Source organism: Ammospiza nelsoni, chromosome Z (assembly GCF_027579445.1).
Source record: "Ammospiza nelsoni isolate bAmmNel1 chromosome Z, bAmmNel1.pri, whole genome shotgun sequence".
Taxonomy (NCBI): Eukaryota; Metazoa; Chordata; class Aves; order Passeriformes; family Passerellidae; genus Ammospiza; species Ammospiza nelsoni.
The window spans coordinates 24079521-24223699 of NC_080669.1; the positions used below are offsets into that span (position 1 = coordinate 24079521).

At 42.8% G+C, this 144179-nt stretch overlaps 1 protein-coding gene across 1 annotated transcript; it reads right to left on the reverse strand.

Annotated features, from left to right (window-relative positions):
* Nucleotides 1-29940: 29940 nt before the first annotated feature.
* Nucleotides 29941-111857, reverse strand: TRABD2A (TraB domain containing 2A). The gene is made up of 7 exons (XM_059492758.1): nt 111750-111857; nt 103342-103902; nt 56906-57052; nt 54568-54742; nt 41283-41373; nt 34121-34372; nt 29941-30637 (listed from the first exon to the last, which is right to left on the reverse strand). The coding sequence occupies exons 1-7, from the start codon at nt 111855-111857 to the stop codon at nt 30457-30459; spliced, it is 1515 nt and encodes a 504-aa protein (XP_059348741.1). The 3' UTR covers nt 29941-30456.
* Nucleotides 111858-144179: the final 32322 nt, after the last annotated feature.

The window sequence follows — 144179 nt, forward strand, 5'->3', positions numbered from 1 at the left end:
CAGACAGAGCTGAGCTGGTGTCTTTGAAATTGTTCAAAAATACATCCAACAACAGGAGACTGTCACTATGAAAAATTTACTTTTAAAACAATGGGTTGAAAAACACAGAAGTATCTTTCAAATATATCCAGTTTCTTTTGTTACCTAATTTAATGAAGATAGGACTACCATTCCCATCCTTTTGAATTTCTTTCTGTACACTTCATATCAGTCATGCCACATAAATCACTCAGTGTCTCCAAGCCATGGCACATCCAGTTTAACAAGGCATTGCTCTTGGGTAGAGAGAATACTCTGTGAAAATCAAATAAAGAGAATTACAAATAAAAGTTTAGGAATTGCATCACTTTCAGTAGAGAAAACTTAACCCAAGCCTGTGGCAAGGTACCAAACCAAAGTCAGAAGGCCCCTGGAGGCAGAATTCCATTCCATATCTCTAAATCCTCCTCTTCGTTGTAGGGTTTCAAGGCACAGCACAAAGCTAGACAAGACTTGGTCAGAAGCTCAGAGAGACCTCAACAAACATGGGTGCACATTGTGTGGAGAGTCTGACTAAGCTGTCGTAGGAAGAGCCTATCCAGACTATCATTCCCTTCAAAAGTCTTGGCAGTTTAACTGAGTAGTTGAAAGAAGAACAGATTAGCTTTAGATGAGCTCAGTAACTTAATTACAGCCAAATCCTGGAGTAATTCGCTAGACTATCTGAAAACATTACTCTTGATTTCATGTGCTAGATCACAGTTTAAACTAAAGATGTCATAGACCCTCAGTTCTCACTAGTGACTCCCTTATTTTTTCTCTAGAAGTGGCAGTGTATTAGATGCCAAACACATAAAAGAGCACTAGGGAGGCAAGATGACAAGAAAATTAGTTTAAAATGGGGACACCTGCAAGGCAGCATAGTCTTATTTTTGTTTTGATAGTGATAAACCAGAGAGGAAAAAAGTTAAATATTAGGGAAAACAAGAGTAGAAGAACCTGGTCCCTTTAAAGAGTTCTTATGTGACCTTGAAGAAAGTTATTTAGTCAAATGCTGCTTGATACTTAGTTTAAATTCATCTACCTCACAGTAAAAACAACCTGATTTCAAAAGATGATGAATAGCAATCAGCCATGGCAAAAGATAGTAAGAGGAACTTGCAGAATTTCTGTCAGTGGTTTGCTATAATCCCTTAAGCAAATGTTTGTAGAGAGAGACCTAGGCATCTCAAACCCAACTTTGGAACAGAAGGGGATGAGCACTCTTGGTCCAGGAGCATTTTGAAAGATTTATTTAAGCATCTTAACCTTAAAAGGAAGCTTGCATACATGTATACCTGCACATGTTTATATATGCTTTGAAAGAGAAAGAAATTTTATTTGTCACCTAAACTAAGACTTAATACAGAATATGCACTGGAAGTAAAGCATGAACATTTTTACAACTTCAATAACCTCTTTAGTTTCTCATAATGTAAACACAAATAGAATGAATGCTTACCTGAGGTATGGAATAAAGAAGTCTGGCCTACATTGCAGGGTAAATTCATAAAGTCCACACTAATCCCATCTTCTAGGAAATATTTTCAACTTTTTTTTCTACAAACATTCCAGTTTCAAAGTGTGGAAATTTTAGTGCAATTTAATAAGATGCTGTCTTGGGGCATTTAAAACCTAGGTAATGCAAAATGCTATTTTCTTAAGAGATATTCTAAATAAATCTACTAAAAACACTTCAGAGAAAAACTGATACACAGGGTCTGTCTCTGGTAGAGTTGCCTCCTCAAAATGCATGACAGAGTGGTGACAACTGAGTATTTCTCATAAGTGGCAGTCATTTTCTGTAACATTTCTTCTGCCTCCTTCAGTCTTGTAGTAATGTAAAAGAAATACATTTTCCCACAATATTTTGTATGTTCTCCATAACTAGGAACTGAACACTGGAGGAAACTTTCTTCTCCCAAGGCTGAAGTGGTTACAGGGACAGCTTGTCAGAGCACATTTGGTATGTAAATGTTAAGTCATGCTGAAGGAGACCTGACTCCACTTAAATTTCTCTCTCTCTCTTCTGTTCACCAAAGGCAGGAACTCAGGACAAGGGATTATTTCTATATTGGGAACTGTGCACTTCTAAAATAATGAAGTAAACTTAAAACCCAGAGGACTCTGTAGCATTTGGTGGCTTTAGAACTGCAGAAGTTGATATCAAGGAAAGGTAGTAGCTAATATTTATTCTACAGGCACTGTGCCAGCAGATCATGTAAACTGACTACCTGATCAAAAATTCTGAAGAAGAAAAAATTATGTAACATGTTCTGAAGATTTTAAAAGTAGTCTGCTGATGACCTTTACTTCAACAAAGTAACTTCTCAGCTCTGCTTTCTGGGCAGGGTAGAGGTATCTAAGCTATTTTAAGCTGCAGAGGGACAGCCTACTCAAAATGTCAATTAAATTATGCCACACCATAGAAGCTGAGGAATGTCTTTTAAGCAGAAATCTACATGGAATATGTGCAAATAGAAGTTGCTCTGCGAGAAAGGGAAATGTACCCAATTCCTTAAGGCTCCCTATTTAAAGATTCATAGAATGGCCTAGGTTGGAAGGGACCTTAAGGCCCCCCAGATCCAAGCCCCTGCCACAGCCAGGAATACCTTCTGCTACATCAGCCCATCAAAGCTACATCCAACCCGGCCTTGGGAGGGCAGCTTCCAGGTACCCACGTCTTCTTTGGGCAACCTCTGCCAGTGACTCACCACCCTCACATGAAAGAATTTCTCCCTAGTGTCTAATCTATACTTATTCTGCCTCAGTTTAAAGCCATTTCCCTTCATCCTGATACCCCACTGGAGAAGGACATCCATTTGTCAGGCATTATCCACTTAGTGAAGGCATATTGCTGACTGGTCATCAACAATTACCTAACTATTTTTCTTGTGCACTTCCATATTTTCCAGGAGTATCTGACCAATGATGGGTCCAGAAACATAGGTGAGACTTACTGGCCTGTAGTTCCCCATTCCATCCTTACATACCCTTTTTAAAATGTGGGATATATTTTCCCTTTTCCAGGCAATGGGGACATCACCAAACTGCCACAACTTCTCAAATATCCTGACAGTGACATTGTCTTAGTTACTTCCTTTGTCATTTCCTTCAGGATCCATGGGTGAATCTCATCAAGTGCTATGGATTTGTGCACCTTCAGGTTTCTTAGATGGTCTCAGAACTGATCTTCTCCTATAGCAGGTGTTTCTCCAGTCCCTTTACTTTCTGTGACTTCTGCAATTTGGGCTGTGTGGCTGAAGCACTCACAGAGGAGACTGAGTCAAAAAATTCAAGTGCCTTATTCTTCTCTATATTTCTGGTAACCAGGTCTTCTGCTCCCTTCAAGAGAGGGCCCATATTATCTCTAGTCTTCTTTTAATCACCAGCGTACCTACAGTAAATTTTCTTGTTGCTCTTGATATCCTTGGCGAGTTTTAATTCTATCAGGACTTTAGCTTTCCTAACCTTATCCCTGGTTGCTCAGACAGGATCTTTGTATTTTTCCCAGACTGCTGTCCTTTCTTCCACCTCTGTGCACTTCCTTTTCATGTTTGAATTTGTCCAGGAGCTCTTCATTCATCCACACAGGCCTCTTGATATTTTTGCCTTACTTCCTCCTTACTGGGGTGCATCGTTCCTGAGCTAGGAGAAGGTGATCCTCGAATATCAACCAGCTTTCTACGGCCTCTCATCCCTTCAGGGAGTTATCACATGGTACTCAACTAAGCAAATCCCTGAGGAGGCCAAAGTGTGCTCCTCTGAAATCCAGAGTAGTGAACTTGCTATGTGCCTTCCTCACTGCCCCGAAGATCTCAAATTCCACCACTTTGTGGTCACTGTAGTCCAGGCTGCCCTTGGGCTTTCCATTCCCCACTGACCTCTACTTCTGGTGAAAACAAGGTCCAGGATAACACCTTTCCCTGTTGGCTTCTCGGTCACTTGGAGAAGGAAATTGTCATTGTGTTCCAGGAATCTCCCAGATTGCTTATGTCCTGCTATATTCTCCCTTGAACTGCTCTCAGGGTGATTCAAGTCCCCTCTGTGGACCTGGCTTGTGAATGTGAGGCTGCTCCTGTGTGTCTACAGAGGGACTCATCTGCTCAATGTTCCTGGTCAGGCAGCCTGTAGTGAGCCCCTGCTATAATGTCACCTGTCTCTGCCCTGCCTTTAATCCAGATCCATGAGCTCAGCTGGTCCTCATCCATCCCAGGCAGAACTCCATCCACTTCAGCAAGTCCTTGACATGGAACAGAGAGCAACACTTCCTCTGTAGAAAATAACCCCATCCTGGAGACACACAAAACCAAAAATCATTGCATCAATAATTTATTCTGATTTCTGCCCAGGAACTGCAAGCATATCTCCTGCATTTTATTGCTGCAGTAGGTCAATGATTTCTTCATTGTCCAGAATGTTTCCATGAGAATCTTTCTGAGAGTTTTGTTCTCAATGGCCCAGATTTTTGTACTTTTTTTGGCAGCATTGGTTCTCACAGTGATTTGAATCCTTTGATCTTCAAGCTCTGATGTCCACAGATGTACATCATCACTAGGGAAGATTTGTATTTCTGTTGGTTGCCCTGACACTTGTGATCCTTGTTTTCCTTTCCTTCAGTTCAAGACTTCAGAAAGTCTCATTTTACCTCAACAAAACTAAAACAGATCCTTCTTTGTTTATTCACCCCTTAAGTGTCATAAAGGGATCACCATAGAGAGTCTCACACTTCTGCTTCATCCTGGTGTTGATGCAGGGCTCAAGTTCAGCCCAATTAGAGGCTTCATTTGACAGAGCTGTCAACTCCTGACAGCCAAAAAAGCACTGCACCCACTCCTTATTAGCAATTCTACAGACAGAGCAGGAGCCGTTCTCCTAATGCCTGGACGTACAAACTTCCAACACTTGCCGCAATGGGAGTGTCCGTCTCTCACACCACACTCTACCTGTGCTGCCTTCAGTACACTTCTAAGTTCAAGTTCTTGAAGACAGAACCTTGGAAAAGACATGCTTAATCTTTTCTCCATCATCTCTGCTGCTGCACAGTCTGCGGACCTTTTCCTACAGCTTCTTCAGCTGGCAGCACCATTTCTCAGCACAGGCACACTCCCTGCAGCATAGGGAGCCTCAGCCCACTGCTCCATTCCCAGCCAGAGCCTTAGGCTCTCCTGGAAGGCAGCATGCACCCACCAGAGCTGTGACAGGGTAACAGCTCCAGGGCCACAGGGACAGGAGCCCCACAGCTGTTGAGGGCTGCTCTGTGCTGAGGACACATGTGCCTTCCTCAGCCAAGCTGCTGAGCCCCATTCTGTGCTGCCTGCTCTGCAAACTGCCGCCTTTCTTGGCTGCCTCTGAGCTCTTCCTCTGTTAGCTGGCCCCTCTTACCAAAGGACCTCAACTACAGAACAGCCTGGCAAACAGCATCCTTCACATGTATATAATAAATATGCCCATTGTGCTAAAAATGACGCAGCATTAACTATAAAATTAAAAAGCAGTCACAATTCCATTTAAAAAATAAAAATACACAGCATTAACTATAAAATTAAGAAGCAGTCACAATTCCATTTAGAAAAATCAGAAATACACAGCGTTGAGAATCAACCATAGCAGTGGCATAGAAACAACTAACAGGCAACAATTTTCAGGGTTAAAAATTAAGAAGTGTCTTATGGACTAGAGTTTGGCATAAATGGGCTATAAAATCTTCACATAGAATGGATTTCAGAGAGTAAACCTCATGATAGAAACTGCTTTCCAGTAGATTTTAATTTTCTGAGTAAAACAGATTTAAAGGAATAAATAGGAGATTATGGCACTCAGGTATTGAAATTACCTCATCAAACATTTTAGCATGGTTGACCTAGAACTCTTTTTTATGTTTCCAGAAGAGCAGAAACTATTCTTCTGAGGACTACTTGGATAGTAAAGACAAACCATCCTGGGTAGCTGTAACAAAGTATTCTTGTAATTATGGTTTTGAAGACTCGGGGCAATACTCTACATTTTTGACCCCAACAACACTTTGGGAGGAAGCACTTTTCTGCTATACTACTACCTGTTCAAATTATTAGATTAGGATTCTCATTTATACAATGTCAGTCTTAGTTCAAAGAGGATTTCTTTCTTTTTCCTGGCTGCTGTGATACAGGGAGAGGTCACACATTAGGCAGTCAAAAGTTCTGGTCACAAAACTGTTTTCATCTCTCCCCAGGGAAGAAGGTGAAGACAAAACATCCAAGAAGAAGTTTCTTAGCTATGGTTTACAGGAAGAAACTAGAATTTTGATGTGATTTGTGTCTTCTGGATGCCACCTGCTGGGTAGGCAGGAAAGTGTGAATTCTCTGTAGCCTGTCCAATAAACAACAACAGGAAAGGGGTGTCACTGTGTACAGTTTCTCTCCAGATATGTCAGTACACTTACTGCTTCCTCCAAAGCTTTTCTTGCTTTGGCTTTCGTAGATCTGCTTTCTGTAGTTTCTCTTCCTCTGCCTCTTTGTCCTTCTTAGAAGGCATCAAGAATCTTTGTCACCTTTTTCTCTCACTGTAGTCTTGTCTGTGGGGGTTTCCATCAATAATTAAAATCAAACAGCGCTGCTATGTTATCTTAAAATTAATGTCCTTCCACCAAGATGGTTTCCAGAATCACAGTCTTAAGTTCTGCTGTTTTCTCATTTTTCCCCATCATATGTATTTTTTTTTAATAATAAAGCATTTTATGTTCAGAAACCAGGAAATATGTCTTAGATTAACAGATTTACCCCTTGAGGTTATTAGGCAGAGATAATTATCATGAGTTTCTTGTTTCACATTACCTCACAAACTGAGAACTGCTCTCTAGGAAAAGCAGTTTTCGGGGGGGTTTTTCTCCTGCTTTTTTAGACAGCATCTCTGGTCTTGTTTGTTACACAAGGAGTGATTACTGTAGTTTGTCCCCCAAAGGGCAAAGCGCTCAAAAAGCCCATGAACTTTTCATTTGGTTAAGCTATTGACAGTAGCCAATAGTTTTGAAGAATTTGGTATGTATTTTTGAAGAATTTGGACTGTTTTAGGTATGAGGCCTGCTCGGTACCCTTGAAATATTAGGCCCTGAAAAAGAATCATTGGAAAAGTAAAACATTGATTATAGTACATCATTAAGGACGAAGATGATGTTGTTATTGCTCACTTAAAGGGTGGCTTATTTTGTCTGCACCTTCTTACAAAGTATTTGACTACATTTATATAGAAAAGCACTCAGAGATATATAAAAATGTATTTGATTTTAAGGACACTCCTTTGTCTTTTTTTTCCTCTTTAATTTTTCTCTTTTTGTATTGCCATGCGAAAAGATGCATATTTGGACCTTCCTATTCCTCTTTCTCCCTCATCTAAGAACACTGTTTCTACAAGGTAAAGCAAGTTAAATTGGCTGCAACATTAAACTTCAGCCTTTCCAACTGATTAGTAATCATTCCTCTGATGATGCTAGAAAATAATTCAGTTTTGACTATGAACTTAGGTCACCTTTCTGAAATACTTATTTACCTACTGACTTTCACTACAAGCAGGCTATCAATATTTTATCCTGACCTGACATATCACTGTATTAATCAGAAATCCTACACAGTGATTTTTTCAGTTATAGAGCAAATGTTATATCCTTCTCTGTTCAAATGAAATTAAAAAAAAGATTAATAAATGGTTCTGAGTAAAATTTCTCTTTTCCTTCTTTCAAAATACGTATCTTGATTTCCATGCAAAATGCTGTCTGTATATTTCAATCTGGTATTTCCACTTCTGTTTAAGTCTGATAGTTGCCTATCTAATCCTTCCTTTTCAAATATATTATAGGATTCCACAAACTACGTCATTCAAGAACTTCTGTATTGCAATCTACAGGTAAGACTGTACATGCATTCGATTACCACTTGCAACACTGAAAATTGACAAAGTGACCACAAAAATTTGAATTAATGGCATAAATACTCACATTATAAATCCTATGGGAGACAGAGAAAAAAATTTGAAAAGCATTGCAAACTATTAAAAAGGACCAAAAAAAAAATCCATGATCTCGCCTTCAAATCCACAAAAATTCCAAACACATTCTTCACAGTTTCCATTTTATGTCTCTAAGTCATAGACTCAGAAAGTCATAGCATCTTTGATACTATGTGGGTATGGTTCATGGATCACCTTCAACATGAAAAAGTCCTGATAGAAGCCAAAGACACAAAGGCATGAGAGCTTTCAAATGTCCATAAAAGGGAATTTAGACTGCAAATAAGGAGAGATTTGGAAACACTTGAATAGAAGGATGATCACTGAAACCCTTTTCATTGTAGAGAAGACCTGAGAAGCTGACAAAAACAACTGCTTTTGATATAAAAAATCACCATGGATAACGACTTCTCGTGAAGGGATTAATATGGACAGGTAGCCTCCTATGCTGGTTTTTGGTTTAGACAAAGCAGAGCTCCTGAGAAGGATGTGCTCTGTATTGTGTATCCAAGCCAGGGACAAAAAGCTATGCAGCATCCCTAGTTAGGCTGCAATCCCAAGGCAAGCCAACCCGTGACTGTCTGTCCAGCTGCTGGAGCTCCTGGTCCCAGCACTCAGTATGGGAGCATTCCCAGTAAATTACAACTGTCTCCTTCTGGTTTAGGTTACTACAGATTATCTTCAGTGTTAGGATTTACACAATTTGTTTGTTGCCACATCAGCCAGATCTTCATGCAGCCTATCAGTTCCAAACTCAGTGTAAATTATCTGAAGAAAATAAAACTGGAAAAACTGGAAAACTATATAAAATACTATATAAAACTGGAATAAAACTGCAAAAACTATATAAAGTAGCACAGTTCTAAAACATCTTGAAGTCTACTGGTTCACATTTTCAAAATTAGAAATGCAGCAACTCACTTATATTTATTTTTATGTAAAAACCCCTGATTCTTAAAATCCATGCTTGATTTTTCCAGTGCACTCACACCCTTATCTCAATTTTCAGTTTAGTTTTTCAGCTCATTAAAAGCTCCACCCTCTCATCGTTCAATATAGGTTACGATTGGCAATCAACTTATTCTAATTACAATTAAATTATGTTTCATGCCTCATTTTCTGTCAAATCACTCTCACAATGCAAGTGGAATATTTCAGGTATTGTTATCTCTTATCTCATAAACATATCCTTACCTACTTGCATGCCAAATTAATTCTTCCTACCTCTACAATGAGATATCTTCTGGGACTAGGTAGAAAGGAATTCCTAAAAAGTCCAAAGTTTCCTCTCACTGACTTTTTGTTGAAGTCAAACAAAACACAATAAAACCTTTGCTTGTCAGAGAAGAGTGGAAGTATCTTTGTGAAAGGTGGTTGCCTCTGAAACCTCTTCTGATAAAGAGTTAAATGATCTGCTCTTTTTGATGAAGACAATCTAGCTTAAATTCCTTTTCATTCCTTAAATTCCTTTTAAGCATAATTGTTTTGATGAAATTCATTGTTTTAAAAAAATTCAGGGCTGGAGTTTAGTGTAAAACAAATGGTGTCAGTGACAGATTCCTTTCCCCTTTGTTCCTTGGAGCCGAATGATCAAAATGTTGTGTGCGATTTACCCTCCCCTGGGACCTGCAAAGAGGCAGCAGAATAATTAGTGCTCCCTGTTATTGGTATCGTACATGTATATCTGCTAACTCTTGAACTACCATGGGACCTCACTTGTCTATCCAAGAAATCTCACTCAAGGGGGAATAAATTAATTTCAGCTGTTACAATTAATATGTAAACTGTGCCTTTGAAAGCAGGCTTAAAAAAAAATTATATTTCAATGGGGTTTTTTTTATTGCTTTTGTTAGAAAGGGCTGAATGACCTTACTCCACAAACAGGTACTAAGGAAGACATTACATATATTAGAATAAGAAAGAGCTGACAGGAAGCTAGAATGTTTTCTGACAACATTGCTGCTGGAGAAGTTGTACTGTCAAATCCTTGCCAGCCATTGCAGCTACAATTGTTATTAACAGCTCCCAAACATTAGCAGCTTGCTCTGCTGAAAAACACATCAGCTACTTCTGTGACAAACAGATCAAACTTCCACTTATCTTTTTATTTTCAGAATTTTTAGCAGGTCCTCTTAAGTATTTAGACCTCAAAAGCTGCAGTCATTACAGTGTTATATGTAGTTCAGATTATTCACAAGGGGAAACTTGCTTTTTGACAGTCAGAGACCACAGCTGGACAGAACACTCTTTTATTAATATAGTAATTTCCAGTCATTTCATAATAAGTGATGAAAATTAATTTTCCTGCTAAATGTAAAGGCACATGGAGGACCAGGATGTGATTTGTGGCAGCCAGCATGGCTTCACTGAGGACAAGTCCTTCCTGGGCAGCCTACAGTGGCCTTCTCTGACAGAGTGGCTCCACCAGCGGACCAGCTGCAATTTATCTGAACCTCTGCAAAACCTTTGACACAGTCCCCCACACTATTCCTCTCTCTAAACTGCAGGGAGATGTATTTGATGAGCAGACTGAGAAAATGGTTGGATAATTGCATCCAGAGGGTGGTTGGTTAATGGCTTAGAGTCTCGATGGACATCAGTAATAAGTGGTGTCCCCCAGGGGCCCATATTGGGACCAGTGTTACTTGATGTCTTTATTAGTGACACAGATGAAGGGATTGAGTGCACCCCTAATGAATTTGCACATGACTCCAAGGTGGGTGGTACAGCTGACACTCCTGGAGGACTGGATACCATCCAGAGGGATTGGGATGCTGAAACTAGGTCACCCTGATGCATTCTCTTCTCAAGGCTGAATAATCCCAATTTTCTTAGCCTTTCCTCACAGAAGAGATGCTCCATCCTTCACCAGAGCAGAGCAGAGGGGCAGAGTCCACTCCCTCCCCTGCTGCCCACGCTGCTCTGGATGCAGCCCAGGACACGTTTGGCTCTCTGGGCTGGGAGTGCCCATGGCTGGCTCATGTCCAGCCTCTCACCCACCAGCACCCCCAAGTCCTTCTCACAGGGCTGCTCTCCATCTGCTCATGCCCAGCCTGTGCTGATGCCCTAACACTAATGCAGCACCCTGAATTTGGCCTTATTAACCCCTCATGAGATTTCTACTGGCTCACTTCTCTTTACCTGGCAAATTCTCACATTTTTTGTCTCAAAAGCGTTCACTTGAAACAAGGAACACAAGCTTCATTGTTGTTTTGTTGTTTAATTTTGTGTAACCTCTGAGGTTTTCACTATGCAATAGGATATAGTGTTAGATCAAAGGAACACCATCCTACAGATCTAGTCATGCTGCAGACATCTGGATAATACTTTCTTTCGCATCTTCATGCTGTGAAACTTAAGAGAAAAGCCTGTTGAGTCAGTAAAAAAACAACCAATCAACCCCCCTCAAAAAAACTTCAAACAAACAAGCAAACAATCCCCAAAACAAAACCAAAACCAACAAAACAAAAAGCCCCCAACAAACCAACTGAAAAAAAAACACCAAAAAAGTCCACCCCACAAAATCCACTAAGCATGAAAACAGAGTGGGTACTAAAGAAAGAGTAAGTGAGGACAGATAGGAAGGAAAAAATATTTTCATGGCATTTTGTATGGACTCTCAAAGAGCAGGTAAATACTTAAATCAGGCAAGTAATTTTTAACCATCACTCTAAATCATAGATAGTCCCAAGATGACCAAACTTCTACGGTATTCTTTATATTGCCTAGTTCAAGGTCTAAATTAATCAAGGCAAGAGATTTTACTATCTCAGACATGTTAACTGTCTTCTATGATCTAACAATGACAAATAAATCACACTTCAAAAAGACATTCAACTTTCAGGAAAGTCAAAAGTGGTAAAATTTTGAAAGGAAAACAAAAAATCATTCAAATAAACCTGTAGTGCTTCTTCACTGCCACAATTTAATATTTTGCCATTAGGGTTGACAAAAGAGAAAAATTACTTGGGGCAGGAGGAATTGCCAAATTTTGAGAAGCTCCCCAATGAGCAATTTTTATTAGTTCCATAAAGGCAGTTGTTGTCTGTTGCCATTTCTTTTTAGCTGTGTTCTTTGGGTTCCTCAAAATGTCATCTTCTGTTTATTTTATATCAACATGTTTTTATGGGTAGGTAACTGCTGTTTAGATTATGGAGTGAATATACTTTGTGAGAAAAAGGATGGTTGCATTGCAGGCAAAAATATTGATAATAAAAGCCAGTTTACAGCTCAGCAGAAGAGCCTGGATTTGTTCAGTTGAACTGTCAGGGCTAAGCCTAGATGTGAATTAAATGTGCATAGGTTTTCTTTCTATCACTGCTAGTAAGTTGCCTGAATGGTAATATACTACAAATATAAGCTAAAATAAATTGTAATGCCAGACTATATGGGTGTGATTGAGCATCACATTAGAAAAAATACTGGCAATAATTTTTAAAACTTTGCCATATAAGAGGTTACAAGGGAAAAAAAACTGAACTATGAGATACCTCAATTTTGTGGTCAGCTGTAAAAGTTTAAGGACCACATTTGTTAAAAGCAAAGTCACCATGGTGCTTAATATATAATTAGAATCATGAACAATAGCATCATGAAATATTTTAGGCCAAAAGAAACCTCCAGGATCTTGTATATGAACCTTCTGCTCAAAGTGGGACTAATCAAGTTAGGTCTCCTGTCCAGTAGAGCACTTCTCTGTACTTGTCCAGTAGAGTGTAAAGTATCTCCAAGGATGGAGACTTAAAAATCTCTGTGAGCAAACTATTCCAGTATTTTCTCACCCACACAGCAAAAAAAAGGACAAGGCAAAAAAACCCCGACCCCAAACAACTTAGAAGACTCCTTAGAGTCATGTCTAGGCAAATCAACAGACAAACCCTGTTCTCTCAGACATTGTTAGTGCTCTCTAAGACATTGTTAAAATGTCAGGTGTTAACAACCCCCTCACTACCTTGGTAGCGTTCCAGTGAAACTAACTCTAGGATATCAAAATCTGCAGCAGAAAGTATTTCAAAATGTTGATATTCAAATAAAGAAATAATTAGAAAAACAATTATCTCAAATGTATTTCTTCGTCTTTTCCAATTTGGATTCAATAATCTCTTGTGTACTTGATGCTGTTTGAACAGAGCAATTTAGATAAATTGGCACATAGCCTGTTTATCTTGTATTAGTTGTAGCTACAGACATCAGAAAGAAAAAGAACCCTTTAGTAACAACTATAGCGCATTTCCAGCTACAGGTGGAGTATATCCATGAGTATAGTTGAATGCCTCCATTTTATGCCTAGTTATGGAATACTACACATGATATAATTCAAAGTAATGGAAGATATGAAACAGATACAAGTCCTTCATTCACTTTTCCAGGTCACCTTGCAACAGGCTGCTGCACTGCTCCCCTCCACTTCGAGGGACACACAGCAGCACAAACCAATGTACCCAGGATATTGGACATCAGACCAATATCACTTGGTCTGCTCAGCCTGGAGGAAACTGAGAAGAGACCTCATTGCAGTTACAAGTTCCTGCGATGTCTGCTGCTTTGGAACAATGAATTACGATATTATCCCAGAAACTTTTTTCTACCAAAACTAGGTATTGCAGGGGAAATCTGCAATCTGCGAGGTGAACTGCACTGGCATCAAACTCTGGAGCAGTGGGTTGCATCAAGCACCACAGGGAGTTTTCCTAAACTGGCAAAAATTCAATCTCAGAGCAGAGAGAAGTTCTTAAGTAAGGACTGCTGGTACTCTGACAAGAGGCAGCTCCAATCCCATGCAGGCAAAACTGGGAGTGGCAGCAGCCAGATCCCTGCATGGATCCCTCTGCATGCACCACAAGGGATGTGGGGAACCTCGACAGAGCTCCCACAGATTCATGCATCCGTCTGGATGGCAGGGTGCGGGGAGGGCCAGAGCCTGTCACCGGTATTTGATGGCACTTGTGTGAGGTGCCCCTAGCTCAGCCAGCAGACAGGATGCTCAGTCTTGTGTCAGAGCTAAGAGAGGCTGCAGAATGGCTAAGAGGCATCAGGGACAAGGATGCTCTTCTGAAGAGGAGATTGACTGGTGGAGCCATGCTCAGCCACCCCTGAGATAAGCTCCCCAGCGGGCTGCGCCGCAGGAAGGGAAGGATCCTTCACCCTCTCAACCCCTGCAGAAGGAGAGGACCTAATAGATGGGGTGAGATGTAATCAGATTGCTTCTTGGGGTGGCAGGTGAATCCACTCCTGGCCAGCATAACCAGGGCAGCAATTCTCCCCTGTACTCAGCACTGGTGAGGCCACCGCTCAAGTTCCATGAGCAGCTCTGGGCCCCTCATGGCAAGAAGGACATTGAGGTGCTGAAGTGTGTCCAGAGAACGGCAGCAGAGCTGGGGAAGGGTCTGGAGCACAAGTTTTATGAGGAACAGCTGAAGGAGCTGGCATTGTTTAGCCTGGAGAAAAGAAGGCTCAGGATGACTTAATTGCTCTCTACAAATTCTGTAAAGGAGATTGTGGCCAGGGAAGTTTTGGCCTCTTTTTCCAGAGAGCAGGCAATAGGTAAAGAGGAAATAGCCTCAAGCTGTGACAACTGAGGCTTGAATTTCGTATAAGGGAAAACTTCTTCACTGAAAGATTGTCAAGTATATGAACAGAAAGTGGTGAAACTATCATCCCTGGAGGCATTTTAGACGTGGTGCCTAAGGACATGGATGAGTAGTGAACAGGGCAATACTGGGTTAACAGATGGATTTGATGATTTTAGAGGTCTTTTCAAATTGCATTGATTTTATGTTTCTATAAATGAAGCTGAGAAAGGTGTATAGAATAACTTGGTCCAGGCATATTTTGTTCTTAAAATTAAATTGAGTTTGGTTGCTATTTCTACTTTAACATTTTTTTACTTTTGTTGTATCCTAAAATCATCTTTGGGTACGTGATGCCCAGGCCTTTATCTAAAACAGTCAGACAAATGTAAGTAAGCAATTTGCAAACAGAGATAATCATTGGCCATGAGAGCACTGCTTTGCATATGCCAACACTGAATTTCTAATGCTATGAAGTTATAGTTTTCTAAGAGTTGTTAACAGATGCAAACTCCTGATTACAACACTGTCACAGTTTTCTTATCCTGTTCTCCCTATTTTCACTATCCAGAAATACAGACAATTATCTTCTTTTCAGCTTAAAAGATTGCTAATTAATGTTTTAAGAATCAATGTCTGATAGTTTCAAAAGACTCCGCCGTATATATAAATATGTACTCTTTGCTATACCTCTTTGTCCAACTGCAGGTTTTCACCAAACACACATATATATATTTATCACTTAACAGATTAACAACTCTGTAATTAACACTAGGAAGGAACTTTCCAACTCTATCTGCTGGACCACAGGGAGTGAAGAATGCTCACCACTAAAGAATCACAGAATCATTTGGCTGAATCAAGTGATTACGCAGCAGGTGAATATTCCCAAAAAGAAAAGCCCCATGATGAGCACAGTGGTACCCAGATATGCTACTGCTCTACATTTTAATTATTCACTAAATTTGTGAAACAGGAAAAAGTTGACACACACTATGCCTTTATAAACTGATAGCTGTATAAGTGAAAGTGAATATACAACATATAGCAAATAAAGTGTAAGGTTGTGAGGCTTAAAAAAATTAGCAGAAAACCTCCAAAGACTATAGGTATCTGAGACATGGTATTTCAGTAAAAAAGTAACACTTTTATTTTTATTTCTACATTTAAAATCATTACTTTGGTCTCCTAGAAATTCACAGAGTTACTGGATTTCTTCATTTTGGCATCAATGTGATGCCAAGATGTTTCTTCGAAACAAATAAAACAAAACCATATAAATAGTAATCAGTTTAGTTTCCACCCACTGACCATGAAAAACAGAAAGCAAAAGTAGGCAGATAATGGTATGTATTTTTGAGTGAGGAATAAATACCGGTTTAAAAGTGTTTTGTACAGTATTTTTCTGCACAGTACCATTTGAAAAAGGTCTGGAAGTTGTACTAAGTCTGCTGATGCTACTAAGTTGGGAGGAGTTGTTGACTCCCTCAAAAGCAGAGAGAGCCCAAAGGGAGGCCTGGACAAATTTACAGGGCTGTGCAATCACCAACAATGTGAAGTCTAACCAGAGAAAGAGCCAGAGTCTGTTCCTAAAATGGAGCAGTACTGGGTGTGCAGCCAGCCTGTGGAATGAGATACTGCCGAGCAGTGCTGCAGAAAGAGATCTGAGGGAGGGCTGAGGACAAGTTGAATGTCTCTGGCAGCCAGAAAAGCCAACTCTGTCCTGGGGTGCATCAGGCTCAGCATCGCAGCCAGGCAAGGGAGGGATTGTCCTGCTCTGCTCTGGGGCAGCCTCACCTCCAGTGCTGGGGGCTGTTCAGGGTGCCGCAGTATAAGAAAGACATTGAGCTGTTAGAGAGCATCCAAGGCGGGGGCAACAAAGATGGTGAGGCCTTGAGGGGAAGCTGGATGAGGAGTGGTGAGGTCACTTGGTCTGCTCAGCCTGGAGGAAACCAAGAAGAGACCTCATTGCAGTTACAAGTTCCTTGTGAGGGGAAGAGGAGGGGCAGACACTGATCTCTTCTCTCTGCTGACCAGTGACAGAATCCAAGGGAATGGCCTGAAATTGTATCAGGGGAGGCTTAGCTTGGAGATTGAGAAAAAGTTCTTCACCCAGAGGGTGGTGGGGCACTGGAAGAGGCTCCCCCAGGCAGCAGTCACAGCACCCAGCCTGTCTAGCTCAAGAAGCATTTGGACAATGCTCTGGGACACATGGCGTGACTCGGGGTGTCCTGCACAGGGTTTGAACTGAACTCAATAATCCTTGTGCTTCCTTTCCACCTCAGGATATTCTATGATAATATGATTCTAAATATAACATAAATTTATCACAAATATAAGTACAAAAGAATCCATATTTGTATCTTTAGTTTCCCTGAAAGTAATCACCTACTGCAAAACCAGAGAAATCATTTCAATATCAATATGAATAAACTCATCAAAGCAGCACTATGTCCCAGACTGAGCCAAACCATTGAACAAACATGACTTCTTATGAGAAGGGGCACATTCGTGGCTGTTTTAGGAACTTCAGTGTTAGGCTTTTTAATTATTTACAGTAGGAGCTCATTCAGTTTCAGAAAAAGCAGAAGTAACCCGGATCGCCAAACCAAAATATTGGTTTTTAAAGACTTTCAAGAATCCAACAGCTATTCACAATTAGGATGCATATCCTGTGGTAAAAAGTAACATATTGCCATGCAATTAAAGGCCAATAACAAAAACTTGAGGTGTGGCCATAGAGATTGCTCCTGAGAATAACTACGATACATGGAGTAGCAGGGAGGAAAGTTTTATGGATAGATACTTTATTGTCACAGGTGATATATTAGATTAATTATATGCAGAACAAAGTTATTGCACTGAGTGAATGTCATTATTTCCATTGTTATAAAATTCTTTTAAAGAATAGACTAACTTTATGATAGAGTGGCAAACTTGTGAAATCTATGGACAGGTGTGTGTACTTGCAGTCTACACAGTACTGCCATTTTCTAGGAAAATATGAAAACAAACAAAAAAAATGCATTACACTTCAGTAGATCCCAATCTGTCAATTAAGTGATGCCTAAAAAATTGAGTACAACCCTTATTTCTATCCTTTTGTGTGGTTGAAGAGGTTAAGAATTGCATTGGTCTGATCATCAAAGAGAATTAATTCATCAAAAAGGGAACTGAAATGTTGAGCATAGCAAGCCATGGGAACGGGATGCATGGGTATTCATAAAGCCAGAGAGAAGAGATAGATCTAAGATAAGTCCCATACCCAAAAACATCCTAAGCCTGAGTGTAAAAGCTCAGATGTACAAGTGTGATGCTTCTTACTAACATGTGAGACTAGTTTTTACAGTTACAGTTTGGCAAGTTCAGTCTGAATGAAATCATAAGCTGCAGGTATTTCAAACTGTTCATCTAAGTGATGACAAAAAAATGGTGCAAGTACTGAAGTCTGGAGAAAGACACGCCTCTAGGCAGGATTAGAATGTTTTAAATTATCTATTTACAGGTATTTACAAAAGTTAGCAGTTGCAAGCTCACAATCATTGATTACCCTGCACCATTTCCATTTTGTCCATGCTACAAGTCTATGTCATACTCATGGGTATGAACTATCAACCCAAATGGATACTAGTAGTTAAAAACCATAAATACAAGCGTTCTACAGCTGTATCCAATTAAAATCCAACAGTGCATTAATTGAATAACAAAAAATATAATTAAATTCATAAATTTCTGGGGTTATAACCAAACTTGGACCCAGGTAACCATAAACAAATGTACACTGGGATAGACTCATTCCCATGGCATGGTTATTCAGACCCATGTCCCACTAGTAATGTCCTTATTTTTGCCTTCCAAAATTGTTGGTAGAGTTGGCATCTACAGAAATGAAACACACTGTTGTCTTGGGCAGGTTTGTACATGAAGAAACTCTGTAACTCTGTACCTCAACATCCCAGCAACAATCCCTATGACATTCCTGTCAATATTTATCAGTGCTGTTTAATTTAGGAATATCTCTGTGTAATTTAGGAAGATTACTAGGAATTAATGCATCCAGTATACCTGCTGAAATGAAGAAATACATTATAAAGCCATTTTCTGATGGAGTGTATAATACAGCTTTCTTAGGATTATCCAAGTTTCAACAGATGCAGGGATTAAGAAACATTTGTTCAGTTCATGACTAAAAAATAAAACTTACACATTTCAAATATTAGTGAAATTTCCAGAGAATACTAAAACAAAGCTGCTTTTAATTTTCATTTATTTGATTGCTTCAAAGTACAGAAAAGTAAAACCTACACATTTAAATACAGTCCTAGGAAATGTATAATCACTCTAAGAAATAGGAGAAAACCAAACAGGCTATTACTACTCAAAGCATAATTCTGTAATAACTTCCTTATTAGGAATTAAATATTACACAGAGCTATACAAGAACAGATAACCTTAAACATCTGAGCACTTTTTTCCTTTTTTTTACACACATAATTTTACTAGCACTGCCCCAGAACAGTTTGTGTATAATTACATCTCCATAGGTGTGGCCTACCTGAAATTTGCAATGGTGTTTTTGAGCAATGTTGGGCATTAGTGGCATTGAACCAAATTTCAGGTTTATTATTATCTAGCTCTTCTTGGAAGACCAACTAAAGGAGGAAAAAATTGTGAGTTTCAGTGGAGTAAATGCAACTAGAGAAAAAGTCTATTTTTTAAACATTTATGTCATAATCTTTAATGCAACACAACATTAGGTAGTTCTGATTTTCCTGAAAAACAAGGAGAAACATTTGAAGAGTTGCTGTAGACTTTTCTGTGCCAGCTGGTGGTGGGTTGATCCTGGTGGGATGCCAGATGCCCACCAAAGCTGCTCTATCACTTCCACTCCTCTATGGAACAAGGGAAAAAAATATAACCAAAAGCTTACAGGCTGAGATAAGGACAGGGAGAGATCTTCCAGCAATTACCATCATGGAGGGAACAGACTTGGGAAAATAAGTTTAATATATTAAATCGGAGTAGGGTAATGAGAAATAAATCTTAAAACACATTCACTTCACCCTCCCCTTTTTTCCAGGCTCAGCTTTACTCACAAACTCTCCAGCTCATCTGCACCTCCCCAGTGGATCAGGGGAAGAGGGAATGGGAGCTGTGGTCTGTTCATCACATGTTGCTTCTGCTGCTCCTTCCCTCGTGGGAAGAACTCCTCACACTCTTCACCTGCTTCAGTTTGGAGTGTCTCCCAAGGGAGACAGTATTCCATGAACTTCTCCAATGAGGGTCTTTCCCAAAGGCTGTAGTTCTTCACAAACTATTCCAACATCGATCTGTTCCCTGTGGTGTAGTCCGTCAGGAAAAGGCTGCTCCAGGGCGAGTGCCTCCTGGGGTCACAAATCCACCAACAAACCTGCTCCAGCATGGGTTCTTCTCTCCAGGGAGCCACAGGTCCTGCCAGGAGCCTGCTTCAGCCTGGGCTTCCCCAGGGGCCACAGACTCCTCTGGGGGTCCACTGCCCTGTGGGGGCTCTCCACAAGGTGTAGGTGGATCTCTTCCAAAAATTCTTTCCAAGGTCCCTGGGTTCCAACAGACAGATTATCCCAGGATTCCAACCCTGTGCGGGTTCTCCACAAGGTGTAGGTGGATCTCTTCCAACAACTCTTTCCAAGGTCCCTGGATTCCAACAGACGGATTGTGATGCGAAGGCAGTAGTGCAACAAAGGAGCTAATGAAAACTCTAACATAACTAACAGAAAATGCCAGAGCTTTGAGCCAGTGACATCCAATTACCTCCTCCAGCTGTCTGAGCTGGGAACTTCCAGGTTCCTCCAGGCTGCCATGTAACCTTTTCCAACATGACAAAGACACATGTCACTGAGTTTGTATTACATATTTTGAATGTTAAGCAGTGCTATCTACAAGGTCTGCCAGCCAATAAATACAATTTACCAAGACAAAGCTACATTTTAAGAAATGTGTATTTTTTAGAATAGGATGAAGGAGCTTTTGTTCAAATGTTTCCGAAGCTAATACAGTATATTCCCATCAGAGCATACCCCATATTATGTCTTTGTCCAAGGTAATACTACTTGTGGACATTTTCATTTGAAAACAGTTCAGCTGTTTTCAAGGACATATAAAGCTACCAAGAGTCTGGTTGAAAATGAATAGGGATGTATGTCTTCATATAAGCACATCCATAGAAACATTTGACAAAACATACTGCAAACACTATTACAAGGGTCTAAAGGGAGATGGAAAAAGTTTATGGAAGCAAAATCTGTAAGATGTTACTAAGTACACATCTAGCTTACAAAAGTGCCAAAGCCAAGAACTGTTGACAGTTGAGAAAATTTCCATACCCCGGCCTGTCCTGTGCATCTGTGTATTCATTGTCCTCACCATAAAAGCAATTTTGGGACTACTTGCCTAAGTTTTCCATGTTCCTGCACCACACAGTGCTGCCAAGAGCAGAACAGTCTGTTCTCTGTTCTTTCTACTTCTTACACAGAGCTTTGATGATGTTTTCACTTCACTACCGTATACACAGGCAGATGCTTCACCTTTCTGAATAGGCTTTTCTACCCACTCCTCAACCCCTGAATATGGACCAAAAAGCTTAACTTGTCAGTGGAAAGGAACAGACCCTGAAGGGGTCTATAATATTACAGACTTGAGATACATTCAATCAGTCATAATAATTTTCACAAGAAAAATAACATGCTCAGTTATTGAACAGACCTGTACTCCGAAGAATACTGTTTAAGAAACTGAGATTTCTAGTTCTGAACACTGCAACTGTAAACAGAATCACAAAATGGTTCAGGTCAGAAGGGATCACCATGGACCACCTGGTCTGACCACCTTGCTCAAGCATGGTCATCCTAGAGCACTTGGCAAAGGATTGTGATCCGGTGGTTCTTGAATATCTGCAGTGAGGGACACCGTGCACCTTCTCTGGGCAATCTGTTCCATGCACAGTCATCTGCACAGTAGCAAAGTTCTTCTTCAGTTCAGGTGGAACTTCCCGTGAGTCAGTTTCTTCCTCTTGCCCTGTTGCTGGGCACAAAGAACATGGTCTCATCCATGCTCCTGACACCCTCCCTTGAGATATTTATAGATATTGGTGAGGTCCCCTCTCAGTTATTTTTTCTTGAGGCTGAACAAGCCCAGCTGTCTCAGCCTTTCCTCATTAGAGAAATGCCCCTTTCTAACCTATGTTAGCAAGTAGAGATAAATTCCCAGTAGGCGGCACCAGGTCATCCTCACACAGACTATGACAGAGAATATTCCTCAAGAAAGTCAGTATCACAGTTTTGAAAGAACCATTTAGACAACATTTGCCCTAAATTTTTAAGTCTACAAATGAAGCAGATTCAAAAGCAGATCTTTAAAATATTATTATATGTTTCAACATTCAAAGGGTTCCACACTTACAGCTTGCTGTCCCTTCCTTGTTCTGTCTCGTAGTTCTGTGTTATGCACAAATCTCAAGGCACTTGGGTTTGTGTGTTTGGGAAACACACAAACCAGACTTCCTCCTGGACTGCTGTTATTATTGACAGCACTCTAAGTAGCCTCTCATTTGAATATCTGTCAAATATGCTGTTTGCTCAAACAGAAGGATTAGACATCATAGTGAGAGAGAAAGCTTAGACATTATTACTTACAAATGAAACATGTATTATCTGTTAAAGAAAAATAACAAAGTTTTAGCAACTTCAAATATAAGACTTCAAATGCATAATTTCTTCCTCCATAGCTGTATTGGGTATTGCTCAATAATGTTAATTTTCTACATAGTAGCTTGTATGGTTCTATGTTTTGGATTGGTGCTGAAAATAGAGTGATATCCATGTGTTTTAGATACTGCTGAACAGTGCTTGAACAATGCAAGTCCTGCTCTGTTTCTCATGGTGCTTGGCCAGTGAGCAAGAGGGGAGTGCACAAAAGGTTGGGAAGGGACATAGCTGGACAGGTGACCCCAACTGACCAAAACAATATTCCATATTGTATGGCATCATGCTCAGCACATAAAGCTGGGGGGCAAAAAGGGAGAAAGGGTATGGGCACTTGGAGTTATGGTATTTATCTTCCCAAGCAATCATTACATGTGATGAAACCCTGCTTTCCCAGAGACAATTGAACAACTGCCTGCTGAAGCTTTGTTTGCACACACAGTTTTTGCTTTACCTATCAAACTGTCTTTGTCTCAACCCACAAGTTTTGTCACTTTTACCCTTCCAACTCTCTCTCCACACCACTGTGGGGGACTGAGCAAGTGGCTGTCTGGTTCAGCTGCCTGCCAGGACAAACTCACTACAGTAGTTCAGACACTCCTGCTGTCTAACTTTGCAGCAATTAAATGTCAAATCTTCTATTTTCTCTCTTCAAACAGATGAAGTCTGTGCTGTAGATCTTTCTAATTCAGTCTGACTACAGATAAGTCACTCACAGACCAGTGCAGAGAAAGAAGATTACCTGATGAGATTTCTCTATAAAGTCAGAAATCCTTGACAAATGCGTCATTGAGTTTCTCTTGCTAAGGACCTCTTTCTGTGTGCAAGGTGAATCAAAGTAGTAACCAGGAGAATATGCATTTGGTAGATATGTTGATAATATTTGCATGTTAATTGCCAGACATTCAGGCCTTGACCATGTCTGACAGAGTACATGGATTTATCATCCAGACAGTATGTGTTTGAAATGTTGTGTAACATCAAGAATTAAGGTGCAGCACCTTGATTCCATTGGGAGAATAACTGATATAAAAACCAAGAGTGATATATATCCCAAGAAGAGAAGTAAAACCAAAGAAACACAGATGATACTTTTTGTCACAGCACACCAGGAAGGAAAGGATTTTCTTCAAGAAAGGCAGAAGTACTGGGAGTGGGAGTGGCTTTCTCTCACAAGTATAGAGGCAGAAATAGAGCGGAGTCTCTCCTGCAGAAGGGTGATAGATATACAGCCAGCCTGATGTTTACTTATGGTCATTGAAAGGAATTTGGGGCTCTTGTGGTTTTATTTTCTGTGAAAGAGTCATGATTAAAGCACTGAGAAGGATTTGCATATGGCAAAGTCTTCAAGGTATGCCTCAAAAGAACAAGAGCTGTGGTCTGGCTGGAGTTCAGAGGAATTGGCTGCCAGGACTGTACGTACACTGGCCATTAATTCCTCTAATTCCTCCAAATACATGGCACTCTAGAGAGCTGAATATTGTGGGATTGACTTCTCATCTTTAATATAGGCAATGGTTTTATCTCTAAGTGTACTTTTCTCCCACATAATTTTATCAGTCGCATTCCAGCACTCAGATATATATCTAAGAATGTAATACTTCTATGTGGGGAGGGAGCACCCCTAGGGCCCTTCTTACGAAAAGAGACAGCAAGGCCCAAATAGAGCAAAACTACTAATCTAAAACAGGTAAATGATGCCTGGATGAGCAGGAATCTGATCAAAGTACTCCAATTTCCCACTTTAGTGTTTTAACCACATAACTTTTTTGTTCAAGAGAGAACAAGATGACAAACAGAACAAGACAGAGTACAAAGATAGAAAACAGTGAGGATGTACTGAAGGCTTAGTAACAACTTTGCCACATCCACTTAGAGTGTGCATATTTCCACCCTGGGTAGCACTGCTTCACAGTGAAAAAACAGCCGTGTTAAAAAAAAAATACAACAAAGGAAAAAAACAAAGGAAATTTTAAGAAGGCAGGCAAGAGTTTCCTTTCAAATCACCATTCAGTCAGGACTGGCCGGATATGAACAATGGTGAGAAGAATAAGAAGAAATAACAACCACTTAAAGTGAGGCAGAAATATATTTGTACTGCTGACTGAAATAATTCTGAAATAGGAAGCCCATAGCTATGTACCTAGGCTAGTATTCCTAAAGCCTCAAGCCTGTTTCGTTTTGCATGATGAGTATCAGGTTCTGAGGTACGTGAGCAACATCTAGTGTTGGCTGAGGCATACTGCACATCCGTGAATGGTTGAACATCGGATTATGGACAATCAATGACTATGCAAGAGTTTCCTTGAAAACTCTTGGCCAGGTCAAGAGGATACGTCCTAGAGATCAGACAAGTATTACCACAAAAGGCACACATCATGTGTTTGCTTCCCTTGTCTCAATGCCTGACTGCTGTAAGTGTTCTGTTCGGTTGGTGTCCATTTTAGACTTACTAATAAACACTTTGGACCCTGAGAAAGCAGGTTAAAGGTACAGTACCAATTCAGAAGTGATGTGTTTTAGGCCAACAAGTTTCTAATCCACAGGGTATCCCTGTATTTGCTCCGGGAGTCATCCAGCAGCCATGCTTCCTGCAAGCTATAGATCATTCACAAGCCACAAGTAAGCTAAAAAAAAAAGGATGCTGTCATTTTCTTCCACTGGGCTCAGTGCAAGGTGCTGGTGGCTGCTGCTGCACCATGAGGTCAGACAAGATATTAGATTGAGGTGTCATGCTAGCCCTTTTAGCTGCATAACCTACAGTTTTTCTTTCAAAGATAGCAATATAATTAGGCTTCTTGGGTTTAGCAACATAGAACTGGTTTCAGCAAAGGAAGCTTTAATATGAGTTTGATACTCTTTTTGCCCTGGCCTGTACTATTCTCAACTCAAATCCAAGTTGCCAACAATAAGAATCTCTTGTCTTTTTGTCATCCTACTGGGAAATATCTTGTGCTATAGGCATATGAAGGTAAGAGCATCTGTCCTTGATTAAGCTTAATCAAGGACCTATTCAGTGCAAAAGGGAAAATAAATGAGAGGGGAAGTGATAAGGAAGAACACTAAAAGACAGACCGGATAAACAACAGGTAAGAGAGATGATGCCAAGGATTAAAAGTTTCTAGTTACTAATTGATGGATGATTGAAAGAAACTCCCAGGCCCAGCTTTGGAGATGGCCACCTTCATAACTAATAAGAAAAGGGGAAAAAAAGAGGATTGTGAGGATTTGAGATGTTCAAGAGGAGAGGTGTAGTGACTAAGAAAGATTTACACAAGAATGTTTAGTGAAAGGGGACAGGGGAGAAACAAGGAAAGGGAGTAGACAGGAAGAGGTACAAAACAGCCTGGTTTGCTGGTCACTACACTTGTCTGAACACACCCTGTGCCTGATCAATAAAGTTGCTCCTATCTTCTTTTTTAAATCTTTCCTTAAATACAGTGGGTGGTGGTCTTGGCAACCAGCCACCATGACAAGAACAGTGGGCATCCTGAAAAACAGCAACTGTGAGGGAGAACAAAGCAGGTGAGGGGCTCAGCTCCAGCAGCTGCACTGACACCTCAAGCCGCAGGCACAGGTGCGTGGCACCATCTGCCATGGGGCACAAGAGGGTCTGTGTCTTCTGCCAAGCCACTGAGTGCAGATGTGGGGGGCAAAGCTCGGGCTGCAGCCGTCAGCAAGCAGAAGGTGCTGGGTCCAAGCAGAGGTACCAAGCAGGCAGAGGAGCAGGGCTGGTACCTGATGGCACCTGTGACTGTATGGGACCCATGAGATGAGCGCGTGAGTTCTGGATCTGTTAACTGTACAAAATGGTGAGTAGGAGCCTTGTGAAGCATGCAAAAGGATTCAGGATCCAGGCGGGAGTGGTGGATAGACAGACAGACGGGTGGGCCATGCCAGTACAAGCTGATTGTGTGCAGCAAGGCAGAGGTGCTACAGAGACCTCTAACGTGCTATGGTTTACCACATACAGAACAGACATAAACACCTCCAGTTGTACAGCACACTTACTCTGCATTAAAAAAAAAAAAAATCAGAACTGATGCATTAAGAAATGCAGTTGGCATATTGCAAACATGAAGAACTTTTAAAAGAAATCTGAGTTTTAATGAAATTAAGGTGCAAGAAATTCCATGTAAAGGCTGAACACATTAGTAGAGAAGGCAGACTAGACAAAGCAGATAAATTCAGTAAAGCACTGGGCATTTGAAGAATATTCAGCTTCTTTTTAGCAGTGGCCACTGAAATTTTGGAAAGGTTTTTTCGTCAATTTTTAGGCTGTAAACCAATCTCTGTACTGTACTTCATCATTGACATCCCAATTTCTAGGCAATTTATTTTGTATTCATTCACAGTGGTACACCTAAACACTTCATGGATTATCAGTTTCCATTCCTGCTGACTAGGTGATGAATTGTTAAGACATTATTTGCCAGCTCTTCTGCAAACTGTTCTACTTGCCTAATTTCCTTTATAGCTAATCAGTCCTTGGGCTCAAAAAAAAAAGGCTTTTTCAGAATTCTGAAACCCAACTGCTTTTCCTCAAATATGAGTCTCACCATGGAAAACAACTCCAACATTACAGCTTTACCTCCCAAGCAGACAATGGACAAGTATACCCACAATAATGAATAAATAAACAATACAGATAATTCTGCTGAGTGTAGTACTTTTAGTGTGTGTAAGCTTCCACACATCCAGACAATTTAGGCATCAAGCTTGAAAAAACTTGAACAAATTTGAAGAGGCTCTTCTGTCAGCCCAAGATCTTTGGCAAAATACGACTGCAACCTAGGCAATGTTTGGTGATTTCTATTGCAAAGACTATGTATTTTCTTTTATCACTGTTAATATGAACAAACTTCACTAGAGTGACAGTGGCCCCAGGTCACCTTCTAGAGAATAAGTTCCTTTGCCAAGTAGTACTTTGATTACTATGGTCTAGTTCCACGAGTAGAAGTGCAGCCTAACAACACTGCAAAAAGCCCCAGTAGCACTGTGTGGCATTTAAGGAGCTGGCACTCGTGTTGAGGGGAAAGCAGACTGTGTATGTGCACAGGAGCCGGGGTGTGGGATGTCTGTGTAGTGATGAACTTCCCCAGCATGGCTGGGGTGTTTGCACAGCAGCAAAGTGCTTGGAAACATTAAGTCCCCCAGGCAGAGAGAGGGATGCTGTACTTGTGTTGGACATATTTTTGCCTTCCATTCCAGGGCAGGAGACTGATATTCAAGATTGTTGTTGCTTATAGCATTTCTTCTCCAGCATTTTTAATGGCCTTTGTCCATTTTATCTACTTAAGTGTGAGTTTATATCCTTGAAGCTATACTGGCAAATAATTTTCCAGTTTGCTGCAAAAGTCCAGCACAAAACTTCATGTGCCTTCCACATGTAACTGACACCCAAACCCACCATTGGAAGGTATCAGAGAACAGTTCTGCTTGCTACCAAGCTCGGGGAAGGGCCAAGTGAGTTTATACAACATTCCACTATGTTAAAACCAGACACCTGAAATCAGGCACCAAATAGCCAGGTGGAAAATCACAATAATATAATGTGTGACTACATGCAGCTGCATATCTGCTGCAATGCAACTTGAAAAGACAGTGTCCTATTTATTTTATGTCTAATCTGAACATAATTCAAATATCTGATTATTACCATTTCTTTAGAAAAGGCCACCTCCATACAGAGGATGTCCTCCTAACCAACTTTTCAGCAGCAGGTAAGAGGCCACCAGGAGGAGCTCTGGCTCCAAATCTCCTCTAGCAGAGAGCTGAAAACATGTCTTCACCAACATTTTAGTCTCAGAGCTACCTTAGAGCAAAAAGGTTCTGCTCCATTTTTTCTTGGGACTCCAGAAGCAGTTCCTCCACTGGGTGTCCATGTGTGGAAAGCTGGACTCTGACCTCCTGCTGGTACTACCCAGCTGCAACTGGGGTGGGGGGAGGCAGAGAGGACAACCAGAGGACTGGTCTGGAAGGAAAAGTAGGGACTGGAACCACTAGTTCAGTTCACAGATATCAACCCAAGTCCATAAGACCCTCAAAAACATCTTTATTTGATTACTTTGCAGAAAGACTCCCAGGATGCAGCGTCTGTAGGCACACTATCCATCACAGTTTAAGTACATTTCTATTTCTCTGACAGTCAGGCACTTGGAAACAGGCTACAAAATGAGTTACACCACCAGGACTGAATTATCCAGTGTTACTGCGGGTCTCTGTTATTTCAAAGTATTTTCAAACCATCTTTCCTCATGCCAACCTAAGAAAAACATTGATGGCTGTTTCACTCAACCCAGTTACCCCCATAGAGATGAAGGTCAGGAGCCACTCTGAAGGAGAAAACAAAGAGTAAAGGCAGCCTGGGGCTGTTTTACACAGCAGCCTTGTAATGGAAAAAAGAAATGAAAACTCTGCTTCAACCACTTTCTCCCAGTGCTTGCAGTGCTCTTTCAACCTGTGCCACAGGAATGAGACGAACTCCTAAGGTCCTTTCCAAAGCAAACCAAAGCAAACCAAACCACCCAAACCAAACCATTCTATGATCCCATGTGCCCAGTTTGTCAGGCCTGCAGTGCATTTTTGTAAGTAACCTACACTTCATACAATCTGCTCCTTTCAGATCACATTCAGGTCAAGGAAAACAAGCTCCAGGCCTGTCCAGGCGTACGACCAGTGAAAGATCAACCAGAGGGAGAGAGAAGGGAGCCTGGCTGCTATGAAAGCCAAGGAAGACAGAATGCATTCAGGCGCTCAAAGTCTTGCAGTATTACGTGTGAGAAGGAATTCACAATGATGTGGTGCTGTCTTCTACTCTAGCCCAGACACATTTAATTCCCCACAATGCTGTTGCTCACTGTGACACTTAGCCTCTCCTTTCTGTTTTCCTCAGCAAACAGAAGCTGTGTTCAGGCTCAGCCCTTCTGGAAATGGACTGAAATTTTGAGATCAAGAGATGAAAAGCCTGTTAGGAAAGCTGGAACCTTTGTTGTTCCTCCTCTGATGTTCTATAGAAAGCTATGAAAAAGATCTACTTTTTCCAATCAATGGAAAAAGCAGTGAAGTAGGTGTAAAGGCATAGGGAAAGGAAACCTGAAGGTTTTTGTCTTACTGGGACAGATGATTACTATCTTTTCCAGTTACTAAGCTCCACACAGTGGCTCTAAGTTCACCCATGGGTGAAACTTCAGAGATCTTCCCAGGCAATGAAACCCTGCTAAGAGATAGGGGTGAAATATTGCTCACAAATTAAGTGTGATCACAAGAGAATGTCCTGTACAAATTCAGAAAATTCATCACCACTTCCAAGCTTCTTTACATTCAACAGTCAACAACACATCTACTTCACACAGACAGCAAAGGACTTAATTTGGAAAGTAATGAACTTAGTAGAAAACTTGAAAGGATTTTCTAGAATTAAGTCTTAATTGTGCAAATCACCTCTTGAGAACCTATTTTGGGAGACTCCAACATTATGATTTCTGAAGTTCCCACAGAATTGTTTTTTTCTTAAATGTACATTAGTTTGCACTTATGAGACTTGCCCAGCCACTAGAGGTTCAGGGGACCCATCTTAAATAGCACCAAACAGACAGCAGACATGTTCTGTTCAGAAGTGTTCACTGTTTTATTCTACTGTAGGTGTTGCCATGAACCTTTATATGTAATCTGGAGCCCTAACAAGCAAGAATTAAAAGCATTACCAGTAGAGACATAAAATACCAACTCTCTTTCCCAGCTGTGCTCATATGATCAAAATATTCTGTTCTAATAAACTAGTCAGTGGTGTGTAAATCTTTTTACAAGGCACTGAAGGTGAAAAATATGTACTTTCGTTGGGCTCAAACAGCTAAACAACAGCTATGATATAGCGGCATTATAATCTCCCCAAAGTATTATGGGATAACATGAAATAATTCTTCTGCAAGAGAAGGATAAATAACACTTTCATTAAAATATCTTCTCCTCTATTGGGAAGGTCAAACCAGTTAACAGAGTTAATGATCTGGACTCAAGAAAAGGAGGCAGTTTAAGAACACCCCAAAGAATAGGTGTCCCACTCATAGTCTTCTATTTCTTTTTTGCATAAACTTCTTTTTTTGATTTTTAAGGCAAGAGTCTTGCAGCTTGGATCCTCCTGTGTCTCAATGAAGCATTATCTTACACAAAGTCAAAGTCAGCAGTGGAAGGCAGAGGGAATGGGGAATCTGGTGAGCGCTGCTGGCGTCTGCGCGAGCGCGGCTGGGCCACCCGTGGCCCCGGGGCTGGGGCTCGACCGTGATGTAGCCATTGATGATGCGGATCCGCGGAGGAGGATCAGTAGCACTGCAAGGCAAGAGAAGAACATCAGTCCTGACCCAGCCCACAGCTGCCCAACAGCCACCGAGCAGGAGGTGTTCAGCCTCTGTGACCCCCTGTCAGTTTTCTGGGTCCACCCGAATGGTCTCTTGTACAAGTTACACACTGACCAAAAGTCTGTGCCTCCTAAATGGCAGAGTGCTGTTTTGTCCCTTCCTCACACATGTGGACAGCTCCCACACCAGCCCACAAGGATGAGGTGCTACCCAGCCAAACTGTGAGGTAGACATGAGGGGGAACAGTGAAGAGACTGAGGAGGGTGATGACAGCACCAAAATACTGGCCCTGTCTCAAGTCTACCCAGCCTGCTCATCGGTCCCATACAGCCAGTCAGGTGGGTAAGTTGACCATATTCCTAACCTCTGTCAGCTAAGCAGAAAATAGATAAGAACCAAATAAGTGTTGTTGCAGAGGAGTGTCACTGCTGGGGCACTTGTTGAGCACAGCTGGAGTGAGGCACCTGTTTTCTGAGTACATCTTCCTCAGCCATGCTCCATGCACCACACTTCATAGGCGACCACCTTGTTCCTGTACTGTATGATCACTTCCACAGAGAGAGATCATACAGTACAGGAATTACAAAAAGATTTACATTACATACTTCAAGCAGAGAAGAATGGCTTCCAGAAACACATCCTAGATCACCACATTTCAGAGTATCTCCCAGTGGTAGAGAGTACTCTGACATCGTGATGAACAAGAACTGAATTAGAGCATACATAAGCTGAACTCCCATAGTGGTAATACATGATGGAGGAGAGAAATATGTATGCTCCAGGCTGCTAAGGCCAACTGAATCTGATCTGGGGGAGATCACACACCACAGCAGGCCAGGAGTCAGAAGGGTCAGACACTACACAGGTTGTAGTTCTCTTTGGCAATGGACTGAAAGCAATGCTTGACACCACAGCTGTGCGACTCACATACCCCCCAGGACTGCAGGGTGCTGTGTAGAACCTGAAGATAAATCTGGACAAAACTAAAAGCAAGTCCACATGGCAAATACAAACCCAAGTAATTTCTTCTGCAGCCAATCCCCAGGTGCTGTGCACCATTCTTATTTCAGTCCACTAAGCAAAAATGCTTTGGGAAATTAAAGGCAATTACTATCCTTTTTAAAAACACTCTACTCTTCCTTACTCAAAGATCTGAACAATGGCCAGAGAGAAGCCAGCTGGCAGCACATCAAGGAAATACAGCCAGCAGCTGATGCATACAGGGGCACGAACCAAGGCCATTCTGACAAGCGCACTGCAACACTACTAAATCACTTGAGCTGCACCTTTCACATTTTCAGGCTCACAGGAGGAATCATAGAATTATGTAGGTTGGAAATAACCTTTAAGGTCATCAAGCCCATCTGTAAACCTGAAAGCTGTGAATGGCCCATTTGTAAATAAACCCAGCAACTTTACTGGTGTCTGCACACCCTGAGCAATGTTTGGAGCGAGGGCTGAGACTCCCAGGCAGACAGGCCCTGGAGCCCAGGGGTGCTGGATTTCCCTGGGAAGGGATGCTCAGCCCAGCCCGGCAGCGGCACGGGCGCTGTGGCAAAGCCCAGCAGACAGCCAGGGCTTTACAGGGGCCCAGTGCACGGGTGGGGCTCCTGCCTGAGGGACAGCTGCCTTCCCTCCCTCGGCACATGGGCACAGCAATCTCCCAGGCATCCTTTGTCTTTCTCAGCATTGCCATGCAACATCTCCATCTCCAGATGTTTAAGCTCCTCTCTGCTGCTAAGGAGTCACCCCTACAAGGCGTTTGTCATCTAGCGCCAGGGTAAGCTTCTAGCACAGAGGACATCTTAAATAGTAGAGGAAGAAAGGAAACATAAAAAGAAGAAAAGAAAAGCAGCTTTTCCTGCTCCCATACTTATGCAAAAGTTTCCTAGACTGCCATCATTTGTTTTGCTTTTGCCTCACTACTGCCTGGCAGTACTTCAAATCTATGCAGCCCTAACATGCCTTCAATTTGGTCACAGTAGCACATCTTCTCATTTTCCCTCTTCTTCTAAAGGCTTGATACTGCAAGGGCACAGGTGTCTTAGAGTCACTGCCCTCTGACTCCCTGAGCTTTGTGGGAGCAACTGCATGTGAAACACTGAACATGGCACTGTGGAGGCACAGTGGGAGATTAAGACAGACATTTGTTAGCATTTTGACTAAACAGACTATCAACATAAACTCCAAAAATCCATTCACAATCAGCTAGTATAAACTACATTAACAGAAAGTAAATAGTCCACTAAGAGACAAAATCAAGTGTGATCAGTATAGGATTTGTTATATTGGTGAATCTTGGACTGTGTGTAGGTCTGTCAGAGGACATGTTACATGAGCATTTGTCTCCCAAATAGCTAATATTAAGGCTGAAGGAAGGAGCAAAGAAGGGAATGTGGTCTAAAAGATCTGACAATGGCTGAATGCCTCAAAGAGAACAGCTGCTGCAGCCACTTGTGGCCAGCCTGAGCCATGTATCACTCATAGCAGTGGTACAATTAGGATACAGAGACATGAAAGGAAAAGCATGGAAAGGAGAACTCTGCTATACTGAATAATGTGGGGAGCAGGAAGAAGTATTCTTCAGAGGGGAAAAATCCCCAATAATGTACAGGCTTCATTTCAAGAACTGTCAGACTTTTTCCATTACCCCCACCTGTCTGGTTGTTTATGGTATCACAAAAATTTAATGCCTTCAAGCTGAGTATGGCAGAGATACAAACACATAAAGTACAAAAGAAAGCATATTCGGGCATGTGTGTTATCTAACAGGAGGGAAACATTAAGGTATACATTCAGCCATAGGCCTTATTATAGGTAATGAGAGAAATTGGCCTTTTTTGTTTTTCTGTGGATTGCCGTAGTTCTGGTAAGTAAGCTTTTCTGGATGAAAAGTAAGGGATATGTGTGCACATCTGCCCCACAACACACTCATTTTTTATATAAATTCTGCCATGCATTAGGCTGTCATGCTTTTTCAGACTGAAATAATACAGAAACTGAAAATACTGCATGAATATTGCCCAAGTACAAGGAGAACATATGTCAGGAATGATAGTTTCCTCATATGCAGCAGCTTTTGTTTAATGGTCCAAGGCTTTGATCTGTACCATCTACCACCGGACCCAGCCTTCCATGAAAGAGAGGACTGCCATTTGCTCACAATGCCTCAAGCCCAAATGGAGAATGATCTAGACAAGACTTCCACTTGTTTTATGCCTAGTTTTCCACAAATCTAGCTATGCAAAGAAAAGAAAAGAAAGCTTTTGTTTTTGCCACTAAACGCACAAGAAACATCATGCAAATGCTTCAGAAAGAATCACAGCAGTGGAGAAGGTCAGATCCTGTCCACAGGACATATCTACCCCTGCAGAAGTTTGAGGGTCTGTATGAAACCATCTAAGGTAAAGTCCAGTTTGACAAGCCATCCTCCCCCTCCCCAACCATTAGATACCTTTCTTCAAGGCGAACCCAGAGGTCGTTAAATTGTCGCAGTTTTTGCTTCTTCTGCTGCTTTTTCTTCTTCTTTTTGTACTTCCTGTCTACTTTCATGAGCACATCAATTCTGTCAGGGAAGAGCAGGTGAGGCAGGAACTCTCCCTCCTCCTCTTCCTCCTCCTTCTGGGGGTGTAGTGGGAGCTCATGGGACATGACATAGGGACTGTGTGATGATGAAAAGGCTAACAAGGTTTTGGGAGATTTTTGGCTGGAAGAAAGAGAGAACACATATAGCATTTAAAAGGGCTTTGAGGCAAAATCCTGTATCAAGGCACATACATACAAAATAGATGTTTCTGCCTGGATGCTCATGTCTCTGCTGTGTATTCCTGCTCTCTCTTCCTTAAGCCAATATTGATTTTATCATCAAAATAGTACTCTTTAGCAAAAAAAAAAAACCTTTGGAAAAGAGGCAGTCTGTGTCAGAGGAAAGAATGCAGTCTGGATAAGGGCGGAATAACTCTTGGTAATAAGCTTGCACATCTAGAGACAAATCCCTTTTAAGTCAGAGTCAAACCACACTCCTCTAATCTGGTTTGCTGCAGAACACAGACCAGATTATTTCTTTCAACATTCCTGCCCAGAACAAACTAACTTGGGGGACAAAGGGAAGGGCAAACAACACAACTAAAGCACACCAGCTGATGAAACCAGGTCTGGATCAGCACCTCTCACTGGTGGAGAAGGTAAGAAACAAGCTAGCTCACAGACCATGACCATGGCGACAGAAACACATCTTGAAAATTACCGCCTTTGAAGGGAAAGGCTTAGCATACCATTAACAGTAACATGGCTGCATGCTGGACCCAGAGAAGGCTGAGGTTCTCAATGACCACTATGTGACAGTGCTCAATGGCAAGTGTTCCAGCCAAGCTGCGCAAGTCTGGAAAGGCAAATGAAGGCCCTAAGCACAATGTAGGAGAGAATCAGGTTTGAGACCATCTAAAGAGCCTGAATGTGCACAAGTGAGTGGGGCCTGATGAGATTCATCTGTGGGTTCTAAGGAAGCTGGCAGATAAGTTGCTAAGCTACTACTAAATACTTTCTGAAAACTTGTGGCACTCAGGTAAAATTCCCAACACCTAGGAAAAGGGAAAAATAACCCTCATTTTTGAAAAGGAGAAACTAAAAGTCTCACCTCTTGTGTGAGGCCAGATCATGGAGCAGATTCTCCTGAAGACTAAAACAAACATGGAAAACAAAGAGGTGATTGGAAGCAGCCAACATGGCTTTACCAAGGGCAAACAATGCCTGTTAAGTTTGATTATCTTCTCTGATGGGGCAGCAGCACTGATGGACATGGCAGAGCAACTGCCATTGTCTGCCTGGACATAGGCAAAGTGTTTGACTGTCTGATATGATATCCTTGTCTTCAAACTAGATAGACACAGATTTGATGGATGGATTGCTTGGTGGATAAAGAACTGGCCAGAAGGCCGCACACAAACAATTGTGGTCAACAGGTCCTTGTCCACATGGAAACCAGTGATGAGGGGTCTCCCTCCGGGGTCAGTCCTGGCACCACTGCTGTTCAAGATCAGCGCATGGACAGTGGGATCAAGGGCACCCTCAGCAAGTCTGGCATCAGCACCAAGATCTATGGAGCAGCTAACACACTTGGCAGGCAGCAATGCCATCCAGAGAGGCCTGGACAGGCTGGAGAGGTGTGTCTGTGCAAACCCCATGAAGTCCAACAAGGCAAAGTGCAGGGTCCTGTCCCTGGGTTGTGGCAATCCCAGACACAGCCACATGTTGAGTGGAGATTGAAAGCAGCGCTGAGGAGAACTTGGGGGTGATGACTGAAGAAAACTTTAACATGACCCAGCCATGAGCACTCACAGCCCAGGAAGGCAATGGGACCCTGGGCTGCATCCAGAGCAGCGTGGGCAGCAGGGGAGGGAGGGGATTCTGCCCCTCTGCTCTGGTGAGACCCCACTCAGAACCCTGCATCCAGCTCTGGGGTCCTCAGCATAAGAAGGTCATGGAACTGCTGGATCAAGTCCAGAGGAGGCCACAACATTGATAAGAGGACTGGAGCACCTCCCTGTGAAGACAGACTGAAGAAGTTGGGCCTGTTCATCCTGGAGAAGAGAAGGCTGTATGGAGACCTCGCAATTTCCCAGTATCTTGAAGGGTCCTACTGGGAAGCAGGAAAGGGACTCTGTCAGGAATTGTAGTGACAGGAGTAACAGACACTTCTGTCTGTTACTGAAGAAGGGATGCATTTAGGACAGGTATTGGGAAGAAATTCTTTACTATGAGGGTGGTGAAATACTGGAAGAGGTTGCCCAGGGAGCTTGTGGTGTCCCAACCCTGGCATTTTCCAAAGCCAGATTGCATAAGATCTTGCAAGCTGGTCTAGTGGGAAGTGTCCCTGCCCATGGCAGGGGGATTAGGACTAGATGATCTTTGAAGTCCTTTCCAATCCCTTAACATTCTATGATTCTATGATTAAGGAATCCTTTGGGCCATCTAGTCTGCATCAACTGAAAGCAGATTAATTTTGGCATCACCAAGTTCACTCTCTTCTCATTTTCTTTTTGACGAAGGCAGATAGTACAAAGCAGTGGATTCACAGCCTTTACAAAAGATCACATCAGAGAACATGTCTGACACATAAGAGACCAGAGCTCAGCACACAGTTGTGATACTGGCTTCTAGGGCTGAATGCAAAAGGGTGTAATGTTGTTCTGCCACTCAGATAAAGCACACCAAGGAGCATGAAATGGTGGTCTTAGTGGGTTTTATGGACAAGTATGGAGGTCTACATAAAGAAATTGCATCTCTCTCATAAACAGAGCTGAGCTTTGCACACATTTATAGGACGTAATGATGGAGTGGGAGTCAGACCTTAACCTCCCAGCTGCCCAGATCCTGCATTAGGCTGGTAGCATTATTGGGAATTTCAAAGGAGCTCCAGTGAGATATGTACTGAGACTTTGGGCATGTACAAACTGTCCTATACAAGACAAATCTTGGAAACCCCAAGCAGAGCTCCCAGAAAAAGCTCTCAGGGCTATGACTACTCAGCTTCCTGCAAAGATGATAAATTGAAAAAAAAAAAAAAATCAGCTTCACTATGATTACTGAAGCTGTTTCTCTATTTTTAGAGCAAGCAACATCTCATCTATATTCTAAGGCAGGCAGTCTGCAGTATCCTATTCATTCATGGCTTTGCTGGGCCATATTTCTCATTGTTTGGAACAAATTTCCCTCGTTACTTGTTTATGAGCATCTTGGACAAAACCACAAACTCAAACCACTCTGTGGGTACACAGAACCTAACAGGAATATCTGACTGATCTTCATGGCTACTTCATAAAGAGAAGAAATGCAATAGTCTTTTGTAACAAAAGTGCAGACTGGCTTGGGCTGAAATTCAGGAAAGTAACAGGAAACCACAGACCACCGAGCAGAAAGCTGCCTTTAATCAATGAAACTTCCCTAGAACTGTGTTCCTTTTTCAGCTTCCAATGACATGAAAAGGAGGTGGTCTGGAAGGAGGCATATTTCAGCATGGGTACACTTTTAAAGCTAGCCCATTACTGTATGCACACTTATTTGACAGCAAATACAGGGTAGCTCCTGGAGAAGGGGAAATAAAGTTGTGGACTAGAACATTGAGAGAGTACATGGAAAACAAAGATAATTTGTCCTATTTGCTGCAAGGAAAATCAGAGTGATCACGTTTTTTGAGAGAGTCTGCCGCAGAATGGACCCTAGCTATCAATCTCATTCAAAATCATTGCAGTGTCACACATTGTCACTGCCTCTGGACTGTCATCACCCTTCAGCTCTCCTCCTTAGCTGCTTCACATCATCCACTCTTTAAACAGATTAAATCAGGTTGCTAGAGAGAGCTAATGAGAGTTCATCCACCTTGCAGAGTGATGAACTCTCATTAGCTCTCTCCAGCAAACTGATTTAATCTGTTTCAAGATCTTCTGCCCACGAGTCCCTTTCCCACCATTTCTCTTCACTGTTTTGTTCCTTAACTAAGTCATAGAGCGGGTAGGACCCCACCCCTGTGGATTAGAATGCCATGCTGCATGCAGCCTTCCCTTTTGAGCCCATGGCCACACCATGCTGTAGCTCAGCACTGCTACAAGTAGAAGATGACCTGCATACTGCATGGCCAGACATTTATTCTGATAGATGCAACCTCAGACACGTCCATATTCCAAACCTCCTTTCCAACACTTCCTGCAGGCAATTCTTCTAGAGACCACTGGAAAAGGAACAGATTCAAAAGCCCATCCTTCTTCCCCCCAGGCCAATTTCCCATCACAGCAGCTAAGGGAGAGTCAGCAAGCACCTTAATTATGGCTGTGACTGTGCTGAATATTTTACAATATATTATTATATTCTAAAATCAGGAACAAGAGTTAAAGACCAAAGTGAGTCAGAAGGAGCTTGACTAAACTTGTGGTACTATTTAGAAACTGTTCTTTGCAATACTGCCTGCTTGGGGCACCTCTTTTGCCTCCCCTGCCTGGGAGAGACCAGGGAGAAGGAACCTTTCTGTCTCCATCTAGGGACATCCACCCCATTTGCTCTGCAGATGGAAAGTACACCTCAGGCAGTCCTCCCTACTACAGGAAAATGAGCATGACTATCCTGCATCCTTATTGGTTCCTACACACAGATATCTACAACATATCTCACAAGGAACTTTTTGTTTAGCCAGAGCACAGGAAGCAGCAGACTGTGCTGCTACAGCGAAACATCATGTTGCAGGGAAAGCAGATGACTGCAGCCTTCCCCCTCCTTGTATTTGAGGATATCTCAACTAATATACCTACTGAGTCTGACACCAGGGCAGTCATTTAAACTCTCTGTCTCAGTTCAACCACTTGCCTTTTTACCCTGTCTCAGTGATGAAGAGTGAAATAGTCCACAGGTACTGACTGGACTGCGCGCAGCACTACACAGGACAACAGGTGGATACAGCTTTACATTTACGTGAGCAGCGCTGGGTTTACTGTCTAGGCTGCTCTGCTATTTGCCCCTAGAACAAGCCCGGGATAGCAATTAAGTGAAATCTTCCTTCCAAGCCCTAGAACTCCGACAAACTCTTGCCACAGGTCCTTTCCCTCATCTTAAATGCTCTTTTCCTTTGAACCCACATTTTTCTTAAAATGCATTTAATAGTTTTAAATCTGTTTCCAAGTCATCCAGAAATGCTAACAGTGAAGTGCCATCTTGTTACTCAGGTTTAGTATCAAGCCTCCAGGGAAGATGATCTGTCCAATAGTCCTAATAAGAGGTTTAAGATGCAACTGATGCCAAACTGAGGGCTTTCAAAGGCACAAGAGGCTGAAAAATGAACTCCCACTATGTGGTTATGGAACTGGGTGCCCAGCTATTCCAAGTAACCTTGATACCTGCCCTCCTGATAAGTGAAAACCTACCCCTCCTTTATTCAGTTGTCTGCCCTTACATCTTTACAGAGCAGTATCAGATCTTGTTTATCCTCAGGTACCTGTTAAGCTATCTTTCTTTAAGCTTTAAGAAGCTGCTGTAGCTTTTTTAGGAATACGTAATCTAAGAATGACAAAAGCAACATGAAAATATCAGTGCAGGCTGTTTTGGGTTTTTCTTTGTTTGTTTGTTAGCTTTTAATCATCCTTACAAACACTGATTTTCTAGCACAACTCCAGTGTCACAGAATCATTAAGTCTTGTGCTTAAGGACAGGTGCTTCTCCTTGTCAGACCACATGCACAATGGCAGAAACAGGGTTAGGGACTGGCATTCATATAATCATGGGCTAAGTCTTGAATCAGTTTTTTTCAGTGCATGTAGAGTTAATGATGTATGTCCATATTAAGAATCATTGCAGAAACATGACCTGCCAGAATTTCAATATCATGTTTTCAGACAACAGCAAAGGCAGTATAAAGAGGAAAATGAAGCAATCAGAGCATGAGAAAAACAACTGTTACTAACTTGCACCACACCTGTAGAGTCCTTGGCACAGACCAAGACCCAACACTGTGCCCTCTGCACAAATCCTATCAAAAGGCAGTAGTCCTGCCTGAGAGTCCCACATCAGAAATGGGGGGAAGGAGGGACAGAGATGCAAACAGGGACACTATGGCCAGCACAGAGGACAAAAGGAAAACAGTACTGTAATTGGGACCAATTTCCAGTTTTCTCCTTTGTGGTTTTTAGCAGTGAAGAGCGAGTATGTCTGACAGCTACATGTTTGGTAAGAGTGTGGAGAAGGGCAAAGCAAAGATTGCAGACCCTAAGCTGGTGGCAAGAATTCCAGGAAGAGGTGAGTCAAAGCACAAGTAATTCTCAGTAGAGAGTGGAGGAGGAGATTATCTGGCATTCTCTAGTTACTGAAACCATGGAGGTGGATAAAAGCATCCAGTGCAAGATAAAAAGAAGCAGGAAGGGTATATCCCAAAGGACAGCTGCAGGATGAACCAGAACAACAAGTACCTTAGCTTAAAAATGCCGAAGAAAAGAGGGGACATGAGAGCAATCAGTCATAGAGACAGCCTGCCAAGACTCTGGGCAATCAGATTCCAGACTGGGAGAGAGTAAACAGAAATAATAAAAAATAGCAGTATAAAAGAAGGGCATTATTAAAAGGCAGGGGAGTCAAACATATAAAAGAGAGGAAAGAGAAACCTGGGAGTCTGTATGATACAAGACAGCATCAAGATCTGATGAACCAAGCATGCATATTCTGTGGCTGTTCATTTAAGATTTAAAAACTTACAAGGGTAGAAATTTTATTAACAAGAACAATAAAAAACAAACAAAAAAAAAATACAACCCCCCCCAAAAAAAAACCCACAAAAAAACCTCAAACCCACAAAAAACCCACAAAAAAACCAACAACAACAAACCAACAAACCAAAGAGCACCAACCCCAACAACAAAACCCCAAAACCAAACAAAACAAACAAACAAAACAGCCTCACCAAAACAAAACCAAATAAAATCCCCTTTCCAAACTAGCTCATGGAAGAGAAAAGCAAACTGCTTGGAAGGAGAGAAAAAGCCTAGCCCCCTCTTAGTTATAATTCCAGCTACCATTCCTACTTCATAATTGTTTACAAACTCCCACCAATGGCTGCTCAGCTAGGTAAAAGCATGCATTACTTGTTGATGGCTTGTCCAGCTGGAGTGTGTTCTACTTCATACCCTTCTCTCCTCAAAACATCAATCACTGTGTTGTTGCCCATGAAATGACCTGTAGTTAAAAGAAAAATGACATCAGAACTCACCAACCACATGGAATGAGGGAGAAAACAACAAAGTCCTTCCTCATCACAGGAGGTGTGCCACACTCAAGGCAGGCAGGGCTTTATCACTCCCCATCAACATGCACCAGAAACAGAGGATCTCTAATTAGTGATTGCTGAACTTTCCCAAGGTCACTCCAATTTCTACATTCTGCCTTTCCAAATTGCAGATGTGATTGCAATTACTCTGGTCCCACAGGTTGTTGCATAATGGGCTGCCCAGGGAGGTGGTGGAGTCACCATCCCTGGAAGTGTTTAAGGAAAGAGTGAATGCGTCACTTAGAGCCATGGTCTAGTTGGCATGGTGGTGGTTGGTCAAAGGTTGGATTTTATCATCTCAGACGTCTTTTTCAACCTAACTGACTCTGTGATTATCAGGCCATTGTGGATTACTTGAGGGAATAAGAGATGAGGTTTGGACACCCCTGTTCAAGAGCAGCAGTGAGTCTACTACTGATGGTGATGCAAAGAAGGTCAGAATCCTGCCAACACTCTCCACTCTGAAAGCCAATGACTTAGACCATCAAACGGACCAACTTCTTCATTATATGCCACTGGGGCCAGAAACTTGACCTCAGCCATACTGATGAAAGGACTCAGTTTTAGAAGGACTTAGATAGTTCTGCCCTCATTCTGTGATTTACATCTCTACTCCATTTTCAGACAGCTGTCATGGCTGGTAAGATTGTATTTTGGCATCATAGTGAATAAATGACTACTCAAAGACTGCAGGAGCTTTCCTGACTGTATGCTCTGCTCACAGAATAGCTTCCACCATCACTCTAATCTGTCATCAGGCCAGGCTGCTGAGAAGCAGAAGAAAGAGAGAACAAAGACAGAACAAAGACAGAACAAAGGCCTTGCACATGCCCTCATAGATCCAGATTTCATAAAACATTTCTTCATTTAACAGCCTACATAAATTAAAATTGGCCTTTAGCAAATTACTAATTGGAGTGATTCCTTGCTTCTGTAGATGTACACAGTGCTAAAACTGATGGGTAACTCTAGAAGAACTGTTTTCTGATAATACTGTTCTTTAATTCTGATAATACTGAATTTATGAACCATCTGTTCATAAATTCATGGCAATAGAACCAACAGAATTATTCTAGTAGCCAGGGAAAGCAAGAAGTTATAAAGAGAATTCTAATAGAGCTGAGACTATCAGGTTACTAAACATAAGGGATTAATGACTTTTCATTCCAAAAGGGGTTGAATGAACTGGAGTACTAAAATACCAGTTTGTCATGCCACAACAGCAAACTGCTTTTAATGTACCAGCTGAAGGCATGAGTTGGATGGTACCATTTGAGCACAAGATGAGCTTTCCCCCAGAGCCTAAAAGCATAAACCAATCTAGCTCAAATGAAACCTTTTAACTGAACACTGCAATGCACACCCATTGGGTACCATATTTTCTCACACAGTAAATGGATTTTGCCCCACCTCCTCAGATTAAATTTTGTCTTCAGAAGGAGCAAAGCTTATGTACTATTATGTTGACCTAACCTAGTACTGATGGTATCTGTTGCTTCAGGATGGCTCAGCTCCAGGTACAGCAAAGCAAGAATTCCACCATGTCAGCAAAAAAGACCAGGTGCAGCAGCGAACAGGAATGACAGCAATGAAATATTGTAATTGAGTAAAATTAGCTACTGTAAAACAAACATTAGGTATATAAGATGCCAGACCTAGCTTCTGTCTCTCACCTTCAACACAGAGGAGAGGTATGTGCAAAGGGAAGGGGAGAGGGATTCACTCCTCCTTCCCTACCTCTACACAGCAGATGAAGGGGTGTTTCCAAAGGGTGATGCATTCCTTTCAAATGACAGGCAGGTTGGTCAACTTGGACTTGTAGAGAAGTGCCCCTCAACTGACAAGGATAGGGGCAGTGTATATTCCAAGTTCAGATGAGGCATTCACCTCATGCAGGCAACAATGCATGAGCCAAATCTCATCTTCAGAAGTGAAAAGCAGGGCCAAGTCTCTGAACTCATATTTTCCTAATCCAAATCTTTCAGAAGAAAAGGGACAAGACATAAAGATAAGCAATCTATGGGGCAATGTATGGTCTTAAAATAATTTTCCTTGAGGCAGTTTAAGAGCTTACAGTTACATGGATTTCATGTGTGAGTGAGCTACTGAATAGCTGCTCATGCCACACCATTAAACATTCTACTCCTCCATCAATCTTCAGTCATCCTTGCTCAGAGCAGTGATTTAGACTGGAATGTAGGAAATCACTGTAGCACATGGATGAATCCCATTTCAATAAGTCGACTTGCTTGAGTGATTTTCTATAGCTGGGCTCTTTATTTTAAATTTAATTTAATGCAGTGATAATAATGTATTTTTTATCACAGTTATCTGTACATACTTCCACGGAGTGCCTTTGCCCACTGTTGCCAAGGCAATGAACTGCGTCTGCATGTGAGAGAAAAATGATGAGCTAATATTGTGCAAAAGAGAACAGACCAGTTGAATAAATGTGTGTGAAAGAGATGCACACAAATACAAACAGGCATGGGATATTAGATTTTTCACAAGACATGATTAATCAGGAGCCACTTAGGATAGGAACATAAAGGGTTGGCTGATGCAGTATTCACTATCCAAAAGGTGGGCCATTCACTTTTCATGAGACAGAGCTTGTTTGTGGCCCAGAGGATCTACAGGTTCAACTGAGTGAGATGCAAGATTTGAAAAGCAGCAGAAGGGTGAGGGTTTGAGGTACAGGACTCTATCAGGAGCCTCTCTAGGGTCAGAACTTTTGACTCATTACTGGGGACCATCACAAAAAGCACTCAGTGGTGTATGAGAGATCAGATTGTCAAAAACAGCAGTAAGAAACACAAGAGTCACTCCCCAAGGTTTAAGATGAAGCAGCTATTGCTGCAAGGGAGACTTAGATGGTAAGTCATGTGACAGGGTGCAGGCCTCTTTCACCTGTTTTCTATTTTAGCCTAACACACTTGAATGCTCCCCAAAAGAAAGGCCCTGGGCTCTGTCCTATCAGAAAGCTTGCTCTTTTCTTTCTGTACGTAGCCCTGCATTATCCTCACACCACTAGGTGAAGAGATGCCTCCAAGAGGTCAATTTACTCTGGCAGGGGGTGGGGAGTCATGAATCTTTATTCTTCGGTGTTCAAGCTCAAAGAGAAACTGAGAAGCTGTTGTGTGGACCAGCTCAGCCATGCGCTCTACTGGAGAGTAAATAAGACCCAGGCCTTTAATCTGCACTTAAAGGAGGTGGCATGCAGGGACCCCAGCAGGCAATATGCTCAAAGAACAATGCAGTTGGACCAATGTGCACTTGCAGACTTGACCAGGCATTGTGTGCTTCTGACCTTCCTCAACAGCCATACCCAATCCTGCAGAGCACAGGCTCCTCCTGCCCTGAAACCTGTGTCTCCTGCTTGCAGCTTTTACTGTCAGCGCTTGCAGAGCTGCTTCTGTAACCGTGACAGTTTGGGTAAGTTTTATCTAGATGACTGGGTTTCAGCAGAGATTGTTGAACCCAAATTTGAGCCATTGTGAGTCTCAAATATTTCTGTGTCTAGCAAAAGGAGTTAGGAAATACTGCAAGACAAAGTTTCTGTTTCTGTTAATAAATTTTAATTTTTCACCAAAACCAAGCCTGTAAGACTAATGAAAACTATACTACTCTCTGAATTTCAATAAAATTGACTATTCCAAGCAGACAAATAAAGTTCTTTGACCTCTTAGAGTTGTGTAAAAGGAAACCCCCACATATACACAATTCTGTGTTTTCTTTAGTAGAAAGATGGCACTTCCCATCCGCCCCAAAAGCATGTCAAGACCTCACCATTTACAAACATCCCAAGACAATGAATCACTGGACATAGATGTAAAGACACCAAACTCTTTGTTAGGAAACCTGATCTTGACTGCTGACTTCCAAGATGTTGTGGGAGCAACTAAAGCACAGAATTATAGCACTGCAATCACAAAACAGCACAAATTAGTCCAGCCACTGGGGACATCATAAAGCTGGAAGTTTATTTGGACTACAAGCACACGAATAGACTTTTGGGGCCAGAGACTCTATGCATCACTGAAACAAATACTTTCAAGAAAGTTTCAGAGGTATGGATCTTCCAATTATTTAGAAACTTCCTGGAAATGCTTATGGTAATTATCATCTGCATTAATTCTTCATAACTTTGCCTTTAACATAAACACAGACTTCTTAAGTACACACTGGGATGCAGAACTTGGGAGTAATTTCAACCCAGCTAGTACAATTATGGAAGAAAAAAGCTATACAAAGTATTTTTTATGATCCAAAGCAAAGGAAGGAAATCAGGTGATGTGATCAATTAAATTACAAATCAGTTTCCTTCATACATATGCTTTCTGCACACACTTTTCAAGAGGAAGACACTCTTTTCAAGCATGAGTATGATACACCCAGGTGTAGCAAGCTCACACTTATCACTTCTCCCAGAATCAGGAGGAGGAAATTTTGCACAGTTGCATTAGATAATCCAAGCAACATATGGAAAACAGAGCCACCAGATAAGTGGCTGGAATTCCAAATCTGTCATTTAATGTATCAAATGCAAAACATGTAATACTAAATCCAGTAAATTCTTTCTTCTCACAGTATTTCCAAGTCCCGAAAAGCCCAGGTACCAGAACAGAAACCAAAGGACAAAGAGCTTGGTATTCTCACAAATACTGCAGGGAGAAGGAAATGACAAAGATTGAAAGGGATGAGGTGGCACCAGTGATGCTGTAAGTCAACTTAAAGAATCCCTGAATTCACATTAGGTGTAGCAGTATAAGGATGTTGCATTAAAACACTTCTGCAGGCTTGCAGGTCAAATCTCATACAAACAGCCCTCCCATGGCTTCCAGTGTTTTTCAGACTGCACACCTCCAAACAAAATTCTTACTTTGATTACCTACAAGATGAAATATTAATGAAATACTACTCCATAAACTTCGAACCAAGGTTTTATCCTTTTAAGGCCATGATAAGTGTTTGTCCACAAAACCATGATTTTGTGGAAATCTTTTATTACTACAAAGTCTTAGTGGACCATACTTCACTACTCTTGAACGAAACAGGAAAATCTGGTGGATACAATTGTGGAACAGTGGTGTCTCTGGGCTCAAGAAAGTACATTCCCTAGACATGGAAGGGCTTAAATCAAGCGCCTCAAACTTAAATTCACTCAGGAGGAAAAAATATAATCTTCCATTTCTTCAAAAGTGATGTGGTTTGCTAATCAACTCACCTACGTAACTTCTCAAAGTAGTAGATGTTGTGCAAGTGGCCTTGTACAACATGGCAAATACCATGGAAAAGAAGCATGTAGAGTTACAATTTGAATGAACCAAAATGAAGGCATTTTTCTTGAGAAAGATAAGAAGATATTAATCTACCTGTTTCTGTTGAAAATTAGGCCTCTTAAATGTAAGACGTGAGTATTTTTTACCTCAGGGATTCCCATTTTTACCCTTAGGCAAGTCAAACACCCTAACAATCCCCAAAACATAGTGAGAAAAAGCTTTTTCACCAATTATGAGACTGAATTTTTGGCTAAATTAACAGAGAAGAAAAGTTTACATGCCCATATTGCTTGTTTTGTAAAAAAAAAATAGTTAAGAGAAACAGTTTATATGCAGGCAGCCTTAGCTAGTGGGTATCCATTTACTGAGAGTTTTCCTTAGGTTATGAGACAAGAAGACCCTTACAGAGGTGCTATGCTAGCAGCCAGCACTATGTTACCAGTAAGAGAAGGAATTACCAGTGTAATACCTGAGCTACACTAGTCACACGCACCTCTGCCACTGAACCTGCTCCCATTACACACCGCTCCTTCCTTTCCTGCAAAAAAGTTATCAAGGACTTGAAATTCCCCTAGCTCAAAACACACATTACATGATGAAAGTTTTCCCACCTTAGTTGCCCAGTAAAGGCAGCAATGGGCAAACCCAGCACTGATAAGAAGACTGTCAGTATCTGAGCAGAAACAGCACAGTATTTTGGCCAGGCTGATTTTGACAGCTGTTCTAATATATTAGAACAGAGGTTACTGCCTCTAATGGAGAAATGCAAAGCTTTCTTCATTTCGGTGTCAGAGATGTCAGGCGTAGTGCCCTTCATGTGAACCCTGCGGCGCTGGATGTGGGTCCTGCCTCCACACAACATTATCTTTCCCCTTCAGGGGTTGTTGTTCTAATAAACCCTGTCATTAGCATTCTGAAGACTCAAAGAGCCTGCTAAGGAAAACAGTCTCAAAGCTGCTTGTTGTTGTATCTGGCATTCTCAGATTACAGAGGTACAGGCACACCTTCAGGCACTCAGCCTTTCCTCCCATCCAAGGAAGTTAAAATGCTGCTGCATTCCAGAGACAGAAGCATGCAGGCAATCAGCAAGCCCTTTGAGCCCCGGGAGAAGTGAGGTGGCCCCACAGGACTCATTTAATCTGTTTTTAAAATCTATTTTATCATTTCATTGTCTTCCTGCTCCTCCCACCAGCTTTATTTTACCTCTTCCAGGTTCCACAAATATTCACCCTCTTACAGACTTTTCATGAACTTACTCATTAAACATTTCAAATCTTTAACATAAGGCATAGGTAAATCTACATTCCCTGTGGAGCCCATTTCTCCAATTCCAAATATACTGATGGCAGCTTCAAATTTTCCATGGTGGATTCTGAATTTCCACCAAATTTCAAAGTGATATCTCATTTCCCTGAGCAATGTTGTATTCCCATGGGAAGTTTTTGTTTGGTTTTGTTTTATGTGTATAAACACCCATAGAAGTTGGACAGACACATCCTGGACTTTTACATCATTGACTGCTTTTTACACTCACTGTTGACAGATCCTTTCTCCCATCTTTTTTTACCCAGAGACAAAAAATCTTGGTCTTCCTGCATAATTTCACATCTAAAGATTCCAGATGGAACAGAAAATGTCAAGAAGTAAGACTGAACAGCTCTACACAGAAACAGCACCACCTAACACATCACTCAGATTCAGCACACTTGCCCCTGGAATTTTTGTTTTGTTTTGGTTTTTTTGTTGTTGTTGTGGGGGGTTTTTTTGCGTTTTGTTTTGTTGGTTTTTTTTGGTTTTTTTTGTTCTTTTTTTTCGTGTTGTTGTTATTGTTTTTGTTTCTTTGTTTGTTGTTTTGTTGTTTGTTTTTTTTTTCTTTTTATGACATAAGGATTGATGGAAAAGGGTTTAGACATGCCTATGTGGCACCTAAGGCTGACACAAAACTGACCTCTCCCATCACAAGGATTGCCTCAAAACCTGGAGAAGCTGAAGGAAGCCATTTGGTGGACTACAGCAGACTGGGATAACCGTTGGTGGTAACACATTCTGTCTGGAAAAAAAACCAGTCAGTCCCTGGAGATTTGACTCCATACAGTGACTAATGCCAAATAAACACATTTGTTATTTCCTTTAGAAATTAGAAGAAATGGTAGCTGAAGATATCAATATCCTTTTTTTTATTTGTGTTAATGGTGGCTTACCAACATCCAATATACTTTAAAGCCTCAGAATGATGTTTTTTTCAGGAGCAAGGAAAAATAACTCTAAGAGAAAAAGGAATTTTCCAGTGTTCTCAAGATTAAGAGGACCAGCTTCTGTGGTTGTTAAATCAGCCAGCTTCTCTCACTGAAGTCAGTAATTTCTTCCATAGGGATATAAGGAATCTTAGATCCCTCTGTACTTCTTATTCATGAACTGACACTTTGGAGTTTCTCAACCATTCAAAGAGGCAGGAGAGACTAGAGGGAATTTAAAATTGGCTCCTAGAAACCTGGCTTCAGCAGAGGTCTTGTCTGTCAAAATAAAGTCAAGATCTCAAGCCATTAAGTATGCTTCCTCCTACAAAATAAAAACCCCAACACTTTTTTTTTTCTGTCTTATTCTTCAGCTCCTCCAAGAGAAACCATAAGTAAGCTAAATGAATAAAATGGAATAAAATTACCATGCTGAAGAAAAATCCATCTAGATTTGAATCTGGTTAAAAACATCAAGGGGAACATGGAATGCCTCTACTGGCACGTCAGCAGTAAACTGTAGACTAGATAAATAAAATCTAAGCACCGAAGGGGCAGAAGACCTGATGACAAAGAATGTGGAAAAGGCCAAGTACTAAATGTCTCTGTTACTTTATTTAGTGGTCAAACCTACCTTCAGGAATTTCAGGTTCCCATGACTGGGGTGAAAGTCTAGAGCAAAGAAGGTTCACTAGGGGTGGAGAAGGATCAGGTTATGGAATATTCAAATAGACCAGCCCCTATAGGATACAAGTCCCTGTAGGATACATCCAGAGAAACTCTGTTAGCTTGCTCAATGTCACTAGAGGCCACTCTCAATTACCTTCAAAAGGTCATGGCAAGTGGGGAAGATCCCTGAGGACTCAAAGAAAGCAAGGGTAACTCTTGTCTTCAAGAAGCACAGGAAGAAGGATCTGGGGAATTAAAAACTGCTCAGCAACACCTCTGCTCCTGCAGGAGGTGGTGGGGCAGATCAGCCTGCAAATTATTTCCAAATGTGTCAGCAATAAGCACATGGTTGGGAGGGGTCAGTATGGATTTATGATGAGAGAAAACTCAGTTCATAAAGTTCAGCAAATCAAGTTCTGCACCTGGGCAGGAATAGCTTCAGGCACCATGACAGGCTGAGCACCAGCTGGCTGAAGACTAGTTTGGCAGAAAAGGATGTGGTGTCTTGGTGGTCATCAAGCAGGACTTAAGACAGCAAGGTGTCCTTGTGGCAAAGGCAGCCAATGGCCCCCTGGGCTGTGTGAGGGGAAGTGCTGCCAGCAGATGAGGAGGGTGATCCTTTCCTGCTCCTCAGCCCTGGTAACACACAGCTGGGTCCATCCAGTGTCTAGATGGATGCTTCCCAGTACAAAAGAGATGAGGACATACTGGAGAGAGTGCTGCTAAGGGCCACAAAGTTAATGAAACAATTAGAACATAATTGTGTGTAATTCTAGGAGAGACTGAGACTATTCTGTCTGGACAAGAGAAGGCTGGGGGTCCATAACTTATGCATAAATACCTCATAGGAGGTTGCAAAACAGAGCAGAACTTTTTCCAGTAGTAATGTTCCATGAAAGGACAAGAGGCAATGGACAAAAAGTGATATTCAGGAAGTCCGACTTACATGTAAGAAAAAGCATCTTCAGTGCTTAAACACTAGAAGAGATTACTCAGAGAGATTCTGGAATGTTCATCCTTACCCATACTCCAGTCCTAGGAAAACTGTATGCTCTATATGATCCTGCTCAGAGCACAGGGATGAATCAGACAATTTCCAGAGCTCTCTGCCAGTATCAACTATCCCTTAACTCTGGGAAGGTTTAGCCAGCATGCAGCACCCTTGTAAAACTTGGACAAGTGGTAAAACTCTCCACAGTACAGCAGGACAATGCAGTTCTCACGTTGTCAGTGTTCCCTTCCTAGATAAACCAGAAACCTGTAGCATTACCTGGCTGGCATTACATGGAATCACACGTGCCATCACTCACATTCGCTTAGCATCCAGAGCCTGAACATGCCGCTCCAGAATGCAGTGAAATTAGAAATGCATTGGGAAGGAAGACTGCAGGTGAAAGATTATAGCTGGCTTGCTTGAAGAATTTGCTTCACAAGTTCTACCACTGGCAAAAGGGAGTAGGCCTGGCTTGTAACCCTGGTGCTGCCATACATAAAGGCCTGTCCACAATTAAGACAAATTTTTACTGAACATAGTGGAATGCTGCTGGCATTTCCAGCTCTCTCTTCCCATGCTTTCTTCTAATTCCCTCAAAGAGACTTACTTTGGCTTGAAACTTTCCTCGTTTGCACTCTGGCCAGAAGCAAAGTGTTTTGGATCTTTTCAGCAAAATCTGCTGGTTTTTAGTTCTCCGCTTTGGTGCAAATTACTTCCAAACAAAAATAGTTCCAGAAATGAGCTCTGACTGTGAAGTATTTTTGACCAAACATAGGGAGAGTCTGCCTCATTGTTTTTTAAAAAGGCATAAAATGTAATGAATCTAATGATCAAATTGATTATGGCCCAAATTACCACACATAATTCAATAACATAACATCTATAGTCATGCAGCTATATCAAGACCTGAAAAGGGAGAAGACTTCTTTTGCACAATGTGTTACACCTCTCTAAATCCTATCAATCCAGTGAGCATATAAAATAAATCAGTATTTTCTGATTTTCCTCTGTTTAAAATAAAAATATCAAGAGTACTTTAAATAACAAGAAAAGGTATATGTAATACCACAGTCACCCACAAACCATGATCTTGCTTGCATATAATTGATGATAAAAGTTGTTTTTTCAATGGTGTTTTGTTAATTAAAAGACTGAACTTTCCTTACAAAAAGCCTAGCTGCTTTTTTCACAGGGTGAAAAAAATCTGTAAAGAAAACAACTGAAAGTCTTCTCTGCTGACTGGGAGACCCTTAAATATCCTACTACCATTTTAATACAACCTTGTCCTGCAGGTTATAAGCAACTGCTAGGAGATACTTTCTTCATTAGTGGTCAGAAGAGGGCAAGCCACCACGCCATCATGATTTATTTCCATTCCTATAGCCTTTTTTTCTGCTTCTCTTTTCCTACTACTCATTCTAACCTGCCTTGTATGAGGACTTTCCTGGAACCTTCTCACAGTAATTAACAGCAGTACAATTCCAAACAATGCTTAAAACTGATCACAAGATATTTGTTCATCTTCACTGCTTGCTGGCATAAAAATAACTCTTCCACATAATTATCTATCACATACAGCAATCTGCATAAGCAAACGGCTGAATTAGCTTGCTGGAAAACAATGAAAGACTGCATTCATAATTGCAATATGCACTCAGGAAACCTCAGAAATCTGTAAAAATTGATCTGTTTTCTGCAATATATCCTATGATGCTAATTTTCATTTAGATGCTTATAAGAAACAAATGAAACAAATAAACAAATGAACAAATGAACAAAAACCCACCAAAAAACCTCATGCAGTCAAACAAGGGTGTAATCAAGAATTGTGCTGCTAAATGTGGGAGGCTGGCACTATCCTTTGAACAGAACTATTTGGAAGAGCAGATGAGAACAGAGTACAGACTGGTATCAAAGCCAGAGAGTAATTAGAGACAATTACAAAATCAGTCCAAAGTCCCCAGAGAAGACAGGGAAGCTGTCTGGGTTCAAAAGTATGATGGAAAAGCATGAGAAGAGCACACCGGGTTCTTGGAGATCAAGCCATGTACACATAGCCAGAGATCGAGGGTGTTCATTTAGGCACAAGGCTCCTGGGAGTGCTGCAGTATAGAAATATTGGCAATCAGGACACAGAAAAGGGAACTGGGAAAATAACAGGAAAAAGAAAAGCAAGATTCCAGCAAGCCTGGGAAAGGATTTTAGTACTGCATGAATGCTGAGAACAAGAAAGCTGAGAAATTAAGAAGGACAGGTATCTGTCCTGCTCCTGCAGTGCTTCTGGGCTCTGAGGCAGTGCTGTGCACACCTGTGACATTGAAGACAGTCTGTGCAGAGGGGTAGGAACAGAAAGAAATTGATGGAAGGGGAAACAAATGACACAAAACCATCTAAAGACGAGATTTGCAGCTGCTGGGATTCAGAGAGTCTGCAGGGAGGGGAAGAAGCTCTCTCCTATCAAAGGATCTTGCTCTCGGGACATGTCAGAGCAACACATATGTCTGCTTACGTGGACTGCTCATCACTCAAGCTGTGATGCACTAACCAAAGCCCAAATATCATCAACTGGCCTCCTGGCAGAAGAGTAGCCACCTGCAACAGATGCAACTTGGACCTGGGGCTGGTGCATGCTTTTGTCAGAAACATCAGTGCAGCAGGTTCAAATGTGGTGAGAACTTCAGCAATGGAGTGCAGCAATGCCCTGGTCTTAGCCTACAGAATATACACAACCAGGGCCTGCTTCATTGCTCCTTGTCACAGAAGTTCCACAGAGCAGTGATATTGCAGGAAGACTGCAAGTTACAATCTTCACACACATCTGAACAAACATCTCAGCTCTCACACATTTGGCCCTTGTTAGGGTAAATTTGTAACCACAACTCCCTGTTGCCAACACAGAAATTCTCACAGACTCTGAATACAAATGCCTTTAGTGTTTAAGTAAGTATTCTCCTTGCCTTGTCTAGATCTTTCATCCTCACCAAAGCAATATGCACTAAGACTAGAAAACCACACATGGATGCTGACACCAGTCTCAGTTTTCCCCCTTTCCCAAAGGCCATATGGTTCATGGTGGAGGGGATGTGATACTTCTCTGGGAATTAGCACCTACCTTTTTTAACGCTGATCCTAACATCTTCCTTTCCCTGGAGCTAGAGTAAAAGATGGGAGTCATGGCAAAACAATCGTGTAGTTCACACCCTCTACCCAGCCCTAGTCTGAAGCGTGGATGCTAGCCTTATTGAGTTGGATGTGCTGCTGGATGTGCCTGTAGAGTCCTGCTGACTGCTAAGAGGCATAAAATGGAGTAGGTTCTCCCCAGCTGAGCCTAATGTGCTGCTCCAAAATAGTAGCAGACAGAACTTCCTTGTGGAAACACAGTGAAAGAGGTAAGGAGGTGCAGGAAGAAGAGAAGGGCAAAATTTTGCCTTGCTTATTCCCTTGCATTTATTGAGTCCCTTAGATTCACACAATTTGGCATATTCATCTTTTGACCATGTCCTGAAAGGTTAATTCAAGCACTGGTGCAGCCTCAGGTATGCAGCCTTTCATCTCAGCTCCCTATTGCTCCCATCCTCTTGCATTGCCTGCCCAGACAATAAACACGCGTGTATTTTGATGACCTCCTGGGCATGCACTGCAGTTGATTCAGTATCTTTGCCTCCTCATACAACAAGTATGTCTGTAATTAAGAGATATTGCAGTAAGCACATGCACTGTGAGCTCTTTGCACACTGAAGAAAAACAGTCTCCTACACTGAAAAGGTTTTCCTACTAGGGTACAACTATTGGGGGAAAGCTGAGTTCTGTGTCCGCCACAGCAAAAATACTGACCTCTCTTTAAAGTGAGGCAAGCATTTGCAAAATGCTTTTGAATTATATGGGAAGGATGAGTTCAGGTTAACTGGCACCACAGTCACATACCAGCTCCAAATGCAAAGAAGAAACTCTTGTCTGGGTGCTCTTCCAGCAGGTCCTTCACCCTCCTGCCCATTCGCTCATTTCGTTTGTAGATGAGCTCCTGCCGGAAGTAGCTGTCTATTTCTTGGGCAGTAATGCGTTCATGGGCTGGAAGTGTAGCATTAATGAAATTTGGGACCTAAGGTAGAAAAAAAAAGTCTTCATGAAACAGGAATTTACTTCAGAGGCAGCCATTATGCACAGGCATTTTTGTTCCACACAGAGTGTAGCAACTGCCTCATCCCCCAAGGCACAGCCAGTAGGACAAAACCCAAAGCAAGCTAAAAAAATACTTAATAAACTTCTAATGATGCATGGTGCTTCATTTCTCTCAATGCATCATTTCATGAGCTAGCCAGATGGATTTTTTTAATTGAAAGTCAACAAATACTATCATTTTGCCACGTTGAAGACCCTAAACCCTGATTGTTCAGTTGAAGCAAGTAAGTATTTGCCCCTAACTGCCTTTAGCTACATACCTCTTTCTTAAATTGCCACAGGTATGACATAACTATAAAAATAATTATGCTCTTCTAAGAGAATTTGACTGGTATCAGAGCCCTCAGGCTGCCAAAGAATAACCGTGCAATTTGAAGTAGCTAAAAAAAAATCTCTAAACTTTAAGAGGGTAAGATTTTGTCAAGAAGGAACGCGTTACCACCTCCACTTGCCCTGTCCTGACGGTATCTTTTAAAATGCTGGCTTCCTCCCCTGGGGCCCCCAAGGACAGCTGTGGCTGCACACTACCCTGACCTCTTGCCAGTGGAGCAAAAATGTGGGTCTGCTATTGTTGCAGCAATCCTGGCTTCCTGACAAGTAGCTTTAGGCATTCAGTTATGGGGATGGTTAACTAAGGGGCCTGCAAGCAGTGATTTCTGGAGAGCAGACCCACTAATAAGCCAGGTGCTTTCCCATGCAAGGCTGCAGCAGATGCAGAGACTTTGGATTCCTCCAGAAACTATTACAGAATCTCTCCAAAGGGTAGTTAGCCCAGATGTAGTCATCTACTGGGCAACATGGAGTCAAATACAACTTATGGAGAAGTTCTACTTCAAACATAAACTGTCAGTATGGCACATTATCAGTATTCAGCTCTGCTGCCAAGGAGAATGCCCTGAGGTGGAGCCACTCACATTAAATAAAGGACAGTTTTTCCCTTGGCAACATGCTGGTCTCAGAACTGCTCTCTCCAAGGACCTAGGGGCAATGTCTGCAGTCTGTAACATCGAAACAGGATAGTGGTGCAGCATCTGCATCCTCTTAAAATGCTGGTCTCCTCTGAGAAATGCTTTGAAACCTGTGCATGGAGTGCACGGTGTAAAAGCTAGGCAGCATTGAAGACCAGGATGCCTGCACCTGCAGGAGGGTGGGTGTGCAGGATGGGGAGGCAGCAGCACACACACAAAGCTCGGCACCAGAGAAGCAGGAGTTAGTATGGCTCTGCAGCTCTGCAGTTCTGCACTGTATGCCACAGCAAAATGGTTATTCAGCACAGAAAGCTCAGGTACCAACACCTATTCAGCACCCGAAGGACAGAGCCTGTGTTTTCACTGATGTGCATGAATTGCCAGGCAATATCTCACAAACAAGAACAGAGAGGCCCGATGTCTCAGCCTGAGGTTAGTTAATCTAACAGCCCAAATAGGCCAAATTAGTCCCTGCTGGGCATTTTCTCATGGTTTAAAGATCAGTGTTACATTCCATTGTGCTGCTTAGGAAACCATCTCCATAAACCCAAGTCTGTGAGGTCTCAGAAGGTCTCTTTTCCTACACATTCAGTCTAAATCTATCTTTTCTTTGTTTCACTCCATTTCTCTCCTTTGGGCCTTGTCCACAGCACACAATCATACTAATAGGGAACATTAAAAAGCTTGTAACTCACCCAGCCTTACAAAAGTGTCCAAGCCACAAGTGCATTTCTCTGTTCTTATTCACAGAAGAGAGCCTGCTGCTGCTTTCTGTTGGCATTAGGTTTGCTCATACCTAAACTAGCTTAATACCACAGGATCCTTAAGAAAGTAAATTATTAACTCACAGAGCTTTGATGCTAAAGCGAAAACAGCACTCATCCAAAAGGGAAAGCCAGGTGCACCTTTGCTGCTTGGGTGCAAACTCAAGCAAACTTTGCTTGAGGTGGTGCAAACTCCTGGAACAGAAGGCTCAGGAAAGCAGATGTGCCAGGGAGCCAGAAACATGCCCCTGGCCCTCACCCAGAAAGGAGTGAGAGACGAGCACACGTGTTACAGGGGTTAGCACTACAGGGAGATGTGTGTAGCACAAGGGCTGCAGCGGCAAGACTCACTTGAGAAGTGTCATGGTTGAAGATGATGGAGCTGAGGTCCCCACAGTTGTAATGCTTGATAAGGTCTTCTGTCGTATAGGGGATCTGGAAACTGCCTGCTCGGAGGCTCTCCTGCTGCAAGAGAGTCTGATTCAAAGCAAAGACCACCTGAGGGAGGGGGAGAAGGGAGGAAAAGACAGAGTTCCTGGTAAGTTCTCTTTTCATCCCATGAGAAGGTCACAGACACAGCCACTGGCTGAAGGCTCTCTGAAGCTGCTCCTGCTCTGAGCCTGCCAGTCTAGACATCACCAATCCATGCCTCCTACAGCGCCACAGCTACTCACACCTTGGATCCCGGCTGCTCAGGGGGAATGGACTCGCCACGTTTAACTCAATGGGGTTTTGCCTGTGACTTGATGAATACAAATGCTACAAATGGGCAGGCAGAAGCAGGGGCAACCTTGCTCCCTTAGATGACAGCTTGCCTGATCACCACAGAGCCCCAGGGCCTGACAGGCTCCTATCCTCATATCTCCTCAGCCACCTTCCTAAACAAAGCATGGCTTCTCCTTGTTTGCCCTTCCTTCCTCATTTGCAAGAACAGTCACAGGCTGTTGTTTCCTGCTTTGTGTCTCCTCTCAGACACCACACCTATTTCAGGCAGGAATGGCTCTCTGGAGCAGGCCAGGGAAGAGTGGTGGCTGCTGGGGCACACGGGAAGCTGCTCTCCCTGCAGCGGCTCAGCACTCAGTCTCTCCCAGCTGACTGCCTCTCCAGGCAGGGTGCTGACAGCATTCCCTCCTCCTCAGCCTTCTCCTGGGAATGCAAACATTCCCATCCCCTTGGCCTCAAGGAAAACTATCTGGCTGCCCAGGGACCTCTCTGTTGCCCAAAAAGAGAGACAATCAGACAAGATCACTCTCCAGATGTGGCTGCCTCCCCACCTCCAGCACAGCAGAGCTCTCCCAAGGGCTGACCCAGACACTGGCGGCTGATCCAAGTGTCTCCTGCCATGGGCACTGCACAGCCCATGAGGGTGGCAGCCACTAAAAGGGTACAAGAGAGCACTTTGGACCAACAGGGGTCTCTGAAGCCAAACAGATGCAAAATCTCTGTACCTCCAGCCACTGCAGACAGCACCCACCAAGCTCCAGAGAGGCAGGAAGCCAAGGAAAGACTTGGGGTGGAGCTCCCCAGGCTGAACATGGGATGCCTGTGGGCACCTTCGGTGAGGCATGGAGCTGCATACTCTCCTGTGCAGGGACCAGGCCTCTGTCACCACCTGGCAAGTAAAACACTACCATCTCTTGCGAGCACATCTCTTCATGCTTACACCAGGCTACCACTGGTTTTCACACCAAAACTGGACAACTGTAACAACCTTTCTGACTACCTACTGCTCTGTTATTTTTATTTTTAAAGGAAGTAAGCTCGGATATACTGCTTTGAATTTTTTCAAAAATTACCCATGAGAGTGTTATTTTGTAAGCTCTGTAAGCTCTCTGTGTAATTAACTCCTCCTGGACATTTGCCTCAAACACCATCAAAGGCACTCGAGAACTAAATGTATTTGCCAACACTATGAAACTCACACATGAGTAAGCGTACTCACTGTACTGAGACTATGTGAACCAAATTTTGGGATTACAGAGCAGATGTAGAAACAAACAGGTGCAACTTCCCCACCACAATCATCTGTCTCCTACAGAAAGGTGCAAATTCCATCAGACTTGAAATCATGCTGTCCCCACTACAGCTAGACTTACTTCTTTGGATCCAAACCACTGCGTATGTAACCCAATATGAAAGCACAAAACAGAGCATTAATTCTGGGAGGGTGAATAGCAACATTCACTCACATCTCATTTGTGTAAAAAGGGAAAGAATTCACTTTATTGGTACAAACTGCACTCAACTAAAATAATAACTCCGTGTAGATGCTTGGGTAAGTTACATATAACTAAGCAGTGCCTATCTTGCAAAGGACCTCTGTTATATTTTAAAGTAAATTGAACAAAACCAAATTGAAACCACTTTACATTTGAACAAAGGTTTGCATGCAGGCTAGAGTTTATCAGACTCCAAAGTCATTATTTTCCATTTGTTTGGCTTCAGAGAACTCTTGGTGGATGCTGATGACCAGACAACGTTCACTGAGAGACAAACCAAACCCATCCTGAAAATATGGGACTTCTACAGCCATGACTGCTAGGTCATGCCAGGAAAATGTCACATGTACAATTTGGCTGGACAAAAATAGGCCATGAGAATAGCCTATTTTTAAGCAATTGGATACCACCTGCTTGATTATTTACCATTAAAGCAGTATGCCCTTTTTCAGACTTCGAAACAATGACCAGACAGTCCCTGTCCAGACAGCAGTCAGGAAATGCAGCAGCCTCCTGAGCTGGTCAGGTAGCAGTGCCTCAGTGTAGACTAAGCACATCAAAGAGGCTTTGCAATCTTTACTGTTTGATTTTCATCCAAACACAAATCAGTAGAGGGTAACTTGCTTCTGGGGAGAAAACACCAGCCTGCTGGGTGAGACATGAGAAAAAGGACAATCTTGCTCTCTCTGTTGTACCCCTGCAGCCTGTACTCCTGCTGTCACTTGCTCTGCACGCTACCCTCAGGTCCAAACAGACCTCTTCCCTTCTCCCTTGCAATGTGCCTCAGGTGAAATAGATTGTCTTGCCTCTACACAGACTGGGCCTGCACTGCAGCAGCCAGGCCAAGCCATACAGGCATCTTCCTTCCTGTGAGCACACAGTAGGCTGCAAAGAGCGACATCAATCTGCTCAAAAACACAGCATAAATTTCAATGATGACCTACAGTTATGAGGATGACAAATAGTCACAGGAACAGAGGCAACTCACCCCCTCGTCCTCCATATCTCTAATGCTACTGCTGACATGACAAACAACTGCCCCAGTGAGGCAGCTCTGGCAGCTCTGTGGCCTTTGCTAAGAGTCCACCTTTCTGGTTGGGGGTGTGAGAGTTGATACTGGACATATGAAGAAATTTCAGGACGGCAGCAGCTGAAGGGCTTGCCTGCCCAAATAGAAAAGCACAAAGGACCTTTTACAATGAGATTGTTCATGTTTCATCTCAAAGAACAAAGTGTCCCAGCACACTGCTCAAGACTCCAACATCCCACCCTAACCACAACTGCCTGGGACTCCATGGCCATATTGGTGGTTTGAGCAGCAGTGCATCATCTGCTTTTCTTCTTTTGTCATGGAGGATTACAGCTATTCCCTGACAGCTCAGGCTTTCCCACAAACAACATATTTCCCCACTTAGACCACCTGCATCCTATCACTGTACATAGTACATGAGGGGAGGTTCGCACAAGAACCACCTGAAGTCCCCCACATAGAGAGTGGACCTCCACCTTGGCGCTGTGAGGGACAGGGGTTGTCTCTGCTCCTTTGAGTACAGCAGCAGTAGCTCGTGTCTTTCTGCACCAGAAGCAAGAAAATCAAGACACAACAAAGAGGCAGAAATCAAGAGAGCATCAATGTCCTTGACAATCAGCCCTCCCTAATGAGTTACAGAAATTCATGCATCAGGCTTTGCACAGCTGGAGTACAGGAAATTCTGTTGTCAAAAATACTCTCCACATCAGCTGGTCTGAACAGAACGGTGGCATCTGCTGGAGAGGGGATGATGGCACACCTACTGAACAGCTACACAGGATTACAATTTGCCATCAGTGTAAGGGTACAGCCTCTCAAAGCAATTAGATAGTTCCTCTCAATTCCTCTATCACTCCTACCTTCTTGGGGGAATTGAAAGTCCTCAGCAGAAAGAGAGGGGTAAAGGGGCAGGATCTGTTTGCGATATCAGAGGTTGCTTAAATCTCTGCCCTAGTGAGAAGGTTATCTCCAGTAAACAGTAATGGATAAACTTTGTCAGGGTCTCAAAAAAAAAGGTCAAGATTCCTGAACCTACTGTCCTTGAAGGATTTAATTTTCTGAGATGGGTCTTGCTCAGAAGTTGATAACTCATTATCTGTCATTACTTCTCAAAGAAAACATTAGACTGGGTGCAAAGTGATGCTTAAAGAAGACCACAGCCATCAAACTCTGCAAACTGGACATCAGTCTTGTTTACCAGGTGTGAAAAACTGAAGAAAGTCAACAGAGCAGAAGCAGGTACCACATCAGCAGCTGGTCTGAAATTGCTATATTTGCTAGGCACAAATATTGCTTATCTTCTAAAATCCCCATCCAATCCTGCAGTCCTTTTATTGCTAGTAATTCCAAGCAGTTAAGAAAACAGCAAATATGGAAAGGTTAAAATGAAATTTTTGTTTTTTCTTAGAAATTAAACCTAAGAATTTGGGTAGATCTGAGCTCCTCCAGTAGGTGGTACAAAAAGTATTCTTCTGTTTTGCAGACATCTCTTGCATGACACTATTTTACTATTTTCAAGATCTTTCCTGTATTGGAATGCACAGAAATCACTCTACATTCATCCTCCTTGCAAGACTATTCTTCCTCATTTCACACACCCTCTCGAGCAACTCCATCCTACTCTGTTCCATTAAGTGTATTCATACTAGCATCAAAGCATCTTCTGAAAAGATGCATTTTGAGAACAAAAGTAACAAGTTTATTAGAAAGGGATTTTTTTTATCTCCCACATCCCATTTTCACTGTGATCCCTGTTTTCCCCCAACCCTCTCCCTTTTTGTACTGTGGAAAAAATCGATTAAGCTCTCCAGTATACATATTGCTGCAAACCTCATTCTCCTCCTGGAGATTTCTTCAGCTGTCAGGAGACACTTGTCCCCTTTGCCAGCATTGTTGGAGTGGCCTGCTAGGCTAAGGGGGTGGGGAAAGGGGAGTTAGAGCCTGGCAGATGCCTTTTTTGTCAAAGACAAAAGACCCCCTGCCATCCTCTCCACTTTTCAGTACTTTCATCCACATTGGATCAAAGTGCTACTCTGCATATGAAAGGAACCTGGCATTATTCGCCTCAAATTAGCCTATCGCCATCCCGCTAGCCTCCAAGTCTTCCCAACAAAAGCACTCACATCTGTTCCATCATTTGCCTCATCTTCGGGGTTTTTTTTCTTTCTGCTCTCAGTTTTTGAGGGCCATTCAACCCCTTGAATTATAGTCTGGGGAGCATCTTCCTTGCTCTGGGATCACTCAGCCGGACAATTTGCTTTTAATTGTCTTAAGGAATCATGGGCTGCTTTTGGGTCCTTCCCAGAGACAAACTGCATCCATTACAGCTTCCATTCAGCCTCTTCAGCCAATTCTTTCCCTTTTTCTCCTCCTTCTCAAAAGCACATTTCTCTGCTTGCTCTTCACCTGGAGGAGACCATTGCTTCTCTGGGCCAATGAACACTATTGCCCCAAATCAAACCAGGCCTTAAATCAAAAGCATCATGACTAAAAAGTCAATAATCCTCCTTTGTCATAGTAATGATCCAGGAGACCAAGTGTTGAGAAGAAAGCAGGATTTCTTGCTCCAGTGTGATGCAGCTCTTTAGAAGTCTGGTGAGCTTTCAACAGAAAGTTGGGACTGGCAATGCCAGTGCCTGAAGCCTGAACCCACCTACCGTGAGGAGCTCCTGCACACACAGGCGGGAGAAGCCTGATTTTGGCATGGGCTGAAAATGGCAAAAGGAGGTTTAACCCACCATCTGCAGCCTTCAGAGACATCTAAGTCACTTTCAGAACTGTTGCTTTAGTAATGAAGAGAGAAAAATGAGGCAAATTCTCAAACTTGAATCACTTCTGTGAGAAAGATTGGATTAAAGCCATTAGCAGAGAGAGGTGGTATGAGGGACCTGTCCAGCCGACAAGAGACAAACAGTAGAAGTCAATGAAATAAAAGGAAATGGAAACTACTTTAGGATACTTATGAGTTACGCATTTCCCATGGGCTTCGTATTATTCATATTTGGGTTTTTTTCTCAATGCCAGCATTGCAAATAGAGGAAGCATCTTTTCTGTAGCAGCATCGTCCAAGTCACTTAGATGACATGCAGTTTGCCTCAAGTCAGACAAAAAAATGTAGACACAGGTAAAGGCAGTGAAGAATTTGATCTGTCTCTGCTGACAATAAACTCACACTAACACATCTTTTGCCAAATTTTTGAAGTGTGTCTTACCAGGACCAAACAGAAGACACTGAAAGTTTTAAGTTGTTGTCTGGAATTTAAACAGGAATACACAAACCAACCCGTTTTCAATGAGGAGCTATAAAAAACAAGGCTTTAGAAGCAATTAATGAATTTTTCCTTCTCTTCTTATTGCAGAAGGATGGTTGATAATGTTGAATCAAAGGAACACTACTTACAGCACTGCTGGAAGAACTGCAATGCATTTACTTTAACAGACTGCACTAATACATAGCCTTTTGTCTGAGTAATTTACAGTGATTTACAGTGTAAAATGTAATTTTTATGTTTCCATGGACTGCAGCAGAAATAAATGCCCCACAATGTGCTGAATGTGGGGTAAGACCAGCAGTAGAGTAGATTGTTCTCATTTCTCAGGATGGCTTGTAATTTACCACTGGACACCTCCAAGACCTCACAGGAACTTGCTCCCATTTTCTATAGGGTTAATTATGTGACTATGAACCTGCAGCTGCACTCCTCCTGAGAAATCTCCATCTAAGCTTATTGGGATTCCTCCCTGTTCTGCAGGAATCTCCCAAGCTTTCATTCTATAGTGCATAGGAAGTGCATTCTTAGTACAGTGTAGAAAATCCTTGAACTGGTGATCCATATTTACACATTATTGGAGAAAGATTAATCTTTTTTTTTAATGCCATCTTTGTTAAAGATTTGGTAAATATTACCAAAGTTTGTTTCTAAAATCTTCACATATCAAATCTCCATCAGATACATTTTTACTTCAAGAAACAGACTAGCCCTTTGTCTAATTTCAGATTTCTATAGTCCTGAAGCAAAGTTTAAGGCAAAAAAATCCCCTTTATTTTCAACCTACTACACTTAGAATTCCTACCTGTCTCCTACTCAGCATTTCTTCAGTTAGCAATGTCCAGCTTCAAAATAATTTGGAACAATGACCAAAATGAAAAGAAATTACTAGCTGTCTTTATTTCTCTTAGAATATACTCACCTGTCAATTTACAGACCTGTCTAACCAGTACACTAGTAGCAATCATTTCTTTCTTTTGTGCAATACTTACTTCACAAGGCACTTAACAGAACCATCTCAAGATTGTATTAAAAAATAAGCAAGTTGCAAGGCAAAAAACCTGAAACTAGGGTTTCCTGGGCTGAGACTAGATATTCTTTTAAAATTCAACATCGGCAACTGATGTTTTAGTTGGCATTTTGTTTGTTTGTTTTGAATAATCTTCTGCTAAAATAGTTGCTTTGATCCACTTCCTCTGCTTTCCTTTTCACTGGATAGTCTTAAATGCAGTTGAAACAAAATAAAAATCCTGAGGTTAACAGATTTTTTTTTACACTTTTTAACATCCACACAGGAAAATTATCTTAGAAAGGAAAAAAATTTGACTTTCCAACTGTAGAAAGCATTTAAAAAATGTAGAAATTATGACACTTCACTGTGTTTTTGACTGTAAGGAGTAAACTAGTAAAATTGCTGAAGACTGCCTGTCTTTCACAGCTTAAGGACAACATTTAGAAGCACTTTCTATCTTCCTGATCCACAAATACAGACACTAAACAAACTTGGTATTAATGACATGGGGTTTAGCTGCCATGTTTTTTTCACTCAGTGCTCACAGATGCTCTTTGGAATGCTGCTAGATGAAAGAAAAAAAAATACCTTCAGTATTTTTTTAATTTGTCCTCTCTACCACAGGCCATGTATAGCTTAGGACTAAACAACAAAGATTGCTTCCTTAGAAATTTAGAATACCGAACATATTCTCACCAATATTTGTACACCTTTTTTTTGGTGGAATGAAAAAATTCAGAACACATATTTTTAATTGACTGGAATGCTTCCCCATCTTTCTGCAAAACTGATGTACATTACTTGCACAATTCCTCTATGTGTGAACAAATCAAGACTGCAAGGTTGCTGGAGTCAATAACCTAACCTTGCAGTGCCACAAACAGGCCCAGACAGTTATCATATGTCTTCTGGTAACCATGCAACAAGATCTTTGGGTTTTCTTTAAGTTCTGCCAGCTAGGAAAGCATGTTCTGTATAAAACATTCAGCACCGATAAAACATTTTTCCACTCAATAGAACAATTAGGCCAGGACTTTGGCTGCTGTTCCAAACAGAACAACAGTTTTGAACTGCTCTTTATGTTGTAGGCAACTATTAAGAGAAGGTTCTGGCTTCCCAAAGGAGCACAGCAGAGCTGAGATGACCTTTCCATCGGTACAGGGGTGAAAGGAAGATTTACATGATATTTCTATGTTGTTATATAATGTTACACTTGCAACAAAAAACTTCAAACAAGAACTGCTGGAATGGTCCCTAGCTGGTTTCAAGAGGATCAAAGGCTGGAAGTTCTCAATGCAAAAGTTTTCCAAGAGGAATGACTGACAAGATTTTCAAACAGTGAGACACAGACCTAAGTCTGTGTTCTTCATAGTACCTGTGAGCTCAGCCACACAACAAAAATAGCATGTCCCAAGGTAGGATGGGAATTTACAAGCCACCAGCTGTGCAGTAAGAACCTCCTAAGGTGATACCCTTAGAATGAGTCACATGGATCCACTGCCAGACGGCACCTCCACTCACCTCCCCGGCTGTCCACATTAGGACACGACCAGTTGTCCCGGTTCAGCCAATACACCAATCTGAAATATTTAGATTTTCAGACCCAGGAAAATCCATCTGCTGCCAATGCCATGAGGAAGCTGCTGTTTGGCACTTTGGAGCAAAAGGCTAGAAAGTATCTGGGTGGTTTTGTTACATTTTTGTTTCACTCTTGGAAAGAATTGTTTCATGCCAACAAGGATCCCTCAGGAATTTTAAATGGCTGTCTAAATTCAACTGATTTGCAACACATCTCCTATAAGGTAAACTGTTACTGGCAAAATATGGAAGATTTTAACCTGTGGTCTTCTGAACCAGTTTCAATGCATCCAAGCCAGAAGAAAAGAGTCTTATTTTCCTGTGCCAGCCCTGAGCAGTACTTGCTCACTGTACTACATGCCTTTATTATTCAAATTCCTCTGCTGCCTACATTTGAAAATAAAAGTGTTATATCATCAAAATGTAACTGCAGTCCATAAGGTAAGAAAGCAGAAGGATGCTAGCTCAAATTGGACAGCAGAAGCTTTATTAAAGGTCTCCTCCATCACTACCACTTGGAATGGTCAAAAAAAAAGGTACTGCAAGATTTTGTGGGGCAAAAAGCCATGAGAATATCTTTGAACTTAAACCTTTTAGACCAACTGAACAGAAATGTCTTAAGCTTTTCAGTGAACAAGGTAGACAACTTTTCCAACTGCTAACCCTGTCTCCTTTAGCACTTTTGAGCCCTAGATAGTCAAATTATCTTTTTAAAGGCCAGGACAGGTCACGTTCCCCACAGCAGTTCCAGCAAATGGTCACACACACTTACTGTCAGGGTAAGTGTTCTGGATAAACATTTGCTCAAAGATCCCTGAGAAAAGCAGAGCTCTCTGCCAAGAGCTCAGAAGTTTTGCTAAGTCACCGTGATTATGTAAGTCTGACTGGCAAGATTAAAATGGTCCAAGATAAGCAGGCAGGCTCTGAGGTGTGATGAAATGAACAGAAACAAGAACAAAGGATGTCAGGATTTATCTTATGGGCATGTTACACTTTGGCTTCAAAGTGAATTACTGGGTAGTTTTCCTGGGCTAGGCAGGGCAATGCTTTTCAGAAATTAGTGAAAAAGCCACAGTGTAACTGGTATCAACTCAACCAGCAACTCTCTGTATGAAAAAATGCAAGAATATATTGACTTATGGCCTGTAATATTCAGCACCAAAGCAAAATCTCTGGTGCAAAAGATTGTAAAGGATTCAAAAACATCAAGAGACTCAACTCCATTTTTTGAACAAAAAACCCTCAAGAAGGCCTGTACAGCATAAGCACGAGACTTGTACTACAAAAAGTCTACCCTTAAAATTTGGATTTGAATGAGAACACAATGTGTACAAAGTCCTGGGTTAAATTTCACTACTGTTATGCACCCCAAAGATCTGCTGAAGTACGCCTCCCTCGTGCATCATTACATTGTTAGTAGCGTGCACCTTCTTAGCGTCAGGCAACACCTACTGGAGCTCCTTATGCTTCTTTCTCTTCAGTCAAAATCTGAGATGCAGGCCCACAAGCCTTGTGTCTATGTAGTGTTGTGACACTGGATTAAGGATAAAAGAGTTCAGAGATTACTCTGGTATCGATCACTGATGCTATGAATTGTGACACAGAATAAGTAACATAAAGCACATAATCAGCCCTTGCAATATTCTACATATCCCACATCATATAGCTTCTATGGGGCTTTTTAAAATATTAATACACATTAAAGGATTAAAACACTCATCACAAACTCATATGCAAGGAAAATAAAGCTGGAATTGAAAAACTTGTGTCAAAATCCATCACACAGAAGAAAGAAACTCTCATAAACATGAACTTATACAAATTCTTCATTTGAGCATAGGAAAAATGCTGCCCTGTTGGTATTTTTGACTCATCTGTAAACTTTCTAACTAACAATTTCTGACACAAAGTTGCCTCCTAAGAACTGGACATGTGGTGTCTGAGAGCCAGAGAGGCGTCACTCCCAGGTGGGGAATCTTTTACTGGAGGCATTAACTGTGAGGGCCCCGATGGACTGGGTGGTACCGTGGCTCACAGGGAGCCCTTCCCAGCACTACCCTCACAGCATGCCCCAACACACAGTGCACCCTAACGCTGCAGCTCTTACACTGCATTCTCTCACGAGTCTGTTTCCAAAGCCGTGCTTGTTTGCCCTCCAAAGCAACCTTAGCTCCAAACCTCCCCTTCCTTTCTAGCAGCTGTTTTTTTCTGAGATGCACTAGCTTGCTTTCTACTCTTGGGAGTGGTTTTGCCTCCTTACACATGAGCAGGACAGGGATTCACTGACGACAGAGAAATGTCTGTATTACTTCTTGCCTAATTTTTTCAGACACAGCAGTATTTCATCAGGGAAGAAAAGCCCACAAGAGCCCTGCTAGTGTAGGAATCTTCCTAGACATTGCCCTAAGAACACATATCCAAAACCACCCCTCCACCAAAACCAGACTTGTGTTTCTCCCAGCCACACCAGTTTGTCAGGCTCTGCACCATTCAAGATTTAATAAAACTAAACAGAAACCTTACAGGACAACAGAGGTTCCTGTTCAGAACATGCCATATTTATTGTGTTGTTCAATGCACTTGGTTCTGAAAATTAAATTCACATCAAACATCTTGTATAGATCCAGCAAACCTTATATAGAATAACATCTGTTTGTGACAGCTCAAACATGCTGTCACATGTTTGAGCTGTCACAAACAGATGTTTGTGACAAAACTGCATTTCAAACTCTTACATAAATCCCAGAAAGCTTAGAAACATGGTCACACTTCCAGAATCTGCTGAGAGGCTTGGAATTAATGTAAAAAGGAAATGAAAGTTTTTGAAGAGATTTCAGAAGCCACTGGATACCTTGCACATCACTGTGATCTCTGTGAGTCCAAAATGCAGTGAATGCACATGCGAATTTCAAGCACAGAGAACATTAAAGCCTTTTGTCATGTGCATGCACATCACTTTCCAAAAATTCAGCTCTAACCAGCTACATGCTTCCAGCTGAACAGTGCTGAAAATTAGGTGTAATACTTGCTAGTGTCTCACTTCATTGCTTCTACTCACCTTCTTGCATTCAAAAAAGGATTTCACACTCTATGAGTGCATTGAGCTGGTTGTGATACATGGGCTGAAGCCCTTCTTCTTGCTGCACAAACCAGAGCTCTATATAAATTCTCTTCCTTTTCCATTCCAAGCCCCCTCTTCCAGGCTTACTTGTGACCTGCTGGCATCCACTTTGACTGTGTGACTATGCAAATAGGCCACTCAGCCAATGAAAGTGCCATTGGTGGCATGGGGACCTGACAAGTCCAGTCAGAGCTCACTCAATTCAGTGCTCCCAGTTTTCTGCTGCTCCAAAGGAGGGAAGAAGGGTAGGGTCTGCTCCCGATGGTCACATGTTAAGTGCTGTCACATTTGCTTTTTATAATGAGGCTCTCCATACCTCCTGGATGCAGCAGCAAAGGGTGTCAATATTTCAGTATGACATTTGAGCTGCAAGGTGATGTATCAGATTTTCCTGACACAGCAGTATTGATTCTCTGCCTGATGACAAGAAGCACTGTGGAAGGAAGTGCTTCCACATGCACCCATAAATGGTGAGAATGAGACCACAGGGAAATAACTCACTCCCTTGGTATGTCCTCTGCTCATCATCAAAGCTTAGTGCCAAACCCAGAATCCCAATCCTCTGCAGCCTCTACTGCAATCCCTCCAGTACAATTCCATCCAGGAGACCTTTCAGATGAAGTGGACAGAACTGCTACCTGAGAACAGTCCTGCTTGTTTTGTTCACATCAGAACAGTGCAAGCTCGCAAACACAAAACAGCAGCACTACTGCTCAAAAAGTGCAAACCTGAGTCATACAGCAGGATCTCAGCATGTCCAACTGCATACACATTCCTGAACAGTATCAAATCAAGTAAAACAAAACTTAAAGCCTGTACACCCTGGCAAGGAACTACTTTATTCTCTATCCTTGGCTAGGGAAACAATCTATTCCAGCAACGGAATGTGGCATTTCTCTGAAGTCCTCTTTTTGCAAGAAGGATGGTCAGCTAAATGTCAATCCAAATGATGAATGTGTTCCCAGCCTGTCTGCTAGAGACCCACAGCCTCTGCTGGGAGTATATCACTCCTCTGCAGAGGCCCTCAGAAAATATTTTAGCACATTTATTTTTTATCCAGGATGGAACATAGAGACAATTTTACTCACGTTTCAATTAATCCAGGCCCATGTTTTCAGTTTACTCAGCAATCACACAACTCTGCTCCAGAGGTCCTCAAAATTTTGTCAGGACAACCTTTTATCTTAAATTACTCCATGAAGCTCAAAAGCAACTGGGCCAACCCTCAGTACATTATGTCAAAGATGTGTTTGGTGCAGCACAGTGATGATTTAAATTTTGGTCAGACAGAGGAGTCATCCAGAGACACCCGGCGATTATACATGAAATGACTGCACATTTTGAAAAACTTCATCAAAAACCAAACCTAAGCAATTATGAAATAAAAATAATACATACTTTAAGCCTTTCATAGTTTTTTCTGTACTAATGGAATTGTTGCAACAGCACTACACAGAATGGTCTGAAATCTTCTGCCAGCAGAAAGGCTTAATTCAATTTCAAATCAAAAATAGCTGAAAAACTGTTTTTGATAGAAGTGCTGACATGTTTGACCTTCATTTGAAACATTTGAAAATTGTTTTAATTCATTTTTCTGCTTAATAATTTCCAGGGACAGGGCTTTTGTCTTGTTAAAGACTGTTACTACATTTGCCTAGCTTAGTTTCCTTGGATCTCATTTGTTTTCCATGAAAGTTCAAACAGACTGCCTAGCAGTTTGTAGTACCCTGTGCTAGTTCCTTTAGAAGCCTTGGCTGCATGTGCCCACTTCTGCGGGTTTTTAAATAGTTACTTTTACCAGGTATCTTCTCACCCTCCCCTCATCAGTAAGTTTCTGATGAAACCAGTATCAGTTCTATTCTTTTCCTGATGGTCCATAATAGCACTTTTTTAAAACAAAAATATTTGCTTACTTCAGCCTTTCTGCCATGCTCAGGTAGTCCAAGGCTGTTCTTTCAAGTCCTTCTCTCCTCTCCTCTCATCTTCCTCTCCTACCTCCACAGCTTCTGCTCCCCTGCTGCAAAATGGTGCAATGAATATTTGGGCATAACAAGGGCAGACCTGCTGGTGGACAGTGCTCAAAAAACTGGCCACCAGAAAAAATATTTTGTACATTACTTGCTTATGTCCATTCAATTTTTTTATCACACTCATTAGACTTCACAGCTTTATCTACCCTATAAGAAAACTCCTAATTTAACAAGTCAAAGAAAAGTATTAAATGACCACCAACCTGTAAGTCAATTTCCCTTATTTGGAAGGGAACCTAAATAACAAAGCATCAGCTGCATAAGTAACTGTTTTGGCTAAACCCAGACAGTCCTCTGAAACTTTTATCCTACTTTTGAAGGGCAGCTACACACTGACAGGTTACTAGATGGAGTGGGAGTGGTTGTAGAAAGGGAGTCCTGTGGTCGCTTTCTATAAAAAGTTTTTTTACAGTCTTTCAAATTCTTAACTGCTGACACAAGAAAATATGTCTGCTTTTGTCATAAGGTTCTTAATCCTCACCCCTATTCTTTTCAAAAACAAAGCATGGGGTGTCTTTCAAAGGTGTTGGCAAGAATTACAGCTAACATACAAAAGCCTTGCAGAAAGCACACACTCTGGAGGGGAAAAACGCCCCACAGTTAACAAACAGTCCAAGTGCTACCACCAGGTTCCCTTTTCATAGGGTGACCAGATGGTTGCACCAAGCCTGTTGAAACAGCTCACCAGGAACTACCAGAAACTTGGAGCACGGGCTCACTGCTGTCACTAAAGCTTCCAACTGCAGAAGTCCTGCTCTGCAGATGTGAAATATCACAACCTCAGACACACTGCTAAAGCTCCCAAAACATTTGCTGCTTCTCTTTCCAAGCAATGCATACCAAACATGGACTTTAGCTAGAGCACACACAGTGCCCTGTGCTACGGGGCACAGCTGTACCACAGCTTACGAGTCTGCAGGCACACATGGCTTGGGACTCGTGCAGCACTGCAAAACACACTGCACTCAGGATCACTGCACAAACTGACACGGCTGAATGAACTAAAACACCACAATCCTTCCACATTCCATTTTATTCTTCGTATGTTCTGACATTATTTAATAAGTATTTGATATCAAATAAATGCTTATGGGATTTACTACATTAATGAAATAAATGTACAGTTACAATTAATTTGTAACATTTCTGACAAATTTGGGTTTCTAGCTTGTCATATCTCTTGAGCTTCCAAATCAAATGGGCACAGAAATCAAAGAACTTTTTAGACTTAGAAACAGGCAGTATGTTTAGGCAAGCTAATTTATGAGGTCTTCCCAGGACAGGGGCTCTCACTGCAAACTGAATGAGCCTTTCTGTAATAGGCTAAGGAGCTAAAAATAACAAAATTGATTGTGAACTCCTGGGTCGCTGTCTCAGTACGTGAAGATTTATTACAACAAATTTTGGTGGGGTTTTGGTTTGTTTTGGTTTCGCTTTTTCATTTTTGGTCAGATTGTTTTAATTCCAAGGTCAAAAAGGTCACTAGAACTTCCTCTTTGCAGATAGCACAGTATTTCACAACAGTTATGGTAAAATGTAAGGATAATCTCAGGTGGATCAAATCAAAATGTGGGAAGCAAAAATCAGGATCAATACAAAAATAAACATGAGGAATTATTGAGAAGGTAGTCATACCATCACAGGATCTGTGGGTGGCAAGGCATTAGAAAATTTGTGAATCAACAACATGATGTTTTTGCCAAAGCAGTTTCCAGTAGTGTAATACATAACAACTGGGAGGTAATTAAGCTGTCCTATCCAGTCCTGTCAAGGCCTCTGCCAGTCTCTTACATTCTGTTTTGTACACTACTGAGAAAGAAACAAGTTCAGAGTCCAGAGGAGAAAACGAAGACTGTTCAGAGGTTTGCAAACATAAGCTACCGGAAAGGATGAAGATACTGACTTAACCAATTCAGGACAAAAGAAGCCTGAGGAAAGAGACAGGCATCACCACTGTTCATCCTGCCTACACAAGACAGTTAACAAACGAAAAAGTCAGCAAATTATAGTCCACAAGAAGAAGACATCAGCTTGCAACAACAAATGTGTTGGGTATGAGGTGAAGCTAATATGGGAAGGAAAGAAGAGGAATGCATTTCCCTGGGTCACTGTACAGTTTCCAGCACTGCACTTAAGACACCATTAGCTTCATTTCCATGCATCATTTTTCTTTACTTTTACCTTGGGACAAGAAAATAAATTTAATTCAGGAAGTCTTTTTAACGGTCATAAGCAAATGCTCTCATGCTATAAAGTATATGCTTCCTCAGGCATGAAGACAGCAACTCTAGGCAAATAAACTGTTAGGAAAGGCTGAGTTGCAACATCCCTGTGATAGTTCTTCAGCCTTTGACACCTAATTCATCATGTCCTTACTAGTCTTGTGAAGCTGTACTCTTAAGGAAAGGAAGCTCAAAAAAAGGGCTCATTTCAGAAAGTAGAGTAAGTAGAATACTGTATATTACCTGCATTCAGACAAAAAAAAGGCAAAAAGGAAACAAGTTCTGTTCTTACAAGCCATACTAGAATTCATGGACAAAACCAAGAAAAGCGTCTCCAATTGTCATTTCCTACAATAGCAGTATCAATTGAATTGCCCAGGTCCATCTCCATTTTGAAGTGACGTAATACTTGGGGATTTTTGCTTTCTAAAAGGTTTGTTGCCTTATTTTCCCAGTTATCTCTGAAACATTCCTCATTTTCTAGGTCGGGCTACTTTGCCCAGAACTTTCCCGTTTCACATGGTACCAAAATACCAGATCTTAACAGCCCTGAAAAAGTGATTGCTGAAATGAAACCAACAGCTCTATTGACTGATAGGTTGCTCCAGCCTCTAGTCTTTTTTGCAAATTTGTTCCTCCCTATTAAAAAGGTTTCAGCTGCTGCTGTAACACTGTGCTGGTTTTGGATGGGGTAGAGTTAACTTTCTTCACAGTGTCAAGTATGGGCCTGTGTTTTGGGTTAGTGCTGCACACATGGTTAATAACATAGGGATGCTTTTGTTATTTCTGAGCAGAGCTTACATAGAGCCAATGCCTTTCCTGCTTTTTGTACTACCAGGCTGGTGAGGAAGTTGGGGGATGGCTGGAAGCATGGGAGGGGACACAGCCAGTAAAGGTAACCCAAACTGACCAAAGGGATATTCCAGACCATGAGACTTCTTGCTCAGTGTTCAGGATGAGGAGAAGAAGGAGGAATGGGGAACATTTGGAGTGATGGAATTTGTACTCCCAAGCCACTGTGAGGCGTGAGGGGGCCCTGCTGTCCTGGAGATGCCAAACACTTGCCCGCCCATGGGAAGCAGGGAATGGGTATGGCTTTTGCTTTTCCTTTTAAAGTGTCTTTATCTGGGCTGACTATGAGTTTTCTACCTCTTATCGTTCCACTTCTCTCCCTGATCCCATTCATGTGGGAATAACCAAGCTGCTGCCTGGGGCTTGGTTGCTGGGTTGCTGGCTGGGATTAAACCACAACAACTACAAACCTGAAACTGTGTACCAAACATTGTACACACAATAATTAAGAACCATCTAGAGCAGTGAAAAGAAATGTATGCAGAGAGAAAGTCAGCAATCAAAATAATACGTTAGTCTTCCCAAAAATTAATATCTGAGAAGACAGACTATAAAAAGCATATGCTCCCTGGCAGTTTTGTTAAACTCCACAAATGTACAAGATATGAAATATTTCTGTTTGTTACATGACAAAACAAGTCATCTTAGAGATTATTTACATAGTGATGGTTATACCTATCTTGGAATCATGAGACCTGGTGATAAAAAATTCATCTACATCATATGAGCTCAGTAGCTGTCTGCAAAACAGCTTAGTCAGGAACTTTAATAACTGCCAACTGCAGGTCCTTAAATTTCAATTTTATTAAATTAAACCAGTCAGTTTATCTTATAAACCTACTTAATATACCAAGTGTCATTGTTGAATTAGCTGTTAATTTAGTTACTGAGGAGAAATTATTCATGGATACCCACAGCGCTCAGAAGCCACTCAACTCATTCTTACAGCACAGACATACTCTCAAGATATTTCTAGTAACCAGAAAAGGTTGCTGAAAGTGAGACTACAGCCAAGAGACTGCAGTAATCTCTGCTACAGATGACTCCCTTCTACAAGTCTTTATGCCAGAAGGCAAAAAAAACCCCAAAAATCCCACGAAATAATAAGTCTCACAAAGAGAATTCTGATTTTCCCATACTCCAATCCTTCTTGACAAATCATGTTTCTACCAAACCCTATCTCTCAACTCCATGTCTTTCTCAGATCCCCTTCACATGTGTCACCTCCCATCACACTGCTGCTTCAGCTTAACACACTCATATGCACACACACACACACACACTTGAACAGGAATGTGTGTCACAGAATCACAGAAATCACAGCGTCATCTAGGCTGGAAAATACCTTTGAGATCATAAATCCAATCTATGACCAAACACCACCTTGTCAAACAGGCCACAGCACCCAGCGCCACATCTAGTCTTTTCTTAAACAGCTCCAGGGATAGTGACTCTACCAGGCTGCTCCCTGGGCAGCGTGCTCCAATGTCTGTCCAGCGTTTCTGAGAGGAAAACTTCTCCTGATTCCAACCTAACAGAATTCACAGGTAGAGAGTTCTAGTCTTTCCCTACTGCCTTACACTGCCAGAAACTTGAAAGCCCATGAGAAATCTGCATGGAACAGCTGGATCTTTTAAAGACTGCCAAGATAGCAAGAAAACAGGCACTCTTGGAAATGCTGGGCAGAAGGAAATCAAAGCTATCAGAATTTCAGAACATGCACAAGAAGTCAGCACAATGCATATCCATCCAGCTTTCTGAAAATCAGAGTGATGTTTTTCAAAATGGGCTGTCCAAAGAGAATTAACCTATGATTTAATTCCTGTGTATAAGATGTTGCATTTCAGAAGTCCTGTGACTCTTTCAGCCCAATTCAAAATCACTGGCAGTCAGTAGGACTAAATAAAATTTAACTTTTACATGCAAATATAATGAGAATTAAAGTTTAAAAATTTAGAAATACAAAAATTTCAGAGCCCTTCCATGTTTCCTGTTGTCACAAAATTAAAGTCACACTGCAATTCAAAACAGGGAGATCTTACCGAAACCTAGAAAATTGTAGTGGAAAAATAAAGCCTTTCCCACACACTTTTACTTGCACCTTTGAAAGCCAGACCTAGAAAATATGATTCCTTGCCTTCTGGCTATGAACAATCCAGTGGGGAGGGAGAATAAGCATCAGCTACCAGGGTTGTGCTGAAAGACCCTTTAAGCTACAGAACTCAAAGGACATGGCTTGTATTCCCCAAGTCAGTCTTCCTCCTGATTTATTCCCTGTGATAATAGTGCTGTATCAATGCTAATAAAAAGTGTGAGTTGTATGTGTAAAAGGTTCAAATCTCCTTTGACCTGAGTTATATCACATTTCCAAAAACGTCACCACCTGAGATCACTGAAAGATGATTGTTTGTACCTGTCTTTGTCTATCCTGCCATCTTTGCTGTAAGCATAATCCATGGAAAAGATACTCAGCAAAGGAAAGTTAGCCACAACCTCCACTCTGCTCTAGGCCAGAAATTGTGCTGATGCTTTCCCTCAGCATCTCTGTTACATAGCAACACAGTTGAGAGCATGGCCAAACCAGCAAGAAACCGTCTTCTCACCTCCAGCAATCTGAGCTGTTACATTGCACTAACAGCTGGAAAATCACTTGTTCACAGTCCTTCTGCACTGATGTTGATGACGGGACTGTCACAACACAGGCAAAGTAATAGTGGGGAGATTCAGACCTAACATCTTTTAACAAACAGTCTCACTGAAAAGAAATAGGACTCTTTAAATAGCTCTTTCAAAAATCCAGAACTATGCCGACTTTGGGTTATCCCAGGAAAGATTTTTAGAGGCAGACTGGAATATAAGAGTTCAAATAATACTGAGACTACAAAGACTTGTTCTTGTAACCACCTAACTCTTTTCAAAATCTGCTTCAGCCAATACATATTTACTTATCTTGCAATTTGCTGGCAAACATAACATCCAGGAGCAAAGGGATGCTCTTCACACTGCAAGAAGCCTACAGGAAACTGTACATCACCCCCTGCACTAAACACAACCCCCTTAAGATGACACGTAGGCTTGAACTAAAACTTGCCATGACACAGCTTAACTCATTTAACCATGAGAAGAAAAAGCGCTCAAGAGACAAAACTCTCAAGAACATTATCTTAGGCTGCAAAACAGCATCTGCCAACACACCCTCTTCCCCAGTTGAAAGGCACTTACCCTCCTGCTGTTTTCTTAACAGGCCCATTGGTGACAGAAATGTGAAATACTGTTCCAGTCTCCAAAATAATTCATTTACAATCACCAGAGCCCTGAAAATAGGGAAATCAGGAAACAACAGCTATCCTCCCCTCCACAAAAGTATGTAAAGTCACTGGTGCAACACTATCCTCTGAAGCACTTTTGTTTTAGAATATAATCTTTCCAAACATGAAAATATAATTCCTGCTAGAGAAACTGAGGTCTATTAAGAGGAAAAACACAAAACACCCAGCTACTGCTGGGTCTTTGCCATACTGGGCCACTGTCAATCTTAATAAAATTCATGGTAAAATTAAACCAACATAAATAAACAAATCCACATTCACTAAATCCTTTAATAGGAAACATCATAAAGAAAAGCAGTATCACCTGAGATTAAAAGACGTATTAACAGATCAGTGGAGAAAGTAAGCAAAATAACCCCATTCTGGTATTTGCTTTTGTTCTATGTAATTATTTGTCTGTTGCTTACAGGACAGATTTTGTACCCATCCAGGAAACTGTATGTATTGTAATCTTGATGCATTCTTTCTACTTTTTTACCAAAAATACATTCTTAGCTCTTGAAATAAAATATTTGAAATCTAATTTATTACCATATCTTCACAGCATGTGAAAAACCTAGACTTCTCAGGGAACTAAATCCACCTTCATTCAAAGCAGACAGACTACCTCCCATGTCACCTCAGCTTGCTTTGCAGTAACAACCGTGTTCTACCTCCCTAAAAGGCTACTGAAATGGCTTGTTACTAATAAGGGAGCTAGATTCTCAGGCTAGGAAAGGAACAAAGAAAATGAACCTAGAGTGTGAAAGCATGTGGCCAGGCTGTATTTGTTTAGGAAAGTCAACAGCAGAAGCAGCATGCTACCATCCTCTGTTCCTGTGGACTCTTTTGCTACTGCTATTTCCAGTAGCACAGCAGTATTCACTGCAACATCTCCCTGACAGCTCCACACAGCACTGTTAATCCTGATATTATACAAGGAACAGAAGGCACAGTACAGGCAGAAATGCAAGGGCAGGTCTCAGAATTAAAGCCAGGTCTTCCTATTATAATTTCTCAGCTGGGAAACACCAGGCTCTTTTTCCATCCCATATTATCCCAATAATAATCACAGTACAGCCTTTTTCAAACTATCATCAAGATTACATTAACAGGTTCATGGTTTTTTTTCAAACTTAGGCCTCTCTGGCTTTTTCACAAAACTTTTGGTAGAAAAGAGTTTCCCCCAGATCCTCAGAGCATCTCTAGTCAAAGCCCACTGCAGAACTGGCAATCAGGAATTGCAGGGCTGCCACAGAGCTGGCCGAGGACACAGAGCATAGGTGAGACATGGAGGGCACCACATCACCTGATCACCCTGGTCAAGATACACGGGAGCTTGCAGGAACACAACAGCAACAGCACACACTTCCCCTGCAGCACACAGTACCTGTTTGCAGAAATTTGCCTCCAGCCACCACTTGCAAGTAAGACTCTCCATCTCCTCCTCCTGAACACCAAAGCCTGCTCCTACTCTACAGCTTGTCTTGCAGGCTTTGCCTGGCATTCTTGAACACATCCTTTGGGCTCAGACTTCTTTCCTTTTCACTGAATGCCAAGTCTCTGGTATGTGTCAGAGCTGATCACTGCAGAGCACGATGGAGCAGGGGACTTGCAAAACCTACTACACTGCCATGCAGGGTCCAGACCAGCCTTGCTTATGTTGTGTGAACAAATAACATGGATATTTCAGCACACTGTTCCTCTGAATCTATTACAGTGAGCTAATTATGCAATAGCATTTGTTGCAATCTGATTCACTCCTTTATGGAACCACATCTTGTTCAGCTCTCCCTCCTGGCTACAGCTGAATAAGAAGCTAGCCAGGCCTTGGAGGGATGCAACGTAAAAGCTAGGAAACCATGACCTCAGAGGATAAAAAACCTGGAAAACATTTAAGGCCAGCACTTACTAATTCAGCTGTCCTGATTACCATTCTTTGACCTGTTGGAACTGTGGGAAATAGTAAAGGTAAAAATATTTCCAGAAAGCTGTAAAAGCAAGCCTTAGAAACATAAAGAACAGAAAGCTTAGAATTAGTTTCAGCTGCAAAATCTGAAAGTAGAAAAAGTTACAATAGTAAAGCAAGCAAGGACATGAAGCAATAGCTTGAGTTTTAGTCTTGGCTAAGATAGACCTTAAGACTGCAGAAAAATATGCCTAGCAAGATAGTAGAAGGTATTAAGCTTAATAATGAAGTATTGTGTATTGTTAATAGGGAGCAGACAAGCAAGCACTATGCGAAGCAAGCGTATATGTGCTTTTAGTGATTGGCTGGAACAGTTGTCTGTAAGCTTTAGCAACATGCTATTGGCTAGAAAGCTTTTAAAATGCTCTTTAACAAAGAAATCTTTGGCTGCTGCTGGCAAGATGCGAGCTATTGCCATCTTTCTATTGTTTCAACTATGTAATGAGGATGATGCTTCAATAAAAGCTAAAGGAACATATCCAAGCAGTCCCATCCTGTTCATGAAAAAAACACCAACACAGGAACAAGTAAGACTGTTTATCAGAAGGTCCAAATCAGCAGACACACAAATCACATTACAAGGTAGATAGTTGAATGGAAAGTTCTCCTGTAGATCCAGTCCCAAACTAGTTCCTTTTCCTGTGCTCCCTTCCCATTTCTAGGGAAGTTATCTACTTCCACTTTGAAAGATCAGTGGAGACAACAGATAAATAAGTCTGTTAATGTGTCTCATTCTCCTGTAGAAGATACAATAATTTTTTTCTACAGTATACCATTGCTAAGAGAATATCTGGTTCCTCCTCTCATCCTCTCTAATTTCCTTGCTTCTAAATGCAATTTTCTGCATGTATTTTCCACCATCCTGTGCTGTGTCCAGTCATCACTGGACCCTTCTCTGGTCTGCAAGCCATTAAGTATATGTCTTCTATGTTTTCTGAATAATCCAATCTCTAGATTTTGTAATGACAAGCTAGAATCATAATTCCTAGTTTTTACAGATAAGCAGTGAATGCAAAATTGACATTAATGAGTCAGGCTGTGCTGCGATGGTGGGAACTGCTATGTTCAATCTCTGTCCAGGATTTTCATGTTTCACTGCTCACCGGAAAGAATGCGAGTGAATAAAAGATGTCTTCTTGTGCAATTTTCAGTTGTAAACTCTAGCTCAGGAGAGGATAACTGATCTACAAAGCATATCTGGAGTCCTTTTAATGTCTGATTAGATGGAGCACAGAAATGCAAATTAAATTCAGTAGAGCCTTCTATGTAGCAGGCTGCACATCAGGGGCAGATTTACTAGTCGTGTCAGCACAAATCAAAAGATGAAAAGGTTAGAAATACTTTTGTCAACCACACAGGAAGAGGGCTCTCTGCTATCACAGATAGCACTAATAATTACCACTAATAATTACTGATGCAGTACTAGGCAATCTTTGGTACATTTCTGCAGACAACTTGCATTACAGAATTATAAGATTGCAGTCAAACAGAAACCATAATGGGCTACAATCCAATGGGCTCCATACCTGGTTTTCCACACTCCAACCTGTCTGCTCTTCCCAACACAAGCCTTTCTTGTGAGTCTACAAAGCCCTTGCCTAGCCCTTGCCTAGCCACAAATCAGCACAGGGATTCATGGCTGGCAAAGCCATGTGGAGTCCTCACTGTTTCACCAGGACAAATTGTGAGACTCTCCACAGGTCCTCAAATGACCTGGACATCTAAAACCTGAAGTGATATATGAAAAGTGATAGAGAATATCGAGAAATTCTCTCATGAGCTGTACCCCATGTCTTTAATTCTGCAGTTAAGCATTGCTTTATGTAGCTGCTACTCCATTTGCCACCTGAAGTGATGCACAATGAGTGACTCGCCCCTACATCTCAGGGGCAGAGCCTGGTGTAAGAATAACCACCTTGAAAAACCTTAGAGCCAAATTCTGCAAGGCTACACATTGCTTGAACATCAGAAAAACAGAGTAGGAGCAGATATGCATGGAATGTAAACACTCAAGAGCCACCAGATGTCTACAGGGCATGCAAAGTGCCTGCCACTGACATAGCTTGGAGAAGCAGAGGGGAAAGCAGTGATGCCAACACTAGGAGCTGTTCCTAGTGTTGTGCCACTTATCATGCGCTGTCACTTACTCAATGACTGCAGTATCTCAGACTTATAGTCTCTGTCCTTGAGAAATTTCACTTCAGCCCTCTTCGCTCCTGTACCAACCATTTCAAAACCCATTTTCCCACAGCTGCTCATGCTGGGCAGTTTTGAAGGCTAAACTAGCAATCCCTTTGCTGTTTGACTCATGCTGGGACAGAGCTGTTTCCTACCAGGGTTCTGCCACTCTAAAATAAGATGGTATGTGACTGATAATAAAATCATCTTCTAGGTAGGAGCTGAAGCTGAGAAATGGATTGGCTTCAGTCACCATTCTCTGAGACCTAGACACTTCACCAGATTTTCATTCCTGTCAGTCTTAGCAACAAGATAGTGCCTTAATTTTCTCCTGCCACTCATATTAGAGGTCATAGCAGAGATAAGGGATGACTGCTCCTACTCAAATCACAGTACAGTTTCTGCCTTCATTAAAATTAAATGCAGTACAGCTTTCAGAAAAGTGCTTTCCCAGCTGTATTAACTCTTAGCTATGAAAGCCCATCAATAAAATCCTCTGCTGGAACTGTCTGTGGCCAGGATAAAATTCTTGCTATCAGCTAACTCACCTCTAGGGACTGAAGGGGATGGAATAACATCTTGTCCTGGACAAATGTTATTAAAACCTGAGTAAGTTATCTACAGGATGCGAGAAAACCTATTGTAATACTTACAATACCTAATGTGAATACTCATACATTGGTGAATCTCCAGGTTTCCATTTTATGACATACAGCTAGACCTTGGATGATAAATTGACTAGTTTCTAGGATTGCCAGGCTGGATTAAAACATAGTGAGAGCAGAGAGCAAAGAAGACTTCAAGCAAACCAGCAGTGCCAATGCAAACACTTGAGCTCTGACACTGTACAGACAGGCATTTGCAAGCAGAGATCCTGGGACTGAAGAAGATCATGGTCAATTTGGTATGAGATCCCAGCTTCAAAGCAGATGTTCCTCCTAATTCAGCAGTACTGCACCTCTGCATGGCATAGGTGACTGGGAAAAAAATGAGGGGACAAAGAGGGGAAAGAAAAAGGCCCTGAACAGAAGCAGTGCACTGTGCTCTGGGACAGTGTGGCAACATGAAGAACCTCTGGTTCACTGAAAGTCCTTGAGAAAGGCAGGTGAGCATATAAAACCAGGAACCTCAGCTAGGGAGAAAATAACTGAGAAAATGAAGCAGCTCTAGAGCGAATGGCTTCTTGCCAGCCTTGAAACAAGTCACGTTTTTGTTCCCTCTGCCAGGCAGAAGATGACAAATGTCTGCACAGCTCTCACCACCAGACCCCGGGAAGCTCATTAACCTTCAGTGGAATGGCACTATGTGCTCTGGGAAACCCAGAGCATTAGCACATGCTCTGGCCTCCCCTTCCCAGCTGGAGGGAAGGAAGGGCATTCCTTTTTACTTCACAAGGGGCTGTCAGTGAGTGGAAACCTAATTCTTATCCCACCCCTCCCTGCACATCTGGCTGTGCAACCTGCAGAGCATGCAGATGTGCAAATCCAGCCAGGAATGCAGTCCTGCCTGAGGCTATTTTCAAGCAGTTTGTAGCACAAAGTCTTGGCAGTCAGACTGGCAGGAATCTGGGCTTCCTTCTTGGCCATCTCCTGGCACCAGCTGGTGCATGCACACTGAGTCCAGGAGCACAGTGGGGAGACCTGCTGCCCTGAGCCCTGCACCCATCTGCCAGGACATCACACATACTGCCTGCAATGCTGAAGGAACAAACATTCAGCAGACACCAGCTTCCAGGAGGCTTGCTGCCACTACAACAGAGAGTTCAAACAGCAATGCTTTTGCAGGGCTGATGCCTGTCACCCAAGAGTCAGGAAAGTTTGCTTAATGGTTGCCTTTGTCTTCAACCATGAAGTAAAAGTGCTTGCTTGATTACAGTCAGAGCTCAGCCACTCACTCCACTAGCTTGCATCAGACCTATCCAACTGTGAATAACAGTGTGTATTCCAGGAAAAATACTTGAAAGGAAAAAACCAAACCAAACCAACAAAACTCTGGCCAGAGGTTGATTTTAAACTGTAAAAAGGAGCCAGGCAAGAAAGTTAAAACTCAGTTCTAGATCTGTCCCTTTGTGCTTATTCTAGAAAAGAGCAGGAGCCCAGAATTTGGCAAGGGGAAGGAAAAAAGAATTCTGCTCATCCTGAAGAGGAACAGAACCGAATTTCTGATGCCTGTGGGGTTCAGAGGCAGCAAAGAAAATTACAGCAGCAGGATTATATGGAGCATCATAGTACCAGGCAAACCAGATCTGACTTGATAGTTGCTATAAAACTAGGCCCTGGATGTGGGACAAAAGGAAGAATGACCATGTGAAGCAGAAAATGGGAGTAACTCAAATCCCTATGCTTTTACCTCTCCCTTTCTTCAGCTAGACACACACACCTCAGAGTTTGTCATTGCTGCGAATACAACCATGTGAGCACCAAGTAACATTTCATTTAACTTCTGCAATCCACAGTGACATCTGCCCTAAACCTCACTGCTGTTAAGATAGGGAGAGAAGAGGAAAACACAGCTGAAGGGAAAGTAGAACTGAACCTGAGTGTTTCTATTAACACTGTGTCCAAAGCTCTTGACAGCTCTGTTTCCATACTGCATGGCAAATGCCCCAACTTGGTGAGGTCTAGCACCATGCAGCAATTCTACTGACCTGCTTGAACCAACAGGCTCTCAAGAGATCTCCAGCATCTACATTAGGAGCAAGAACAGAAAAGCGTACAGCACATGGGACCACAACTGTGTACACTAGGGAGATACTACTGAGTCACTCCATTACTCCACTGCACTGCCTGAGAACTTGCTTGATGCCAGCATGCAGTCCTGCACTCCCTGACAAGGCACAGCCACCAGCTCTGAGTTCAGCAAAGAGCCCAGAGGGTGGCTCCTTCCAGAGAGGTATCCCACAGGTAGGAGGATACATAGAAACAACAATTATGGATGAATATACATCTCCTAAAGACAATCGTATGTGGAAACACCTGTTTCTCCTGTCTCAGTCACACAGAATCACAGAAATAACTAGGTTGGAAAAGACCTTTGAGATCATCAAGTCCAACCTATGACCTAACATCAACCTTATCAACTAAACCGGACTCTAACTCATTTAGGTTCCTGAGCTAAGGACATAATTCCTCTAAATTTTAAATGTCTGCTTAGCTGCATGTGCATCATACATGGTAAATGGAACATGAAAGCAGTGCCACGGATTTCCCCCTGCAAGCCCGTGATCTCTGGAGGTTACAAAAACATTATGCTGCAACAACAGAGGCAACACATCTTCCCTAATCTACCACAACAGGGAGCAGATTCACTCATGACAGGTCTTCAAAACACGATAATAGCCTTGAAACGCTACCTGTCAGAAAATTACCTGAGCAAGGCAATGTCTTTGGCCAGGTTTCCAACACTCACTGAGCATGAGGAGGACAGAAGAGATACCCCCACCTAACTACAATGCTATCTCTAACAGTGACAACATAATGACATTTTGGAAGCAGATTTGTAATCATGGCAATGAGCTCCAACTATTCCTTTGGTAAGCTGGAAATGTTAACTTTTATTGTTAAACTGGACAAGCCTAAAATAGCAATCAGATTTTGGCCAAAAGCAGATTACTCCCAGGGAATTCATTATAGTGCCACTGTGTATACATGCTGCAACTTCCTCAGACAGTAGGAACCTCAGCTGGGGAGGAAATACTGAGAGTATGAACAAGCAGAGTGAATGAATTCAGGTACCTACCATCACCACTGCTGCCACAATTTCCCACCTCAATGCACCACCCTGACACTGCTGCTGTCCCAGTAACCTTCACGAAGCACTACTCTGGGGACCAGCTCAAGCATCTTAACAACAGCACACAGGAAAGTGTCTGGACAGCCTTGAATTAAGGGGACCTGGAAATACAGATGCTTTTTAAATCATTCCTGATCTGTCTGGTGCTCCCTATGCTCAGTGCCACACATCAATGACAAGCTGGGGCTGTTATCAATTACCAAAATCCCAGTCCCCCACTTAACAGCACCAGGTATGGGAAGGGCTTTTGTGGATATGAGGGGACTAGTGTCAGACCACATGCTCACAGGGGACACTGCCCACCTGCCATGCATCCCTGCACCTGTCACACTCTGTGCCAGACAGAAACAGGCCCTTTACAGTGTCCTGGAACAGAGGGAAACCATTAAGGTTAAGGCAGGGCCTTAGTGAGATGAAGGCCCTGTTGAATTCCAGTGGATCATTACTGACTAACCTGAGCAGGAATGTGGCTTCCAGGCAGCATTATGGCTCTAAGGTCCCACTTCATTCCTTGCTAAGCAGCTAAACAGAGTCCAGAAGAGATGATACCTGCTCCCTAGGGACCTTTCTCTGCAGGCACTGCAGCACTGCATGCAGACCCACAAGTCTTTTGGTTCCTGTCACACACACACACACACACACACACACACACACACAGAGCTGATGCCTGAGGGCATTTCTAACAAGGTAGCAAGGCCTCCAGTACCTCAAGACCCCCTCCTATCAACTTTCATTTAAATGTTTCTATAAGATCACCCCATTTGCAGAGGATGTGCAGCAAAGAGCACACAGCTTAGACCTGCAGATGCCACCCCATTCTTGCCTGCTTAAGTCACATTACTTCTGCTTTAGAAAACCTTATTGTCCTATGACTCATTGTAAGAAAAACGTCTGGTTTCACATTAGCATAAAGATAGTCCCTGGCCAGATAGATCAAAATGTGCATTGATACCTTGCACAAATCAGGAGATACCTAGAAACAGTTTCTGTTTCAGAGAAATATCTAGTGGCAACTTGAAGTCTAAATAATGGTAGCTCCACTAGGTCCAAAGGAAATTTGTTTAACTGGCTAATTGCCTTCAGTAGAGACCAACTACATTGAATCTGATAGTGTGTTTCCTCAACAACATCTAGGCCACTAGACATATAGCATTTCTTATATTATCCTGCTGCCTCAAATACCCAAGCAATTTTAAGGAATAATTTGTCTGTTTCTCTGGACACAACTTGTCGGATCAAGTCCAGTTTTTTGGGGTTTTTTAACTTTCCTGTTATAAAAGCATGGTCTTCAGTTCCCATAATTGTGTAGCTCTCTACTGGCCACTACCTAGCTCTTCAATGCTCTCTGAAGTGCTGACACCAGGACTAGGCAGCATTCCTGCACTAGGATCCTCAGAACATCTCTCCCCTCCTTCTGTCACTCACATGAGGACTGCAAGTTCCCTCGAAGCTGAACTACTAAGCTTGGGAGTAGTTAACTGATATCTTCCAAGCCTGTTGCACCACCAGGATATTCCAGACAAGGCCTCCAGTCTTGCTAGCTTGACATCTGTGCCTTGCTCTAGATGTACACTGCCACACAGCACAGCTGACCTGTTGTGTGCATCCTCTCCAATCACAGCATTCCCGCACTTGTGCCAACGCTTACGCAGCATTTGTATCACTGGCACAGCTGCTGGGTAACACAGGACCAGGAACAAACACCTTCAGTACTTCTTTACCTTATTTTTTTAGCTTCCCTACTCGCGGGTGGAGGAGACTCCCCATCTGCAGCAGTTTCATAAGAATGCGTTAATATTCTCGGCTATTTACAATAAGCCACTTTGATTTTGTCTGGCGTGTACTCCCATATCAGAGTATCACCAGGAATAAGGTAAAAAGCTTCCAAAGCTATGTGTAATTACTCCACCAATTATTCCAAAAATCATACTCATATGAAGAAGTTGTCTGACAAAGCCAGTTTCCCATTCAGGGAAAATTGGCTAGTACCATACTGTCTTCTCTCAATTCTCCACCAGCTGCAGAGCTTATCAGACTTTCTGTGCTCTGACCAAACTGAACTTTGGATAGTCTGGCAGGCTAGTCCTTCATTGTCCCAGAATAATGCTCTTACAGTAGTTTATTTTTCCCACTCCCCTGAATTTTTTCAAGTGCAGTTAAAGATTCAAAGAACTCCTTGGCTTAGTCTCTAAAAATTATGGACTGTAAGTTAACCATTGTTTTGAACATTAAAAACAATGACATTTAACATTTTTGCCAATTACTGGAAGCAATTTGTCAGCAGAGCAGAAAACATTCTCTTATGACCAAGCTAGGAATACAGCCTTCTCTTTTCCAAACATCACAAAATAAATAGTGATTATTTCCACCACTGTTTTTTTAGTATGCTTTTTCACTCCTGATTAGTATGTAGCCTAGAGCACTGCTAGCATTTCAGGAATCCCTGATACATTTAAAGAATTTATTGTTCAAATGTGCTGCCCAAAAGCTCTTGCCTGGTACCCTTCAGTTTCCCCATCAATTGTCTGTCCTTGCTTGCAGATTACTTATTTGTGTTGCTTGCTCCATTTTCTTTATTCACTGTATTTTGGAGTTTTTTTAATGCTTTAATCTCCTTTGGTAATGAAACCAGCTTTCTTCAAAACCAAAAATTTTGTCTTTGCAAATGCAGAAGAGTGGTTTATTGGGGACCTAATTAGTATTCTTGAACAACTCCCAATTATCTCTCCTATTTTTATGCCTAAATTCTTCCTTCTACTTTATTTGGCCTATAATTCTTTCCTGTTTCAAAAATCTGAACTCCCCTTAGAGCACCAATCATACATATTATTGGTTGGGACTATATATTCTCTTTCCACATAAAAATAAAGTTCAGTCATTATTATTTGTACCTAAGGAAGGATCCTTTTCAGTTCAGTGATTAATTCATTTTTTATTAACCTGGACGAGGTCTGAAATTGCATTACTCCAAGACAGCACCAATACTTCCTAGACACTGTTATTCACACACGTGTTTTAGGTAAATAGCTTTCTTGGAGTGCTGAAGTACCTAAATGGGAGTATAATTTTTCTCTTGTTCTTCTCTGGTGGAGTTTCAAGGAGCTGCTCACCCAGGAACTGTGAAATACTGGTAACAAGTACTTCCATCCCCTGCATTACTGCTGATCAACTAAAACCTTGAGCTTTCCATGTCTTCTTCTTTTGACTTACCAACAGCTTCAAAGCAAATAAAAACATATTCAGTGTTACCTTCTCTTCCTTCTCCATTTCATCCTTCCTAGAAAACATGTCTAGCTACTTGGTTTGTGAACATTACAAAAACACAGCTTATCTCATGGGACTCTAGCTGTGACAATAGCTCATTTATCTTTATAAACAGGCCTTATAAATTCACACAGGTGTTAAACTTGTGATCAAATTGCCCTAGCATAACAAGTTACTGTACACTGGCTGAGCAACAGAGACTGTACAGGATCTCAGACTTAGGCTGCACAGTGCGATTTACTTCATCAGAAGCTTCCAACCACTCCTGACATGCCTGCATTTTACAGAGTCAAGACATATATACAGGCTGCTGTGAAACTGGAAATGAAGTGGCCAACACAAGCGTGAAAGGCACATTACCTATCTATATTAGTCACTCTGGTCTCAAGGAGAGTAAGGATACACCTCATCTCAGGATATCCACAAGTACTTGAGTACAGACATCTGAGCCTTAAAAACTTCCGGAGATCATTTTGCCAAATATATCAACAGTGACAGTTTAGTTCCTCTCTCAAAGAACTACTGAGGAGTTTGGTATGTTTGCACTTTGGGGGATACTCTGAAACTCCAGGGGCAGGAATTCTCTCAGGCATACATGGAAGCTGGGAGAGTTCTTACAAGATTATAGGCATTGGCTATCACAGGTGGCCCTACAGTTATCTCATTTGGTTAGAGCATGGTACAAATAACACCAAGGCTGTGGTTCAACCCTGCATGAACCATTCACTTAAAAGCTGGACTTGATACTCTGAATATTCTGTAATCTGCTGCACATTCCCAGCAGAATGGGCTGTTATGGCCAGGATAAGGCAGGAGCTTGAAAACTGAGCTCAGAATACTAGCAAATCTGTCTGCCTAGCAGGGGCCAAGGGCATGTCTTTCCTGCTGAGACAGCTCTGGTCTTGGCTAGCAATCACAGAGTTGCCAGAGTCTTGATTGAGATGTCTAGGGAAAGACCTGGGAAAGTTAGCTTTGTGTTGATCCTGTGCAACCATGGAAAGATAAGCTGCTTTGGTTTTCTTTACTGATGGATTCTGACATAACTAACCTATCTTTCAGAAGACAGAGGTAAAAATCTGGGAAGAAATCAGTGGATTTTGAGCATTTGAGTGATTTAGCCAGCTCCCCTCTGCAAAGCAAGTCCAAATCAATACCTGCTTTTTACCCACGTTCTTTAGATGTATGCAGGAGCCAGGACTCAAAGATTTGCAGTTGGAGAGGCTGGAAGATGTTTAGGACAATGTCTAGATGAAATTTTCTCAGCAGTTTGGATCTTTAAGAAGTTAATCCAGCATCCAAAACAAATGTAAAGCTTTTTCCTGAGAGAACTGAAAATTTGGCCTACACTCCTGAATCAGGCAAACTGCAGTGTCAGTACTAGAGTCCTCAACAGCACTTTGTGCTGGGATACCTCCAGCAGCACACCAGAGCAGGGCTGCAGCTCTCCTGCTAGTGTAGAGCATCTGACATTATTTATACAATATGTTCCTATGAGAAACACAAACACTTCCCCTGAGCTTGGAGGAAGCTCTTCAAAATGCCAAAAGATGATGGAAGAGCAAAGCCGAGCAACTGCATGATCCCATCCTGTGCTGACTCCTCTCAAGCAGAAGTGAAAAAAAGGCTTGTGCAGGCTCCCCACTCAGCCAAGTGAAGCACACCATGAAACTTGTGTCCTTGGTGGCAGCAGGATGGCTCAGCCTGTGTGACATCCCAATGAGCCCGCTGAAAGGCAGAGGGGCTAACACTACACGGGGCACTCTCAAGACAGCAACAGGGCATTATATTCTCCCCACAAACCATGTCTCAGTGGGGTCTCTCCCTACAGCTATTAGAAGTGGCCACTGTGACCATACCTGTCCACCAGACATACCCAGCAAAGGCAGCCAGAATCTCAGCTTTTATTTTGGAGAGAATAAGATAATGCTTGCTCTCTCCATCAAGTAGCACCTGGAAGAACTAATTTTTTTTGATTGAATTCAGCCAGATTTGATGCACAGTTGCAAACCCAGTTGAGGTTTGACAACCTGATGGTCCTAAAATATGCATAAATATTTTTCACATATGGTGCTATCTGGGTAATATGGAGGGAGTGGGATACACTGATGGTCCATATAGAAATGAAGGTTTGACTGCATAAGATGCAAATCAGTCTCTAACACTATGTGTTACTAATGAACACACTCAAAAAGCAGAACGGGTCACACAAAAACACATAAAATCTGCCATTAAAAAATTGAAATTTTATTTGCTACAGCAGTCTTGTAATGCATTTACCAGACCGGACTTTGTGGAAGTCAAGTGAGTGTATCTATTTTTGTCAAAGATTAATCTGAGTTCCAGCTGAAGCTAGCTATCCTGCTAATCTTGTTAGGAACAAAGAGATTTAGAAAGGCACAAGGCCACTTGCCTAAATCTTCCCTCAAACAGTAATAGAACAGGATTGACATCATAGTTAATTTCAGACTAAACACTGTTACACATTTGGTCTTAATTGACAGGACTGTTCTCAAGATCCATGGATAAACCTTCCGAAACCTCTCCCTGGCTTCAGAATTCAGTGAACTGCTCCCCACATACACAACTGTTCACATGTGACCTCTGCATGCTCAAGAGAGGTAAGTTTTGTGAAAAGGGAGAACATGTGGGCATCTGAATGCTTCAGCAGGGACACTGCCAAACTTACTGCAGTTGACCCATTCCATATCAGCTTCCAAGCCCGTCTCAGTTCCATATTGGGAACAAACTGTCCACATCTGCTCAGGAGTGCAGAAGCCCACAACCTCCAGGACAACTCCTCCACTCACACCTGCCCTCAATTCAAGCTTTCAGGAGCTGAGAGATGTCTTGAGCCAGAGACGGCACTTGGGACATGAATGAGTTTCCCTGGTGTGACTACCCTTCATCCATCGGTCTAATCCCTTTGAAACTGCTCACACATCTCAGTATCTGAGCATCTCTCATTCAGGCATGCTGTAAATGGATGATGTCTAGTGCGCATATAGCTGCTAAGCTTGCTGGATTATAAGAATTTTATTGAAGAATCCAATATTTTCTCTATCATCAACAAAAAATGAAGAATTGTTCCTACTCTTTCCTTTATGCCTTAGGTCAGAAAAAGAAACAGTTATCTTAAAACTTATCTTATTTTCAGCCTCATCCTCTTACAATCAATCTTTCAAATTATCTAATAAAAGCCTTCATGAAGATTATTGCAAATAATTATAGGATATAAACACTTTAAGTCAATAAGTATAATGGAAATACCATACCCTTTCCAAAAACCTTGATAGTGTTTTGCAAGTTCTCTGCAGTAAGACAACAGAATCAATGAATAGTTTTCTCAAGAGACTGTATGGCAGTAGGAATTTAGAGAAATACAAAACACTTCAAATACTGAAGACATGGGGAACAGAAACAGTACTTAGAAGACCTAAAAATACAGATGAGAAAGAATATGTAAGTTGGCTTGCACACTCACCTTGACCAGGGACAGGGACAGGACCAACAACAACAGTAACACTTTTTCTTCCCTGGGAAGCAGTGTGAGTAAAAAGGACTTTGACAGTCCCAAGCATGAGTGCTCAGAAAACTGCTGTGCCTGAAAGAACCACAGCCAAACACAGATGCATAAACAAGGAAAGATGGGGACAGTGACAATACCACTGCACCCAGCACACAAATGACTGCCATGTCATAAGAGAGATGCTGCTAGGCCTGGGAGTAGCTGAGTCAACAGTTAACAAATAGAAAATATGCTCTTCTGGAACAGGCTCAACAAATAGGACATTAAAGGACAAACTGGTTACAACTGAAATATTCACACAAGTACAGAAGAGGCTCTTCAGTGGAACACAAACCCTTACAAAATCAAACAGATGAAAACTAAAGCTGGGCTTTATTTTTCATCTGAATTTGTTGATGAAAATTAAAAATCAGTCTTCAGAACAACTGCCATGAGTCATGTCAGCTGGGATGCAGAAGTTGACATGGATCCCCATGGATCTTGCCATCCAGTCTGGGCAAGGTTTCCCCTGGGCCCCTGCATGACTAAAAAAAACCCAGCTACCTCAGCAACTCCTCATAAGGCAAGTTTCCTAGGCCCTTCACAAGCCTTATTGCCCTGCACTGGCCACATTCCAGCACCTCAATATCCTTAATTCCAAATACCAACCTTGATATTTGGTATTAGGATATTGAGGCACTGGAGTGTGTCCAGTGGTACCAGAAGTACCATCTCACCAGTACTGGACAGGAGGGTTAGCACTGGATAGGAGTGCAGTCCAGATCTCAGGTGTGAAAGGAAGCTGTCTTCCACAACTTCCACAGGCATGTGCCTTTAAGCTGTCTGGACCAGTTGTAACCCTTTTGTCCAATGGAAAACTGGCAGCCAGTCCCATGCTTTGGGTTCTCTAATGGCAATTAGTGAGCTCTCGGGATCAGGCATCTGACAGAGCCATAGCATCAGACCACTGTAATTCTATCAGAACTTGAGAACATGCAGAACAAAGCTTCATGCAGGGGCACTCAACTCCTGAACAGCTGACTAAGCCAAGGCCATATCTCTGCCCTGCTCCACACTCCTCAGTTTTGCCTGAGCTGTGCCAAAAAGCATTCTGCTCTGTGTGCTAGCTTGAGTGGCCATGATGCCTGGCAGCCCTCAGCCTGCTGACAGGGCTGTGCTCCTCTGCAGCAACAGTGTCCTCACCCAAAGCTGGAGGATCTCCAGGGACACACGGTGCACCAGCCAACCAGCCCATCAGGTTAGCACTAATTGTCAGAGGACAGCAGGATAACCAGCCTAGTGCACTTGTCAGTAGTTAGCATGATAACCCAGGCACAAGAGCTCTCAGAGCAGTGCACAGATTTCATTGCCCTGCCCTTGCTCACTGAGTGAAAAGGAAAGTGCACTGACATGCTCACACTGTAAAACTGCCAGCCAGACACTCACAAGGAACCTCCTTGGGAGCAGCAAGGGCAAGATAAGAAGAAGTCATGTTTGCCACCTGACATCTTCTGTTTCTGCTGTGTAATATGCTGAGCTAAGGGCATTTTTAATGGGAAAATCCAGCTAGCTGATAGGCATATGGAGTGCAAGTGCAAGGAGCAAAGTTTACAGTCTGGGATTTCAAAGGCCTACCACAGAGTCCTGGCTGTTTGAAACAAACTCCCCACCCTTTTGAATGCAGAGGGAGCATATCACCACTGAACACCACTTTCACTGGGAGATGAGCCCTAAAATCCCCAGACAGTTAAAAAGATCTCAATTAAACTGTAATTATTTCAATACACAGGCAAAGTGTTAGTTATTTTGGTTCCCACCAGCCAGCCCATTCCCCATCCCTGATGTCTAGACATGGAGTCTGCAGGTTTGTTTACACACAAACTGAAAACAAAAACAAATCTAGGTCACAGACTCCAGAAGCTAAAGATGCACACAGGATCAATTCATTTGTTCTAGCTCCAATTCATGTGCACAAAATCCTGATGTTCCCATCACTTGAGGAAAGAAGGCTGATCCTAACAAATAAATCTTGAAGTTACACCTGTGGGGCAGCAGATGCAACCAGGTTACTGCAAGCAGTGTCCCATCCAACAGGCTTAGCAATAAAATGCTCTGCTCCTCTGTCTGCTCCTTCATCAAGAAACTGCTCTTTGCCTTGCTCTGCTCCAAATCGCGACCTAAACCACAGAATCTAATTTATTCTTTGCAGATTTTGTACTGTGTGCCCTTCCTTGCTTTTTTCTTTCTTTGAGATTCTCCATCACTATTCTTGCCAAAGATGAGCTGAACCAAGGTTTTGTGAATGGAAACACTGCCAAATCTGGCCTCATCATTCCGCAAATTAAAGACAACTATTATAACTGGCCAATCAAGTACAGCAAGTACCCCCTTTATTCAAAATGAGAAGACTAGCACAAATCTCACCAATTTAATATTGTATATTTTGTGGCTAACTTCAAGGCATCACTTCTAACTCCCTAAGAACAGGAAAAAAATCCAACCAACAAATCATGTAACGCTTGTTAACAAAGCAATGGTGTCTCTACTTCCTACTTTTCCCATAAATACAGGCTTTTCCTACATAATAACTTAATACAATGGGTTATCAAGGGTGGCCCTTTCACCCAAGTGGGTACACAGATTAAACAGCAAAAATGATGTTGCTGTCTTGTCAGAAGGGCTGTATTTGCTAAGCAGCAGTCTACAGTTCTCACAGTCATGTCAGTAATCCAGAACCTGGAAATGCCAGGAAAAGCAAGAATCTCTCAGCACTCTGTTGCTTGCAAAGGCTGTTTTTTTGAGTAGAAACATAAACAAATAATGTCCTAATTATACAAAATGATCAAAGTAGAAAATTTTGCTTCCTTTTCTATCTGCAATGAGCTATATGAGAGACTGGCTGGAAGATGGAAATGACAGGACTTTTAAGCCCTCAGTGCCAGAGCTGGAGCCTGAGGAGCTCCCAAGGCCCAGCCTGGCCAGTGAGCCAGCCTTAGCCGGGATCAAACCTAGGCCATGGGAAGCAACATCCTAAGTTCAGGGACATTGTTTCAAATTAGGGAGAGTTAAAGTTTGTTCAAAGAGGATCATGAGAATTACTTTGTTAGTATGGGTTTTGTGCCAGTTGTTATTGGTCAGAATGTTGCTAGAATGTTCTATGTTAGTGTACATAAGTTGGGCTCTCCCCTTGCTTCTGGTCTTAGTGTTTGGCTGTGTTCCAGAGTGCTCCTGTTACTGTGGCAGAAGAATAAAGGACTCTCAGATTTTTCCACCTAAGACCCGTGACCTGCTTTTCTTCCGCACCGACCTGTCACAACCATTTTCTGTCCTTGCAGGCGTGGACGGAGCGACGCGACAAGGGGTGCCTGAACAGGGACCTCTCCAGTTTCATAGAAGCTGTTTGGGAAATCAGCTATCGGGTGGCAGCGCCTAGCTGATTCAGTCGGCAAGGCCCCTGGGAATTCTGGAGTGCTGCAAGAAGCAGGCACTTGGAACGGCTGGAAGAAAAAGCATCCAGATCCAACTACTCATCTGCAGCGAGAGTGCAGGTGAGCCTGTGGGGAATTACCATAGGACAAGGAATGTTTGTGGAATAGGGGGGCATATATGGATGTTTTAAGGCACTTTCAATTGAGCATGGCAAACAATTGCCAAAGAGGGAAGAGGATAATGAAGTGGATCTTCCACAGTTTTCCCGATGGTATGACTTCAGTGACCGTTGCTGTTGATTTTTGGGATTCTGTGAGCATTAAACTTTATAATCTAGCTACTAGGAGAGACCCTGAAGCACCCCATATGCTGCCTGAGTTTCACCTTATTTTGGAAACCTTTAGTTAAGTTTAATGGCTCTGGTACTTCTGTTACCCCAATCCCACCCAAGGCAGCGCAGTTCTCTCTGCTCCTTGCCCTTTGGCCCCTGTGAGTAGGTTACAAGATGGAACCCGCCAAGAGGTGCGGATGAGATGCCATCCTTGTCTCCTCCTCCTCCAGCCCAAGATGGTGGTGGCCAAAACATCTTGGTCCCTCCCCTTCCCGTTGCTCCACCTCTTCCTCTCTCCTCCTCTTCTTCCAGCCAGCATTTTCCTGCATCCCCCAAGCCACCATCTTGCCCCAGGGCCCCTGCCATTACTCTGCCCTCTCCATGGGCCACACCCCCTCTGTGGAATCAGAAACCAGAACTGGAACCTTGGCTCTGGAAGCCACCATCTTGTCACACAGCCTACCACTCTCCTCCACTACGGCTAAACATCACTGCCATAGCCTTTCTAAGAATAAAGCTACTTTTATTTTAAGTTATTTTTCCTTGGAAGAAGACCTGGACCCTCCTGGATCTGAGGAACTTCCACCACATCCCCCAGGTTCTTTTCCCACCATTGGGAAAAGATACAAAAAGCTGTGATTAAAGAAAGGAATGTAGAAGTGGCAGCAGTTTATTGTGGCACTGGGACAGTATGAAGCAAATCCACAATGGGAGCCACTGACTTAAGCGGAAAAAAAGGAACTACAGAAAGCATCTAAGGACTATGGGAGGGAATCACCATTTTTTAATAACTTATTTCATGCAACCGTCACAGCTGATGTTTAACCCCTTATGAATCAAGTATTTAATGACAATGCTGGTATCACCAATACAGTATACCTTATGGGAGTGAGGACTGAAAAGGCTATTAAATCAATTGTTGGTGGACTCCCTGGGTAATCAAGCTTTGGCAGCACTGACTACAGATCATCTTGCCAGTGAAGAAGCACACAAATAACCTGAGGATCAGCCAGCAAACCTCCTGAGGCAAGCCTTAGATGACATTAAAAATGCAGCAAGAAAGGCACTTACGCAAGTGCCCAATGGCAATATGCCTACACTAGACTTTGCAGAAATAAAGCAAGGGCCTAATGAGCCCTACATTGATCACCAAAGGCAAGCCCTAGAGAGACAAGTTACACATAAAAGGGCAAGAGATTAATTGGTAAAGAAATTGGCTGTATCTAAGGCAAATTCAGTGTAAAAAAGTATCACGTGCCCTTTCACCAGAGCCTGAACAATGCAAATGGTCAAGGGTTGTAATCACCTTGGGACATCAGAGCACTCTGTAGCTCTTCATGTACAAGCTGTAGGCCAAGGGCTTGCTGAAGCGTTAACAGCAATCCGAGCCATTCCAAAAGGGCTGCAGCACAAGGTCCTGGCCCATGTAATGGGTGTGGCAAGCAAGGGAACATTAAAACAGACTGTTATAAATCTAAAGCTCTTAATATATGCTCCAGATGTAAGAGAAGTAGTCATCACCCTAGCCAATGCTAGTCAAAATATGTTGTTGACAGCAAGCCACCACCAGGAAACCTCAAGGGGAGCACAGGGTGGCCCGTGCAAAAATGCCCCAGCTGCCTATGCCCACAACCACCAGAGGCCCAGCAGCCCAGAGCTTCAGTACCTTATCTCAGAGCTAGCAGCAGCCTTGGAACCTTAGGAGCTAGAGCTCCTTGGTTCAGTTAGAATGGAGTATTGTGTAAAGTTTAATTATTCAAGCTGGAGTTTAACAAAAGATCAGTCAGCTCTGTGAGATGTTTCCCCTTACCACCCTGTCTATAATAATGAAAACCTTTGATGCAATAATGCATCACCTACACCTTCATGATCCAGCAACAGACCCCTGCAGTTGCCTCTAGGAATATTAGGAATGTTTTTCATTTATGGGGATAGGGCCTGGCCTGCCCTTACGTCACACATTAAAGATGGACCATGTAGCCTGGGTGGACTTACTCTACTAACACCCAACACCACACTAAATCACAATAGAGAAACTCAAGAAAAAAGATTCATCCATAATTTGAATCAGAATGTAAAGATGAGGTTATTTATTGGAACAAAGAAAAAAAAAAAAGAGTTGCAGCATCCATATTGACATCTTGGGTTAATGCAGCAAAAGCACTAAAACAATTGGATAGTTCGGGGTGTTGGCTTAGTAAGCGAACCAATGCTACATCTCTTGCACTAAGTGGTCTGTTAACAGATATCAGTAGTGTTAGGCATGCCACTCTATTTAACAGGGTTGCTTTCTACTATGAAAGGGGACTTTCTGCTGCTGGCATAAGGGCATGGTTGCCAAGACTTTGAAGGACTATGCTGCATGAATCTGTCTGATCATAGTGAGTTGATACACTGGAACATCCATTAAAGGAAGGAGTCAAGAAACTACAAGTGGAAAATGTTATAAACTGGTTAAACAGACTGTTTAAAGGTTGTGGCTTATCAGATTGGTTGTTATCCCTGGTTAAGACACAATTGTTAGTTCTTGCAATAGTTGTTGTGTTGATGTTATTACCACATTTAGTGAGTCGTTTACAGAAGATTTTGCAAAAATCTTTGTAAGAAATTTTTATTAAATTCCCAACAGAAAGGGGGAGATGTGGAAGTTGGACTGGCAGGGACGGACCGTGAATTTGCTTAGGCTGACTATGCAGAAGGTATCAACCTAAAAACCATGGGACACAAAGTGCTGAAGAGAGAGAATGTCTAGACACAGTATGGAAAGTTGTGTGGGTGCCATCAAGATCAATACTGTTGTTGAGTTAAAGAGCCTGCCAGTTTAGGCATGACATAATATTATAGGTTGATTAAATATACAGATGAATAAGCTAAGGTAAAGTGTGTTATTTAAGTAGCTTGTTAAGGGGGTTTGCATAGAGGATTGTGGGATTGTTATGTTAATAAAGACTATGTTATAGTTTCATATAAGGTAACATTGTTAGTGATTGGTAAGCTATGCTTCCATATAAGGTTGTAAAATTGTTGATTAGTTGGATAGGACACAGAAGAACTATAGTCAAGGGTATATATTAGCATGTCTTCTGCATTATCTTGTCTTCTGCGGTTGCCCTTCCTAAATGCAATTATGTCTGATGCTCTAATAAATGAGCTTCTAATCAACCCTCAGTCGTTCCTGCCTCTTTCATTGCTGACAACAGTTGGTGTCCCCACAGACAGGCAATGTAAAGGGTTAATTGTCATGCCACGGCCGGAACAGGGTCAGCAGGAGCCAGAATTTCATGATCAGTCAGCCCTTAGTGGCTCCCGGCTTCCTACTGCATCCCAAGTAGCTCTGAAGACTGTGTCTGAATGTGCAGCAATGTAATCAGATGCTCAAGTGCTCAGATAGGAAGAATGCTGTGACAAGGTATAACCACAGCAAAGTCATGTGGGGAAACAATTCTCAAATTAAGATCAGATACAAGAATCTTCTACCAAGGGTCCCAGTATTGAAAAAGCCAAACTGGCCAGGGTCGTGGCTAGGAAGTAGTGACGGCTGAACAGTGTTTATACTCTTAACCATGGGTCCACACAAAGAGCAGACATAAGGCCAACCTCCTTGTGTTCAAGCAGGGACAAGTTTGTGAGGAATACAGCCTGGACACCACCTTAGTGTACCAAAGCAAGTGCCTGGCACAGTACAAGGGCCAACACTTGCTCCTCTTGTGAGCCAGTACTAAGCTGGTGTTTGTGACACTACTGAAGCCAACAGCAAAGCTGTTTTGGGCTGGAGCACTAATGCCTGCAATATAGGAAACATGCATAACTGTAAAGGAAGAGTTGAGAGGGACTGACTCCATGCTGAAAGTCAGCAGTGGCAGATCATACATAGCTACAAAGCCCAGACACAGCTAGGAAGGAGACCCATGCAGGGTATTGCAACAAAAGAGGCACTACCCAGCAAAGATGATGGAGTGGGAGAACAAGTCTGTAAGACAAACTAGGATGGGAACAGCATGAAAGAGGAAAAATAAACGCCATGGCCCTGGCATGGAGACAAACTAATCTTTCCATACTCCTGAACTTGCACAGAACTTGGAACAAGAGAGAGAGATTGAGAAGGCAGTAAAGTATTTCACAGATTGTGTACACATCATTGTGTATGAACAAAAATGATACTTTTATGATTTGGCAATATGGGCAGGCAGCCTGGGCTGAGCATGAACAGAGAGATTTGGCAGGTAAAATAAGAGAGTCATAAACCAAGAGTCTTTGGAACAAAAGCCCAAAGGAAAAGAGCCCCTTGACAGGCACTCTTGGCTGTTGTATGTGGGTTTTGTTTGGGTTTTTTTTTCATTTTTATTGTTTTCTCTTCACAAGGAGAAGAGAGTTGTTAATTTGGGTTTGTCCGCACTTTGCAGTTACTGAGCATTGTGCCCAGGGAGACAAGAATAAACTGTTCCAGACCTTCACCTGCAATAACATACACAATCAAGGTGTATGTTCTATTCTTACTCAATGGAATGGATCAAAACAGCGACCTAACTAGTAACAATATATAGTTTGGAAGTGGCTTGGGAGTCTGCCTTACCACCAGAAGAATAATTTTGGATGTGAAAGAAAAAGCAAACCCTATGCAGAAACAAACTGAAAACACTGAACTTGCTTTTCTGCTAAGTAAATAATTTCTCTGTCATTCAGCTGTAAGAAAAAAAGCATCTCCCTAGATGACATCCAGAGAGACCTGGACAAATTTTACAAGTGGGTCCATGGGAATCTCATGCAGTTTAACAAGACTAAGTGCATGGTGCTAGATCTGGGCCAGGACCATCCCCAGAAGCAGCATGGCCTGGGCATGAGCAGATGGAGAGCAGCCCTGTGAGAAGGACTTGGGGGTGCTGGTGGGTGAGAGGCTGGACATGAGCCAGCCATGGGCACTCCCAGCCCAGAGAGCCAAACGTGTCCTGGGCCGCATCCAGAGCAGCGTGGGCAGCAGGGCAGGGAGGGGATTCTGCCCCTCTGCTCTGCTCTGGGGAGAGCCCACCTGGAACCTGCATCCAGCTCTGGGCTCCCAGCACCATGGATGTGTTGGAGTAGGTCCAGAGCAGGCCACCAAGATGGATTAGAAGAAAGGAGCACCTCTCCTATAGGAAAAGGCCGAGACAATTGGAATTGTTCAGCCTGGAAAAGGGAAGGCTTTGGAGTGACCTATAATGCACCTTCCAGTATGGGAAGGAAGCCTACAAGAAAGATTTTTTTACAAGGGACAAGGGGGAATGGTTTCAGAGTGAAAGAGAGTGGGTTCAGATTAGATATTAGGAAGAAATGCTTTACTGTGAGAGTGCTAAGGCACTGGCACAGATTGCCCAGAGAAGCCGGGGATGCCCCATCCCTGGAAGTGTTTCAGACCAAGTTGGATGGGGCTCTGAGCAACCTGGTCTTAGTGAAGGATGTCCCTGCCCATAGTGGAGGGGACGGAACTAAGTGATCTTTGAGGTCCCTTCCAAGTCAGACCATTCTGTGATTCTATATTTCTTGTACAGTGTTAGACTATTCCTTGTGGGTTTTGTTCCACTTTCCCCAACAGAAATTTCTAAGTTACATCTGTGTGTTTGCACAGAAGTGGCCCAATACTGGGGTTGTCCAAACAGCAGCACACTAAAGAAAGTATTTTCCAAAGAGCCTACTTCAAACCCTTTGTTTGGTTTCTGTTAAACACGTAATTAACTCTACTGTCTGAACAAACTGACAAGAAAGCTCTGAAATCAAAGATTTACACAGTTGCCAACCATGAAAGTTCACAAGTCAGTTTCTGAAACAGCCATGAAATTGGCTGAGAAGCAATTTCAACACTCATCTGCCTCTGGTTTTCCTTTTCCTTGAGCTGCCTGTATTGGAAATCTAGTAGTGGGCAGCAGTGGAGGTATGAATTTGCAGTGTAGTAGCTGCTCCAGACCTGCTCCCTCAAGGGATAGTGTGCTCCTTCCCTGGGAAGTGAGCAGGGAGGGAAGGAGGTGCAGCTTTCATGATGCAAATGCACACCTCCACTCACCATGGGGCAACCGAGGGGTATGATTTTCCCAACTAGAGGCTAGATTCTTCTGCAAATTTTGTCTCTCTGGCCTTCTCAGAGGGCCATTCTGGATGTTGTTGTGTCCCTTGCCCATGCAGCTTCTTGGATCACTTGGTATTTATCCTATCTGCTAAACAACACAAAACCACCTGCTCTTTGAAGAAAGCTGTGAAGGCCTAAGAGTCAATATTTACATGAGTTTAGCAGGGATATCATTTGCAGTCAATATATCTCAGTCTCCCTACTACTTTCTTACAAGGCAGTGGATAAAAATGCCCTTGCCTCAACTTCTATCAAGATAAACTATAGAGGCAATGCCAGCAAAAGAAAAACATGGGCAATAATGCTTATAACTCCTCAGCCAGATAAGAGCTGGAAAAGGAGGGACTTCCCAGCCTATTCCCAGGTTAGCTGGAAGGAAACAGCAACAGCATAAGGATTCAAAGCACTGTGTTAAGCAAAAGATGAGATGCAAATGAGGTTGCCCAGCTCCAGACAATGGAAAAGAGAAGTGCAGAAGGCCTTCCCGCAGTTAAGGACTGCTCAAGTCAACAGCCTGGGCTGTTGTGCACCATGGTCCCCACACCAATGCTGTCTGAGGTAGCAGCTCTTCAGACATTTGTCCTGAGCTGCTGCCCCTGCCCTTGCTGTGCTGCACTCACCTTCTGCTCTTTCCCTTCCAAACCATGCATCAGTGACAGCACAGGCTTCAGGATGCAGGGGAGGAAGGTCAGGCATCAAACTCCCCAGCCCTAAAGGTCCTCCCATCTTGTGCTACTAGGGCATATTGCAAAATGCAAGTCTTGATTATTCCTAAGCAAATGCCACTCAACTCCCCAAACTAGCACCACCCTGCAGCAAAGGTACCCCACATCAGAGAGCAGTGTTATGCCTGTGATCTCATTGGGCAGAGACAACAACAGACACCACAGCTTGGTGTATTTGGTTCAGAGAGGAGCACCTCATCCAACACATGGACAACACAGAGGTCATTCTCCTGCATGAAGAGCAGTGCTGAACTCCAACAGGTTTGCAAACACAAAGGCATTTGCACCAGGGCCTATACTAGTCTGTGCTGTGCTGACCCTCACCTGGTAACAAAGGAAAGGAAAAAAACCCCAAAAAACAAAAAATACTTTTCTCATTGCAAATAATTGGCCCCTGTTTCTGAGGGCATCAAAATATTCACTGTGATGCTTTCCAACCAGCAATTACTTCTCAGCACTACTCACAGCACACCCCTGCTTTCCCCAAGTAATCACTTCTTTCTTTTAAACTTGCTATTACTAAAACAAGTTTGGAGACTGAGCCCCAGCCTGTCCTGAGCTCCTGCAGGTCAGCCCAGTCAGAGTTAGAGAGCACACATCCAAAGGTCTGGTGTCTCTGAGAGTAGAACATGGCCAAAGAAGATAGCAGGTTGCCCAAGGAAGAGAGTAGGCCAGGCCTGGATGAATTCAGCTCTGGCCTGATCCTCCTGAGGACACAGGCAAAGGCACGGGCTGCAGGGAGCAGACACAAGTCTCTGGGTAGAAAGCACTTGCCCCGCACCCCAGCCCATGCTGTTTCTGCTGCGATATCCAGCTCCGGAGCTAGCCTGGCACCCTGCACACCACTCCACCTCACCTGGGAGAAGTTCAGCCCATTGAGTGGGTGGCACTGCTCTTCTACTTTCTCCACAGCGCCCGTTTGCTTCCTCAGCCGCTCCGCTTCCTGGGCCAGGAACAGATCCAGGACAGGCACGCCTCGTGACTTGATGTCTACCTCTGTCAGGGAGTTCACCATCAGCATCACCCACACTGGCCTCTTCTGCTCCCAGTTGCCAGCAATGGCATTGAAGAGGTAGTCTGCATAGAGCCCTTTGCCCCTTTGGTCGGGTGTCATCCAGGACGGCATCATGAGCTTGACATACTCCAGGTGCCGCTTCAGCCGGTGGTAGAGGTCTCGGGGCAGCACATCTTGGAGGTTCTTCCCCTGTGGCAGGAGTTGGCAGCTGGTGAGAGCTGAGATGGTGTAGGGGTCAGTGAGATCCAGCTCAAAGTACACAATGTGGCTCTGCTGGAAGGCTTTCTTGGAGTTCTCTGGGATAAAATCCCAGACACGCGTGTATGGGACATGGATGGTGCCAAAGAAATAAGATGGGGGATCTCTCTTGATTGTCCACAGGAAGGAGTTCAGCTCATTTTGCTGGGAGAGAGGGAGACACAGCTGAGTAAGTACACAGGTTTACGCCAGGCCACTGCAGCATAGGGCTTAAGGAAAACATGGTACCAAGCCAGCAGGTCACTTGGCTCAGCAGCTGGCCAGCATGGACTTTTCCTAAAGTGACTTTGCTCACATAAAGTCCTCTTTGACCATTGTTTTTCTCAGGTCCTGAGGTAAAAATTCCATTTTCATGAAATAAAAACATAAGAATATTGGCCTGGGCTTTCTCTTCCTGAAGGGTAACACTGCGTCTTCTCAACAGTAGGATCACCTGATACATCATCTGGGTATCTACCAAAAGCAGCAGCAGAGCACAGCCCTAGCACACCATGATTCAGGCACGACACTTACCCAACTTGTGCCTTTCATCAAGTCAAAAATTAGCACCACTTGCTGTAGCAAAGCAGGATAGCAGGATTTCTATCACTTTCACCTCTCACTTCAGCACAGCAAGGCACCTTTCATCAAACAAACTGCTGTGATGATTAGTCAGAAGGTGGTGCAGCATCATGGGTGAACTTCCCATTTGACTGTGCTGGTTTTGATTGGGGTGGAGTTCATTTTCTTCACAGTGGCTGGTATGGGGCTGAGTTTTGGATTTGTGCTGAAAACAGTGCTGATATTATAGAGATGTTTTTGTTAGTGCTGAGCAGTGCTTGCACAGAGCCAAGACCTTTTCTCCCTGTCTCATGACTGTGAGCATGCATGCTGAGAGTGCACAAGATATTGGGAGGAGATATAGCCAGGACAGCTGACCCTAACTGACCAAAGCAATATTCCATACCATATGGCATCACACTCAGCACAAAAAGCCAGGGAGGTGGGGGAAGAGGAGAGAGGACATTCAGAATGATGGGGTTTGTCTTCTTCAAGTCACTGCTATGTGTGATGGAGCCTGCTTTCCTGGGGATGGCTGAACACCTGCTTGCCCGGGGAAGTGGTGCATGAATGTCTTGTTTTGCTTTGCTTGTGTGCATGACTTTTGCTTTAGCTATTAAGTTGTCATTATCTGAACCAAACAATTCACCCTTCCAGCACTCTCCTGCAACCTCTCTTGCATGGAATGGGAATTTAATGAGTGTGGTGCTTGGTTGACAGCTGGGATTATAACACAACAGCAAGACACCAAGAAAATGAGTAACACAAAACACAGCTGGCAGGCAGACCTGCTGGAACAGGCAGAAATAAAATTTTGCTTATGGCAGACAGACACCCAGTAAAGACCCCTCATGGCCCAGTACTCTTTCTTGAGTAGCAGAGAAGAGCATGAAATACCTTGGAAAATAAATGAAAAAAAAATTCTGCAGGCCAAACTCGGCCCATGATTTCCCACTTGTAAACACAGAGGGATAAAAAAAACCCATCTTTTTTAAAATTAGCTTTTAAAACCTTTTAAAACTCACAGCCATCCGGAAGTCAGAATCAGATTTAAATTTGTTCTGTTGGAAAATACACCTCACAGCATCACCTGAGATACCTCAATACAGGGTTGTGGTGTTCCCATGGAACAGAAGAGCAGATGGGACAAGCATCCTGCTTGAATTTGAATCCTTTCAATGCGCTTTACACCAGCAGCAGGCACACCCTTCATCACTGGTGCCACAGTACTCACTGGAACAATGGATACAAGTGGTGTCTGTCCGCACAGACAGGAAGAGGTAGCCTTTGCATGTCTAAGTAAGAGAACAGGCTTCCAGATGCACTCAAACATCTGGTCAGTCCTGAGCCAGCAGATTACTCTAACCTCAGCACTGGGGCTAAGTGTGCATGTGTGCTGACCTAAGAAGCCTGCCTGACTGCCAAAAGCAGAACAGGCTGCTTGCAGGAATTTACTGGAAGCACATTGCCTATAAACTTCTGACACTAAAGACTCAGGGTCAGAAAGGTTAATCTTAAAGACTGCTTTGCAATGGCTCATCCCAGACAACCTTCTCCAGCAGCTCTGTACATCAGAACTGGGCCACAGATCCAGCAGCACTTCAGCAAAGTGCTACCACCAGTCCTCTTCACCTGCATGGACTATGGAATACAGAATATCCTGAGCTGAAAGGGACACACAGGGATCGTTGAAGTCCAACTCCTGGAGCTGCATGGGAGAGCCCCAAGAACTGCATCATGTGCCCAAGAACACTGTACAAACCAAATATATTCCAAAGGGCTTTTCAGACTGTTCTGCAGCATATCAAGAGTCTGAAAGATACCTCAGAACCTGGCAACCCCATCCTACAACTCCAAATCCTACAGTCCTGGAATGCACACCTGAATTACAGAGCACAAAAACTCTCCTCAAGACCATAGGAAGAAGGGTTAAGAAATAGGAACAGCCCCAGGGGGTACAAAGATATAGCACAATGGGTAAATAAAAATCTAACATAGACCAGAGAAGAATACAGAAGAATGAATATGCAAATTAAAACAAAAGGGGAAATGAGAGAGGATTCTCCCTCAGTGTTGTCAGAAGGGGAAAATGAAAGGGCATGCCACTGGTGAGAAATGAACTGGAAGTAGTGGTCAGGCAGCAAGGAGGAAGGACCAGAAGTGCTGCTTTCCATCTACTGCAAGTATAAAGACAGAGGAGGCACCTGGGACAGGCATGAGGTTAGGAGGTCAGTACTTCTTCTCTTCACACAGGCCTGATTGTGTAGGTGGGAGTGCACAAAACCAGCCACAACTGCAAGGAATCGTACAGAACAAGCAGTCACCAGCCAGCTTTTCAGCTCCTCAATAAATCCAGCAAGAAGGCTCAAGCCCAGATAACTGGAACCAGACTTTAACACAATCATTAGCACTGCTCTGGACTACTGCACACAGCCCAGCTAGAAAGGCTTTTGGCATTATACTCTTTTTTTTTTTTCTTTGCTTATCCCCACAACTTTAATAATCGGATACTGAAAGCAGGGTAATACTGCCTGGTACCAGTTGTACCTCTGAAGAAAAACAGACCATGAGGCACAGAGTACATGAAGTCTTCCTTTAAAGAGCTTGTAGCACTGGCAGAAGGAGAGCAGGTTGAGACACAGCAAAAATTTTCACACAGTTCTCAAGAACCTGACATTACAAAGCAAAGCAGCTGAGCACTCTTGCTGGCACTTGCATATCAAAATGAGTAGTCATGAACTTGAGACATCACCCTAAGCACCACTCAGATCTCCACAGAAAGCCTGGAGCCAGCATGAGAGGACAGAAAACCTCAGTGTCCCACCACTGATGGGAAGCTCCCTGGACCCTGCAGGATCAGTTTCTGGGCACCAGCAGTTGTTGTCATCACCAAGTGATGGTACACAGTGAGCTCCCAAAGCTCACTCTCCCTCTCAAAGGTGGCACTGCAGCTGCTCCAGACATGCTAGTGCCTCACACTCCTTTGGCATCTCCTTTTCCTTCCAAAGTGGAGACTGGGATCCCAGCAGTGCTCTGCCTCTGTGCCAGACCCCTGCAAACAGCCCCCTGTTACTGCTCTGTGCGAGTGGGCAAGGGGCAAAGCCCTCGGTGTGCCTGAGCAGACCTGTCTTCTTCCCCTGCTGTACCTTCAAGCACTCCCACCTCCCTGCAGACCTCGTGGAGCTCTTGCATGTCTCAATGCACCTTCAGAGAGGGAAAAGCAAGGGTATAATCTCACCCCAGCACCACAAAAGGGCAGCTGTTGAACAGTGCTCTACGTAGCCATGAAATAGCACAGGAGCTGTGCCCAGGCTTGCTCAGCATCACACCATACACCATCACCGCAGCACCTCGCCTCCCTGAGAGCATGCAGGAGACAAAAGTGCTACAGCCCAATTTTCATTTGCAGTAAGATCCTTTAACACAGCTGTTTAAAGCAACAAAAAAAGTTGCTTTAAAACAAACAAATTACAGTCAAAGTGATGTCCTGCAGGCTTATGGCAGCTGGGCTGTGCAGCTTGAGGAATTTCAGTTTCAGCAGCGTAACAACAAAAAGGTTCTTGAGTAGCTCAAGATGCTTAGATACATAATTCTGTCTCCACTCTACAATTTACAGGTGGTAGTCAATGCATTACTTGTCACAGGAAAAACCCTGAGCAAGGGGAAAGAGCGGCAGTCTCACAAGAGAACACAGGTCTCCCAACTTGCTGCCTCACAAAGGTCCAAGGAATCATCAGATCAAGGTATTTCTGAATGCTCAGCACTACAGCATGGTGCCTTCTCCTCTGCCTTACTTCCCCAGGTCAAAAAGCATACACAGTCACAGAGAACGCACTGGGACTTGTGGGATCCACTCCCTACCACAAGACTTGGAAAGCCTCCTTCCCAACCAAGGCTGCACAGGGGACGAACTCCACTGTCCACTGAGGTGCAATGGGGACACACAGGGACAGACAACACTTCCCCAACATGACAGGACAACAGTGTCAGTCACTACAAAAATTCTGCAAATGCATGGGTAGTTCCTTGGGAGCTGAGGTTCCTTCTTTTTGATTAAAAAACCCCAAGCCTCAGATTTTATTCATTTTAACTAGCACCAACAGCTTGCTTATTTAGAGAGCCATTATAGGATGCAACCTGTAGTCTTCAAATACACAAATACTACTGCATTTGTCAGATACCACACATCACTTCAAGCGAGGCAGCAATGATTCTTCTGGAAGAGAAATGCCAACGAAAATCAGAGAAAGTGTCTTTTTTTTTTCTCCCCTCACAGAAACTGTCTCAAATTGGGCTGAATTATATACTAACAAAAGTAAAAATGGCAAATATCCAGAAAACAATCCAGAAAAACATCAGGAAGAACAAAGAATTTATCTAGTGACAGCCCTCCAAACATCTAGAAAAGCATGAGAGTATAAAAAACTAAACAGAAAAGCATAGACAGAAGGCTGTCTATGCAGGGAATGAAGACTCAGAGGGAAAGGAAAACAGTCTAGAGACTGAAGAATTGGATGAGAACTCCAGACATGGACAACCTGCACTTGGTCTGCTTCCTTCTACATGAACTGCTTCCTTCCATCTTCTATCTCATCTATGTAGACAATGCATTTCAAAGCACAAAGTGTATATACCTCTCTGTGCAGGTTGGTGCCCTCTGTGGCTTCACTGTCTTTCAGGACCCCTAATATTCACCACGTGACTTCACAACCACACCTTCCAAACCTCAGCCTAGAACTGGCCTGTTTCTCAATCCACAATGTTCTCGTGCTAGCTTCAGAAGCCAAAGCACATGGCATGCAATACTTCACCCAGGCAGGCAGCCCTATAACCCTACCTATTATGGCTTTCTCCCTCTCTCTTATCTATCCTGGCATCCTATCTTGTCATGTTCCTTCATCCCTAATAGGGGCAAAGATTTTACTCACCACATTACATGCCTATGCAACTATGGTAATGCACACAAAAATGTTAGCGCATTTTTAATAGTACTGATATTGAGCTTTTGCCCACCTGCATTACTGACACTCTCAAACTCAGCTTAAGACTGAAAGTAGAACTCACTTGAGGAATAAACACTGCACTGGGTACAGCTACTAATAGAACACATCCAAAGTCCCAGGAATGAAAAATAAAGTTTTTAACTAAAAAGCCACAGGTTAAGAACAGACATATGACTTGCTCTGCTGAAGGGCATGTATGGGGAAAAGCAGCCATATAAATTAATTGGCCCTCCGTCAGGAACAACACATCATAAAATGCTAACCAACTACAACTATTCCACAATTAATCTCTGATTTCTGGCTTTGATTTTTCCAATACACTCCAATGCTAAGCAAAAATAAAGCAGTACCAGACCACATTACTTAGTATTTGGATACAACCCAAAAGGATTCCAGCACACTTTATTTTAAATTAATTGTTTTCAATGTCTTTCTTTCAATTTTTTTTTTTTGAGGGGGGGGAGGATGATTAGGTTTGTAGCTCTAACTGTAATTTTGAGTAATGATGAGAAAGCCTTCTGAAATACTGTAGGTTCGTTCCTTAAAATAGAAGTTATTCAGGCAACAACGCACATACTCCTCTTAAGGCAGAGACTGAGGCAACCTAACAAAAAGAACAAAGTTAGACCTGTCTAAAAGAGGTGAGAAAAGGAATCCTATAAAGAGCTAAAGTAAATTAAAAACTCATCCGTGGTGATGCAGGAACAAGACAGTATATTTCCCCTAAGGAGTTCATGTAAATATTCATAAGGATAAACTCAACAGTTTTGTGATTAAGGCAGACACTGCCATTCCTAGACAGTGTGGTTATTACCACTGTCCTAAATGACCCTCGGAAACGGCCTGCCGATTCTAGAACTACAGGTGGTCTCACATTTTAATGACAGAGTAATCAGCAGATAATTACCTACCATTAACACATTTCACTTCCAGTCTTGCTAGCAACTGGCAGAAGTCCAGTCAATTGTTTCTGAAAAAAAACTTCCTGCATGTCCCACCAATCTGTGAAGTTATCCATTTCCACAAGTATGACTTCTGCTCAGGAGCTATCCTCTTTGTACTTGCTCTCACTGGCTCCTTGCAGTAGTTTCATACCGGCCCACATCTTTTACACCTCATGCCCTCAAGGAGAAGGGGGTACCACTCCAAAGGGTTGACCTGGCTTTATGGCAGTGTCACAGCCAGCCACCTACAAATCCAGCTGACAGACTGGTTCCAAGCAAATTGAAAAGATACCATCCCACAAGGTAGGGCCAGGCTCAGTTTAACTCAAGCTCAGGCAGACACCTCCAGCGAAGCACATGTAGCTTGGCATACGGCTGATTCCATAATGCCCTAAATCCCAGGAGAAGACATTCTGGGGAACCAGCATGCCCACAGAGGCAGGAAGGCCCCCAGGAACAAGGACTACATGTAGGTGCAGGACTAGGTGACAGAGGGGAGTAAAGTCACAGAGCAGACCTTCTTCAGTTGCAGATTTTCTCATGCCTACCCTGCAGTGAGCCTGCTGCGGCCTTGGCACCTCCCCAGCACAGCAGCAGGTCTGCACCTACTTCTAAGGGCTTCCAGTTTCCTTAACACCTGCCTGGGAGGGAAGGTGAAGTGGCCGTACACATATCCCACAATCACATCAGGTCCAAGGAGATGCCAACAGACAGCACAGATGGCCTGTTAACACAAAGTAAATTCAAGAAGGCTTTTCCTACAAGATTTTTGGTAATTTTGTATCAGAAGCTTCAAGCTTCAATAAGAATGATTTTTTCTGATCTTTCATGGAAATGACAGACATCGCCTGCACCAGCTTCAGAGCAGCTGTAACATCAGCCCTAACTTGCAGCAGGGATCCTCTGCTGTGCTAACTACCCACTGGAGCTAAATCAGCACATGCTGCTCGTGGCTACTGCAGTCAAGCTGCTAACTTTAGGAGACAAGCAAAACCTAACATAACGTGTGACCGCGTTTTCACGCCAAATGGCCATTTGCTGGTCCGAACCTGTTCCAGCACGCTCGGCGTTCTGAAGCGGGACTAGGAGGTAACCCTGCGCGGGATGGTGTTAGCAAGTCACTCTCGGCCAGTCTGTCTTCTGGCGAGCAGCGCAGCTCGCCCTACTCGCTGCAGGCTAAAGATCTTGCTGGGGCTCACCCCCGGCTCCTCCTCCCCCATGCTCGCTCCCAGCCCCGTGTCCCGCAGTCCCGCCAAGCCGCGGAGCCGCTGCCCAGCGCCTGCCGCCCGAGCTGGGCGCAGCGCGCCCGCCTGGCAGAGGGGGCTCAGCCGCGGCCGGGGGCCCCGCACGCCGCCCCGTCCCGTCAATGCCGCCCGCAGCCCGAGGGGAGCAGACCCGCGTCCCCCGCGCTGCCGGGGCGGGCCGGGGCCGGGGCCGGACGGACGGCAGCGCCGCCGGGCAGGAGGGCATCCCAGGGCAGGAGGGCACCGCGGGCGGCGCTTACCTTTCTGCGGAGCGGGCAGGCGGCGGCGCGGCCGTGCGGGGCTGTGGCCAGCAGGAGGAGGGAGCCCTGCAGCAGCAGCGGGCGGCACAGCCCGCCGGGGCGCACCATCCCCGCGCTGCGCGCAGCCTGCGGACCGAGTCCCCCTGCGGTTCCTGTTTTGTCCCCCCACCTTTCCGTGCTTCCACACCTCCTGTTTTATTTATTTCTTTTCTTTCTTTCTTTTCTTTTTCTTTTCTTTTCGGACGTCTTTTGCCCCCCCCCCCCCCCTCCTTTTTTTTTCTTCCTCCTCCCTGATAGTTTTCGGTTTTGGCCGTCCGATTCAATCCCAGAGCTCTCGCAGGACCACCCCCGTCCCCCGGCCAAGCCCTCCAGCCTCTGCCCCCTCCTCTTAAAAGGTCCCTGCGGGGCGGGGGGAGGAAGGGGAGGGCGCGGGGCCCGTGGCAGCGGAGGCGGGCGGGGGGGCGGCAGCGGGGGCGTCCCGCAGCCTCCGGCCGGGCCGTGCCACGCCGGGACCTCGGCGGGCCCCGTCCCGCAGCCCCGCGGCTCTGTCCGCCCTGGGCCGGCCCGCCCGTGTCCCTGCCCTTCCCACCGCGCTCCTAAGGAGAATGTAAAATGGAATATTGTGATTCTTCACAAGCTTCTGTATTGCCCGTTGGCTTGAACTATTTTGACTCATTCTTGTTTCATGGGCGGCCATTCCAAAGTTGTGCGTCCGGTGTGCTCTGCATAAGCAGTGTTCACAGCATCACCAGAATATTCTGAATATATATATATATATATATATATATATATATATATATATATATATATATATATGTAATATTCAGAACATTCCAATTTTTCCGTGAATGGCCCATACAGGGATCGAGCCTGTGACCTTGGTATTTTTAGTACCGTAGTCCAAGTGTGATCCTTACATGATCAAAAATGCGCTGAAGAATTTATCAGTCTCTAATAGTGAAATTCAGCTGTCCCAGCCAAGGAGGCTAGTGTTTAAATCTTCAAAAAGCACACTTTGCTGCTAATACAGTCTTAAAAATATTGAGAAAAGCCAGAAATGCACCAGATTTTAATCCAGTGCAAATTAAAAGAATGAGCTTTCGTAGCACTCAAAATATTCAGTAGACTCCTGATAATTTTATTCCAGCATGTGTAATAATTAATATATAGCAAAACTGTTACCACTTTTAAGGCTTAAACTGGGTAAACCTTTAAAGTTAAAATCCTAACAATCTGTGGCTCACTAAGGTGTGTGGCATTATTGTATGGAGCAATCCTTCTTGCTCATTCTTACTTGTTTAATTAAATGCTTCCCAACAACAAAGCCAAAATCTATTGAAGCCTTAAATAACAAGACAATAGAGGACAAATGAAAGGTAAAAGGCATGTCAGTCTATGAAGTAGTATATTTTTGTTTAAGTAGAAGAATAAGGTATTACTTTTATGCAGCTCATTCTCTATGATGAATTTTTGTATATTTTGTCAGCATAATTATATATAATTATATTAATTATATATAATTGTAATATATATTATAGTATAATTTTATTAGTAATATAATACTAATTATATTAGTAATATATGCTATTATATTTGCAATATATATAATATTAATATATTAGTCATATATACTATCCAGTAATTTTTACAATTTCTACCTTAGTAGTGACCACTATGCTCAGTGTCCTGAGGGGCTTTCTTCTGATTTGGTTTTTTCAGTTTTTTTTTAATTGCTGGTGGTCCTGACCTACCCTTGGGCTTAGTACACAGAGTAAATAAAGATGGTCTTAAAAGACCACTATAATTTCTTTATTAATGTGGGTCCTTCCTTCCAAAGCTGTGTATGTGAAAAAACAATGCACAAAGCAACACAAGAAAGCATTTCTGGCTGTTTGTGGACTCAGATAGTCACTGTCTCTTTAGCTTTCCTGTGTTCTTACTTCTAAGCACATCTTTTTCTACCCCCGAGATCCAGATATCTGTCCCAAGGTAAAATTCTGGTTTAGAGTTGATGACAAATTTCTCATCAGCTCAAAGAAAGAAAAGGTACCATTCTTTACTTTTGTCTGTTTTTTTTGGTGCAAATTAACTGCCGCCAGAAGAAAGTAGGCAGGGCCGAAACCCTTAATTGTTTTTCCTTCTGTTCTGTGCATTGCTACATATCTGAATCTTGTGGATTTTGATGGTGCAAATTTTTCTGGAGTAATACATGAAATGCATCTTCTTTTGTTAGGTCATGCCAACCATTCAGAGCAAAGAGTATTATATGGCCAAGGATATTTTAATTATTACTTTTTGTTTTTCTTTCAGCAGGGAAAAATACAACTAGCATTTTGCCAGCCATTCAGGTACTCCTGTAACCATCAGAGCAAGAAGTGCAGGTGGTACCTCTTTCTTTATCTGCCCTCCAAAAAAGAGCCGTGATTCAGCACTGGAGCATCAAATAGTGAGTTTTCCCACCAGTCAGAGATAGTCAACCATTCATACAATACCCTGATCAATCTAGAGAGAATAATTTTTTCATGGCAGAGACATGTGCTGGCAGACCAGTTAGGTATCTTCTGTGTGACCATTTGGTTTGCTTTTTTGTTTTAAAGTAGCCAAATATGTAACAGTGCTTTCTGAAATACAGCACATGGCAATTGCAGGCTATGCAGATTAACATGCTGCTTGGCCTTATTTTCGAATTATTGGGAAATGCATTCTTTGTGGTGAATTGCTAATGAAAAGTAGGGAATGAGGAAAGACAAAGGCCGTGTCTTAAAAAGACTTCCAAAGTAATTTTTACTTGCACTGTGACATTTCAGTAGAAAGCCACACCCTAGCTCTATTATCAGAAATCTAAGAGATAAACACAACATTTTTATTTAACAAATTTCTCTCTGGAGAAATTGGATTTGTTTATCCCAGTCGCCTGCAAAATTATTTCAATAGGCCTTCAAAATGTCCTTACATCTAAGCATATGCTTATGAACATTGTACAGAAAAGGTAAACAAGCATGCACTTAAATGCTTTTCTGGATCAGGGCCTTAGACCACAGAGTGTCTGTGTCCTGAGTTGTCACTAGATGGTTCTTAATTCAAGGTAATTGGAGGAGCTGTGTCTGCTACAGCAGCACAGTTTGAGCAGCTAGTTGAAGCAGCTGGCATGCAAAAGCACTTTAGGTATGCCTGCTAGGTGGGGCCAGGAGATCACCTGGGCTGTGTGTGCAAAAACAGACTGTCTTTTTTTTTTGGTTTTTTTTGGGTTTTTTTGTACCTCAGCTTACCTCAGCTGATGCCTAACTTCAGTTAGTTTCCCAGGCCATAAGAGCATTTATGTGGAAATGGCTGTCAGGCTGTCAGAGGCACAAGTCTCCCCAAGCAGGTGTTACTGGTGACAGATCTGCAGAGCATCACAGTCCAAAACTCCTGCACGTGCTAACTGGGATGGCGTGCATCCATGTGTACATGTGACACACGTGCTCGGGAGACCTCCCGATTATGCATGCGCCTTTGTTACCTAACATTAACCTGCAGAGGTAAAGAAAGCCACCCCGTACAGCCAAACACAGTAAACCTTGAGTGAAAGAAGCTGCCACAAAAGAGGTTTGCACAGAGTTCAGGACAGAATTATATTCACAGTCCTTTAACAGGCAGGTCAGCTCTGATTCACCCACTGTTGAACATGAATGCAAAGCTGATTTTAAAGACCATGAAATTTAAGCATGAGTATTTCTCACCATTTAAAATTATGAAACATATCATAAAGCACATATAAAAGGAGCAAAGGAGCTTTTTTCATTGAGTTGAGAAAAAGTACTCTATCTGCATTTGAAAGGAAGTTTGCTTAGAAGGATTGATGTGGATTTCAGAGATTCATGAACACAGAATCCCAATTATGCCTCCAGATAAAAAAAGGTTAGTGAACTTTGTAGTATGTTACTGTATGAAAGTGTTAGGTCAGCTGGAAGGGAAGTATGGGGAATATATTACAAAGTGAAGTGGTTACATGTAATTATCAGGCATAGTTAGCTAAAAGCCAAAAATAAACAGGAAAGAGTAAGAGAGCAGAATTCTGCTCTCCACATGCATCTTAATAATAGTAATCTCAATTTGAATGGAGATGGAAAACTAAACAAAAATAAATCTCTTCAACATTAAAAGGAGGTGAAGAGAAAGTACATGACCATAACAGGGAGCTCTGAGTTGTGCTAGACCCAAGCAATCTTGAAATTAAGGAGAGGATCATTTGAAGCCAGGCTGGAAGATGTTAAACGACAGTTTACAAACTGCTTTCCCCAGTCTGAAAGTATTTTTATAAGAGTGTAATAAAACCCAAACTATTTAAATGTGAGAATAAAGTTCTAACAAAATAGTAAAAAGTAGTGTAAGTCAGTTAGTATTTCATAATGTTGGAAGGAAAAATGCAAAGTATTGGAAAAAATGAATGTGATTAATGCATGATATTATTAAATTCCATAAATAGGGCTTTAGTCCCTCTCTCTTTGTGGGAACTGTAGCCCCACTGCTAGCCCATGTATAGTCCTCAGCCCTCCTGGCAGAAAAACAGGAGACCTGTTAGACCTTGGAAAGGAGGGGTGCAGCAGCCCCTCTTCTCTTTGCACTCCCTTCTCAAGCCCTTCACTGAGATGGGGAAGATACAAGAGAAATCAGTCCTGAAAACTCCAGCAAACCCTAGTGCTGTCCACATAAGCATCCATCTGGGAAGCAGCTGGAAAGACTGGGACCCTCCAGAAGGCTCCAAAATTTGTAAAATCTTTAGTTCACATAGGTATATTTGTGATGTCATCTAGAAAATACCAGGACAGCTTTGCTTTGGAACAACTGAAGGAAATTTAAACCACTTAGATATCGTTGAATTCAGTTTATCCATGAAATTAGCTTTTTTTTTTTCAGGATGTCTTTTGGGGAGAAAATATATCCTTATTTTTTAGCAACTGTAATTAAGGGTTTTCTACAAAGCAGAGAGAGGTTTTTCAAGAGATAAACTTATTTTCTCTCTGTTTTTGTAACTTGCTCTAAAAATATGAGCAAGCATGTCAGAGTTGAAGACAATATGTAAGCAACAGTAACTTGTTACAAAATGTTGTCTTAACAGTATATAAGGTGCCTTTTTTTTTTTTTAAACCATATAAACACACTGTGAATGCTGCTTGCATTTACTGAGGCAGTGGGAGAGCCACAGAGTGCTTAATGGGAGTGCAGCTCCAGCACAAGGGAAAACAGTTTTGGTGTTTTTCAGGATACTGACTTCAGTGGGGTGGAATTTTTCTTTGGGGTGGTGAAGGTCAGATCAGTCATTTGTGGCACCAAAGAGTTGCCATGTGTTTTCCAACCCTTTCAGACCTGCCTTCTGAGATGCACTTGAATTTGTCCTTGCTCGGCAGCGAGCCACTGCTTATCCTGCTGGGTTATTTGCTCTGCAGGCTTGCACAGCTAATGGCCGTCCCCACCTCAAAGCATTTAAAGCTCAGGTCTTGTGAAGAGTTACATAGACAGTTTGCTTCACTGACTGCAAAATGTCCCAGGAAAATTAAAGAAACAGCATACTGAGAAAGTTTCATGGAATTCTGGATTAGCCTTGAGCTCTTTCATAAGACCGCATAGCTGGATATGAGCCTGTCAGTGATTATCCTTTACTTGACTGTAAAGATTCTTGTTTCTTGTCAGCCCATCAAGTGTAGCAGAGCTGAAATTAAGTTTTTATTCTAGGTCTACTTTAATGGGTAATTTTCTTTTAGTCAGCACTTGCTTTGCTTTCTGTCAGTTGGGAATTTTCTTTCTCCTCACTAAATACTGAAGAAAATGCCTTCACTTCTTCCTCAGGATTAAAGAAGATAAATTTAAAAGAGCCAATAAATGTGCTTTCTACTTATTCCAAGAAATGGCACAACTCCAGCCTGACCATTCTAAATGCTGAATTTATTTGCTGAAACAGCATTTTTGGATGGGGAGGGGACTAATGTCTGCCTTTAGCTGCAGCTGTTGCATCTCACTTTGCCAAGCAGGTGATCTTGAAGAGCTGAAACATTGTCCAAACTTTTATCAGGCACGATGAACATTTCTACTGGAAATGCTGTGTAACTTTTTTAGCCAGTCTGGATCTGATTTTCACTCTCTCCACTGACAGCTCTGTCCAGGATTTCAGTGACCACAGGATTACTCCCTAAATCCTGTGTTAAAGATGTGCTACACAAACAGGCTAAATTACCTCCTCTGCGCCCACTATGATGACTTAAAGCAAATTATTTTCATCATTGTGATGTCTTTCAAGTGAGTGAGTTGCCAGGGACATGAAAGCAGCAGGACCATGTTCATCCAAACCAGGAGGGTTCTTGGAAGCACGCTTAACTTGATGCAGATGGACAGTACCACAGCTGAACTGGATCTCCACTTGATGCTGAAATCTGGTCAAATGCTCTGTTGTGCAGAAAACAAACCCAAAGCAGAACAATCAAAGAAATGCAACCCTCCACTGGTCTGTGTGTTTAGTAATGAATACTTGTAAAAACATTTAGGAGGGCAGTTCTCTCCTAAGGATATCTCCTCACCATGTGAAGATTAAAGAGCTGGTACTGAGCCATATGTGCCAAACCATTAGCAAGACAACCCATTCTTCCCTGATTCAGGCACATGCACAGTCTGGTAGTGGACAGCACTCCTACTTACTGTGACTATCTGCAACTATTTTAAACCAAAGTCTCATTTTTTAAGCTTTAGAGGCATTTGCTAGAATTAGCTTTGACATCTCATGAGGCCTGTAGCCTTTCTTCAGACAGACAGTGGCACCTAAGCCTGAATTTTCACTGGAAGTCCTGCTTTGGATCTTGAATTTTCTAGTGAAAATGCAAGATCCAAAACAGGACTTGTGTGAATCTCTCAGGTCACTTCATCTCCACACCTGAGAAGCAGTCAAGCCAGCTGCTTGGTATGTTCTCCTGAGGCCATGGGGTTAGCTTTTATCAGTAACAGAAGCTCATAGGCTCATCTCAGCTGCTTTTTTGAATCTGCACACAAAGGACCAGGGCTGCTTTCCCAGCCCAGACTGCACAGGATTGCAGACTGCACAGGATTGCAGCCCAAGTGCACACCCATTCACAGATGGGATCTGCACCAGATACTGTGCAGACAGGGTTTTGAGAGCGCTCATCATTGACTCCAATCTTTTTTCTCTGCAGATGAAGGGATTTGGGATGTATTGTTGTTTTCTTCTCCTCTTCTGGTCCACGAAGACATTCTGACCAGAAGATGGCATTATGATTTCTATGGATTCATCCTAAAGCATAGCACGGTACATTTCCTAGGATGCTCTCTTTCCCCTTACCCATCTTCTAGAGATTCTCCTCACTGTGGAAGGTTTCAGGCCTCAATACCTGTTAGACATTTTGAACCATCTGCCTTTGGGTCCTTCTGCTCAACAGCTGCCAACATCACAGCCCAAGGGCCGGGCAATGTCTAGACTCCACACAGAGAGTGCAGACTGGATGCTGCCAAGCATCCAGTCCCATTGCAAACCAGCACTCACAGCTCTGCATAGAAGTCAAGAGGACCATATGCTCGAATAAAATCATCTAGGTTCAGCACAGGAAACAACTTTGACTAGTTCTACTACAAGAAATAAGGGAGGTCCTATTTTTTTCTGTAATCTATCTTCTTGGTCCTATTTAACATTTTTAAATCCAGTTAAAGAAAGTTAGAATGTTTCTTTCCTCTGCTGTCTTCTTGATTGTGCCTCTTTCTATTATCAAGCAGTAGGACAATAAACTAAGAAAAATCAGTGTCTAGATGTGTCAGTCTGTCTTTGCACAGATGCAGCAGTGAGATGGAGTGGCAGTCAAACAACTGAAGTGGACAGAAAATGTTTTAACATCAACAATCCAGAGACTGTGTCCTAAAGATATGAAAATCTGGGGGAGAAGTGATATCAATGACAATAGCATTTCCTGTCTAAAAATGTATTAAAGCTTTGTCAGATGAATACTAAGTCTTATAGGATATATCCTGGTCACTGTCAGGTCAGAAGAATGGATAGATGTGGAAGTTAAGGCAGGAAGATATAGTGTTGTTTCTCAAAATGTTTGACAGTGAATTAATTGTTAAAATGGAACAAAATTTTCATTACTATTATTACTAGAACAAAATTTTCATTGTCATTGTGTATTTTGGGATTAGGGCACAAGAATTTTTCTTCTTGTCACAAAACCTGTGGTGCCAGAGCTTGGCTTTGTTCACCACCTGTTTTACCCCCAGAACACTGCACACCAGCTCAGCAGCCTTTCTGCATCTACTGCTCATTCAGTCTTTGCATTGCCTTTTTATCTTTTGCATCACCCATAAGATTGCTTTCCTGGCCTTGCCTAGGAAAGGAGAAGTTTTCTGCCTTTTTGCACTTAGCACATCCTCAAGGTGCTCTGCTAGTAGGGATTTCTTTTCCCCAACCTCTTGCTCCTTCATTCTGTTTGGCACTGCTGCCAGAATAACTTCAGACTTGGCTTGTGATTTTGGGCTCAGTGTCTTGGACACAGGCAAAATAACTAGTCCCAGGCATGGGGCCTCCTGAAGTGACTATGGCGTGATAGGGCTTAGCTGCTGATAAATGAATAAATGGCTGAATGAATGGAAGGGGATACCAGAGCATCAGTTATGATATGGTGAAATATGAAAGGGATTTTCTTTACAGTAAGCTTACATCAAACCAGCCTTTCCACCTGAGATAATCACTTTAAAAAATCATCATCACTTAAAGAATAGAACTCTGTGGTAACAATTCTGTGGCTGTGCAAAATGTCATCCTGGAAGAACACTCCCTCCAGCTGCTCATCAGGACCAGCTAATATGCCTATAGTGGAGACCATGATGAGATGCAGTGTGCCAGGACACTTTCTTCCTGTGCTGGCACAGGACATGTCCCTGTCAGTTCTAAAAGTGGCCTTCAGGCTGTAACCCTAAACGGAAGGAGGAGATTGCACTTCCTCAAAAAGTATGCCTCCAGATATCCATAAATTACAGAGATACTCCCAGTAAAGACTGAAGGATGGACTATTTTTTTCCTGGAGAGCCTGGGCCAGTGTTGATTCATGACACTTGCTCAGAAGTGCTCTTTCAGCACATTTGCATGAGACAGCAGCAGTGTGGGGGCCCTTACAGACACTGAAAGCACTGCAGGACCTCTCCTAGGCAAACAAAGGTGTTAAATTCTTGTCTAGACCCCAGTGGAGGAAACCAGATCATTTACACCTGACTTCCTGGGATTCTCCCCATCACTCCTGGACACACAATGAAAACTTGTCACTCCTTGCCTGGGATTCAAATCCTTTTGGCTTTAATGCACCCTTTTTGCTCACCAGCACATACCAAGAGGTCAGTTTATTGACAGATTCCAGCAGATTTCTATGAGATTGCTCTGATTCCCTTCAAGAAAATTTGCAATGGAGGGATGGAGACCTAGTGTGCGTTTGCCCCTTGTTTTCTAATTTTAAGGCAGTGTTTGTCACCCCAGAACAGGGTCTGGCCTCCAAAACATTTTCACAATAACTTTTCCTGCCTGTCTGTTCTCACACACCTCCATAGGCAGATCTTGTTGCATATATGGAAATGCTGGGAGAATTCATATTTGCAAACTGCCTGCTGTGTCAGAAGAATCTCTCTCCTGTGCTAGAAGAGTCTAACTTTTGGGATTGGTCACCTCACTCTAACGAATAGAAGACACCCTGTGAAAGAAAAGCTTATATTTTTACAGTTTGTATTTCAGAAAATTTGAGGAATACAGTTTGACAGCCAGGTGTTCAAGCTTGCTTGGAACTATATAGGGGTCAAAGCTCCTTGATAGACAGTGGGATGAATGTCAAATAAACACATAGTGTTGTGCTGAGATAACAAAGCTAGTTCAATGGCTGGTAGGGTTGCACAATTCTGTAGGGCAGCAATATGCAGGGGCCAGGCACCTGTTATAGTGGACATGGTCCTGGACCATCCTGAGTGAGGATGAAAAGTGTCCCAAAGGGAAACATTGTAGTCAAACCTCTGGATACATCTGTGGCAGCCAGCACTGTCACGGTCATTATCTACTGCTGGTGTAAGCAAAACCAAGAGTTTATATTGTTGTCATCTTATTGTATTTCATATTTCTGGAGTCCCATCTTAAAGTCCATACCTTCTTGCTGGTCCCATTATGCAGCTCCTCTCTGCAGCACAGTTCCTCATGGCTTCCACAGGGGCTCATCCTGGGCTCTCGGCCCACCCCTTTTATCCCAGTTGCCTTCACAAGCCACAGCTGCTGCCCAACTAAGGACTTTGCAGCTGTAGCTCATTTAGAATAGCTGGGACCCACTTATCCAACACATAGATCTTACAGGGACTCTCTCCACAAGTTTAGAAAATACATTTTTAATAGAAAAAAATGGCTGATTAGATAACCACAACTCTATAACTCTAATATATAGTTATATGTGATATCTATAATAAGAAAAAGTTTTCAATCTCACAAAAAACTGTGGCTGCACCTTTGCTAGTGTGAATAGCACAGGTGAGTTCAGCAGATATCAATTGCCACAGAAGCCACTGGAAAATGGGACACTCATGCTGCAGTAGTATGCTGAGCAGTAAGAGGGCTTTTCTTCAAAGTCACCACACCAATCCATGAGCACATTTGCTTGTCTTCTAGCCATAAAACCTCTGCTAACTCTGAACACAGTTATATTAAAGGTACTCTGTAAGTAAGAACCAGTAAGAACATAGGTCCCAGTGTGTTATTATGCCACTGATTATGCACAGGCTAGGTTGATCCTGGCACCAGAATTCCAAACTAACTCTGCCATAATATCAGAAGGGCAAAGCCCCCTGCAAAATGGCATTGATATCTCACATAGCTGGTGCTCTGAGACAAAAAAAAACTTTTGTATCAGCTTCAGAAGCTTCATGTTTTAAATGCTTAACTATGTTTTTTCCCAGTGCTTGTGTTCTTCCTCAAGAGAAGATTATTGCTGTGGCAAAGATCCCAAAAATTCTCAGAGTCAAGGCTGATTTCTACAGACAGCAAACTATCTCAGCAGTAATGTTGCTCTTCTGCATTTCCAGTGCTGCATGCTCAGAACCATGGTTTAGGTCTTAAACCAAGCAGTCACTGGAAAATTTTCAATATATCTACCAGTACCTTCAGAGAATACATCACTCAACATTAGGGCTGATTTTGGTTCTTGTCTCTGAAAATTGCCCCAAAAGAAGCACAGTAAGAGGCATCTCTAAGGTCTGGATTACAGCATTCCATTTATTATTTCTACCTAGCCAGTCTGTGAACATTTTGTCACTATTTTTTCTTAAGATCAGTTAGAGGCATAATTTAAAAATCCATCGAGTCCATGACACTGCTGCTTGTTACCAATGGACTGCAAGCATCTTGAGCATATTTCCCCCACACAGTGGAAGAGAAATGTTCTTGCTGGCTTTTATTTAATTTATACCACAGAATTACTTAGTTCTGAAACAAAACTGACCAAATCTTTGCCTGTGTTTCAAGTTTAGTGGATTGTAAAATGTTTTGCGTCTGCTGATTATTCAGAGAAACTTCCAGTTCTGTTCCTCTTCTACTCTTATGTGGTTTATTAGATCTGAGCAGGGCACACTTGCTGCAAACTCACTTTTGTCAGTTACCAGTTAAATTGCCCCCATTGAGCATAATGGACAGAAGCAAAAGGAAATGTCACAGAGTTTTTGTAGGAGAAAAAGCTGGAATGCATTGCTTCTTTTATTCCCTAGGACAACATTGTGTAACCACCTCACACACTAACTGGTGTTGCGTAGTGCATTGGCCTCTGGATCTGTCTTACACCTAAACAACCCCGTATCAACTTTCCAGAGCCTCATTTTCCCATGGTTGTGAAATGTGGGTCCTTGTTAATGTGCTCTGTGTCTGCAACAGAGAGAAGCTGCACAAGAGGAAGCGCTGCTACTAACAGATGATCATGGCTAAGGCATTGCACTGCCATGTGCCACTGAGCTGGTGGACTCCCGTTACCTGGGTGAAGACCATGCTCACATTAGACTAGTCTGAAGAGATGCCCTGACTCATTGTCACAGAATCACTCCCAAAGTCCAGCAAAGCCACTTAGAGCCAGTTGCTCAGGACTGAGTCCAGTTGACTTTTGAATATCTCAAGGACAGAGATCTACCACCTCTCTGGTCAATCTGCACCATTGCTTGGTCACCCTCACAGTAAAAAAATGTTTCCTGGTGTTCAGAGAAAACCTCTTGTGCCCATTGCCTCTGGTCCCATTGTCCAGCATCACTGAAAATAGAGTAGCTGAAACATGTTTGCAAACTTTTTCAGGTATTTACACGTTTATGAGATCTATGCTTTTCTCCCCATTTGTGATTTTCTGCTTGTTTCTTTTCATGCAGAAAGACCTTTCCTCCAGATGGCATGGTACAAATAAAACAGCTCATGAAGAACACCCAAGGCACAGTCTTCAAGGAGAAGATATCTTTTCTCGTGTAGACATCTGTAATCTCACACAGGGATGCCTACAGAAGAGGGGATTTTTCTGCTAGGCCAGTCAGCTGCTCAATGACTGCTCTGCTCCTACCAGGAATAAAATACATCTGCAAAGCACTTACCCAGGCATCACATCAAACTGGGAAGTTTGAACTACTGTGCTAACAAGCTACCCTTGAATGGCAGAGGGAAGATCATTTAACAGGCTGGCTGATGGCTGTGATTTTAAACGGTGTGGCAGATCCCCTCTGTCAGCTATAATAGTCACAGAGTCCCACAAGGCTGCTAAAGCGAGCCTTCATCTCTGCCTGTCTCAGAAATAGGGTTTTACCAGTACTGCCTGCACACAGACACTCTACACTCATTGCTCTGAGAGCAGCATAAAAAAACTAGAGCATGACATGATCTCAGCACAAGATTTGGTTGCTGGCTATCCAGATGTGGCACATCAACAGCAGTTAGAATCAGAATGATGTCTGTAAAAAGGAGTCACTTTCTAACTCTGTACCTGCTGCCTGTATCATGTCTGTGTGGTCACATCTCCCTGCAAACCTCACAGCTTCATGCTGCTATCACTTCCCATGACAGTGCAATGTAGGGCTAAGTGAGACAGAGTTTCATTTTCTCCTCTCAGGCACTGTTCGGAGCCCTGCTACTCAAGTGATAGTTGCTGAATCCTTCACTAATTGCTGGAAGGGGAGTACAAGCCCCAGGTCTAGGCTGATTTTGCGGCACTGAGGGATATTGCATTTGCTGCAACAGATGCAGTCATAAACCAGGCCACATCCCCCTGCACACCACATTAAAAAACTAAAAATGAAACTCTTCTTAATCATCACCATGAATGTCTGCAGTTCCAGAAGTTAATAAAGAAGCAGACAGAAGAGCAAGAACTGCATGTCCATGTGCTATAGGAAGCGGGCAGTATGAAGCAATGAGGAATGGTGGTAGCAATCAGGGATTAGGAAGACAGGAAATAAGACTTCAGCTTTAAATAACAATCTCCAGTGTCACAACTGCATTTGAATACACCTGATTTAAAAACTAAAAGAGAAGACACCCAAAAATGTTAAAATCCCTGTAACAGAATCTGAATGCTACCCTCCGTATTCCCACTGAGATCCCAAAGCAGTTTCTGGAAGATTTTGTGATATTAATTTATGGTTTTGGTGATGGCTGTCACAGATAAAGTTATTTTTGCCAAGAACAGATGTGTTCCCACATTTTTGAGATGTGGGCTTTCATTCCCTTATCCATACTCAATCCAATAACTTCACTACGTAAGAAAAACAACTGCAAAGACATAAACAGTGGAACTATATAGAGTTGAAAAGAAGGAAGTGCAGGGGGAACAACTCTCACCGTGCCATGTAGTTTCTCTTTTCCTACTGCTTGGTTATCTAGCCCTATCAAGCTCAAATCAATCAACTGATGTCTGATGTGTTTTGCAGATGGATCAGCAATGATGCATATCTCATGCACAGATGTTTCAACTTGGATTTGCTAGCTATCCAGCAATCAGACAGAATCCTGATCATTCACAGATGTTGCAAAAAAAGGCAGAAACTCATCTGTCTGCTGTAAATAAATGTCTGCTGTAAATAAATGTATTAATTTATGCATTTTGCTTTTGGTCAGCCAGTGCAGCAGTTTCTTGCGAAAACCAAAGTGGGACTCTCGGCTAGGATGGTGAGATTTTGCAGTTGACTGCATTGTAGGTGTTGCTCCTATGAAAGGAAGATCTCTAAAGCCATTGCTTAAGCACATGAAACTGTTATAGCTGTTCAAAAGGCACTTTCGACTATTAGCCAATAGTGAGAGCTGTGTTTGAAATCAGAGTCACAGCTGCTTAACTGGCTTGTTCTTTCAGTGGGGAGGTTCAGCCAGCCTGTTGAGGAGCATGTCTGTGGGGCTATGTGGGCCGGCTACAGCTACAGCCAGGGATGTCGCTGGGGTGTGACAAACATCAGCAGTGATGAAGTCTTTAGCTCAGCACCAAAAATATCTGTGCCATCAATCTAGTTCCTGAGAAATCATGAAGTAGACCTGAAAATATCAAATAGAAAATAAATACAGGTGGAATTTGTTTTCTATGTTTTTTTAGCACTTGATGAATCAAGTTTTCACATTTTTCTTCATGATCACAACTCTTATCAGAGCCTGCTCTATGAAAACTGGTTGTCACCAAGAGTTCTGGACTTTTCACCTGTTACTTATTTACCTCCATAGGAGTTAAAAAATCCTGCACCAAAAAAACTTCCAAAGACAGAAAAAACTCCATCAAAACTATTTATCTGTGTCAGGCAACTGTGATACTAGCTACAGCAGCCCCAAAGAGCAAGTGTCCTACACCACATGCAGTATCCAAGTGCTAGGCTGATGGCCTTCGCCACACTCACAACACTCCCACAGCAGATGACAATGTAAATTCAACTCTTGCCCTTCCTGACTCATAAGGGTTGAAAGCAGACAGCACAGGTCCTCCCTGTGATGGCCAGTGTGTTACCCAGAGAAGTGATCTATCTTGCACTTTCCCCTTGAAACATGCAGTATATAGATTTTAGACAGATATCTAAGACAAACCTGCCCTTCCTGACACAACCAGGCATAGCCAAAGGTTACCACTGACAAAGTTATGCTAGTCTGCCCTGTACAACCATTCATGCCACCATGAAATAAAATATTGCAGAGAGCTTTCATCAAGGACCAAGTCATCTGATGTCTTTTTCCTGAACTTCTTCATAGTATTTGAACATTTTCTGATCATCAGAAACCACCTGTTCATCATAAAGATGCTCCAGACAATCAGCTAAAGTACTCAAATTCCTTCCTTAGAAAACACAATCAATGCATGATGTTGTGCAGCCAGGCCTCCAACACTGGTCCCTTCCATGCAATTCCTGCTTAGTGATTTGTGTTTAGAGCTGCCCCAGCTGCCAGGCTGATGATATGTCTCAGTCCTGAGTGTAGCTGCACCTCCACTACAAAGCCCCTTGGACATGCTCCCCAAGTCCTGGCTGTGACAATGTACCCACAGAGATAAAGATCACAAAAATGAGGAAGTGAAGGCACTTGGGGCCAGAGTGGACAGGGACTTAAAGAAGAGATCTCATAGTTCCAGTGGTTTCCATGCACACCTAGGGTGTCAGAGCAGGAGGTGAAAACACCAGAGCCATGCGTGCACTGTGTGGTGCTCTCAGCTTGACAAACTCATGACAGTGCATGCCTGCAGTGTTATCTCCTCCAGGTCCTTCCGTCTTATGCCACTTCTGCAGACCTCTACAGAAGTCACAAAGTAAGTTTTACTGTCTGATGAATGTTACCTCCACAGTAAGTGTTAAAATAGACCTGTTTCCAAGATGTTGTGCCTAGTAGCAAAAAGTTGATGGCATTAATGCATCTAACAGGCATGACACTGTCATCCCAGAAAGGGAAATGGACGCTATCCATCGTACTGGAAAGTACAGATAACCCCTTTGGCTTGATCTGGCCTTGCCCTCATTCCCTGCAGTCCTTAAATATACAGAGTAGCTAACAAGAGTTCTCACATGCTGAAAATCTAAAGATCTAGACGTCTAGAAAATCTAGACATGGGCACCATTGCTTTGTTGAGGTGGAGCTGGAAGCCTAGCCCTCTGATACTGCAATCTCACATTACTGGGTTGCTCAGGACTCCTACAACCAATGTAGGCTTCTAAACCCCATAGGGAGAGCAAGGGAACAAGGGCAAGCACCTCTTTTGCCATGTTTAAGACACAGTGCACACAGGGAAACTCTTTCCCAGAAAATACAGATGCTGGTAGGTGCTAATAGCTGCAGGAAGGAGACATGGAACATGTCAGGGCTTGGGCCCCTCACAGCGCAATCAACACATTGGCAGCACACAGCTGGGTGTGCAGAGACATGCAGGCTACCCTCACGTCCAAAGAAAGAGTCTGGGAAAGACCCTTGGAAGCCATTTTGCAATTACAAAAGGAAGTTACTTCATCCTTACAGCTGCGTCTAGCTCCCCCTAGCCCCCAGTGACACTGGTGGACCACCAGCTGGCCTGAAGATGGGACAAGTGGCAGAGACATTGGTGCATAGGGAGAACGACCAGGATCAAGCACCTAGTGGAAGAGGAGAGGCTTCACGTGAAGGGGCAGTTTCATAGCTGGGCATCTTCACAGCTGAAGGAGACTATAAGCCTCTGCATTCAAAACACAGCTTGTTTGTCTCTTAAATACAATATTCACAAATGTGTCCTACAATGTTGCTAACCTGAATTCCAGTTTCAGTTCATTGATTTCTACCAGAAATCACATTCCATGGTCTCTAGAATACCCTGAGCATGGCCATCTGGAGAGTGGGCACCACTATGTGTGGCTACATCAAAAAGTATCATGTGCAGAAGAAGGGGCAGGGAAGGTTTTAGGCTGGGATCTCCCCACTTTCCTTTACATTATGCAAATATTTACTGTGCAAAGGTACTAGAAGTCAAAGCAAAATGTTCAGGTACAACATGAAAATGTTGCTACTCTGACACAGCTTTACATAGGCTTGCTGAATGGTGTTTGGTGGTTACAGGAAACATTAAGGAGAACATTAAGGTGTTTCCTACTGGAGAAGGAAAGCAGATATATGTCAGCAGCCTCCCTACCCCTCTGCTGTGCCATATCCAGAAGAGTTACTCACCCCCTGAAAGCAGATCACTTCCGAGGAGTGTATTATGTTACTGCTCCTGTGATCCCTCAAGTCCTGCATGTCCTTTTCTGTGTGACTCAAATATAGCAGTCATGTTGTTGTTGTTGCTGTTGTACTCTCTCTGCATCACATGCTCCCCAGAGTTTTGCCAGCAGTAAGCCTGTTCCAGAGAAGCCTTGTCTGTCAAAGGGGGTACAGGCACCACTCAGAGTCATAAGCAGGAGGGATTGTGTGCAACCTGTGACATCATTTGCCATGACAAAGCACATTGTTGAAATAGAGGGTCATTCACTCACAGCTCTCCACTTGATAACACTTGTCCACCACGTGTGAAGGCCTCAGGGCCTCTTGGTGAATCCCATGCATGTTGGAGCAAACCTCACTCTTCAACAATGCCACCTTTAGCAAAATCCTTCTCGAAAGGACATGAGTCACATTTCAGGCAGAGCCAGGAGAGGTAAGGGAAATGAATACTGTGCTCCCAGAGCAGGCACCACTAGTCTGTGAAGGCACATGGTCCACATGGCCACCAGAGAAACAGAGTTAATCATTCTCTGGAGTCAGGGCACAAGGTCTTTGTTAGCACATACTGATAACCAGGCTGTTGCTGAAAAGTGGTGTTGCCAGCTGTGCTGGCAGGGCTTCAGCACATGTGCACAATTCAGCCTGAACTGGGCTGGATTATATGCTTGTCCCAAACGCACTTCAAAGCAGTAGGAGTCTCTTCTTTGCTCCTAATATTCCCTACCATGTTTTTCAGAACAGATCCACTCCTGCCTAGCAATTTTTAGTAAAAGTTGTTCCTCACAGGGGCCAAGGAGACAACATTCCCCCTTGCCCCAAGCAAGTACTCCAGGGATGCATTGGAACAAATCAATATCAATATTACCACTGCCTCTGTGAGGCAGCTCAGACAAGACCTGCTCTACTCTCCTTGGATCACAAGAAGAGGAAAAAAAATCTAAGCTGCTTATTCCATCTGGTGCTAGAGGAAAGTTTGACTTTCCCCTCCCAAAGCACTATTTCAAGGACTATTTATAAAGAAAGCTCCAAGGTTATAAATCTCCCTTGAGCCTCTCGCACGCATAGCCTTCATGTTAATGCACCATGACAATCTTTTTCCTTTCCTTTTAGCAAATGAAGGGTGAAGGTCTATAAACTGGAGTTTCTGAGGCCACTGGCTTACAGGGCAAGGGATGTGACATATGCTTTACACTGCTTTAAGCTCCAGCTCTGAAGTTTGTGGAGACATTTTTGTTCACCACTGGGTTTACTCCTGCTCCTCCCCTCTAAATCTTTTTACTGTTCTTTGGCTGGAATGCTGGACATGGGTGCAAATCAGGAGCAAAGCTGTTAGAGCCAGTGAAAGCATTTTCATGAATGTGAAAGCTGCGTAAACAAGAATGGCATCAGGCCTCAGAGTTTGAAAATAAACCTCTTCTAGCAGACAAAAAAACCCAACAACTTTTCTTTTTTTTTTTTTCTGAGACTGCTTCTCCTCTTGAAAGGAAGCACACATACTATTCAGACATGTTTTCACTTAAAATTCTATCTGAAGAGGATTTGTGACACAGAGATTAACATCATGGTTAAGCAGCAAATAATTTAAAGTGTCCTGTCCCCACTTGCCCTCCCCAGCCTTCTCAGCCTGTTAACTTTCACTCACCCCTGTTCCCTCTCTCTCTTACACATTACTTTCAGAAGAGCACTATATTTCCACTTACTAAGGCTGGTAGCATTATATTTCTCTCCCAAATAAAGATTTTTCCCAGGTCTTCCTTTTAAGGATACACTGAAACCCTCTCAAAGTCAAGGATTAAGAAATGGAGAACATTAAGGTGTTTGTCCACATGGAGCTGTGCATTTGGTTTCTTCCAAGAGGTAGGCTACAAGTCTCCCTTTCAGGATTTGAGGAAAACCAGTCTGAGGTATAAAAACCCTTGAAGCTCTCAGAACACCCTTGCAGCACAGTAATTGGGAGAATATTGCCATTCACATCAAACAGTAGCACAAGAGATCCAAAGGCAATTTCCCTACACATTCTTTTGACTTCTCCCAGGAATACAAGTACTTCAGGTTGGGATTTTGAGATTAGGGCTCTTGAAAGGGCTTTTCTCTCCCCTACACATTAAAAAGTTACAACACTGAAAGATTTACAGACCAGGGAGCTGCTCAGTTTTTATTGTGGTATATCTCCGATAGAATTAAAATCTCTTGGGATTTGGTTGTTTTTTGTTTTCCTACCCAAATACAAGACAGCCTCTATTTTGGGCACGTATTAGAGTATCAAGGGTAGAGTAGTTGGATTAAAAAAAAAATAAAAGCCTAGCAAATCCTGCAAAACAGAGAGGAGAAGGGTGGATGATCCATCTCTAAACAGGAGCCCATCAGCAAGGAAAGCCAGCTTCAAAGTCCTGTTCTGTTGCAGCCTGCCCATCCTAGCTCACAGCAGAGTACGTTGAAAAGGGCTGCTCTCAAGTACATCCACTAAGTGTGTTTCATTTAAAGAGAGATTTGCTAGATTAGGATTTGGAGTGAACCTTCATGCAGTCATCTGCCTTGCAGTCCAAGTCAGGATCCAAACCATGTGTTAACCTTTTTCTCTGAAAATGTCTCAGGTCTGCTTCTCAGGGCATTAAAGCATTGATTAATGTCTGTTCCTAGGCCAACATAATGAATTTCTGATTATTTTAGAAAGCAAAACAGGGGCCTGCAGCTCTAGTACAGTAAATAGGTGATCTGAAATAACTGCTGGATACAGCATTTAAAGTATTAGTACTTAATTGGCTTTTGCTTGTTAAACAATATATATTAGTAATAAATTGAGACAAGGAGGGAGGCTTCAAACATTACAAAAAGAAATTTGCACTTCAGAAGGGATTTTTCTGAGACAGAAATGATAATTTCCCTATAGAAACCAGAGATGAAACACCCACTGAATCAAATGTGGACAGTCTTAGGCCAGCAGCAAATGCTTATTGATGGTTTAGCTCTGCTTTGGGATGTGACAAAATGACACCACACCACAGCAAAACCTGACTCAGTGTTTGGCTATGACTACTATGAACAAGAAGGTGTTTTACTGAGCAGCAAAGAGAAACTGCTGCTCCAAATGACACAGGAGTTGCTGAGCAGTCTGAATCCCATGCTGTTTCGTAATCAAAGCTCTGGCCAAATCCAGTAATACAAGTGTCTAGAAAAGGGGGCTGCAAAACATCTCTTCCCAGGCCCCAGAGTTCTCTGGTTCTTGGATACTTTAGGTACTGAGGCAAAGGTTAGCGACAAACTTATATCCTGTTTTATAAGGGTGTTCTATATAAATTTTTGGGAAACAGCTTTGGCAAAAGCAGAAGAGAGAATCTCTCCAAGACTCTTTTGAAAGCTCAATACTTTCCTCTCCTATGAGACCTCCAAGATAACCCATATCTGTCTGTCACAGCTGCAGGGCATTTAATCTCCACTTTACCACAACAGCATGAACATATTCTCCTCCCAGGTGCAAAAGCCAGGAGCAGTTTTCTTGGCCCTTCCATGTGCTCTTACACTAGTATTTTGTGGGAGGGAAGTGCCCCATAGAAATTTCTAAACAGACAGATTTGGATTCTGAGTTTCAGCCGTGCCAATGGGGTGTCCCTAAACATCATGCTGCAAAAGAATCAGATAAGCCTGGAGAGAGTCTAACTGATTGCATCAGATCAGTCCACGGTCTTGTCTGTAAAAATCTCAATTCCCAGTAGATGGCACCATCCGTTTCACTGATGTTTTTCTCCTGGTTCGTGCAACAGACTCTGAGCCTTCAGAGGGAGAGTTCAGTGATCCCAGAAACCAGCGTGAGAGCACAAGCCACCCGTGGTCAGCACAGGGACACCCCACCGCTGAAAGAATGAAGATGCAGCAGCTTTGAAGTCAGCACAGCCATGAAGGAGATGACAGCGAGTGGCGGCTGCTGTGCTCCGTGCGCCGCGGGGATCGCTGCGTGGGCAGGGCTCTGTCCGGCGCCCTCCAAACCCATTCCCTTCACATCTGTTCCTTGCCTGCGGGCACCGTGCGCTGGATCGCCCCTGCCTATGAGGGGATGACATTACAGCCCCAGGCAGCACAAGACGTCATCTCTCCTGCAAGGTGGTGGAGAAATGAGTGATGCCAGCAAGGCACTTGCAGCCCTGTTTCTCACTTCTGGAACTCCAGTGCCCATTCAGAGCTGCCACGTCTCATCTTCCCTGAGGAGGTGTTGAGTTAATAGTATGTAAAACACATAAAAACTGTAATGGTTATTTTTCATAAGGATTTAGAAGTTCAGCATAGTTGTTCCAGCAATTTATTCAAGAGATTTATAGTTGTCGAAACACACAGCAGGCTGAGAAATATGTATTTTCTCTCAGAGAATAAATTATTCCTTGATAATTAACTATAGGGGAATGGGAACGTGCCTTACTGTTTAAGCAGAGAAAAGCCAGGTTAAGGATGGCAGGAAGGCTGGTACTGTGGGGATGTGGTGTCTCAGGGGACTAGGGCACCATTTTCTGCTCAGACACACGTGTGACCTTGAGCAAAGCACACAGCCTCTCTGAGACTTCTGTCAGTGCCATTTTACAGCACAGGGGTCAGAAGTGGGGTACATGGCATGCCACAGCCTGTCTCTGCATGAGCTGATTCCCATATGCTGTGTATGGTGCCTCCCAAGCAGTTCCAACAGCCTGGCCTCAGCTTCCCTTTTCTTTAAGCAGGCCTAAAATTGTGAATGGCTGGAGACCATCTCCTTAACAGAACTGGGCAAAGTAATTATACATTGGCTCTTCTCTTGACACAAAATCCAAGTCAGAATCTCTGTCCCCCTACTTAAAATGCTCCTCAAAATTAATTTTTAAGAGACTAAAAAGCTCCCTACATCAGCCAGTTTGATCTGTGAAGGGGAAAGCCTAATTGTAACTGCTTAGTAGTGGAAATTTGTGACCAAAGTATGATGTGGCATGGAGGGAAAGAAGGCCCATCTGGAAGGAGGTGTTAATCTGACTGGAAGCAGGAATGACAGATTTTGTGAAGGCTGTGAAGTTTCCCTTCATGAAGTGATGAGAAAATCAACAGCCTCACCACTTTCTTGTAGCCATCCTAGAATGGGATCCAAGAGGAGCCCAAACTCAGGGAACGCCCATGGACAGCAGAACAAGGCTGGGGAATAGACTCACAGCTGGGCTGAGATGTCCCATGCTCTTGGGATCAGTGCTGCTGTGAGCATATGTAAAAAGTTTACTTGAGATGAAACTTTTCAGAGTCTATGCAGAACTTTTTGTTGCTGGAGGATTTTGCTCAGGGCACTGTTCATTAAGCTTTTCTTTTATCTTTAAAAAAATGTCTGTTTAATTTACCTCAAAATATACCTTAAAAATTCCCTATCATCTACCATGCTAATTCCTTTTCCAATAAATTTTGCAATCCTGGCTTACCAGAAATAAAAGGTAGCAAAACTGATGGCAAGTTCTGGACAAACATGCGAAACACACGTTTTATGACTAAAAAGTCACCTTGATTGACTGGAAAGAATTAGTGTTTCATTTGGCTGTGGCAGAACAACTGTTGATTTCTGTAAGTACAGAAGTGTATCTTGTCAAGTCGAGCTCTTGTCTGACTTTCTCTCTCGAACTTGGAAACTTTAATGCCTCTCTTAGGAAGCTCTAACAGGACAACATGACATGAAGTAATTCCCTTTCTCACCTGTGGTGATCACAGGACCTCCAAGCACGTGGTCAAGACTAGTGAGTACCATACTGGGCAGCAGATGTACACACGTGATTGTTCTATTTTATTGCTGTAAAAACCCAGAGGAGTTTCATTCAGCAACAGCATTTTTCTTAGAGGCTAGAATATAGCTGATTTATTTCAAGAACCGTGTAATCTCATTTTAATGCCCATGAGAGTTGATGAGTCCCAAACCTGCTCTGCTGTACTATTCAATTACCCTCACAGCCAGATGCCGCTGAGACCAGTGCCTGCTTCCTGTCTGCTGAGGAAAGGATCCTGACTGGGGAAAGACTTCTGGCAGAAATGTAATTTTCAGGAAACAAGTCAAAAACATATTTTTGAAAAATAACCTGGCTTTATTTGCATCATTTTTGCTGAAGTCATTGGAGCAGTGATTGGGCTCCCCCCACTTTCTTTCTAAAGGTGGAAGCTATATTGGTATCAACAGTCCACATTTGGGTTTATTGAATATTTGCAGATGTCTCTGTTGTACTCAGAATCCTTCTCATGTACCCAGCAGTTAATTCTCTATTTTCACAGCTTGTGTGGAGACAGATGAACGTTTGCTGGAGCTGAGACGGCAATTTATGCAGTGCTGGCTTCACAGAAAGTAAGACTGCTGTGCTTTTCCACCTGCTTTCCCCTGGTCCAGAAACAGTGAATTCAGTCCTTGTACTTTTAATTTTGTATTTATGCCTGCTCAGGGACTGGTGTCTTTTCCATTTACATTAGCTGGTGCCAATCCCCATGGTTACTCATATGCTTTTTAAAATATCCTTCCTTCAACTGGCAAGGCAGACCCCTTTTTGTAGGAGACACCATTGCTCTCTAGTGGAAATGCACCCATCTCATCTAGCTACCAACTGAGCATCAAAATTTTGACTTGGATGAACAATGATAGGCCTGAGCCCAAATCTCTGCTAAAGGAACATAGTCAGTCCCCAGATCCTATTTGATCTTAGGGTACATTCTGTAAACAGGACAGCTTTGACTGACTCAGCTCTGATGAGGAAAAAATGAGAGGCAAGAGGATGGTAAGAACATTTTGGTAAAAGCTGGGAATGAAATTGTTCCCAGCATCTTCTGTCTTCTAAACTTGTATATCCTCTCTGCAGCAGCTAGCAGAACCGGAGTTTTCCCAGACCTGTGTGTTTCAAGAGGCAGATTTAACCCCTTCCCTGTTATGGGAGTGGCCTACAATTTCCATCCTAATGCACCTCTGCCCCTTTGTATCACAGCTGTTTCAGACCAACCTTCACTAGCCATGCTCCATTTCGGGGTGATCTGTCCTTTTGTGTCCAGAAGGCCTGTATCACACCACCTAACAAGGGCTGTCTAAAGAGTGAACAGCAGACAGCCCTGTGGCAGCTGCTGAAGTTTGCTTGTTGCATGCTAGTTCCAGCAGACATTGCCATTTCTTGCTCCTCAGTTTATGCCTTGCTTTGCTAAGATTATGTCACTCTCATGGGCTTCATACTAAGGACTGGTTCTTTTCCTCCTCATTTACATCTTCCTTTCTCCTTCTGCCCCATGGTCATCTTCTACTTGATGACAGAGAGGATCTTTTCATGTCTGTTTAGTCTATACACTTATTATATCTTTCCTTCTGACTGCACAGTACCCACATGCTATCACTTCTACCCTTCCTAATTTTTAAACCCTCATGGAGTTCTGGGCTTGAGCTTGCTATAGCCCCATCACCACCAGGCAAAGCCTTACCTCCTCTGCAACTACAACAGGTCTAAGTGGCCAAGCCTGCTCTCACTAGAAAAGGAGAAAGGAAAATTCAGGGTAGCAAAGGGCCTTGTAAGCCCAGAAGTACAACCACAGTGGTAGAGAAGGACTGGGCTTCCTGGAAAAAGAAAAACTGGTCTGGTGCTTCTTTTTAGTTACACAAACTTTGTAAGTATATAATTCCACTGGGTTTAGCTATGAATTGTCTCAAGTGAGAGAAATAAGAGTCTTATCCATGCCCATGACTTCATCTCTCCAAAGATCAATTATGCTGTGCCACAAGCCTTCTGTCTCCTGATTTTGCTTAATGGGTATGCCCCAGATGACAAGACAGAGTCATCCCTTTCATTCCTTTTGATTATGTTTGATTACCTTCTCAGAAGATGAGGAAGTTACATGTACTCTGGAGGATAGGTCAGAGCTGAGATTGTATGGAACTTGGCTTCCAAAAGAAGAGGTCACTCCTTATGTTTTAATTATTAGTTCCAGCATTTAATGGGCCTTCTGTCGTGTGATGAGGATGCAGAAGGGAGGACAAACTTAATTCTTCCCAAAAATTGCTGCAGTAAAATATATAAGGGAAGGGGAAAATGAAATAATAAAAACTATCAAAAGAGTTCAGTTTTGGGGTGGGACATGCAGCAGTAAAATTGCAACAAAGAAAAGCAAACCTTTAGCATAAATTAAAAAAAAAAAAAAAAAAAAAAAAAAACCAAAAAAACCCAAAATCAGTCAAAATTGAGGCTCCCTTACTCATCAAAGGAATACAGCCCTCTTAGAATTGTTTCTTGCAGGGAATAAGGTTCCAGCAAAAGAGAGTCCAGCACCAACAAAAAAGAAAAAGAAGGGACATATGGAAATATGGAAAAATACTCTGTCAGGGAGTCTGCTGTCTAAAAGCTGAGGATCAATATGGGATTTTTATCTGTGTTTTGCAGACAAGAAACTGAAGCATTGAGGAACTATGTGATTGGACCAAGATGATGCAGGGAAAACATCTATGGTCATAAAATAAATCATTTAAATGTTTAAATGTTCAAAATGCCGTTTTGAGATAAAGAGAAGGTTTGAGAATTGTGAAGCTATGCAAATGGAAACCATGAAAATAACTGCAAAACGCCAGCATGCAACTTGTGTCCTCACACTATTTTCAGCTAATGCAGATGTTAAGATCCCATTATTTCTTAATGTTAAGATAGTACAGGCTTATAGTGACACTTCCTTTCTCTGGAGAGGCTTTGAAATCACTAAGCCATCTGTCTGCTGCCATCTGTTGTTACTTTGGAAATGAATTTGTCAGGTCACTTGGAAACAGGTTTCAAATAAACCACTGCTCTGAAAGATAATGTACAATTTCTGTTGGTGGTGTCACCCTTCCATCACAGTGCATCTGACTCCCAGGAACTGCCAGCTGGTGCCTGTTTTGTCAGTGGGGAGGGCACTCTCCTTCTCCAGCAGAATCTCTGCTGCTTATGCACATCTTCTTGTGGTGGGGTTGCTTGGCACACGTGGGTGTGCTATGGGTGCCACCCACACACACCTCCACGTGGCCTTCTCCCCACCATGGCACAGAGGTGACACTTGAGCACATCCTCACTCCAACCCTGTGTGCAAAGGCCAGGTCACTCCCTCCAGCTGCCCGTCAGACGACAGGCAGATATCCTTCCTGGCAGAGTGGAGTCTCCCAAGCTGAGGGAGATCAGAAAGGCAAACTGGAAAGCCAGAGCTGGCATGGGAACTGCCTTTTTTCCTCAGTGTGTACAGCTGTGTACTTAGAGCAGAGTTACAGTGTCAGCTCTGCTCATGAGGGTGCCCTCAGGACAGGGATTCAGCCTGTGTGAGATAGTTTTGGGTGCATTATACCTCTGTTTATCAATGTAAATAAAGAACAGTATATTCAGATAACCTGGTGCTCACAGAGGACGTGAAAATCTGCTTGGGAAAATGTGTAGGCTGGAATGGGTTCCCTCAAGGCTTCACCAGACAGATCTCAGACCTCTGACCACAGCAGTCACACTACCTCAGGTATCACACAAATATAAGCCTGAAGACAAGCTCTGCACACCCTTGCTGTGTAAAACTGCCTGTACTATTCAAATTCCCTTGCTGTTGAGGGGCAGGACCAATTTGTTATCACAACAAGATAAGAAAGTTGGAATCATGTGTGAACTAAGCCTTGAGATATGAGCCCTTTATTGTATTTGCATGACCATACCAAATATTTCTTCTGTATATACAGACTTTTCAAGGGTGATCTGTCCCATAGCTATTGCAGCTTTTTTCATATGGCGGTTAGATTCACAAAAATGAGCAGCAGAAAAGGAAACTTTCTATATTTCTTCTGAGCACAGAACAGATTATACACAGAAAGTCTGAATTTAAAGGTAGCTTTAGGGAAATTTATAAACATACAGCAGCTGGTAAGCAGTCACTTCTTGGAAAATGGGTAATTGCTGGTCCTTTCTTGTCTGTTGTATTGCTTCACTGTTCTGCAGCAAAAATCCAATGCACTTGACCTCTGCTACTCTGACAATTCAGGAAGACAAAGAGGAGCCAAGCCACTCTCTGTGCCTCTGTCTGTGCCATCTCTTCCTCCCCACATGCAGCAAGGAGACAGGAATCTTCCCTATATAGCCTTTGCCTGGATGTGGGATCTGAGCATAAAAGACGGTGGGGCTGATCGGGGTGGGGACATGTTACTGTTTTGCACAGAAGCCAAGTCCTGTGCACAATCCCACCATGCCACAAAGGCCGAGGGGCTCTCATAGGTGATAATTTTAAAATTATTAACTGAGTATTTCCTGCAGAGGGAATTAATTAGGAATTAAGAAGATGATTCCTAATGAACAATGTGAGCAAAGTATTTTCTGGAACTACACATTACCTCAGCTGCAGCCTGCTTCCCCAGTACTGGCAGGCAACATTCCCAGGGGAGAGTCACTTTTCTACAGGAAAGTCTGGAAAGAAGACGCTATATTAAATGAAGAACTAGAACAACTTAAAACAGCAATTCTATGCCTTTATTTACCCTTATAGATCAAAATTCTTCACTTCTCTCCCCCAAGTGCACACCAAATACATGAGCTCCTTATTGGAAGAACAGGAATAGGACTGAGCAGTAACTAATGGACAAAGGCAGTGCTTGGTCAGAATCCCACTCACAGTGGAAATCCAGAGCAGCAAAAAGTGCCCAGGTATCTTTCAGGTCAGATTGTAATTCTCCCAGTGCTCTCTGCCTGCTGGTTCACACCTTCTGTTCTGCGGGACAGCCTCCAAAGCTTCCATACCTGCATATTGTGCTCTTTTCAAGAATTACATACGTGTTTGACTCAGTGCTGAAGAGCCAGAGATCATTATGCTCCTCCATTGTGTGACCTTGAAGTTTTTGGTAAAGAAAATTTATTTTATTTCTGAAAGAGGAGGTAAGCTAATTTTTAAAAGTTCCACTAGGTAGTAGTCATGCTTATGCTGCTGTTACCCAGAGGACAGTGAGTATTTATAAAGCAAAAATGGGAATGCTACCCAGTTGAAGCCATTTCTTGATACTGACAAAGAGCTCACTGATGAAGCTTTGTGAGAGCAAGTGCAACAGCACCAGTTTCACACCCACTGCCAACACAGTTAAGCACCTCTTTATCTCAAACTTTATTACTCGTCTCATTCTTCAAAAAAAAAAAAATCTTCTACCCCTGCAGAACACCCCTGCTCTCTTACTGAGTTGCCCTGTATCCTCTCTGGCTTGCCATGGCTCCTTCTTTGAACACATCACTCAGTTGCTTCCCTTTCTTTCTGGCTTCATTTGCTATCGACACAAGACGCCGATATTTCTTGATGCCTTGCCACTTCCAAACCACTGCTCTGCCATGCTAAGTATCGCTGAATGCCTTTCTTTTTCCTGGGTCTTTTGTTTGTATTCTTCCCCTGAGATGCCTCTTTAAAGCATCTTCTTTACAAGCCATTCCAAGTGTGGAAAATCTGTCTTCCAGAGAAAGGCTTAAGAAGCTCTTGTGGTTTAGCTTACACAAGAGAAGACAGAGTGACTCAGTTGCAGTCACAGGCAACATACTTAGGGACCAGACTCCTGGATCTGAGGTCTTGTTAATCCAACCTGCCCCCTACAAAGCCCCTCCCATCCCCAAACTCCAAACCACAAGTTCTCACAGCCTCTCTTTTCCCAGCCCCCCGCGGTAATTTTGAATATGGATTCAGGGAAAATTCATAACTGCTGTGCCAAGCCATTAAAATGATGCCTCTCTGACATAGAAGAGACTGTTTCAATGATTTTAAGAAAAATTGGAGTTCAGAATTTCAATTTGCACCCAATCGGGCAGGAGATGAGGCCTTCCTCTGGGATTTCCAAGATGCACTTTTGTGACCTGCACAAGTCCAAGAGACAAAAAGATCAGTCCATTACAGTGGCTTGATTAATGTCATATCTACACTTTTGCCTTCAATGACATTTGTTACTCTGGCTGTGGAGACCCAACATCACAAAGTCCACTGTCCTTGCACTTAGAGCTTTCCACTTTGAACCTTCTCCCTTGGTGCAGGCAGCTCCTGTTATCAGCACGGGCTGGGCATGAGCAGATGGAGAGCAGCCCTGTGAGAAGGACTTGGGAGAGGCTGGACATGAGCCAGCCATGGGCACTCCCAGCCCAGAGAGACAAACGTGTCCTGGGCTGCATCCAGAGCAGCGTGGGCAGCAGGGCAGGGAGGGGATTCTGCCCCTCTGCTCTGCTCTGGGGAGAGCCCACCTGGAACCTGCATCCAGCTCTGGGGCTCCCAGCACAGGAGGGACATTGGGAGACCACCACGTTGACTAGGGGGATGGAGCACCTCTTCTCTGAGGAAAGGTTGAGAGAAAGGTTTTTTTCAGCCTGGAAAAGAGAAGGCTTTGGGGTGATCTAATTGCAGCCTTCCAGTACGTGGAGGGAGCCTACAAAAAAGATGGAGCGGACAAAGGGGAATGTCTTCAAACTGAGAGATAGTAGGTTTAGATTAGATATTTGGAAGAAATTCTTTCCTGTGAGAATAGTGAGGCACAGGAACAGGTTGCCCAGAGAAGTTGTGGATGTCCCATCCCTGGAAGTGTGTAAGACCAGGTTGTATGAGGCTCTGAGCAATGCGGTGTATTGAAAGGTGTCGCTGTCCATGGCAGGGATGTTGGAAGCAGGCAATCTAAGGTCCCATCCAACCTAGACCATTCTGTGATTCAGACAGTAAAGCAAAAAGGCTTTTTTGTTGACTAGGTGGTAACTAAAGTGTCCCTCACCCAAATGTGATTGATTGAAGGTGGCTGACAGCATCAGTAAGGCCAGCACAAGTATCCCAGCTCTCAAACAGTTACACATCTGCAGTTATACACTTCAGAAGGAATTTCAACTGAGACATGTTTTATTGTAGTTTTTTTATTCCTCAATTTTCAATGTCAATTGAAAGCCAGAGATGACAGAAATGTTGGTCTGAACAGCTCAGAGTTATAATTGGATATTGAATGAGAAATTGTTTTGATGTAAAAGAATATCTCAGCCGCATGCCCTCATATACTTACTGTGCTTTCACCTTCTCCCCAGATCACTTCATCGTTGCCTTTTATGGAAGAGTTGAATCAGAGCTCCATCTTCTTTATTGTGTTTGGGCACTGATTGCTTTGATCATGTTGAAGTGCAGTATTGCACGAATGATCACTAAACCCCACCTCTGATGTTGCTGTGAATGTGCTGCTTCGCCAGTGGAGAGAATGTAAATGCTTTTGTTTTCTGATTATTGTCTGTCATGTTTAGAGACAACAACAGCAAGACAGGGGAAGAAAGTGTGAATTCTTAATGGAATGAAAATTTTGACTGCTGCTTTGCTCCCTGCATCTCTGCATTCTGCAGAGACAGAGCTGAACGCCTGGCTCCGTGCTGAATTGTGTGGGAAGAGCGGAACCCAGCTACGTGCAACATTGCCCCTGGGGGCCAGTACACTGGTGTGGAACACCACTGCAAAGGCAAAGCACAGCAAGTCCACCCTGGCTGCAGCCTGCCCTGGGGCACTGATGGGTGTGAAAAGAGTCAGGAGCTATGGGTTTCCCTCACTGCTTCCTATCACATCTATGCAGTGCCTGGCCAAGGTCCAGCCCATTCTAAATTTTCTGGTTTTGCTGTAATCTCTCTTGGCATTTACACTATGCTTAACCCCATTGTATCCAACTGCTTTACAGTACAAGAAAGTCCATTCTGTGACAAGATCTCTCAACAGTGAAAAATGGCATTGTTACAGGAATACGCTTTGCTTCCAAATACTTAATCCTGATAGATGAATGTCAGGAAGGGATAGCAGCACCTTCATCAGGTCATTCAAAACTAGTAAAGTCTGTGAATGGCTGCCTACTGTGGCTTTCATTTGGTTACTAGCCCAACAGTTTACTGATTGCATTTACAGCAGCTGCTGTCTGGCCTGAATCTCTGTTTCTCCTACGTCCTGTGGTCCTGGAGTCTTTGTAGGTTGGTCCCAAATAGTCTCTCCACAAGGAGAAATAGTGATTTAGATGGTATTTGGTGACTGACAACTCATGTTCTGTGCGTCATGATCGAACCATTTCAACAGTCCTAGACAGCTAAAAAAGCTCAATATCTCACCTGAAGACACAGGTTTATGAAATAGGAGCCCAACCTCCTGTTTGCACCAGGAGACTGCTCCACCATCTTGCTGCAGTAGATGAGACTACTTACATTGAAAGGATAATTTAAACAGTTGCATCCATTTCTGACAGGTCTCTCAAGTTAACCAAGATGCAGACTATTCCTGCCACCATCTAGCTGTTTCTTGCACTAGGGGAAGCATGTGTGTTACAGAATCCAGCTCAGTCGAACTCAGCAGTAAGCCTCCTTAGAGAAAGCAGAGCCTTGTCATATGAAAGTGCAGTGAAGCAACAGTAACAACAAGTGAGGGATCTAGTCTGCCTGACAGCTCCATTACACGCTGCAGTAAATTCTTTCTACACTTTTAAATGGCTTCACCTCATTCAGTTATTTTGTTTTCCTGAGTCCTGTCATATAGATTTGCCATCTCAAATAACCTATTTCAAAGGCATCTTGATGATGAGCAGTACTGGTATTCCCATATGCCTATACATATTTAAGATTAGAAAATTGTAACTTTTTGCTAAAGATAACTTTTGAGAGACATTGGCAATGTCTGGGTTCTTCTCTATCTATTTTCAGGACAGTAGCATTGCTTCATTAATATATTTAGAGCATGAAATATGAAGAGTGGTTTCTTTGCTGTCCCCTACTTGGTATGACTTTCATCATGTACTTCAAAGCAATATATATATATATATATTACATGTATTACATGTGTGGTGTGCTCATAACACAGCGTCTGAACCTTTCAGGCAGCATTTTCCTTAACATCATTGTAACATAGTTATCAAAAGGTAAATATTTCCAGAAGAGAAACGGTGATTTCAGTGACACTGAGTCATCCAGAATCAGAGTCTGGCTGAAACTGGAAGGGACCCTTGGAGAGCATCTACTCCAGCATGACCATCAGGACCCACTTGCCCAGGACAATGTCTAGACAGCTTTTGAATACCTGCAATGAGGGAAACTTCACCATCTATCTGAGCAACCTGTGCAGTGCTTGGTCACCCTCACAGTGGAAAGGGGTTCAGAAGGAGCCTCCCACGTTTCAGGGCTGTCTCTTGTCCTGTCACTGGGCACCACAGCAAAGTGGCTGAATACAGCAGCTGTGTGTATGTTTCTCTTGGTGTCAGCAATGCAGTGAGAGGGCCT

Excerpts from the sequence above, each read along its gene's own strand:
- TRABD2A (XM_059492758.1), bottom strand. The coding sequence starts at position 111,857 with ATGGTGCGCCCCGGCGGGCTGTGCCGCCCGCTGCTGCTGCAGGGCTCC. Across the intron at positions 54,743-56,905 it reads TCAACCATGACACTTCTCAA|GTCCCAAATTTCATTAATGC; the intron begins GTGAGTCTTGCC and ends TTTCTACCTTAG. Across the intron at positions 34,373-41,282 it reads GCTGGACAAGCCATCAACAA|CCAAAAATCTCCCAAAACCT; the intron begins GTAATGCATGCT and ends TCTTTCTTCCAG.